The 120,794-nt window shown below is 44.1% G+C and overlaps 4 protein-coding genes across 7 annotated transcripts; 2 read left to right on the forward strand and 2 right to left on the reverse strand.

Moving 5' to 3' along the window:
* Nucleotides 1-4,708: 4,708 nt before the first annotated feature.
* On the reverse strand, nt 4,709-20,203 carry rybpb (RING1 and YY1 binding protein b). The gene is made up of 5 exons (XM_037101731.1): nt 20,044-20,203; nt 19,307-19,432; nt 7,093-7,398; nt 6,908-7,006; nt 4,709-6,541 (listed from the first exon to the last, which is right to left on the reverse strand). Exons 1-5 carry the CDS (start codon nt 20,067-20,069, stop codon nt 6,292-6,294), a joined length of 807 nt encoding a protein of 268 aa, XP_036957626.1. The 5' UTR covers nt 20,070-20,203; the 3' UTR covers nt 4,709-6,291.
* A 21,408-nt stretch (nt 20,204-41,611) lies between these two features.
* shq1 (SHQ1, H/ACA ribonucleoprotein assembly factor) lies at nt 41,612-81,433 on the reverse strand. 2 transcript variants are annotated; one of them, XM_037102111.1, is made up of 12 exons: nt 81,335-81,433; nt 80,208-80,374; nt 79,606-79,670; nt 76,047-76,175; nt 75,752-75,912; nt 75,484-75,596; nt 75,302-75,399; nt 69,593-69,750; nt 69,000-69,053; nt 63,367-63,490; nt 54,980-55,100; nt 41,612-44,456 (listed from the first exon to the last, which is right to left on the reverse strand). In XM_037102111.1, the coding sequence occupies exons 2-12, from the start codon at nt 80,348-80,350 to the stop codon at nt 43,838-43,840; spliced, it is 1,785 nt and encodes a 594-aa protein (XP_036958006.1). In that variant the 5' UTR covers nt 80,351-80,374; nt 81,335-81,433; the 3' UTR covers nt 41,612-43,837. The 2 variants fall into 2 exon arrangements, with proteins under 2 accessions (XP_036958006.1, XP_036958005.1); XM_037102110.1 differs by having other exon boundaries at nt 80,208-80,358; nt 81,335-81,427.
* Nucleotides 81,434-82,862: 1,429 nt separating this feature from the next.
* gxylt2 (glucoside xylosyltransferase 2) lies at nt 82,863-106,583 on the forward strand. The gene is made up of 7 exons (XM_037100811.1): nt 82,863-83,584; nt 92,666-92,864; nt 95,135-95,266; nt 100,537-100,788; nt 101,144-101,267; nt 103,593-103,765; nt 105,366-106,583. The coding sequence occupies exons 1-7, from the start codon at nt 83,289-83,291 to the stop codon at nt 105,540-105,542; spliced, it is 1,353 nt and encodes a 450-aa protein (XP_036956706.1). The 5' UTR covers nt 82,863-83,288; the 3' UTR covers nt 105,543-106,583.
* Nucleotides 106,584-107,642: 1,059 nt separating this feature from the next.
* Nucleotides 107,643-116,347, forward strand: ppp4r2b (protein phosphatase 4, regulatory subunit 2b). Of its 3 annotated transcripts, none has more exons than XM_037100812.1 (9): nt 107,643-107,799; nt 108,525-108,606; nt 108,910-109,080; nt 112,138-112,231; nt 112,322-112,359; nt 112,451-112,525; nt 112,652-112,792; nt 112,897-113,195; nt 114,757-116,347. In XM_037100812.1, the coding sequence occupies exons 1-9, from the start codon at nt 107,766-107,768 to the stop codon at nt 115,131-115,133; spliced, it is 1,311 nt and encodes a 436-aa protein (XP_036956707.1). In that variant the 5' UTR covers nt 107,643-107,765; the 3' UTR covers nt 115,134-116,347. The 3 variants fall into 3 exon arrangements, with proteins under 3 accessions (XP_036956707.1, XP_036956708.1, XP_036956709.1); XM_037100813.1 differs by lacking the exon at nt 107,643-107,799 and adding an exon at nt 107,970-108,033; XM_037100814.1 differs by lacking the exon at nt 107,643-107,799 and adding an exon at nt 108,168-108,356.
* The last annotated feature ends 4,447 nt before the right edge of the window (nt 116,348-120,794 follow it).

Consider the following 120,794-nt stretch of genomic DNA (forward strand, 5'->3'; position numbering starts at 1 on the left):
CCATGAGGTACCCCGGGGCAACTGAGAAATCTGCCCCGATCACCCTCTTTTATACCCGAGGTCCAGGTCACCAGTGCCCTCCTGGACCACCCCCCTTGTCATGATCACGCGAGACTGTCATCTTACTATTCTCATTTTTGTCTGACTTCCTTAAGGCCTACAAAGTGTCTCACCCAGGCCCCTATCTGTGGCCTTGAGTGAGCTGTAGCTGCACCTGCTGCTCCCCCAGTCCAGCCTTTATTATACCGGAAGCATCAAACCTTGGTCTTTCATCAGGCTCAAATTCCCTATTAATACAGAACTGCAAGTTGTATTCTCAAATCAATTTATATGCATGATCATGACCCTGTTTGTATCTGCCACTACAGGAGGTACTTGTGACATGTACTCCATCTGCTTTACTGGGGGAAAAAAAAAGCCCTTACACAATTGATAGTGCTGACATTTACAGAGGAGAGCGGTTCTAATTGTATCACGTAGTTCAAATTCAAAAACCCTCAGACACTGCCACGGGTGTAATCACTCATCCAGTCACTCTTGAAATTGTAGCAGTAGAAGCAGTTATTGAAAAAAAAGCTTAACGTCTTTAAAGGAGATATGAAAATTTGAGTAGAATGGTACCCCAGCCATTCCTGAAAGAGCTCAACGTTTTCAGACTCGGGGTTGGAGAGTTGCGTCATTTTTTAACCTGAGATTCTTCTTGTGTGTTTGTCGTGAAGCCATTCAGAAGTTTGATATCTTCAGAGATACCAACATTGTGGCAAAGGGCCCTTGGAAACCGTGGAATCAATTAAAAGTCAACGCGAAGACACACAAAGTGCCCACACGTCGACTCCTTCTCGCACAAATTTTCACGTTCCAACCAGTCCGCCGGCGTTTTGGCATCTCATAATGGAAACAAATTGCAGCCGCGGCTTGCCACAGTTTCTTTATCTTGAAGTTGGCATGACATCAATCAAACACCATATTTGCAGCGGGGAATATGGAGACTTCAATATGTATGTGCCTTTGGGGCACTGCCTGGGGTCCTAAGACCACCCAGTGCTTTTTCTTCCATTTTCAGGGGCCAGTAATAAAACATATGATGACTGCTTGGGTCTTCAATCATTCAGGACTGTTGTTTTGCCCCTACCAAACTTCTCTATATTTCTACAGATATGGCAGCTATTGCATGTCTGTCTGTCCTGGCAGAGGGGGTTCCTTCCTCTGTGGCTCTTCCTGAGGTTTCTTCCATCTTTAATTTTTTTCCCTAAAAGTTGGTTTTCCTCAGTTGCATGGAGGATCTAAGGACAGAGGATGTGGCTCACCGTACAGATTGTAAAGCTCACCGAGGCGACTGCTGCATACAAACTCACCTTGGATTATAAATACCGTAGATTTAGTACTTCTCCTGGTTTTCGACAAGTTTTTACATTTCTAAGCAGCGTAAATGTTCCGTGTAGCTAGCTGACAAGCTAGGGTAACACTTTATGAAACAGGCTTTGATTTGCACATGTCGATATAACAGTAAGTTGCGGCAAAAACACTTTACATAATGAGAAAAATGTAAACAAATACATCAAATTAATTGGACACAGACCCTTATGTTGCTCAAACCTACACACATTACTCAAACAAGGATGCATACGAGTGTTAACTTGAGAAAAAAGGAATTTCATATAATAACAATATGTTTCTATTCTTTTGTTGTGTTACTCGTGTGAGGGGAGCTTCTACACTCTTGACTTGTGCTGCCTAGAGACGGTCTCTGTCACAGACACATTATCACCTCAAAATACAAAATTTACTTTCATTAGAGAACATAACTTTGGACCACTCAGCAGCAGTCCAGTCTTTGTTGTCTGTAGCCCAGGCGAGATGCTTCTGATGCTGTCGCTTGTTCAAGAGTGGTTTGACACAAGGAAAACAGCTGAAACCCGTGTCTTGCATACGTCTGTGCGTGGTGGTTCTTGAAGCACTGACTCCACTCTTTGTGAATCCCCCCCCCACACATTTTTGAATGGGTTTTGTTCCACAGTCCTCTCCAGGGTGCGGTTATCCCTATTGCTTGTGCACTTTTTTCTACCACATCTTTTCCTTCCCTTCGACTGTCTTTTAATTTGCTTGGACACAGAGCTCTGTGACCAGCCAGCCTCTTTAGCAATGACTTTTGAGTCTTGCCCTCCTTGTGCAAGGTGTCAATGGTCGTCTTTTGGACAACTGTCAAGTCAGCAGTCTTCCCCATGACTGTGGAGCCCACAGAACTAGACTGAGAGACCATTTAAAGGCCTTTGCAGGTGTTTTGAGTTAATTAGCTGATTAGAGTGGCACCATGTGTCTTCAATATTGAACCTTTTCACAATATTCTGATTTTCTCAGATACTGAATTTGGGGTTTTCATTAGTTGTCAGTTATAATCATCAAGATTAAAAGCAATAAACACTTGAAATATATCAGTCTGTGTGGAATGAATGTATACATGATACAAGTTTCACTTTTTTGCTGAAATATATCAACTTTTTCATGATATTCTAATTATATGACCGGCACCTGTGTATACTGAAAAATATTAAAATGCACACTCTGTATTGCATGTGTGTTAGGTTGGGGAACATAAGGGAGATACTTTTAAAAATATAGGGTCCAAGTGAATGCATTAGAGGCTGAATTTGGCCACATTGTTTAGCTAGTGCCCACAGACTAATTCATATTACTGTAAATGTCCAAGAATTGAAAATGTGTTCCAAAATAAGATATCAACCACTCTTCCGAACTTGAAATACTAAATAAAACTTTTAAGCCACAAAACAGTTTTTTGACACCAGAACAAGAGGGATGCTTGGACAAAGTGTATGAATCAATAAAGTAGATATAGAACAGTGACACCAAGTAAAATATAAAATCAGTCAATCTGATATTATAACAAGCATGAGCATCACTTCTTCTCGTCCATATAGATTATCAGTGGCGACAGAGGAATGCAGGCGTCGGTCGGAGCTTTTAGACGGTGCATTAGCGGGCTGCTAACCAGCCTCTGGAGGGAGACGTGATTGAAAGCTGCTGTCAATACGAGGGCTCCCTCATGTCATGTGTCACTGAACTGCGGAGGCTCCCTGTGCTATGAACACACAACTCCCCCGGACATCTCAATCAATAGTCTGCCGTCTCGGATGCAAACACACTTCCTGTCACCCGATAGTGTGATCAACCGAACTCCGATCTCGCATGCGTCCGCGAGTACCACGAGTGTTCTGCGGATGATAAAAGACACGAGGCAGCCAGAGAAATAGATAACTTTAACAATTTTATTTGTGAAAAACTACAAGCAAAATTCATAAATAGACATTTCTATTTGAAGCGGAGGAAAATGATCAGGTTAGCCTATAAGCGCAAAGTCGTGCACATGCCAGAAACATGTATTATTTTAACATTATAAGCTTAGACAAGGAGCCGTGATCTGCTGAAAATGCTGCGTACATTTCCACACCAGAAACATAATGTGACCATTTCACAAGGGGAAACAATGACACATCAGCTATAAGTAAAAAAAAAAAAAAGGAAAAAAAAAAGAAAAAGAAAAAAAAGAGAAAGAAAAGAAAACCAAAACTGGATTAAACAAAGAATGGGTTATTGTACTGTCCCTAAACTTTTTTTTTTTTGTCATTTTTTTCTTTAAAACCGAGCAATAACTTTAAAAGCATTGTACAAGACATTGTTACAGGAAGAAATGAGTTTGTATAATACACTTAATTGGAAATTCACGGTTAAGGTTATACAGTCAGTAAACAAGCCTTCTATATTTGGGTCTCTGACAAAACAAAGCTAAAAAATGTAACCATCTTTACACAGTAAATTAAGGTTACTGGTCGCACACAAGAACAGAACTGCTTGCGCGGAAAGGAAACAGGAAACAAAAGACTTCAGCTCCAATGCCATTTTTCATAGTGTTTGCTTTTGCACCTTTTTAAAATTCTATTTACAAGCAATAATTCATATACTCAGCAAATGGCCATTTGTCAATAATTTAACAATGAATCCTTTCTGTTGGAGTACTCAGTCAGGTGAACGTGGTTGCAGATAAGGCAGGTGAAAAGATGGCTTTTTGGGCCCATTTCTAAAAGATTGCATTACAAAGCAGGCTTTTATTCTCAGTCAAAATTGGACAAAGCATTTTTTCTCTTCTGACCCCACAGTCCCACTTTTTAGTTCTATCCACATTGCTTTTCCTCACTTTGAACACTGATTCCATATTTGAATGCAATAAAGTACATAATTACATATTAACCATAGCTTAAGAGCAGAAAAAAAACGTATGAACACATATCTCTTGGGCTTCAAACATTGCTTGCGACACATGTCATCTGAACGTGTGAACCTGCAAAGCTTTTAGTCGACGCGGTTCAAAACCTGCCCCTCAGATGCAGAGTTTTGGGGACTTGTTAACCTCACCCAACCTGGTTTCAATTGGTGAGCTGGGGGCCTCTGTTGGGGGAGCTACGTGCACTGTGGTAGTAAAGAGGGGGCTTACTAAAGCCAAAGGCCTCGGGTCCAGCGGACCCACAGCTCTTCTCAGCTACCCACCCACACCCACTCTGCTTCTCATCGCCTGCACAATGAGGCAACATCCGCCACGGGGTGTGAGGTCGCTAGTGTTCTCCGACTGGGCTCACGGTATTGCCCCAATTTAGCTGTGCACAGAGACAAGTGGACAATAAGAACACCATTTACATGGATTATATTAGTCTTTATTTAAACTGTTATTCATCTCACACATTAGATAATTGCATTTTCAAATTGTTATTTATCTGTCTATTTATCATGTCATTATGAAATTCCTTTGGTCCTTCAATAAATAAAACTAAGATATCATATACACATTTATTCTTTATACAATTTCATACAGTTAAAAGGAAATTATGTTGGTCTAGTGTCAGCTAAGGTGGAAGTGAATTAAAACCCTTAAATAAGCCTTGCTGTTCTAAAAATTGAAAGAGCAATTATGTTCCGTTAACTACTGCAATATTTTTTGCCTTCAATGACAGGAGTCTTAAATTAATAATAAAAAAATAAAATAAAATCAATTGAATTGTCAATCTTTGCAAATTGTTCACGTCTTTGCACTTGTTTTCAGGTTGAGAGGATGAAGATTCAAAGTTGTCTTCAGGACCACAACAAAAGAAAAAAACGAAATTGATTCACAACAGCTTGACACAATAGGCCTATTTTACAGCTCGATATGGTTTTACCACGTGGAACTGTGTGCAACCATCCTTCAGTCACAACAGAAAAAAACTCCGGCTCAAGAGCTGGGCGGACAGCTCTACCTTCGGCCAGGAAACTCAATATCGAAGTACGGAATGCAGAAAATATCAACAGCTTTTAGTGTTTTACACAACAGCCTACACTGTACAGTTAAGGACATAAGATACTGTAGAAGAGATTTGCTATAGCATACTAAATCATAGACAATCTAGTTGAAAAAGTCAGGTGTGTGAACCTCAGGTGACCTTCTTCTGATGCACATTGACCTGTACAGAACAAGTAGACGGACCAGACGAGGGTCCCGACAGTGTTCAGAGTGAGACAGTGTTGTTGAGAAAAGTGAATGAGAATTTGATTCATCAGCACTTTGTCACATTGAGTGAATGGGCAATCCCAGATCTGCAAAACCGCTTCACAGTGTATCTAGCACCAGTGTGTGTGTGTGTGTGTGGGTGTGTATGTCTGTGTGTCTATCCGTCTGTGTGACTCGAGTCTTGTCCTATCATTTTCAAACTGTAATAAAAACACTGAAGGAATGATCGATCGGCAGAGCTACACAGCAAAGCTTCAACATAAAAAGGAGAACATCAAAGTATACAGGTGCAACAGGTAATAAATAAGGGTAATAATAGTTTAAAGTTATTGAAATGATGGTGGTTATTGTGCCCAGCGGAGAATTCTTCTTTACAAAAACAAAACAAAACAAAAAAAAAAATGTCGACTTGGCCTCACATCCACGTACGAATATAAAACAATACATACAAGTGTCTGGATGCTACCGCGGGGGAGGTTGGGGATGGGTGGCGTTATTCCTTGTAGCCCAGCTCTCCTCGCCTGTGGCATGGGTGAAACCAGGAGGGGAGTTTTCCCCCAGCGGGCGCACTGCACTGTTCCTCTCAACATCCAGGGTTGGTCATGGAATGGAGGCAGGGCAACAATGGGAAAATGTGAAATCTCTCCCCCTGTGGGATCCATCGTGTCCAGAAACGTGGGGAAGAGGGGGCGTGGAGCAGGGTGAGGATGGGGGGAGGGGCAAAGGAGTCGGGGGCCTCAGAACGACTCGTCGTGCCCCACAGAGAGATCCCCTTTAGGTGTGGAGGCGCGCGACGAGCCCTTGTCCATGCTCTCGGAGCCGGAGCTCTGGTGCTGTTGTTCGGAGCCTGCGCTGGACGTGATGGTGGACGAGGACGTGGAGGAGGAGCGGGTCTTCTCCTTAAAGTCTGTTATGATCACCGTCACGTTCCCTACGGTGATAGCCAACTGCTGGGCGGTGCTCCGGTCAATGTTCTTCAGTTTGGGCCTGAGGGGCATAGAAGAGAGAAAGAAAAAAACAACAACAACAACAAAAAAAACCCGTTAATAACCAGAAATGGCAACCACAATATGTGTGTCTCTGCAACAACAAGGTGGAGGCTGCCAGTACTGTGGGGGCGGTTACACTAAATTGCTCAATTCATCGGGTGACACATGAACAGTCAGAACAAGTGTATATAAAGTGAGAGTGGGTGTTTAGTGTAAAAGATCATTTGTGAATCATTTGAGGTTTCCCACTAGCCTTGTGCTGCATGACTGTTTTTTTTTGTAAAAAAGGAAGTGCTGTGTAGTCAAAGATGTGAAACCATGTGTGCTGCCAGAGACACACACAGTCTGAGCGGCTGCTACACACCTGGAGATGTGAGAGTTCTTGTTGGTCTTGGTTGCCGATTTGCCAGACTGTATGCTGTGTTTGTCACTCGGTGGGCTCTGATGGTTGTCTGATTTGGGTCTGGAGGGAAACAGATACATGCCTGTGAGAAGAATACCAGCACTGGAAACACCCAACATAATTTAAACCTTGATGTGCACACTGACCTGGTCTTTTTGATGCTGGGCTTCTTCGTGACGGCTGGGATGATGTCCTTCTCTGTGTCGGGTTTGTCTTTGATTGGCTGCTCCTTGTCGCACTTTTCCTTCTCAGGAGTGTCTCCCTCTGGCCTCACTGTCTCTGGACGCTCTACCTCTGGGCGCCCCTCGCCGTTGGCACGCTCTCCTTCGCCGTCCGGGCGTTCCTTGTCTGTGCGCTCGCTCCGCTCCCGCCGCTCCTTCTTGGGCGGGGGAGGCATCGGGTACTGCTGAGCCACCTGCTGGGCAACCAGCTGGGAGTTGATCCTGGGTTTCCTGTGGAGGAGATCCAAGGCACAAACATGGATTAGCCTCATAGTGGGGCTGTGAGCAGAGTCTGGCTATGCACCAACACAGTCACACTACAGCTGACGGAAAGGTGACTGAAACTAGAGGCTGGCGAGGGAAAGGAGGCTGATGCTCCCAGCTGCTGCAGAGGTGGGTTCACACAGCCGCTTCCTGGTAGAGCAGCTCTGTTTTGAGGGCTAATCTCATTAGCTCACGGCTGTAATAAAATGAATGCACAGGATCACAAGGTGGGACATTTGCAGCACGTCACTTAGGTCCTCTAATCTGATTACTGAAGGGTTGGCCCCATTTGTCACAGACTGAGATTGAGTTGGACATGGTGTAGCTGCTCCGCTCACTGAGCTCACCAGCAACCGAAGAGCCATTCTGTCCCTTTTTGACTCATTTCTAAACACAAACATAAACACAAACCACGACTTTCCCTTTGAGTTTGATCATACTCATTCAACAAAAACAATAAAAGGGACACATCAGGTGCAACACTCAAAGAATACCACTGATTTCCTTGATGAGCCAGTTTACATGAAACCATCCTTCCCTGAAAACGCATTTTCCAATGTGGCGCATCACCACTCAACTGTTGCAAGCATGCACGCAGCAAGAGGAGCATCTTACTCCATCGGCTGCACAGGGCCTGAACTTGTAAGGCAAAATGCTAGCCCCAAGTCAGACTGCCTGAGCCAACACACACACCTGCAGCATAATGGACACCAGCTGGCAGCATCTTGGGGGAAGCAGAAGACCTCAGGGGAGAGGGAGGGACAACTGCAGCCTTCCAGAGAGTCCGACTCCGCCGAGACCAAACTGCAGCCAGCAACATGGATAATCACAGGCCAGCACTGGGCAAGCATGGTTAGGAGTAAACCACAAGTACACTCACACACACAAACACGCGCTTGAAAAGCTGAGCGTGCAAACAAACAGCCTGGCACGGCTCGGTGGCTGCTCAGGAGGCCTTTCAACAGGAACACAACAAGTTATACTAGCTAGCTGTGCATAGACAACTCTTCCAAATCCAATTCTAGTCTTGGCAGGGAAAGATTTTGTGATGTCCCAGAAGTGGAGAGGAGGTCTATTGATTCTCAGGACTGCTTTAGGAGACCTGTGGTCAAGTAGGCAGTCCTGAAAGTTATACAAACTCTGTCAGCCTAAGCATCAGGCCAGATAAACAAGTGAGACTGCGGAAAATTACACAGTGAAGACAATGTTCTTTACTCTGCCATCAGAATGGGCTTTAGAGGAACAGGTGTAAGAGCAAACGTATGTTGCAAAAACAGAAGAAGCTAGATAGCGTGTCAGACTGAAGACGCTGATTTCAGTGGCTTTCTGTGGAGCGTGGTTTTGAGACAGCTGCTTAAGTGGTTAGCCTCAGGGTTTCAATTTGACAGCATCTCACTGCCAGTCCAGTTACTCTCATTTCTGCACCTCCATCCTTGCAAGTCTTTCACAACTGACACTACTCCCTTAGTCTCTCTATCATTTAGTAGAAGTTTTAAACTCTTAAAAGTCTGATTCTTTTGCAACTTTTTCCCCTGCTGCTCCATCAAATTCAATTAGTGTCCTCCTGCTATTAGAGACTGACTCCTTGATGGGGTGGGGGGTGCACAGCTGATCAGAAGCCAATCAATCGGGGCATAATAGAGCATCATTTCGTAATGCTCGCTCTACGCTCCAATCAATACACCAGCTGTGGCGAATGCAGAGGAGCCCTGGGCTGTTGATCTAGTATCCATTTGCTGCTTTGGTCCTCTGGAGCCCGGTGCTCATTCTACCTGCTGCCCTCGTGTGACGAAGGCACCCTCTGGCTGCTTCAAGTGAGTTAAAGGGTGAAATGGGAGTGAGAATTTCTCCCTGTCCTAGCTCCATAATTGCCATGCCTGTCCTGTTCCCATCTAATTGATCCCAATTCCATTTCAATCCAGAGTAATTACTTCCCATGTTGAGCATTAGAGCTCCTTTTTATAGTAATTGTGTAAGTATAACTATGCTCAGCAATGCTTTTAAGTGCTTAAGTGGTTAAGTTGATAAGTAATTGATTAGGAAGTGATGACGTTGAGTTTATAGCATTGGACCTCCTCACCAGACCCGAAACCGATTTGTCAAAGCAGGCCTATGAGCTGTAGAAGACTGATTTTATGCGTTTGTAGAACAAATAATAATACACCCCCGAATGCATAATGGATAGCCTGTGACATTTCCAAGAAATGTCATTAATGTAACTTCCATCAGACTTGTGTAAACTTCTGAGCCTTGGTTTCTCCAGTCCTGTGACACAATACAGACCACGCCATGGGAATCGTGTGGCTCCTTTGAGTACCGCTGGACTCCTGATCCGATAACAACATTGTCAACATGCCTCTGAGAATGTGTGGCAAAGAATTCTAGTTTTGGGGAGGCAGCTTGAGCTACACTAGACAGAACAGCAGCAAGCAATGACGACATGTGCTTACCCACATGCAGCCCTTGTGAAAAAATAAATCTCTAACCCACAGGCGTGAGTAAACAGTTGTGAACACAGACAGCATCCAACAGGACCAGAAATCATTTCGTTTGGCAGTGAGAGCAGTTAGCCAAGGAGGTGGTGAATGAGTGATTGATTGAGTGATAAGCTCCACGCCTCTTTTGCCTGTTGCCGAGTTGAAGCCCTGGTCAGAGCCTGAGATTTGTGTCAGCAGCAGTGGCAGTGGCAGCAGAAGCGACTCTGGTAGTTAAGCAGTGATTCAGTGCCAGCTGTATGTCAGCCATGAGTTGCTGTTGGCCTGATAGAGCCACGGCTCTCTTTGCCACATTATTTATTTACTGACCACCCATCATGGCTTTGCACAGCCGCGCTCTGTGGCTCGTTAACATGGCTGGAGACTCTGCATAACTCTAGACAAGTGTCACTTGCATTTTTTAAATCAGTACTGCCTGTGCTTAACTATATACTTCATATTTAATATGAATTACATTTCATATTTAAATAATCTGTCCGTGTTGTTGAGCAAATAGTGTGCTAATTAAATTACAACACTTCTGAAAATGACTCTACAATTGAATCATATCATTTTGCAAACATCCAAATCAAATGAGAAACATCTCTATTTCACAAGACTGGAAATGATCCTGGGAGCAGGACCAGGAGTGAACCCCAGGGTCCAATTGCAGAAATTGCTCCAACCTCCCACTGCTGCCAATATATTCCCAGGGAGTCAGTGTGTGTGTGAGTGAGAGTGTCAAGTGTGCAAAGCCTGCTGTCGAATCATTTCCCACTGTGAGGGCTCACAGCTTATTACCTCCCCTTCGCACAACAATGGGCCGTGATTGACAGCTCCTCCTATGCTTGCCCCTAAATTCCACCGTCTGGGGGAGGGAGGAGTGGGGAGACTTCCTCCACGGGGTGCCCTGAAATAACTATCATCATGCTTAAAAGCTCCTAATTCAGTCAGACTGACACCCATAGTTAGACCGCTCCACTCGGCCTGAACCTTCCCAGAGACAGACACACCTCTGCTCAGCTGGTGCTCTCCCTGATCAGGAGCAGCTAACACTGCGGAGCCAGGACCAAAAGCTAAAACTGCTGTTTCACAGGGGAACTCTTTCTAGAGAAAGCAAAAACAATGAACCCAAGCACTTCATGTAGAGGCAGCGTAATGAAGAGAGTGAGCGAGCGATGGAGAGTGTGATAGAATGAGAGAGAGGCGCAGGAAAGCCCTCATTAACACAGCTCTTTTATTTGAAGTGCTGTGTGGAGGACAAGCAATTATTTCCTGCCAGGCTGAGTGAATGCGGTGGCAGACAGCTGAGCGAAGAGGAGAGAGAGAATGAGACAGACAACAGTATTCTTCGACCATGGATAGCCCACTGAAGAGCTCAGACTATTTAACATCACCCACTCTCTCATTCAGACTTTCTAAATAACCACATCTACACAGAAAGTGCGTGGGCTCCTTGTCCTCAATGACGTACAAACTTCAAAAACATGAATCCTCGATTCAGATGCATTCAGCAGCGACCTGGTTTCCCCCCACATAGGACAGAGAGCCCATCACAGCCTCCGCCTAGAGCACATCGCTCAGATCCAGCATGCGAGAATGCCACAGGGCTTTAGTTTGATCACAGCACCTCCCTGTGACGTGCTGGCAACCATGTAACCAATGATCTACATGCATTTGTCTGTGTCAACACTTGCTGTATGCCTTGATTATTATGTAGAAACACGTGATGCACTCCCATCCCCCCTGCCAGTATAAAGGGTGATGGAACAGAGCCCAGAGCTGCCTGCCCGCGCTGCTTCAAATTTGTTAACCAGTCAGCCGGTATATATATCTGTGAGCTCTACTGTTCTGTTGTTGGCCATGGCGCTGTCTTTCCAGAAAGACTTAAAGTATGTCCACAGTGAGTGCTGTATGGCCCCTGCCTGACCCAAGTCATGGCAAAAGTTTCAGTGCACAGTGCAAAAAGTGGTTAACATGTGTTAGATAACTTGAGACAAGAGCAACATTATCGGTACTGAGTGTTATCCATATAGTGGCCAACGTATCGTATTGTTAGTTACTCCGTGATTCCCGACCCCTAATGTTTTGATAACCATTTATGTCATTGTTTAAATAAAAGTGCAAATACTAACCAGTTTCACAAATGTGAATGTTTGCTGGTTTGTAGGTGTTGTATATCAAACTCATTTTTGAGGGGGTTGTGGGTCAAACAGAAGCAACTTCACTGTGAAACTGTGTGCTTGGCATTATCAATTAATCTGTCTATTACTAATTGGTTGGCCGTGAGACAAAAAAAAAAAAAAAACAATGCCATAAAATGATTTCCAAGATGATATCTTTTTTCGAACCAACAGTCTAAAACCCCCAGATAAGTTATCATTTTAATACAAAACAGAAAAGCAGCAAATCTTCAAATTTCAGAGGCTGAAACCACCAAATACTTAATTTATGTCTGGATAAATGTCTTTTTGTTGACTCTCCAATCCAGACAAAGTTTTTTGGATTATGCCTTGATTATTATGTTGAGACAACGTCTCAAAGATTCAGACGTCAATCTTAAACAGAATTCTTTATAAATGCACCTATCTGTGCACATAGAAACCTATTCATTTATGAAATGTGGAGCAGCAAACAAAGCATGATTTTAATAATTGATTAATCTGTTGATTATTTACAGGATTAACTGTCATTCTAGAAAATGGCAAAGAATTATGAAAAACTCATAATTTCCTGGAGGCTAAAATAACGTTGTTAGAAACTGTCCAAAGACTTTTCATTTATTGTCATAAATGACAAAGAAAAGAGGCAAATCCTCACATTTTGGTGCGAGAACCAGTCATTTTTGATTGAAAAATGACAAATACAGATACCGCTGCATTGTGAGAGTTATGTTTGCTGTGAGGACGTTCTTGACTGGTCTGAACCTGAAGTGACTTGAGCAGTGTTGTCACCTCCAGCCATCCATGAGCAACGTAATCTGTGTGAGCGAGTGTGTTGTGGAGGTTGAATGAGGATAGCACCTGAAGAGCTGCCTGGGGCTATCGCACTTCTCAATTCATTCCCACTGCCCACCAGAGGCATTAAGCATTCATCCCTTCAACGAGTACCTTCCAGTCAGGACTTTGAGGGCTTAATGTTACTGTCACTTCTCCCCCTCCACCTTACACACCGTGTGGGTTCCTGTGGATCTCCAACACATTTTTTCAGGTGCTCTGTATGCACAGCAGGCTCCCAGAAAGCTTCCACACCCCCCACATTTTCCTCAAACAGCGAAAGAGCTTAACAGGCAGGCATGACATTTAGTTCCCGCGGTATAGCACACTGACAATACTGGACAGAGCAGAGGAAATCTCTAAAAGATATCTCTCCTTATCTGCAATAACTGTAAACCTTCTGCATCATACTGGCTGCTGGGTGTCTGCGTCTCCTGACAGGCTAGAGGAGCCAGACAGTCTGAGTTTCTGTGCGCCTGAGTGAGACAGACACAAGCAGGAAGAAAAGAAGGTCTATAGCAGAGGAATTAATAGAGGAAATGTCTAAGTTTGTGTCTGCTCATGTGTAAAAGAGACTTCATCATCTCACTGACAAGTATTTTCTTTCCATGAGTGACCTTTCAGGCTACGAAAAAGCCTGGCATCAGGCAGACTGACAGCGAGTCATGCAAAGGCAATAAGCATGTATGAGCTCCTTCCATCAGTAGCACTGAGTCACATTGCTCAGTATCACTCATTTGTTTTTCCTCCTCTCTGGTGCCTGCCCGTCAGTCTCTCTTTGTCTTATTCTCTGCTCTCTCTTCCCTTTCTCCCTGTGCCCCCCCCAACCACCCACCTCATTTCCCATCGGCTTTAAGTAGGTCTTCTTCACCTCTCTTCACCCTCTTTCCCGCTGTTTGCCTCTGCTGTGCATGAGTGATCTGTCAAGTAAACCCTGTCACCCCATCCTGCTGCTCTCCCACCATCCTCCTGCCCAATTGCTTTTATATAAACAGAGCCTGCTTTGAATTTGCGCAACAAATCATCAAGCAGTGTTGCCAAAAGGGACGCTGTACCTTCACGGCATGCTCTCACGTTCCACACAAGGGGAACAACAACATCGACAGGTCAAGAAGACAAAAAGCCTCTACTGATTACTGTAGCCCAATGTACATGTCCCAAAAGTTACTTGAATTTGCTTTACCTAGACTGAATAGTCAGTACTATTTATTGTCACCCTCGATCTCATCTGTTGCAACTGACATGCCAAATGGTCCTGCTCCCTCCCCATGTGTGGATGGTGGTGCTGGTAGAAACAGAAGTGCCTGTCCAGTGCGGCTCTCTCCCTCTCCCTGGGTAGTGATGTGCTTCGCTCCGCTTTAGCCCCCAGAGACTCTTGGTTGAGTGAGCACATCCCCCTTGCAGCCATCGATGCCCCCCTTCCTTCAACACACACACATAAATATCCAGACGCTCCACTCCGCTCCGTCCCTTTCCCGCTCTGTTTCTCCCCTTGTCCTCCTGTGCCCTCTTCTTTTTCTCCAGCGTAGTCCTCGGCTGGCTGCGACTCCACACTAGCTCTGTCTCTCCTTGTCCTCATATGCCTTTTTCTGTGTTTTCCCTGAGACTCCTCGCTCCCTCTCACTGTCAAATTCATTTGCTTGCCTCATCTTTTTGCTGAGTGGGAGGAGCCCAAATTCAACAGCTCGCTCAACATTTCTCTGTTTTGTCAGATTGCCAAATTGGCTACTGTATTTAATCACTCACACTCTGCCAAATCCCATGAAGTAATTAAGAACTTTTAAATCCGGCAATTAACATGTAAAGATTAGGGCTACCCGCTCGTGCTCGGGGTTTTAGTGCAGATGCTGATAATGCTGGATAAGCAAAAGCAGTTTCCTCTGAGTGGGGGCTGCGGTGGGGGGGTGGAGGGGGTGGGTGAGGGAGTGCAGATATAAATTGAGCGCCAGCATGTCCCTCTTATGTAATTCCATTATCCCAGACAATTTGCCTTAATGTGACAGTGGTAGAATCCACGGATTATAATGACTCTATTCCATCACTGTGAAAGACAAAAGAGAAGCGCACACACACACACACACACATACACACACAGCAATCATTTTCCAATAATTGTGCAGCCTCAACACTTAAACAAAGAGAGATTCACTTTTACTCTTTTAGCCCCACTATTTAGTCATGGCTCGAGGGTTGGATATCCTTTAGATTTTATCGATTCTCACGCTGCTTATCAGTCCTGGTTCTAACTTTAATAATCTGTGGATTTATGGGTGTTAACACAAAGCCACAGACTAAATGCCAAAGATATTAACATCTATAAATATCTAGTCATGGACAAATTACAGTAACTGCCTGTGGGTGACTAATGTAAGTTGGGACACCTCACCGTCACCTTAAAATCATTCATGCTAGTGAAAATATTTGCATAGGACATTACTCAGTCCATGCAAGTTACAGTTTAATGAAACAACTCACTTGTTATTACTTGCTGCTTGGCTTCATCTGATTACTGAGTACATTAAAAGTTGGCTTGTGTAACATTACAGAGACAACATGGTAATATACACACAGAGATAGAATACAAATAATGCACCAAATTAAAATTAACCTCTCTCTAACACGCAACCACATTATGTTCTGTTTTAATTATGTTTGTTTTAACATTTACGAGTAAGGCCATTCTTAACCTGACCTGACCTCATATCTGACAGCTTATACCTCACACTGCTGCACACACAAGCCCTCTAAACACTTTGCATTGGCTTTATACTAATCAAAACAACAGCAGCATAATGCCACCTGAGTGTATGACTTAGGTAGCATGCCAGAGTTAGAATGGAAAAAGTAGTGAGTTGTGAAAAACACCAGCGACGACTTCCAGAGTGGCGTTTTACACACGCGTCAGGCAGCACTTCATAAACAACAACAAATGCATAACATGACAATAATAACCATTTACCTGCCCTGCAACATGGCCTTAGTTCAGAGGGAGTGGAGCTCCTACACCTCGTTGTATCCTCAATTTGCAGATGTTTTTGGTCACTGTTGGTTGTTTTTCAGTTAGCTGATAGCTGTTTAAATTTCAATCTCCCAGTTGTGGCTCATACACAACACATGGTCAAAATTACACAAAACAGCAAGACCGTTTTGCGGCACAACATTCCCACATTGACCAGGCTGTGTAAAACATTTGTAAAACTGCTCCAGTGGTTCAGATTCTGTGTGCTTTCAGCAGCCTCAGCTTCAGATAAACTGGGGGACCGTGTAAGTTAGTTTATTTAATTTAGTCAGAGCGTTGCGTTTTGCTAACAAGTGAGCAACACCCATTTGTTCTGTTTTATATCAAGCACAGATGGGAGCTACATGAAATGGTTGACAACAGAGCAACAGCGCACAGATAACAGTACAGCAGTCAAAGACTGAGGTACCTCAAGACTTCCTGTGATCCCCACCATCAATCAACTTTAGAGGGCTCCTAATGGTTTCTCCCTGGGCCCCGCGGCTGACAGAGGTGCATACCAAACACCACCACAAAGCAAACTGATGTACAGCAACACGGTATCACGTTCACACAGCGATCGGGTTCAGATGCCAGAAACATTTAAATATGATAGCATGCACCTCGCACTGGATGCTAATGCAAGTCGTTCTCCAATTACCAAAGAAATAGTCTCTGAATGCAGAGGCCGAACACTTAGGCCACTTTGACTTGTAGATTAGCGGCGAGGTCAGGTGCAAAAAGCAGAGTACTTTCTTGTTTAAGAGTCAGAGTGACAGAGGCTAGATTTAGCCTACTTGGGTATCATGTTACATCACGGAGCTGGACTGGGTCAACAGGTTCGTTAGGCTGCTCTCGGATGGGGAGAACGGGCCTCTCTTTCCCTGCATGCAGATGCCACAGCCAGAGTTTTGCTCTTGTTAACACACATTCTTGCCACCATCTGCACAAATCAGAGCTGCATGGCCTACAGTTACCTAGCATACCTACCGCTGGCAGGGGACAAAGTGCAATTCAAGCCTCACAGAAGTGTAAACCACTATCTGTCAATCATCAGATTGTGTTAATTGTGTACTCTCTAACAACACCTGTAGAAACAGCTGGTGCCTCAAGTGACTCAGTGCAGACGGTGAGGGATGGAAATATTCATTTGATCTTAAATTTCACTTCAAACAGGTAGATAGACCACGTATGACTCAAACCTCAGCTAGCAAACCACATCACAGCACTAATGTCTGCTGACAGCTACCTGTTGTACCAACGGCTCTTCGAGAATTGACAGAGGTGTTTGTGATTGGCTGTGATGGAGCCCAATACATCAGCTGCATCCACCTTCTTACCACACTCAAATACCATGGTGACTGACCTTTGTTTCAGGACACAGGAAAAGAGAGATATTAGCGGACTGTGTTAAAAGACATAGCTTTCAGATAATCACACAGCCTAAACTAGCCATTACAAACAAAAAACAATTTTAAAAAGTGCAATTATGGCACACTGACTGCACAAATCAATAGCCAAGTTCACTTATCTTGTAAACACACACTGAAGACCCATATCAAACTTCAGTGTGAAGAAAAGAAGTGTTTTGACTCCTTCCAGCCGTGAGGAACTCCAATTAGTGTCCGCGAGAATAAAAGCACATTCAAAGCAGAGTCTCAGATAAAAGCAGCAAGACACAAACCACACATAGCCTTAAGTGTGAATCATTTAGCTAAGAGCATGTTGCTGCGTTCCATGCTTTGCTTGAACACATCAAACGGTGAAGAAAAGACAGCTAATTAGTTCTCATTAGAATAAGAGGCAGCCCCACTACTATACAACAGCATTAATCAAAGGTTAACTATTCAGATCAAACAGGAAAGTGTGACAACCACTCCTGTGATGTCATGTGCTCCCATTTACCAAATAGAGGCAACTGGGCTGTTGCCAAAGCACAGTGGCAGGATGGCTACGATGCGCTTGTCTCTGCTTCCTGCTTTCATGCAGCAGACTCAGCCTGCATCATCAGCTGTAGTCTTAAGCTACATGCTGCTAGGAAAAGATCACAGGGGGAGGGGGAGCCAGACAATTAAGACAGAGCTCAATCTTTCTGGATTCTCAGTAAACCAGTGTGATCTCCCCATTTGCGGTGCGCCGGAGGTGTCAGTCGAGCCACTCATTGTAAAACCACAGCTGGAAAGGTTAGAGTGCAGGGGACTTGTCAACAAACCCACAAATGACTCATCTATCTCTCCATCTCATCATACAAGCGATGACATGAGTAAACAAACTCTCACCGTGGCACACGCAACTTCTCATCAAAAACATTCCCCAGAATAGCAGGAAGAGGCGTCACTACACACAAAACCGAAAGGGAATCCCGTCACGATATTCGCGTTACAGGGTGTTTCATTTCAGTTTCCCATAAGACACTGTCTTTTGCTGACATCACAAAAAGTATTCTGGGTTAACCTCAGGGGAAATGTCTGGGACGGACATGCCTCTTACTATAAATGTTGTCATGATTAATCTGGAGAAATGTTCTGAGAGATTTCACTTGAAAACAGCTACGGGAACAAAGCAAGTTTGTGGCAGATTGAGAATTGGGGATGATTGATCATGAACAAATGTGTGGACTGACATTTGAGAAAGTTGATTTTTGGAAAGCTGGAGGGCGAAAAAACAAACAACAAAAAAAAACCCCAAAACCAGCTAACTTCATCTGAGCACTCAGTGTCACACCAGGGCATGAAATGACACTGGCTAGAATGGCACAAGGGGGGAAAGTGTGATGGACAAAGAAATATCAACAATGCACATGTGCCATTAATCTCTAAACCTGATTACAGGCACGTCCCCTAACCTGAGAAATATGACCGTCTCCTTACCGTACATCCACATCATGCACAATGAAATCCGACTTGTCAGACCATTAAGGGAACCTCTGCAATCCTACAGGTAGGTGAAATGCGCACACACTTGTTTCTCTCGGTGGGAGGGGGGAAAAAAACAGCCCTTTCACTGTTGCTCTGATGATGCACTGTAGCTGTACAGCCATCGTCAAGTATGGTCCCTCTTCTCTTCCCCACCCCATCCCCCCCTCTGGCTAGTGAAGCAGCCAGCCTACCTAGACGAACGCATTAAAAAAAAAAAAAAAAAAAAAAAAAAAAACAATGCCAATGTTGGTCGCATTAAACGAGAAACTACGGATAATCCAGACAACGGCGGGAGATGCCTGCAAGATTGTCCATCAACAAGTCCCCATTCAGCTCACAGACAAATAGGCTGTCGATCAAAGTTGTCATTCCCATAAATTGCGATGCAACGCTGCTGCAGCCAGCCGAGCAGGGGAGAAACGAGACGCTCAGACGAAGAGAGCGAGAGAGAGAGGGAGAGAGAAGCAGAGAGAGGCAGCGCTACGTTACCTTGTGGATGTGCCCTTCCTCACATCGCAGATGCTGCATTTGAAAGCCTCGGCGGTGTTCCTGAAGGTGCAGACGCTACAGTCCCAGTAGCCGTCGTCGGCGGTCTGTTTGGCTTGTCTTTTTGGCCTGAGAAAATCAGTCAAAACGTTGAGGTCAAGTTAGTTTTGGGAAATGCCACCGAACACATTTCACGAATTAAAAAGAAGGGAGACTGTGGCAAACACAACACGCCGTGCAACGCGCGAGCTACTCGGCACGGCTTAAACCGTGGCGGGGTTGTCATTAATATTGGGTTCGAGTCCCGGCAAGTACAGCCCCTTGATTAATAAATCCCCACAGTGGCGAAGCTCCACACCGTCCGATTGTATCGCCAGCTAACGTTAGGCTAGCAGGCAGGCGAGCGCTGCTAAAATTTTCGGCATCGAAGCTTAGCATGTCGGCTAACAAAATCAATATCAAACAATGTCCATTTCGACATTGACTCTCCAAAAGGCTTCATCGAGACGGAAGAGCGTTTCGGGGAATGCCAGGCGTCTCCTCTGAAAAATTTCCCTTTGTCTGTTAAGTGACTGGGTTATAGGGAGCGAGAAGCCGCCATAGTGACTGCACTATTCTAGCTAGCTGTGGCATACCAACTGAAAAAGGGAGAAACGATCCCTGTGTGGGGAAGACGCATCCAAATATCGAGCCCAAAACGCACGAAACACTCAGAAATCGACAGCGGGTGGTCGCATTACCTGGTAGGGCTCTTTTTGTCGCCCATGGTGAAGAATAGTCCTCGGAAATAAGAAGAAAAAGGGGCCTCCTTTAATTGTCAGTGAGTGTAGTGGGGTCCAGATAGAGCCGCTGCTGAAGCTGTTGGCAGACAGGCTCCGCTCAGCGCTGGCTCGAGGCACGGCACAGCGACTGACTGCACTAGCCCACGTGACCGGCGGCCAGCCAATCGGAGCGCGAGTCGGTTTAAAAGTCTGGATGGATATTTCGGGGCTATTTTAATAACTACTAGAGATATTTGACAGAGCTCACCTCGGCCCACGCACATGCACAGAGATCACACTGTTGCAATATCGTTATCGTCCACGACGACTGCAATTATACAAATGTATGCAAAACTTTTGAAACGCATTCAAAGTTATTTAAAAGCCAGAGGAAGAGCGGAAAAAAAGAGCAGTGGGAAACTACTTAAACAGCAAAGGCAGTTCAATTAAGGTATCTCAGAGTTAAAATGTTATTCAGAGGTACTAACACGTCATGATGCAAAAATCAAAATCCCGTTATAAACGTGTAGCCAGCACAAGATCTTTAGACAGGTGGAGTTCTGGTTACAAAAGCCATTAGGAGGTTTGCTGGTAACAGGCAGCACTCACGCTCATTTGTAGTTAATCAGCAATAATAGTGTTAGAGATGTATCAGTGATGGGCCAACTCTTCTCGCCTACAAAAGCCAGGAATTTGATTTGCGCAGCGGTATCACAGGATCCACCTTGCTCGACGAGCTTCTCCCAGCATGCATCGGATGAAGGGGAGAGGAAAATGTCTGGACAGTTTTCCAGTCTGTTTCAGACCTTAAACATGGCCAGATGGACACATTTGCACTCAATTTCACACGGGCAATTTGTTGAGTTTCAGGTTCTCCAGGACTGTGAAAGGATGCCAGCGTACCTGAAGGAAACCCTGAGAACACAGATCACCGAGGCTGTGATTTCCACGCTTACTCCTTTTATTGTGAAGCAACAATGTTGCAGATCATTGTGGCAATGCCTCTCAAAGAAAACTCCAAAGAAAGAAAGGTTTTCACACACAAATGTGAACAAACGCTGAATTAGCCTTCATAAAGTTGTCATACAAGTAATCTATATGGAGGATCAGGCAACATCTTTAATTTAGTCAGTAAATCAATCAATCAGTCTTTGTTTGTATTGTTACTATTCACAACAAAAGTTATCTCATTTCCAACTGGTGCAGGTCTACACCATACTATTTCATTTATTGTGAATAGTTACCTCAAGTTTTATTTGTTCCATAGAGTTTTCTCGAACATCCAGTTGAATGGGGGGGGGGATGAGTCTTACTGGGCACAATCTCATCCTCCGTCTACTGAAATAAACATTCAAGACCCTAATAAGACACAGAGCATCCTCATTCACGCCAGCATCTGCCAGAGAAACTTTTAATCGCCCCTTTATCCTCCTGGCCCTGACGGGCTGCGTCATGGAATGTGTCGGAGCGAGAGCGCTGCACCTCTTCGCGCGCCTCCTCCACTCTGCCCGGGACAAGGCTCTCGGTGGGGGGAGTCCAAGAGTGAATCATGTAGGCTCATTAGCTGCTCTCCACGGCTCCAGGTCCTATTGTGAATCCCTCGCCTTTTCAGCTCGTGGTGAATATCCGTGCCTCCACATAAGTCTGCCCTCCGCCCAGTGATTACCTCTGCTTAGCTCATAGCATGCTGCTCTAATTGAGCTTCATCACGGTGGCCTACTGATAACTACAATTCAGTCAAAACAACATTAAGCACTGCCTCGCTGCTTCTGTAATGAGTTCCTGGGAAAACTGTGCTTTTTTTTTTTTGTTTTAACTTGCAAGTCATATGGGCTGGAGTGGAGTGGAGTGTAGCGAGTGGAGCTCATCTGTATTCATAGGTAGGGTGAGTCCTTGCAGCTACATGTACTTTCTTTTTTTTTCCCTAAGAAATACTAGAATATCTGTTCAGACCGGGTAATTCATTGATAAAACAGGGACGAACAAACGGCTACTGAGAGCAGCTGGCCTAAAGGTGGGAGCGGTGCCCTCGTGGCGCAGACTCTTCCCTCCCTCATCAAACTGCACCCTTGAGCAAGGCGCTTACATTACCTGCAGATGATTTCACAAGACAAACAGTTAGCGCTCATTCATTATTAATGAGGGGGTTAGTAGCCGAGTTTGAACAGCATGACACTGGAGTGGTGAAACAAATCCAGGGTGAGATACACTTAAAAGAACTTTGAACAGCTTCCTATGACGCAAAGGAGGACGGCAGTCATGCTAATGGTGTCGGCGCGACACCGCAGCTTCCCATCTCAGCGGGCTCGCAGAAAAGCGGGTGTCGCGCTCAGATTGTTGGTTTTATTGACAACAGAAAAGTGCTCAGACTGACTGACTGCATCCATAGTCTCAAACAGCACTTTGTTTGAAGCGAGCGGCAGCCTCGAAATTCCAATAACTCCAGAGGGCCGCTCACCGGCTGACAGAGGAAGATTGAGGTTGCTCTGCTCCCGGGCATGAGAGTGTAACAAGTGAGTAATGTCGAGCGCTCGGAGAAATCAGCAATCTCCGCAGCGGCCAATATGCCCATCAAACATCAGCATCGCAGTGTGACAGGAGAGGTATGCACACCAGTTTTCAAGAATTTCAAGAATGTGCGTCCACGTTGTACAAGGCCACACCTCCTGAGTTACTCACACTCAGGGGCTTATGCGGGAAACCAGTCATTTGTTCAACATGTTGTTGCCGTGAGAGAGGTGAGGTTTGTTTTAAGCTGGAAATAACGGAGAATATTTTCATGCGGTCCCTGGAAAATTGTCCATAGGGTGACATGCGTTTGCTCGCAGGAAAAAGTGACAGCGGTACCTGGGTAAAGGACCACAAAGCAGAGCTTGAGAGAAAAAGTCTGCCCTTGCATCTTCCTCGCGTCTGCATGCCCGACCGGTCACGGCTTGAGATGTCGGAGAGAAATGACTGGACGCTGCCCCCAACTAATCTGAAGGTGGAGAGGTTTTGGGGAAGCCATTCACGAGCCGTTCAACCATGCTGGTGGCTTAAGGGAGTGGAGGGCGGGATGGTGATTAGGTGAGCAGCACGTCAGGCTTGCAGGCAGAAAGACCAGAGGTTTCACAGACCTGCAGCTACCATTCACCTCTTATTAACTCTAACCACAATCTCAGTTGTCCACAAAGTTTTACCGACAGCCTCGATCCAACCATTGATGAAAGCTCCCATTCTGTGAGATGCTGGATTTTCGGGTCTCACTCCGAACTCTTCAAATGCTGATGCTTTCAGACTGCGGCCGACGAGGCCTATAACCCACAGGGCTAAGCATTTAACAAGCTGCGAATGAGACTCAAAAATCATTTATGTTAACAACAGTTTTTCCTTCGTTTCAAAAGTTTTGGTGCGCCCAAAATGAGCTGGTTTGTGCAACCCGTCGTCTGAGCGAGTCAAAGGGAAAAAGTGTTTTCTATTCATTCAGAACAGCCACACTCAATCTCAAGGTGAGTAGCCGGCCCTCTTGAGCCCTTTTTCACAAACAAAACTCAGACGGTGTTTGGAGAGTCACTCCCATGTTCGCCGGAGTTGCCCTCTCACACATGTAGCACACAGCAGGAGGCTGACTGTGCCAGATGCGTTCGCACCTGCTGGAAATACTCATCCGCAAAGAGGACTCATCTGTAACGGTTAGCGTTTTTTTTTGGCACTGATATCAATATCACATGTGTTTGGGCGTATCGACGACATCACTGAAAGAGTGGATGGGAATATACAGGCATCACACAGACTCTGTACCTGGGATCTGGAAGGGCAAAGTCTGTGTAATGTCCAGGGCGACCGACTGGGACATTCTCGTTCACATGTACAGCTCCTCCAGGTAATGTCGGGGAAATTTCAGGGTAGCAGCGCTTCTGTGAAAGGCCTATAGAAACGGAGGAATATTTAATTTCAATGGTAAAAAAAAAAACAGTACACCCTTTTTTCCTTGAGGTAATTCATGCACTGATGCACTCATCAGTCCTGATGGGACAATCAGAAGAACGCTAGCGCTGGATGTCTCCGGGTTCGGGGTAAATATGGCCCGTGGTGTAATATTTGTAGGGAGAGAAATCAAAGCCGCAGCCGCTCAGTCTTTTAACTCATGATTTAATATCATACAATAGCTGAGACAAATTCATTCAATCCTATTAATCCCACCTTCTCCTCTGTGATCGTAGCACGTTGAAACGGAGGGATTACGCTCTTCACAGGCAGGATCAAATTCTCAAAGTTGACTCTCTTGCAGACTTCCACTGGCAGGGCAAAAACACATGAACTTTCCCTAAAGGATCCTTTTACTCAAGGCTTTGAGCAGCAATCAGCGAGAAACTCGAGTATGTGGCAGTGGAAGTTGGTGAACAAATCTCCTCAACATCTTAGACACGAGTCCTCCTGCCTCAAGTACCTCAGTTTGTATCAAGCGTCCAAAAATTTGACCTGAATCTCAAAACTCCTCTGCAATTTCACCAGAGGAGCCCACTCTGTAATTTCAATATGCCACTGAATCATTTATGTGGGCACACAAAAAAAAAAAAAAATGCCGTGCCACGTATCTGCCAGGGCCTGTTGAGCACAACCACCCAGGAAAAAGGAGGCAAGAATTCAGCTGCTCGCAGTATCTTTTTTTTTTGGGGCCACTTGTTCCTTGAAAAAAAAAAACTTACAGAAAGTGAGGAGAGGAGATAAGATGGAGAGGGAGTGGGAGAATTGGCTGCTAAAGAGGCAGCGGGATGGCAGGCCGAGGACACATCCTCTCCCTCACTCACTCTCTCGATCTGGCACTGATCCATACGCACAGAGGAGAAAAGTGACTTATGATTAATCATCCCTCGCAGCAGATTCCCCCAATAACATTCCCCCGATCGATACGCCTCGCATGCCAGGAGAGCACCGAACACTGGGCTCATGACTAAGATCTGAAATGATTTAAAGCCTTCTTTTGTCCGTCTACTGAATCCCCCCCAAAAGTTGCCTCCCCTGGTTTCTTCCCCCTAGGCCTTCAAATCACAGTTTATTTTGTTGTCATCATGAGGACGAGCCGTCTCTCAGCTCCGTTGCGACGACACCCAGACCGCCGTCGCACCACGTTGCCGCGGTGAGGCCTACTTGACCCTCCACCTGCGGATGATGCCCCTGCACCGCCTCTGTTTCTGTCTTAGCGCGCCGCATCTATCAAAATTAACAGAGCCGTTCTGACGCTCTTTTTTCTTCCTGTAGATTTACCGCTTTTCCCAGAGCTGCCGTCTGGATTGAAAGAGCCCCGCTGCAATGTTAAACAAATTTACTCTCCTAACAGGCGCATAACGGCCCTCCAACTGCTCTCTCAGTACTCTTCACAGGGATGTTTGCATTTTCAACAAAAGCTTTCATGGATTTCCTATAAAAAAAATTTAAAAAAAGAAAGAAAGAAAAAAAATTGCGCACAGGAGAAGGACCTCTCCAACAACTTACGGATGAGTGCGGTGAATAAGCACGCTGAAGAGAAGTTTTTCATCTCCAAAAAAAGCGACGTTTTAATGTGACGGCACATGATGATAAATGAGGTGGAATGCGCCGATGATAGATTTCTTTATAAAAAATGAATGCTCTCTCATACATAACCATGCGCGCACGCACACACACACACACACACACACACACACACACACACACACACACACACACACACACTCCATCTTCCCCCTCACACACTCTTTCATCCCCTATTCTGTTTGTCTCTCCCAGCCTCGCAGCTATCCTCATTTCCATGTCCATGGATGTGCTGAACGGCTGCAGTCTGTGCACGCTCTCATGTGTCTGTGCATGTTTGCATGTGTTTGTGTGCGCTGATCGTCCAGTGGCCGAGGCCCCAGCGGGGGTTAGGGCTGTGTGGGATGTGTGGAAGCGTCCGCGGGGGATTGGGAAAAAGAGGAGTGGGGGGGGGAGGGCGGGAGGGTGGTTGAGGACACAGTTTCCTTCAGCGGTGGAATGTCTTCATGCGTGTTCCTGTTTGGAGAGGCAGCTCACGGCTCCCAGAAGCTGGCAGGAAACCACATGCTGCTTACACTGGGGCCGATAAGGAGGAGGAGGAGGGGGAGGAGGGCGGTGGAGAAGTGGGGTTTTGGTGGGAAGGGAGAGAGGGAGAGTGGGAGGGAGGGAGGGAGGGAGGGAGAGAGGGAAGGGTGCTTTAGCAAACCTTCAGGAAGGTAGATTATCCCACGAAATGCTGGCAGAGCTTCAGCCTTTGTGCATGCCTGTGTGTGTGTGTGTGAGAGAGAGAGAGAGAGAGAGAGAGAGAGAGAGAGAGAGTGTGTGTGTGTATATGTTGAGGAAAGAATGAGTGTGTGTGACAGAAAAAAAAAAAAAAAAAAAGCAGCTCCTTCAGCTCTCTCAGCAGCGGAGAGTTTCAATGAATCCGGGGCAGGCTCCACAAAAGGCTGCAGAACAAAAGGCCTGCAAGCTGAGAATGTGCAGCGTAGAGGCACGGCCCAATCTCACGCTTTGTTAACTCTCCAGCATAACACTGAATAAAGACTAAGACAATCATGCCTCACTTGTCAATTACCTGCCTGTTGATTACGAATGTGACAGCTCGACGCCTCAGACTACAGGTTTCATGCGTGCTGTCGCCTGACGCAGGAGCAGCCTTGTCATAACATGTGCGCCGTGGAGCGTTTAGGCAGTGAAAATGATTAGATCTTCGCGTGGTATATGTGGATAAATGAGCTGCGAGCAGTCAGTCGGTTGAATCCTGGCTCGTGTCCAGTGGCTAGTAGGATGATCGGTCCGTAGGGAAACGGTTAAAAAAGACTCGGTGTCGGTTTGAAGGCGCAGAATCAATTTTTGCGTGCTCAGCTTCCAACGATTCCTCGCCGGATAATGAACTTAATAAAAGGGGATCATTTTCTCACGCTTGCAAAAGAAAATCCCGTCCGGCATCCGAGGCGCCCCCGCGCCACGCTCAGAGTGAGGACACAAACGTCCCCGCTATGACACTATACTTCATTACAGTGTCTCAAACGAGATAATGAACCTAATCTTCATAGTAGTCGTGCATAAAGAGACGTGACAAATGAGACTGGATAAAAGGGGTTGTCACGGGTCGCCAATTTCCTGTGCGCTACGTCGCTTTCTACAGAGCGGATGGAGCACGAGAAATGGCTAAGACATGCAGTCTGGTCTGCTTTTCGATCATGCCTCTCATGACTGCGTGAGCCTTTTCGGCCCAGCAACACAATTGCATGGGCCGAGCCCAACATGGCTAACCACAGTCTATAGTAATTCCCACAAGTGCGCGCACACACAATCCCGGGGATTATAAATCACGAGCGACGAGGAAAGGTTTCAGCCGACTGCGGCTGGTGTTTATGGTTTTGCTGTGACTGAATCCAGCTGTTGGGAGCCGCATAATGCTCCGAGAGGCGCAGTCAATTTGGCAAATTAGCGTATTGACAGATGGCGCGCCATCCGACCAGCAATCAATATGCTTTATTTTAATCCCTTCAAATGTTTACTCAAGAATCTGGACTCTGGATGCCTTCGCTCGGCGGGCTCCAGCAGTTGGCGTAAAGTATCTCCACCCTCTTGTTACACTTTTTTTTCCCTCCCACTCTCCGACTGTCCGCGCAAAAGCAACACTCTCCCCTAACGCGGGGGGAGAGCGATGGGATGGGATACGCTCCCCCCTCTTCAAGTAGGGCAGCCAAATCGAGCAATCAGACAAGACATCCATCACTATCCTGTGGGGTGGAGTAAATGACCTTGATGCAGTCTTCACACTCAATTTCAGATACCCTTGGGCTCCATTATGGGTAGATTTAAGCAGCGAGTGCGCAGCCGGCCTTCACATTTGATTCTTCGCGATACTAGATGTGATAAGTGTGCGATGCAGCGCAGAAAAAAAAAAGGGGGAGAGTAATAGGGGGGAGGTATGGGGGGGAGGGGTGAGTCAGCAGGTGATGAAAGCACAGCAGAAAATTAAGATGGAGTAAGAGGGCTCCAGGAGATGAGAAGCGGAGACGGGCGGAGGACACGTGGAAGAGCGAGCAGCTAGAAGGTGGCTGTGGATGGAAGAGGATAGATTGCTTTTCAAGGACTTTCCTCGCCCCCCACCAGAGCAGAGAGCTCTACCTCAAAAACCAACAGTCCTCCAGGTAGAGTAGCCGCAATACGAGGGTCATTTACAGACAGGAAAAAAAAAAGAAAAAGAAGATCTCGAGAGTGATCCATCACAGCGGCGGCAGCACATGAGTGAATTTCAGCATCTGTGGATGTAAAAGAGCCTGCCGCTCTCCGTCTCTCTCCTCTCCACTGGCTGCTGGAGGAGAAAGCTGGTCTACGAGTGGGTAAGTGCTCCCCCTCCCCCTCGTCCTCAACTCTCTCCGCTGGCAGCTGGGAGAGGAAAAAAAAGAAAAACATACGCACAGATGAGCACTCGCAAATGAAAACATGTTTGCGTACCAGCAACACACAGGCGGGAATTCGGTGCAAGACATCAGATCCGCTTTGACGGCGCAACACAAAAAAAGTGATTCAACAAGAAAACAAAAGCGAGCGCCTGCCGAGTTTTGATGTAATTTGTATTTGAACAGGGGTTTCCTTTTACTTTCCCTTTTTTTCCCCTCCCCTTTGATTGAGTGTGCCGCGTCCCTTCCGTCCCCACCAGTCAGGAAGAGCCAGCCTGCTTTAGCAAATGCAGCAGCGCGCCGCTCCCCTGGGAGTTCATTTGAGAAACACCACCTGCAGGTTTGAGTGGCATCATTAACAAAGGTCAGATGTGCTCACTGTGAAATCATACACACATACACACATGAATTTCTCATTGACTTGTTAATACACCTGATTTCCTTGCCCAGGGTGACAGTTTGCCCTTTGCTGTCTTCCAGGAGGCGCGGGTGCACCGTGTGGGCGCCACGCGTTTGATTTAATTAAGAGGCCGCTGATAACACTTCACACTCGAGCTGAACAAGCATGTAAATAAAATCAACATCATTAACGAACCAAGCGGCAAAACAAATCAATATGGGATACTCAGAGTCTTCAGTGGATTGTGGCACCTTAATCCCTGTCTGAGGCCGCAGGCTCTTATCGGCCCTGCAGGAATTGAAGAATTTGGGACGGGCAGTTGCTGTGAGTTCAGGAAACGTGATCTCGTTTCATATGGTTTACATGGAACATAATCTTGTTCTAAGCCAAAAGATCAAGGGATTCACATTCTATTTCTGTATAGCTGGGGCCTGTCCTCTAAAGGATCCATAGAATCCCCTAGATTGTCACCACAAAATGACTATTGACCTTCTATCACCCCAACCCCAACCCAACTAACCCAAGCTTATATGATATTAGCTAAGGAGTGTGTTTCCCTGTGGCACTGCTGAGGATTTAAAGGTGTAATATTTACCTGTGTTTTCCATTTTAGTTTCTTTGGCAGAGTAACATTCTCTAATAAGCACCAAATACAAGGTGCAGCTGAGGCTGATAGGAACATCATTTGAATAACATGTTGTTGTTGAAAACCAAAGTGTTGTGCAAATTAAAATCTGGACCTGATCATGGCACTAGGAGAAAATAAAATCACCCTCCAACTTCAATGGTTTTTACCAAATGTGTTGACGATCCTGCTGGCAGCGCTACAAGAAAGGTCACTGGATCACACTGGGCTCATCCTCTGAGCAACATGAATATCTGAACCAATTTTCATGGTGATCCACCCCGTAGTTGTTAATACATTTTTAAAATACAACCAATAAAATGTCTATTTCAATTCACACTGACTCCGAGGGGAAAGTCGGGATTTTCTGAAGTTGTTAGGATTCCCTCCTCTGGGGACCATGAACGTCTGTACAAAACATCGTAGCAACCCATCCAAAAGCTGTTCCAGTATGATCATCTGGACCCATGCGGATAGATGACTGACAGACCAATTAACCTACATCGCAGACCAACAATAGAGCCTAGACTAAAAGGGGGGAACGGGGCCGTGCCGCTGCTGCTCCTGCTGATTTAATACAGGGGAAACACACCAATAAGTTATTCACACACTTCTCATCACCAGGGAGGTCAAACAAACGCTTCCAGATCCATCCTATACGTGCATCCCCGCAATGCCCCCGTGTAGCGTGAACAATTTGCGGTCATAACATTGTGAGGAGGGCTGTCATGTGGGTAGAAACACACCATTAAGAGTCAAGCAGCTGTGTCAGATCAGACTTTTACACAGCCCGCTGCTCTGTCATGTCGGAGAAGGTTGCGGCTTGTCCTTGTCCACTGAAGCGAGTGTTTGCGCAGTGGAAGCAGGCCCAGGGCCGGGTTGTGTGTGCTGCACTCATCCATGTAAATGTAATGTATAAAACGCTTTGCGGCGCTCCCTACTTCTCTGCCTCGTAAGCGAGCGTGCTACACGCGGAGGCCTGTGTGGCTGACGTGTAATCACGGCGGAACGAGGACAGATGCAACAGTGCCGTGTGTCGTCGCAGCCGGGCTTGTGTGGAGCGCATGAAATACGACTCCTGGAGATGACAGAGGGAACGCTGTCACAAAGGAGAAAGAGTGCATAATTACAAGACGTCAGAACACAAGGAAAATATGAGGGATCATCTGAGAGCACTTAAAAAACCCTGTTTTACAAATACAGGGTTGGGAGTTGCCTTTGAAATCTCCTAGCGACTAGGCCTAGGGTGTCTAGGAGTCAGGGTTTGGGTCAGGTTAGGGTTCATTAGGGTCAGGATTATGGTCTTTCCACTCAGGTTTCCTGGAGGGCAGGATGTCTGTCCTGCAAACGGATCCAGTCTAGCCGACCACATTAGAAGGGATCCACAACAACAACAACAGAGAAAGAGACTTGTTTATCCACCTCCCCTAAAACTGAATGATCTGATCAGGATTAGAATGATGTCCTGTGTCTGTGGGTGTCACAGAGGCTGGGAAAAAAAAGCAAAAACTGGCTTGGCATTCACATTAGAGAAAGAATGGTCTGGTAAACAGAACGATGTGTTGCCTCTGGCTTCAGTTCTGTTACACTGTTACAAGAAGTTGTTCATATCCCTCAATACAACGCCCACATTGTTGAGTGAGCTCATGCAGCAATGTCATGTGATCACATTTTTTTTTCTTTTTTAGCCATGGCCTTAGGGTTGGTAACAGTGGTCAGTTGGTCGGTCCACCACTTTGAGACATTTCAGGTCCATGCTGAGATGTCTCAACAACGGACATTCATGGTTCCTGCAAGATGAATACTAAAGACTTTGTTGATGCGCTGACCCTTTCTTAGCAACTACTGGATGGAGTGCCATGCGATCGAGGAGACTTAATTAATTAATTTCACGCAGTGGTGATCCCTCCACTTTTACCAGGTCAGTATGTTTCTTCTGCGATACTTTCGCTCATGACCAGATCCCTACAATAACATCCCCATCAGCCTGAGTGCGGCTGTACTGTCCGCTTTAAGGCAAATTAGCAGACGTTTGCTTAAGAACAAGCTAAACTACAGTGGTGGACATGGTAAACATTACACCCCTTGCACATTGTTCACATGTTAGCATGGGCATTGTGAGCAATTGAGCGTGCTGACATAACCATTAACTTAGAGCAGCTGCACCTGTAGCCTCACACAGCTGCTGACATTTCTCCTCTTGCATTGAACATTATGTATTTTGCTTTCATTGTTTTGATTAGGAGGCCCCCGTCAGCAGAAATGACAAAACCGTGGATTAAAATACTGCATCCAGAAACCTTTAATCCAGTGCTCAAGGTGCTGGAGATTACTTGGTGAATATGAACTATGAATACTGACAAAAGGATGGCGAAAGGCAGCTGATCAGTTAGCTGACACACAAAACTGATAAGATCGCTCGAGAGTGCTCCACTTAAAGTCCACAGACAGCTTCCAAATGTGTCATGTCTTGCCACATTCCTAGTAAGAACCACCCGAGTAGCGTACCTAGTCACAGTACGTCACCAGACTCCCACTGTGTCACTCTGACTCAACCTCTTATCACGCCGTCTGAGTCAATTCACTTCAGTTCAAACACCCACATTCACATTGAAATCAGCAGAAAAAATGCGGTTATACGGGGGGATCTGCAGTCAATTCACTCTGTTATTTTTCCCATGATTACATTTTTCAAAGTAAAAAGTCAACATCAACTTCACAAAATACAGTATGAACAAACGTGGAGTACGGTGCCAAACAGACAAAACAGTCGCTGACAAGTTGACAGCAGCGCAGCATATTTCCCTTATTAGGTTCTAAACAGACATCATCTCACAGTTTGGAAAATGACAAGATGCTCATTTTCGCTCGTAACTGGTGTCCAGAATCAAGGTCTGTTCTCGATTAGAGCCTGTCACGATGCCTTCTGCCACATTCTTGCATCCTCCAGCAGCCTGGATGGTTGTGAGGCTGCCAAGCTGTACATTTCCAGGGAAGAGGCTGCTGGCACTCGACGCTCTACTTTATGTTGCTCTCCGTCTCCCTCTTTCCCCCTCAGATGAACAGGATGAACCGAGAGTCATCCAGTTTGTTTGTTTTTTTTTGCTATTTTTCTGACCCTCTGAGAGACGTGGAATGTTTCTGTTAGTGGGAATACCGAATGCTTGTGTAGCTTGAACCTACTAGACTGGTGTTACACGTACACCAACTAAACCAGGGAAAAATCTTTCGCGATGCTTAGTGGCCAACAAAAACACAATATATGATTGATTGCTGGTGATTTTAGAAAAAAAGGAGGCAAAGACACACACCCCCGTCTACAACGGGTGGAGCAGGTCACAGTTATAGGTTCCTTGGAATTACTACTTCCCACGGAACCGTAGGAAGGCTAAATTCCGGAGAAAGATTCTGGTCAACTTTTACTGAGGAGCTTTAGAAAGCATCCTGACTGGGAACATCTCCAACTGGCACGGCCCAGGACAGGACCGCCCAGAACATCGCTGGTACCATCTACAGAACATGGATGAATGAAGATGACTGGACGGAGCCCAAAGGGACTGCACGGGTTCTTTAAACGCAGGTTAACCCGCTGAAAAAACAATGTCACGTTTCACATTACGAATGTGCCTGAAGCAGTTGCAACAGAGAGAGAGAAAAACAATGAGAGAGAAACAACAAGAGACCCATTGTGAGGGAAGCATCTGTAAAACGGTGGATCCATTCTTTTAAGTGTCACAACTCCTGCGAAGTGACTCGTTTCACTTTCATAATTTGAGCCATTTGGTGCAATAACATTGCAAAGTCTGGAAGTCTAAAATAAATTATTTTTATCCCCCTTCAAGTTAGCCAGGAGCTAAACCAGAAGTTAGCAGGCTCAGTCAGCAATCCAGGTATTCTCATAGCCAGGAAGTTGAGCTTTTTTGGCTTCCAAACAACGCTAAGTGGCTTTTTTGGAGGAATGAACGTGGGGGCCGCCTCCAACACTGTCCTGTAATAAAGTGTTGAAAAGCCCACATCTTAAATGGATGCACTGGTGGAGTGTTGGTGTTGTTTACACCGCCAGCACAGGAGCCTTGGACCGCCGGCAGGAGGAGGTATTCAGTCCCCAGGTAATCCTGCGGGGGAAGACTGGCAGGAAGCAGCACCTTAACTCACCTCAAAAATGTTCTTTCTTCACAATCAGGTTTTTGTTTTTTTTTCTTAAGCAATAAACTAAAATCGTTACATATCGCTCCTTTTAAAAAACAATTCAAACTATTAAAGTGTTCGCAAGTGCTCGAGATACGCTGACATGAGGCCGCGTTGCTCAATGCAACTATAAAAGTTTTTTTTTTTCCATTTCAGCCCTCCGCAAATAAAAATAAATAAATAAAGGGACAGCTCAAACATCTTAATCTAACTCGGCAAACTGCAACAAGCCTTGACTGTCGGCCAAGTTAAATAGAGAGAGAGCGAGGGAGCGAGAGAGAGAGAGATAAGGGGAAAAAGAGAGAGAGAGAGGCTGGCTACACCAAAAGCCAAACAATAATCATGTTGTAATGCTGCGTGCATTGCGAGGTCTCTTTTGCAATAAAAACACAGATTTGGCAAAGCCAGTGCAGCTCCCGTGTGTTTATAGCTCTGGTTAACCACGGGTGGGTGGTGGTGATGGTAACTCATGTCTCCTCTCAGCAGAGTGAATAAAAGCTGTGTCATATCTGAGCTGTGCTGAGTGACTGGACGTGTTCACGTAACTCATTTAAAATATTTAACGAGCTCAAATCTTGTCCACCCACCCGAATCCCCACACAATGCAACCCACGTGCTCCCAGCCGGGCGGAGAGCTGCCCACTCCGGCAACACTGTCACTACGAGAAAGGATTACGACGTGAGAGGAGTAATTCTTCCTCAATAATGCTCATTCATAGTGAGCACCACTTGACCCCCTGAAGCAAAAAAAAATAATCAAAAAATGACATATTATCTCATATTTGTGTACGCTTGAAAAAGGCCCTGTTGTCTCCTGATAAGATTCACCACAGGACGTGCGGCGTGTCCTGATGTCACCCCCCCCCGGGGCCTGAGAGGAGGTGTGAGAGCAAGCAGCGCTCGGTCTGTCGACACACCAGTAAATCCACAAGTGACATTAACATCCCACAGATGTGTGAAGGCTGGAGTCTCCTGACTCAACCGCAGAGATGAATGCCGCGTGGGTGGGCGGGTGCCTCATTGATTTCTGTGTTGGAGAGATTAGTGCACATTAGGGTTACGCACTCGGGGCCGGGACATATTAAAGAGGAACATGCACTTTCAGCCCGACTGCAAATCCTGCCGACTCCCTTCCCCCACCCCTGTTCATCGGCACCAGAAGACGGGCTGGTCCGGACTGCAAACAGATGTATTACCAAAATATGCATCTCCAGCCTTTTGATCCCAGTGAATGTTAACATTATTGGAGTGATATAATCTGGGATGAAACAATGGCACATGTTTCTGCTTCAAATCAAGAGAGGTATTTGATGGAGGAAGTTCATTTTCTTGAGCTTTGGGAACAGCACGTGTAACAGAACACTCCAGTGTCCACCATCTACATTTTGGAGCTTTCATCATATGGTCTTCGTTTAGCAGACCGAGCCGGCTTCGGTGTCATTGCGCGACATAAGTCAGGAGCGTTGGCTCTTCTGCCCGAGTGAGGAACAGTCACATATCAACAAACGGACATATACAGTATACAGGGAGATGGGATAGGATGGAGTTTGACATGAAACTATTAAGAAACACGCGGAAGCACAGTAAGAAAAGCAGGATTTTAAAGACAATTGTGACACTGCATTTGAAGTTAGATATGGATGGCAATGTAAGCAGTACTGGCCTGTTAGGCGGTGTGAGCCCGGGCTCGGGGAGCTTCAAACAAACCAGTTCAAACAAAGCGGCATCAAGGGAAAAGTATTCCTATCTTTTCCCTAATCAAAGGATCAGAGAGAGGGGCCATGTGCACAAAAAAAAATATAAAACTGGGAGTAAGAAATCTCACGCATCCAAACAGCCTGTCCTCAAAGGTGTTGCTCTTTGGCTGTACGCATGAAAAAGAGACAGAGGAAGTGTTGTGGAGGATGAAAAAAAGAGATTACCTGTGAAAGAGGTTCAAACCTGCCTGCTTCTTTATCACCTCTGCGCACCTGGCCAGTCACTGCGTGAAATGTGCATGCCTGTCAGATCATCAGTTTGGGGAGAAGAGTTGGGAGCAGCACCTCGTTCGACAGTCTAGTCGCCAGAATAAAACGTCGACATTACCGACATTTGTGTTGCCAACCACGGATGAGTTCAGGTTGAAAGTTTCATACATGTCATGACTTCGATGTCAGAAGGAAGAAGGAGGGGGATGGTGGTGTTGCAGCTCAGCGCCATCGGTGAGATGGCTTGCTGAGACCGCTGCCAAGCCAGAGACCACTGTTCAAGACAGCGTTTCAACATTTAAATGTGTTAAACCGGGGAATATATTTCAAGCAAGAGACCGCTGTTTGAGATGACGATCCATCATTTGTAAGTATGAAACCACTGGATCCTTTTAATGAGAGACCACTGTTGGGTGATGATGGTCTAAAATTTCCAAGCCTGAAACCACCGCATATTTCAACAAGAGACTGCTGTTAGAGGCGACGTTCCAACATCTGAGGAATGAAACCACTGGATATTATTAACAAGATACCACTGTTTAAGATGATGGTCAAACATTTGTAAGCACAAATCCACTGGATATTATTTTGCAGAGACACCTGTTGGTGATGAGGTTCCAATATTTTCTAGTGTGAGACCACTGGAAACCTCCTTAAAGAGAGAGTGCTGTTCAAGGCGGCATCCCAACAATCATTAGCGTGAAACCACTGGATACTTCTAACGAGACGATGATGTTCACGGTGACTTTCTAACATTTATAAATGTGAATCGACTGGATGTTTTTCACAGGACGTTAGGACATTTTCAAGCTGCAATTTTGGACAGGTAAGCCAAAAAGTGATCTTTTCCTAAACAAGTGTTTTTTGTGCCTCAACCTAACCACACAATGAGCACAGCCTTGTCACAACATACAGTTGAAATCTGGATCCAAAGAAATGTCTTTTTCAGAGATGTACATTGCAATCATTTACACTGGCGATTGGGTCGAGTTTGAGGGTTGATGCCTTTTCACAATGAAAGCGGTTGTTTGTATGAGGAAACTTTATCCACATACTAAGAAATATGACCAAACAGTGAGGTAAAGCAAGCCAAGGAGTGTAACACACACTCCTTGTGTGTAAACACAACATGTTTACATGTTACGGAAAAATATTCCTTCGTATTTTCAGACTCAAAAGAAAAAAAACCTCTGCAAACAACCTGTTAAATGATATCAGACTCGATCTTGTAGCACGCCCTAAGAGAGATCAAAGTCCACGCTCAGCTCAGCACGCACAGATATTCCATAATCATCTCGAGCTACATGGACGAGCTAAAGGTCAGTTAAAGCAGCCAGTCTGCCAGGGTTCAAAGGTCAACAGCCTCCTTGTGTACAAGTAAATGGATCCAGCGGCCTTATCAACAGTTACTCAAGTGCAAGCCGGTTATCTGATAGCTTCCTTTCTCTTTTAAAGAGCAGTCTCTCAGCTCACAGCCAGCCTGCAGATACTTTTATTCCCCATTATCAGCCCTTATCTGATCTGACACCGTTCCCACAGCTCAACACAGCATTAACATACAACATGCGCATTCCATCGCTGTGATGTCGGGAAAACCCGCCGAGCTGCCAGTCACGTTGCGGCAGATGTTGATGGCGGAGCCGAGGCCTCGCGATCCACAAACCTGGTGACACTTTATTCATTTCCTGCTCTTTGGCCCTCACTAACGCGCTCGCTGGAAGGCTTCAATAGCCTCAAGTCTTTCCGAGAAACAAGAAAGTGTGAGCAGGAGGTACGTGCAGGCAGCCCACCTGTACACTGTGAAGGCGTGCTACACTGACAGCGGTTTTCCTTCTAAGCCCCCATTTTTTTTCCCCAACCCTCTTTCGCTGATGCCGTGTGTCAGCTGGGAGGCACGGCGCTGTACCACGCAGATGTAATCTACACCTCTCCAGCGATTGAATCGCAGCGAGGCAAGGCAGCCGATCCGTGACATGCTGACAGGATTGGTGCGGCGACACATGTGCGGGTATCTGCTTTCATGCAACACATCCCCGGGGAGGATGGGTGGTGAAGGAACACGGTCGGGGGCCAAAATCTTGCGACGTGCGTGGGGGCGAAATGGAGAGTTTGCCGGAAACGCCGCGTGCCGTCGGAGAGATCTGGAAAGAGAGTGAATTTAAGCGGGGCGGAGATAAGACATGAAGGCCACAAGTGAGAGGTTGAGGGCGGTGTGTGAGAGACGGAGCATGAAATAGGAAGAGCCGGGGTTAAAGGCAGCGCGGCGGGCCGTCTGGGAAGAGAGCCGCGGATGAAACATGGCAGGATGAAGTCGTGTTTTGCTCCAGCGGCTGTGATCAGGGTGGAAAGTCTGCGCGCCTGTGTGTGTGTGTGTGTGTGTGATTTTGTCTGTTTGTTTGCTTGCTTAAGCGCGTGTCAACGGGAGCACCAGAGCTGACGCCGCCGAGTGAAATCAAGAGAAGGAGGGGAGCGCGTTTCTGTGTTTACGCACAAGCCGAAGCTCTTATCCGTGTCAGGATCCTGTGTCGGTAATGTCAGGGGAGCTTGTCTGCAAAGCGCTCCGGGAGTTGCAAGCGCGAGAAACCTTTGTTCGCTGTCTGGTTGCAACATACCAACATCCGTGAGGCATCATTAGTCTGCGGCTCAGCCCTGCTCGACTGCGGGGGGGGGGGGTCAGAAAACGTGGAATCACACGGAGGCTAAAGGGCACCGTCCCGCGGACGTGAGGCAGAGCAAACAGAGGAACCGCCTCGGAGGGTTTCCCCCCCCCGGTTTGTCTTCCAACTGCGCTCTGATCTGCTCGCCTCTGAAAAGGGAACTATCAAAGAGCCCGCCTGATGACTGCTCCATCTACCGCGGCTTGAAATGAAGTGACGCTCCAACGGCTTGTTGACACCAACAGCTTATTCTGATTTCCATCCCGCGCCTCTGCTTTTGTTTGAGGAGTCACAAAAGAGCCCGCTCGGTTCCATGAAAGCCGGAGCAGGAAGGGAGGCAAATACATGCGGCAGACGCAGTCGAGGAGGGAGAGCGCCAGAGAGCAACAGTGTTGGTTTGTTGTTTCCAACTCCCCTAGCACTTAGAGGTTCCCTCCAGCGCAGTCTCTCGCTGAAATATTAATCGTGTTTGACAGCTGTTTTAGCTATGAAAACAAACACAGGACAGGAGCTTTTTTTTTTTTTTTGGAGAGCGCATAGACATACGCCCGAGCATTGGGCTGGCTCTGATAAGGAACAACTGTTGTGGACAAAAGAGAGAGAGCGGGTGTGGGGGGGGCTTGAGACGGCGTACAATGTGGAAGCGGCCTCATTAGAAATGTGCCGTTGTTTACCAGTGTGAAATTCTCTGACGAGCCGTGGCTGCATCTCAGCTGTCACGTCCTCGGGGTGAGGAGGGAGGATGGGGTGGGGGGGGGGATGCTGTAAGGCACTAAGTGGAAGAGCGGGGAGTCAAAAGATTCAGATACCGGCGGGTCAGAGGGTGAAGGCAGCCCAGCCTCGTGTGTGCCTGCTCTTCCAGGTGACTTTCTCCGACCATAACACTTAGCAGCATCCCCGCAACCCTGACGCACTTAACAAGGTGCTGCAACGATGAGAGGCTCTCTCGCTCACACACACACACACACACACGCACAGCTCCTGCGCGGCGGAGGCAATTTGCAGCATTAAGCCGCCTGATAGCACATGTCCACCGAGAGTTAGGGAGTGATTTAACGGACATTGCTCACACCAATTAGAGTGAATCAGCCAGGCAACGCTACAGACGACAAGTGGATGCCGGCGCTGTCAACACACACACACACACACACACACACACACAGGCTCCCACACGCTGCGGAAAAGGGGGTATTTCACTGTTTCTTTTGTGATTAAGAGCATGAAAAATAGCCCATTTAGATAATCCCTCCCTGTCAGCAGCGTCAGCCAGAGAGACACTGACACATCCCATGCACTCATTCCCTCATTACCATACGCCAGTCATTTCAAGAAGGGCTGACTACAAAGCCCCGAAAGAATGAGTCGAGCCGATCGGCCACCTGCTTCTTCTCTCTCTCTTTTTTTTTTTTACTCGCGAGCCGCTCCTCGTCTCTTCGCCGGCCAACCCTGGAGCGACATGACACGGCGCGAGGGCCACAAAAAAAGGGAGAGCCGAGACGCGCCGGCGACACGGCCGCCCAGAGAAGAAGGAGGCACACAAAAGGATTTCTATTTGCACGCCCATCGGAGGGGTCAGGCCCTGGAGAGCACCTGATTCATTCCTTCTTGAGGGTTATTAATCTTTTCAAGCACCAGAATCACTTCGCCTCTCAGGAACGGGAGAGGAGATTGAGTTTTCCAGCGCAATCAACCGGAGGGGGCGCCTCGCGGGGACAAGAGGGCAGTGACGACACCGTCCTTGCCGTCGACTTTTACCATTTAAAACAAAAACAACAAGGGCGGGAATACGCCATCTCATTAGTGGGGATCATTTTAAAAAGAGTAGAGGCAAGGTCACCGCAAATGCACTGCGGCTACAGGGCTCCTTTATATGAAACGGCCTCACTTAATCCTCACAGACAGAAAACCGAAGTGATTTCAAATGAGTCCATGTGTTGGTTCATAGGGTAAGAGTCTTCTCTATACACACAACAGATGGCAGTTTACATCTCAAGCCTCACATACTTAATGCTACTTGCCTTTATTTATGCCGGTGCAGAGCAGCTACCCACATCAATGGTGCATCCCACTGTACTTGGAACTTGGATAAAACGACCTCCGACATGGAAAAGTGCAGCGGAACAGCGATCCGAGTTCCAAGTCAGAAACTCGGTCAAGAGTCCGAGTTTGCCGACACATACACTGATGACATCACAGCAGTAAGGCGGCGCACATATTGAATGATTACTTTTTTCAATTTTGACTTCACTTACGAGCGGAAGAAACATCTGTTAACGTGAGTTGTCCAAAAACTTTCTTTTTAGTAAACTCTGTGTACACAAACAATGTTCTCAATGCTCGTGTTCATGTGTAGAGACCCTGGTGATACTACGAGCAAAGTTTCATGTTGTCGAGCCTTCTTAGTGTTTTAAGAATAGCCATTTTGATGCTATTGCACTCCCATTTAAAATGAGTTTGACCCGAAAACGAAACTACGCTAAATCTTAAAAGTGCCTCTTTCATTGTAATTATGCTTTTACACTAAGGTTTGACTCACATACATTCACAAAAAAAGCCTCAGTGGCTTTTTGCAGAGAGTTTCACTTTAACTTTTTCATTTAGCTGCTACAGTTGCTTGTGAAGTTGGCAGATCTTCTATTCAAGCACCCGTTTTCCCCCGAGCGGCCATGTTTGCCGATCAAATGCACTGGAACACTTTTAGAAAACACTTGGAAGTCAGGAATACCAACTCGGAAATTACAGCTTCCAGCTTGCATTGGAACGCTGCAGGGATGACGTGTTTTCTGTGGAATCGCCGCGGGTTCCTCGACAAGAAGCCTACAGGAGTTTTCAATGGGATTATTGCAAGATGCATCTGTGGCAAACACAACTTGCCAGGGAATCAAAAGCTTCCCAACGACCCGTGACTTTAATGCCACTGAGCTTCCTACCACACTGTACAGTACATATTCTCCTATAAACTGATTCATTTGGACAGTTGGACAGTTTGCCAATAAAGTCTCCCTCTTAAAGTCTCCCTCTCATGGAGATGATTCTCCATGTTCGGTGTGATGGTGATTTTAAGCCCGGGACGACCTCTCATTTACTGAGCTGTTAGCAACCATTCAAAACTTGGGTATTGATGTATTTTAAGGCAAAAATCTCTTAAACCTGTGTTGACCACAGATTGTATTATTTCATATAACAGCAAACCCAATCAGAAAAAAAATCCCAAATTCTGATCTTGGTATACTTTCGGTGGTGGCCAGAGTTGATCTGACCCTGAGCTGTCCCTTAGTGATGATACTTGTTCATTCTCCAGGTGCAGATCATCATCATCATTTCCTTTATTTAAACAGGGAAGACCAATGACAGCATTGCAGTGTCCTGATAACAACATATAAAAAACCAAAAAGGAATTATCTGAAAAAGAAATATTACACATTAAGCAATACAATCAAATGTCAATCTCAAGTCTGCAGGTCAGTATGGGACCATCGCTGCACAAGTGGTACTCGTTCGTCTCCATCACATGGGTTGGTTAAAGGCAAATACATCACGAGCCCGAGTAGACTTCCTTATTAGACATGTGCTGTTGCTAATGGGCTAATTACCACGGTGGCCCACATGAGTCCCGAACACATTACTCCACTTTCTGAGACCCACGAGGGTCAAAGGGCGCACTCACTACACGAGTAAGGGCCTGATTAATCAAATCTGAGTCAAAATAGAGCATAGACGTCACATTAATTACGGCCTTGTATAATTTATCAGCTCCCGTCATTAAACCAGTCTCATGAAAAATGTCCGTCGGCGGGGAGTATTAATTGCAGAAGAAGCCAGTGAAGTGCAGAGCCTGGCCGCGGATCCCCCGGTCAGGCTCCGAGACGGCTGCACTAATGGGGGAATATGGAGGCCACTTTAAAATGAAAAACGGCAACAGAGCGCCGTGTCACTTAATCAATGTGAAACCCCGGCGGGGAGAGGGAACCACCGCCTGCGGGGGCTGCGCAGTCCCTGGACTCATGTCCCCTAGAACGGAAGGGGGTTTTAAATGGGCTGACTTTCACTGCGTAACTCATCTCAGACACGGCGATGATGGCGCTCGCTCCCAAAGGAGGTGTTGCAAGGAGGCCGTCTCTTCTTGGGAGGTGCTTAACAACACCATCCGTCTTCGTAACACAATACTACAGATAGCGCCTACATAGGGAGCCATCATCACCGTTGGCTCCTGAGCCGCCTTCATTCATGCAGGATGAAACTCTCCTTGGAAAAAAGAAGCCTGAGGCGACACGGCGCCGGTGCCTGATCAATCACTCCCTCGGCCAGCGACGATCCATCAGGATCACAAAACCTGACAAATTCTGCTAATTTGGGTCATTTCTGAATCTCATCCCTGTCCTTCAATCACAGTAATCAACACCAAGTCCTCTCTGGGGACACAGATTAAAATTATTTTATTACAGTGTGGTTGAAAATAGCTGCCGCCGCTGTGAGCACGTCTCTGCGCCTGAGCCGGTCAGTGTCAGCTTGCCTCTGTCGGGCCGCATGCTCCTCTATCTCGCGGCTGCCTCGGGGCCCAGGGGTGCTCTTATCTCTCAAACAAACGGCTCCCGCGCCACGGCCCCGCTCGCAGCCCTCATCTATCTGCCTGACATGTGCTTCCTTGTTTGTTTTCTCTCGCCTGCTAGACGCGGCCGATGATATTGAGCTGTGTTGACGGCGCTCCTCCATTCATGCCAGATGAATCAATCACTCCCGCGTGCTCCGCAGACCTGTTTAGTGCCGGCAGAGTCTTTTCCACTTCAATCAATGCTAGGGCTTTAGGAAGAGGTTAGTGCTTTTTCCTGCTATTTATTAGGGAAAGAACGGCTCCCTACAAGAAGCTCTAGCAGGCACGCTGGCTGAGTGATGTACAGCAACAAATACTGACAGATGTTGTCCCTTTCCTGGAATGATGTTCCTGTTTTGTTCATCAGAGTTCAACATGGTCATATAGACTGAATGTTTTCAAACGGGTAGTAGAAGAGAAGTTCTACACTGCTGGATGTCAGTGAGCTACATTTAGACCACAAACACTGTTGAGTAATTTGCAATAATTAAAAAGGAGCATATACAATTCATATAGGATCAAACACAGTATGTTCAGAGAGTAGAAACGTTTGTATAACATGTAAGGCAGCTAGATATAGAGCTGCCAGAGCAAGAGTCAGAAAACAAACGAGGCAAGACAGGAGACGCTATGCTGCCTCTAATTCCGTCCTCCAACGCTCGTTAAAAGAAACATACAGAATAAGGATTTTAATGAGACTTGGCACATTCTTAGAGTCAAAAATATCATTCTTTATGTAAATAAAATTGTCCTCTAGAGCAGGGTTAAAGCGCTGCAAATCAAAGCGCAGTTTTACAAAGGCAAGAAGAAGCACTAAAAAAAAAAAAAAATCCAAAAATAGAAATAAACTGTTTGAAAACCAAACACACGTTTCTTACATCACTTACATGGATTCAACAGTTCAAAAAGTGTCTTTAAGGCTCCACGCCAGTTTCTGTCAGCAAACCAAGTCACTGTCATCGAGATCCTCCCGGGTTTGGACGATGAGCAGAGGGTTTCTGCGAGGACTCGGCTCTAACAGAGTCCCACCGCTGCTCCTCCCAGATGTTACTTGAGTTGTTGCGGCGGCGCTGCTGGGCTCTGAGCAGCTCCTTTCTGCTTTGTAGCTCGAGTCATGAGAGATTTTCAGCTCCCCCAGCTCCTGGATGAGCTGCCTGGAGCCTACTGAAGCTGAGGGGAGGGCGTCCACTCTCCTCTGCGCTGAGATGAGTGAGCTTGTGGGCTCCTGGGGGATGGGAGAGGCAGCGGAGCTGAAATGGGACTGTGGAGGGTTGTCCTTAGACGTCCCTCCTCCTCCCTGGTTGGAGTCGGTGCAGCCTTCCTCTTCAGATTCCTCACTGTCATCAGATGAGTCGCTGCTGCTGCTGTCACTAGAAGTGCTGCTGCTGTCACCGCGGGATATCGGAGTGCTCTTGGAAGCTCCGTGCTCTCCTTCTTCTTCCTCCTCTGCCACCATTTTCGCTGCCTCCTCTAGCTCCTCGAGATCCAGCTTCAAGTCTTTTTTCCGCAGGGAAGCTTTTTGTAACGTCACGGCCAAGGCTGTCATCTTCTTGGACCTGTGAAGAAAAAGAGTTGCAAAGTTGGAAAAGCAAAAAAAAAAACAAAAAACAAAAAACAAAAAAAGGTTTCCTCAATAAATGTAGTGTCTGACAACACAAAGAGGAAGACAAAAAGAGACATCCAGCAACAACTTCATCAGTGGCACCCGAGGGAGCGCGGCACAACGACTGACTGATGGACTGGCTCTGCGCACTAAAGACACAGCCACAGGATAACCATCTACAAATCTAATACCCATTAACTATATCCCATTCTCATCTGAATGCTAAGTAGACCACGATTTGCCGAGGCATGGGGGGCTCAATGAAATATGGAAATATGGATGTTTAATAATGTAGGGAGATGAGCGGCGCTGATACGCGGGGCTCGGGCTCTTCTCCTCCCCCACCGCTGCTCTCCCTGCGAGAGGCGATAAGAGACTGAGAGGGATTACTGAGAGAGGCGGACCCCTCCTCCACCCCCCCGTCCACCACGCGCTGCACGCCTTCACCTCCGCATTCTGAGAGGCTACGCCAGCAGAGGAAGAGGAGAGGTGGCTTGCAGAGGATGAGAGCAAGCAGAGGGACCTTTCATGCCACACTAGATGTGGTTTTCAGATTCTAAAGAATACATTGACGTTCTCTCTCTCTTTCTCTCTCTCTCTCTTTTTTTAATGATTTCAAGAGCTGCCAACATTTCCTGCGAATCTGATTCAATGCATGCCAAACAGAGGGAAAACAAAGTCTGATTTGAATTTTAAACTGTTTATTTCACCCAACAATCGGGCTGCATTGGGAATTAACAGAATGAACCTAAGCACAGTGTGAGAATAAATCCTGCAGAATAGAAGCAAGGCGACCCTGAATGGCCCGAACAGACTGCAGTTGTGCACAAAGTCCGACTGCAATACAGTCAATAAAAGTCTGGATGGAGAACGGCTCCGTGCTGCAGCCCCGCGGCTGAACGTCTCCAAAGATTAAGATTAAGAGAATGTCCCCATAAAGCAGTGCATTAAACACCGCTCCTGTCCTGCAGCTTCACTTTTATAGCTGTGTCACCACAGAAGACACAACGGACCCCTCGAGGAGAGAGAAGGTGTTTTATTGCTGGTGGCTGTCCTCCTACAAGGCCCCCCGTTTGTGTAAAGCCATCAGATTGTTGGGAGGCCCCTGCCTGCACATTATTCACACTGGGAATGTCTGCCATGCTGCCAAAACCTTAAGTGGTTGCTATTCGTCCCCCGGAGCGGTTAGGGCGTGTGTGCCGCCCCCATTGCCATGGTGATTACAAGGTGACCTCTGCGGGTCACTGCGATTCAGACTATGTCCATTCAGGTTGGGACAGAGCGTGTGTGTGTGTGTGTGTGTGTGTGTGTGTGTGTATGGCCTACTCTTCCGCTGCCATTCACACTTTCACACTCGGCTCCTGGTGCCCTCTCTGGCCCAATTAACCCACCGCTGAGCACCAGGATGGCTCCTCATTACCGTGCAGGCCTAATGAGCTCCCTATTCGGGTGAGAGTAGTGTGTTTATGGAAGCAGCATGTTGGGGCTGAGCATTCATTTAAGACCTCAGGAGGGACTGTGTAAACAGATCTTATAGTTGTGCTGCATCATATGGACACGCACTCTCCTCTGTACACTGAAAGAGAAACTTGGGATGAGCATGATGTGTGTGTGTGTGAGTGTGTGTGTGTGCAGAGACAGAATGCCCCTTCCCACATGCACCTTTCATCCAAGAATGTTCTTGCCAGTTTTCTCAGTCACAATGTGGCAGAATTTGAAAACAGAAGCCAAAGACAATTTTCCTGCTTCGACACTTGGGCAGGTTGCCAGCTCAGCATGTAGAAGATTTTTCGAAAAACTTTCCCCCGCGGTCTTGGTCACAGAGCTGCGAGAACGGCTGAAATGCACCGCTTTTCTCAGGCTACAAAATATGTGAAATCTGTCAAACGTGGCCAGCTGTTAACAGACATTATCTATCCTTCTTTAAACAATGAAAAGGAATATTTTTGACTTGTGCCACTGGCGGGATGAATTTAGCCCTGCGTGAAAAACACATCTCTTTCATTTAATTGGACAACTCTGGTGGTGCAGTGGGTGTTCCAACACAGAAGGCTGCAGACAAACAAAGCAGCTTCAAAGCAATGTGACAACGTCCAACAAGTTGCTGTCTTGGTCTGTAAATAAACAGTACGTGATCAGGAAATACACGCCTGCTCACTGTCCACTTCACTTGCAATTCATTTTATCACCAAGATAACCTGATGAAGGTCTCAGTACTGAAACTCTGTACTGTTAACTTAACTGCAGGTGAAGTGGACGGTGTGCAGGAGTCTTTCTCCTCAATTTGTTGGCCTTCAGTCTGCAAAAGCTGCACTCAATAAAACGTACACACAAATGGATTAAAATAACAAAAAACTATTTCTGTACATGAAAAGCGTTCAAATTTGTGAAACTTGCTGGACTGTGCTTCACGTCTCACTGGTTCTTGAAGCAACATCCCCCAACCAACGCACTGTTTTAATACAGGGCTGATTTCACTCTAAATGCACAATTAGGCACAGCAGTGCTTTGGGCTAAACACTACAACAGCAAGTAGTAGTTTAACATATTACCATATTTGAGAAAATAGAGTTTGGCAGGTATTTGGTTCGAAACCAGAGAATTTGACAGTTAGAAATACAGAAATACTGACATGGTGATGATGCCAAATGAACAGCAACAAAAACTTTCAAAAAATGTATTCTGAAGGATACGTGGATATTCAATTCATCCCAGTAGTGTTCAAAAAGACGGACATTTTTCATGAGACCGGTTTAATGACGGGAGCTGATAAATTATACAAGGCCGTAATTAATGTGACGTCTATGCTCTATTTTGACTCAGATTTGATGAATCAGGCCCTTACTCGTGTAGTGAATGCGCCCTTTGACCCTCGTAGGTCAAAAAGAAAATGCACATGCAGCCAGAGAGTGCACACAGTGCTTTACTGCTTCCAGTGATCATCAGTGTTACTGTTCTATAACCGACACCATAGATATCTGTATCCAACTTGGTTGGCCGACCAACCAACATTACCATGCCCTAATCTGCTTACTTGATGTCTGTACAGGGGTAAGCTGATTTTCCAATGTATACAGTAGCACAAAAATGCACCATGCTGGCCAAATAAATCTGTGCATTGCAAACTAAAGGACAACAACTGCAGACACATCGTCAAGCACGAGCAATGCTTCACCTCCATATATGATCCTGTAAACACACAAGCTGTCTAAAGAGACGACTTATGTGTGAGGAGCAGAAACCACCACATTCTTTGGATAACTGTGTCCAGCAATTTCGTGGTCTCCATGTTTGAGAATCTAAAGACAGGCACAAAATGAGCCAAGAGCCCCAAGTCCCGCACAACTATCTTTACGACAAATAGCTTTTTCTCACAAAGACTACAGGATATCAAGACATTAATATAACCTCAATGGATGCTGATGAGATGTGTGCAGGCTCTAAGGAGCCTGTTTAAGTCCCTGGCTCTATAAAACCCACGTGAGAACTTCCTGTAGTGCGGCTGGGGCAGAAGAGAGCCTCCTGTAGCACAGCCACTTCAAAGACTGCCCCGTATTCTCTTTCCCCCGTGGGAAGTCATTATTGAGTTAGTATTGGGGAGGCGCGCTTGTTTTCTCTCCCCTCCTTTGCTCTGTGGTGGGAGAAGCTCGGCCTGCGGTGAATACAAAGGCTCCGTCCAGGAGGGGGAGGGATAATGTTGTACACAATCCAGTCATTACTACACCGCTGTTGTGGCTTGCCTTCATTAAACTGAGGAGGGGTGGCTTTTTCAAGGTTGGAAAACTTCTGGCGAGACAAAGACGCTTCCATCTGCCCAAGTCTTTTCGATGAGAATGAGAAGAGAGTGTGTTTTGTGTGTGTGTGTGTGTGTGTGTGTGTGTGTGTGTGTGTGTGTGTGTGTATGTGCAGTGTCTGGGCCTGCGAAAAGAGCCGAGCTAAATTACAATCTGACATTTCTTTCATCAGACCCGTGTTCATTGAAAGGGCAAGTCATTCAGCGTGCCTGTGCTCTTCAAAACATCTCAGATAAAGCTTGTCTTCAGATGCATAAATCTGTGTAATATGAGCACCAGATTTCCTCAGTGCAACTCGCAAAATGCATCATTCAGGAGCTGAGGGGGATAAAAGCTGACACCGGGAGATGCGATCCGTCAGTGCGACTGAATACTGGAGCGGTTCGAGCTTCGATTCCAGAAATGAGAAACAAAAACGTATTTACTCAACACGCCAATGTTCCGGCCTATAGCTGCCTATGAAAGACTTACTGTACTGTTCAAACAATGATCTACCATAATGATCTGTTGACAGTAGATAGATTTTGTTCATTACAACCTGGGTTACTGTTAGTCCAGCAACTTCATGAGGTCGGTGACAGTGCATATAGGCTGTACAGTTTTACACTGCTTATTTTCATCAGAAAACAACTACACAAATCTTTAGCCAACATGTACACTTGAAACATTCATTCAGTGATATGGCTCTGTGAGTGGCAATCGGGACTTTGGTCCAAACTGAAATATGTCTTGACAACTATTGGATGGAAAACAACTCTCATGCCAACATTTTAACTTGCGCCAATATTTTGTTTAAACTCAAATACTTAAAAAGTAGATGGCACTCAGTAGAGCGTATACCTCTACCAAGGCCCAAGAGTCTCCTTTAATTCAGTCAAGCCTAAGCCAATGTCAAACTAAATAGCACTGTATAACTCTAAATTTGAACACCTCATGACTTCTTAACAATGATTCAAGTGCACTAGGTCTAGGATTTGCATCACATTGTTCTCACTGGGCTGCCACCCATCCTCTATCCAAGTTTTTTTGGAAATCTGTTAAGAAGTTTTTGTGTAATCATGCTGTCAAACTAAGGAACCGAGAAATCAAACAATCGACCGTCCAACAAACAAACCAACAGACAGACATAGGTGAAAGCATAGTTTCCTTGGTGGATGGCATTAGCATTAGACTCGCAGAATGGCTGATTGAACTGCAACCAAGTTTTTTTTTTTTAATGGACCAAGACCCAGTGCTGGCATGGTCAAAAGACTTATGGGGTGTCTGTGGTGTCTGGTGCCGGGAAATTTGAAGTGAATATCTGACTTGATCCAGCACGCCCCAAAGATACTCGATCAAATTGGGATCTGGGGAATTTGGAGGCCAGGTCAACACCTTAAGCTCTTTCATGTCCCTTTAGGTGTTCATTGTCCCGCTGGGGGGGCCCAGTGCCATTGGGAAATCCTGTTGTCATGAAGGGGTGTACTTGGTCCACAATGATATTTGGATGAATGGGGTGTGTGGCTTTTGTGGGTTTGGTGAAGCTTAAGGGGGAATGTGAGACCATTCTTAAAACGCGATGTTGTATTGTCAACATCATCATTTAAGTTTTAAAGTTGAGTTGAAATTTTTATCAACATACAGTATCTTCAACATGGCAGGCTTGGGTTTGGTCTGTGCTCAAGATGTCAAAGCCCTCAGGCTCGAAACTGAAAGTTGTTTCAGCTTGTACTGCAGCTTGAAAAGCTAAAATTTTCAGGTTTGACTCATACTCTGCAGTAGGGAGAGCGGTATCTTTACAACCAAGTCTCTTCACAATCTGATTTTACTGTCTGCTCTCTCACCTTTTGGTTTATGCAATCCCTCAGATATTTAAGCCCTGAAATTATATTAATAGTTATTCAGTCTGTTGTTGTTATTCAACTGTTAACATCTCTTGTTAATTTCTTCAAAAGTGACATAAATTACAGAGCCACTGCTATCTGATTAGATGAGCAAGCGTCTGAGGCTGCAAATACAGAAAAAAAAAAACCTTCACTATGATCATTTGTAATAACTAGAGTGGCCACTCCAAACATGCAAATAATAAATTATGCAAAGTCTGTGTTTAAGATGAGCCTGTGGACGCAAGACAAAAAAGCGGAGTGGCCTCATGCTGGGAGGAAATCTGTACTACTTATCCCTGTTAGCTGCGAGACATTTGTGTCTTTGTTCTCCCCAGCGGGGCCTCTACGATCTCCTCCAGTGCTGAGGCTAACATCAGATAGTTCAGCTCCATTATCTATTTCAAAGCCTTGAGGACGGGCGTTTGACAGTTGTGTGACGCTGCCTGGTTGTTCCAGAGAAGTCCTTCCAAGCGCTCATCTGGTTGTCACATCAGCTGTACGGTTAGAGGGGGGAGGGGAGCAACAAGGAGCTGCCAGGCTCGGCTACAGGACAATTTGCCATTTTCCTCCACGCAGGGAGCATCAGACAACAACAGCCCGCAACACCTCATTGAAATTCTCCAGGAAAAGCCCCTGAGCACAAGTAAAATGAAAACACAAATCTTGCTAAGTAGCCGGTAGGAAAAGCTGGGCATTAAGGGCCTTGTGCTTTACAATTGCACAGAGAGGTGTACTGAGGTGAACTGCTCAGTTGAGCTTGGTGGCGGCGGCGGGGGGTGTTAACACCATGCCGCTGTGCACAAGTGCATTTTCAAGGCATTTCACCGCATGTCTTGGCTGACACGGTTGACCCCATGCTTGACCTCGTCGCCCAGAGACTTTCCCAGTTGTTGGAGCCACAGATGCTTGTCCCTGTGGGGGAGCGGCTGTCAGAGCTGCCCACTCTCTCCAGCAGCCATTGTCATACACACAATGCCAAATGAGACGAGGGAGGAAGAGAGTTTGTTGAATTTCTAGGGGCTGTCTCGTTATCCAAAAATAAGGATGGCCTCAGGAAAAAGAAAATATACAACTCCAGGCTCAACATGAGAGTATTTTTTCACTTGCAGGGTTGGTCCGAGATCTAAAAGTCAACTACTTGCCCTGAACAAATTGTTTGAATTTATTATTTAAAAGCAGTTATCAAGTAACATGAGTTTAAGACTCATGTTACTTTATTGTCCTGTTTTGCATACATGGAAAGCAACAAACTTTCTTGTTTTCTAAATAATGGAAATGTTTGCACGCTCTTCAAACCTTTAATGTCTTCCCCCGCAGCTGTTTTCATGCCCGGTCAGTACTGCGCATGGACAACTCTCAATAGTTCAGGTGTCAGTATTGATACTCTATTCAAATCAATCTCGACTGAATAAAGAACAAGTGAATAAATTACATTTTTCAATCTCAGAGAGCCAAACCATCAAGTGGTTAAGATTAAAACAAATGAGTCACAGCGTGTTAATTTTAATGGAATTAATGAATTAATTAACTTGAAAGTATCTTATAGTCCTATCTACAAGTGAGTAACAAAAGTAGGGGGCGTGCTGTGCGTGTTATAACATTTACAGTCCAGCAGTGCAGAGCAGCCTCTCTGCTGCACTGCTGGATTTAGGGAGGGCCATTGTTGTACAAGATGCAAAACAGGCGCAGGGTTTTTGAGGTAAAACAGACGTAGTTATTAGGCAGAGTTATTTCCTTCACCAGAGTCTGTTTAAGTTGTTAAAAGCTGTGGTGTGTGTTGGTCAGCTGGTCCCTCAATATCATGGTTTTGATTAACATTCAGAAAATTGATTTTTGACGATGGTGAATCAATTCTGAATCGTTAGAGATAAGAATCTAGATAATTATAGATTTTTTTTTACCCACTCCTACTTACTAGAGGTGGGAAGGGAGTGAAATTGCTCCCGTCTTTGCTACTTCCACCATCAGCCCTGGACAACACAATGTTGTATGTGGATTTACTACCCAGATGTGACATTTAACTTGCCTAAGGCAAACTTTTGTCAATTTCCTTTGTAACTGTCATAGTGCAGCCCTTCATTTAATACAATTTATTTTCATTTTATTTATTTTTGTACTCCCTTTCTTCAGTGAAAACAACACCCATGTTTTTTGGGGCCTGTTCACTTCACACCTCTCATTCACAATTATCCAAGTCCGTCCATTCAGCTGTTACAGTGTGAGGCTCGGTTTATCCCTAAACCTTCTCTTGTCAATTTTCCATTGTCTGGATCAATGTGTGAATGTCCAGCTCACACGTCTTACAGAGAAGTCACAAATTCTCTCCGCAATAGAAAAACCCCCACATTCAACCACGTTTTTCCACTAATGACTTCATAAGGAAACAAGAATCTCGTCGTACTTACCTCCTCTCAGACAAACCCTGGAACACATCATCTGAAGGCTGCCATGTTTTTTGTCTGCCAGAATCTAATTGACCCAATTATTAAGGGTGGGTGGGTGGTTGCACGTGAACCAGCGCTGAAAAAGGAAGTTGTAGCCCTTCTGATTTAACTGAGGTAATGCAACACAACAGCAGGCTTAAAGGCTTTGTCTGCGCTGGCTGTTGTGAATCTACGTTGGCCTCCCTCCAAGCTTTTTGATAAAGGAAAAGACGACAAAGGGAGAAAGTGAAGCGACTCGCTTTTTCTTTGCAGTCCAGCAGCGCTGCAGGAGCTTTGGCATCCCGAGGACCTTCAAAAGCATACCCTGGGACTAATGGACTGGAGAGCCCGCTGCTCCATTTGGAATTATACTCTCTGCTAACAATTCGGAGATAATTAGGATTGGATGGGTGTGTGACGGTGAAGTTTAAACACTTTCCACAAAGGAAGCGTGTGTAAAAATTGGGAACAGTGACCATTGTGGCGAAAAAAAAGAAAAAGATCACTGAGACACTATGAAGAGCAATTTGCTTTGAGGTTGCACTCTTGATTTCACTGCGCAGGTTTCTGTTGAGACTCTGTGTGAGAGAGCAAAGGGGAGTGCCTGCCCTGTAGCTTAAATCACAGTGAAGTCTTTACGAGGTTGTAAATTTGAGACCGATGTCTCGGCAGTCAGAGGAACTTTAGGAGTAGAAATGCATGTGGGACAGCGAGGAGATTAAATAAATCAACCCCCCAGCCAGTAAACATCCATTAATCGCCATGTCCATCATGAGCAGCTGATCGCGTCTGCTTCCTCGGCTGCGAGGAGTGACAAGATACAGGGATTGCAGCAGGGGTATAGATTACATCTCATCTTACCGCACTGCTCACAGAGACGACTCACTTAGCGGAGGATGACAAATCCAGCGCAGGGGGAATATCTTGCACTGAAGAAAACAATGCCTACACGATCTGTCATCAAACTTGTCAGACACCACAAAAGGCTGCCACAACAAACTGCATGTTTGATATCCGAGGCTGGTCTGTGGAAACCGCGATCGTTCCAAACCTCAAAGAACGGGACTTGAATCTCCTGTGCTGCTTTGCTTTCAGACTTATTTTATATTCCAAACAAGAGAACATAGTTTCAGAAACCACAAGTGAATGGAATTTCTGTAGAGTGAGGGCTAAAAGACCCACAGAGGATCAACAAAAAGCATCACGCTTGGTTGCTCTTTCAAGTAGTTGGAGGTGACAGAAGTGGTTTTACCAGTCCAAACATCTTTTTCACAACTGTTTATATGAGAGGCTAAAAAACTTGACAGGAAAAAAAACAAAACAGAAGAGGGAAATGTACCAATTCCGTCGCAGGTCAGTGCTACGACAGCATGGGTTTATCCATTTAATGATCGATGCGGGGTGCATTAGGAGCATGTTAGGTCAAGCTGACATTTAGCTCCAATGTACAGCGGAGGTAAAGAATGGAAAAGGAGGAGCGGGGAGGGGAGGGGAGGCAGTCTTGCGGTGCCCCTCAGCTGAGGAGAGACTGATAAAGATTTTCAGTGAGTTGACAGAGCTTCGGAAGCTCCATTCGCTTACACCGTGAGATGGAGTGCCTTTAAAAGCACAAGTGTGTGTCTGATCTCAGAGAGAAGATCGCGCCAACCTTAAACCAAGGTATTGATTTTTCCCACCCATTAAGATCCCAGCATCTGTACCGTTTATAAGAGCAGAATTCTAGACTTGTGCTGGAAAAATGTAGAAATGAGAATTTGCGGAGAGGGTGTGGGGCGGGGGTGGGAGGGGGGCACTAAATCCCCGCAGACCTTTTATCGTGTCTGCATCTGGGCGCTGAGCCTACAACATCAGGCGCACATTTTTCAACTGGGCTTTTTCCAGACGAGCACACCACTTGGCTGAACTCTAGCCAAGAGTAAAACAGAGCTCATTACTGAGTAATGTGCTCGCAGGCTCACATTTGAAATGTGTAAGTAATTGTAAAATATGCACGAGGAGGAGGAGAGAGTCATCAAATCTATATCACTTGGAGAAAAAGTGCACATTTTGCATGTTTCGCTTCCAATGCTGGTGCAAGGTTACACCCATGGAAGATATAAGGAGCCTCAGCACACATGTGCGCTCTTAAAAGTTTCATATGGAGTGAAGCTGCTGAGTGCAGCTGGCTCTTTTGACACATGATAATGGAGAGAAGGGGAGAATGCATCTCTTACTGGCTTGGTCTTTCAATTGGCCCTGCTGTGACAAATGACGTGTCTAATCCCCTCCTGTAAAGCCCTGCTGCATCATAGGGGCTGAGTGGCACTTCCCTTGGCTCTCGTGGTAATTCTCAGAAGATGAGTCCCCCTGATGTGTTCGCGCACGGCTTTGTGGAGTGTGTGTTGGTGGACTTACTTGACCCTCTGGATCCAGATGCAGTAGTCTGTGATGTACAGATCGTTCAGTATGTAGGCCGGGTCGTTCTCTCGGAAGACTTTGTGAATATCCAGCAGGCATTTGAGGACGCAGGCTTTCCCTGTGCACGGCAACACACACCGCAGCAGGAAAATGGAAAAACAGTGTTACTCGCGCTCAGTATTAAGGATGACAATGCGCTCCAGCTGCTGGCAGACGCAGCGTGAATCTAAAGGCTTGCAGTCATTGTTCCATACATAAAAGCCAAGGTACAGGATCAGAGGAAAATCCCAGAGAGCTGCACAGTAATTTGATCCATACGGTTTGAGAAGAGTTTCCTGGTTACGAAGTGCTTCATCTGAGACAAAAGAGCAAAAGAAGACAACTCTATTTTAGGCATTCATCCTGTCAATTTAATGGTGGCTCTGCTCAGGATTTCTGTCAGAAATATGTTTGCCTTGATCTGTCAAAAATAGCGCTAAATGTTTCAGATGATTTTCCACTTGACAGCCATTCGAGTCTGCCCATTCAGCTATTGTGCAGCATCATTATAGTCTTATGTGAATCCATTTTGCTTGCAATCTGAAAAAAAAAAAAAAAAAAAAAGAACTGAAGGCCTGATTTAAACATTTTTACAGACATCAATGATTCAATCCGGCAAGGTAATGAACTGGACTGTTTTTCCAACTGTGCATGGCACCAAGTCCAATACAGGTCACTTAGCTACACAGCTTGAAGCTTAAAAATGCCTCTTTTTTAAGTCTAGTGCACAACAAAATCACTTTCTATAAATCCTGTCTGTACATAAATGGAGAGTATCAGGTCGTCAAAGCTTTCCAGTTGCAAAAGTCTCTTTTTTGTGCACAACACTGTTGCAACCTTAACACGACTATATGGGTCTGCCAGCCAGTCTGATTTACAGAATAATCCTTTGAACTATGAGTATATATTTTTTTTCCATTTTCTAAAGTGACTCAAAACCTGCTTAGAGTATGAAATATGGACACAGCTACTGTGTTGAAGCCTGCTGTTTGAATCAGCCATTATTAAAGCTTAGAAATGCCCCAGCCAAATACCGACACTACTGGGCTTATGCTTGATTTTGGCTTGCACTAATGACTCGTAGTTCTCTAACAGCAATAATAAAAATCTATCCAAAACAAAAAAGTTTGAGAGATTATTTTGTCCCCCCCCCATTCTCTGTCTGTATGCAAATGTCTCCTGCCAATGAGGGATGTGTTTGTGTGCTTTATGAAACTCTATTCGTTGGTACTTTGAACACCATAAAACCAAATTCAATTCACGTCCATGAAATTCGGGTGGAGGAAGCAGAATCAAGATGAATATCTCAGAACCTTGGCACATAAACCATAACTCTCAATGTGCTCTTTGCAGACGTGGGTGAATTAATGTGCAGCTTACAGTTCTGTTTACACTCATCAAGGATACACAACACTACATTGTGTGTTAGTGCACATATGCATACTTAGCATAACTATAAGGAACTTTATGTTGATTCTGGCGTCCCCTGTAGACAAAAGCGTTCTGAACACCATCGCCTTCAGAGATAAAGATGTTGATCTGGCTAGCATGTGCATTTGGTTTGGAAACTAGTAAAAGACAGAGGCAACATATTTTAATATTACTACACTAAATACTGTTTTTTCTTTTTTAACAGCTGTCTGCAGGACTAGGACTAATATGACGATGACGAAACAAAGCAAACAATTCTATTAGCAACGTCACTGTTCACACACATTAGTTTCATGTATTTCTACAACTAACAGATCTGTGTTCAGGCAAACACTGGCAGCATTTTTGATTTAAAAAAAAAAAAAAGTAATCTGGCACCACGGCAGCTAAATTGCTCAATTAATTCCCTAGTCATGTAATGCAAGATAAAGCAAAGCCAACATAAAATGTTACAAGTACAGTTACGTAAAATATTTGTTGGTAGTTTTTAACTATTGATGTTTAATGCATTATTAAGAGCAGGTATTCAATCAAAGGGGTTAATGTTTCTCCAAATCTTCTGTCTGAATTACTCTGAACCCCTGCTCTGTTCTGCTCAGTGGCCATATCCCCTCTCCAAACCTTCTTCTGCTGCAGAGTTTTGTGATTTATATCCAGTTTCATTGGCCTGTTTGTGACCAGATACACTTACGATGCAGATGAAGGTTTAGACATTCATTCTAACAGTACTCCATTATGATTTTATTACAATCTACAAATGAAGTAATTAAATAGATAAGCTATAATGCATAATTAAGTACAAGTTAAATTACAGACTTGAAAAAACACAACTACTGAGTAATTTGATTAGTTGTAATTAGTTACTTCTACCCCTGCAACACAGAAGTATTTGCTGCTGTACCACCAGACTACAGAGCAGTTTATCTCCTCGGTCAGACTCCTCAATACATCCTCAGCCCTCCGCCGTATGACATTGTTTTAATTTTCGGAATCCAATCCAGTGACAGGCAGCAAGAATAACTACTGTGGTGGAAATTTCTGTCAATAAAAGAGTAAAGTCAGATCTGTCTTTTCGGCAAGTTTAATCCAACCATCTGCAGATGGACTCACCACACAGTCAAATTCATGAGCTGAGTGAATGAGCCCCGAGTAAAGGAGTGTTCACAATTTATACACAGATATCAACAAGGTCAGGGGAAGAGACAAGCACTCTCAGTGCCAGCAGTGATTAAGCTACACACATACGTACATACGACTATCCCAACCAGACAGGCTTCTCATCGACACAAGACATAAAGTTAAAACTTCATGACGCATGACCTGGGACTCTGTGTGAAGCATAAAATTATCAGACATAAAACATGAGACAAGAAGGCGACTTTCTATCTGAGTTTTGGCTGGTTCGTGACTCTATTACAATCATATAGGGCAGAGGTTAGGTGTTCATACATTTGCATAAGAAATCATATTCAACAAAATAGTTCAAAATTCATCAACCCATAATGAAAAGGAATTTTTCCATCACACTACATACAAATAGGCAGTCTTCTCGCTGATGGTCTTGTTTGCTTCTGTAGTTCATAGCCTTGTTGTATCTTTGCCATTAATTATAGAAGATAACCAGCCAACTAATGTTAAATATCAAACATGGTGTGAGCTTTTAGCTACAATGTATATGAAATGGGTTATGGCTAACACCTGCACTAATATTATAGTGTGTATATATATATATATATATATATATATATATATATATATATATATATATATATATATATATATATATATATATATATATATATATATATATATATATATATATATATATATTGGCCAGCATGATGCAGCTTTCAATACCACAAAAGCATTGCACAGAATCTCATTTGTTGTTCTGGCAAATTACTTCTCCCTGTAGTATACAACAAGCCAAACTGCCACAGCACTTCTCCTTCCAATCAGGCATATAAATAGCCTTATGATGTGGCCAAAAATCCACTGAGGGCAAGAGAAAAGGCTCCTCTCCATCTCCGCAGAGCTGGTTGGTATTGTCCAGTGACATTCCAGCCCAATCAAAACAAACAGCCCACTCGCAGAGAGGAAAACCTTAAACAAACATTTGGTTCTCATTTAAGCATGGGATCGTTTGAAGGGAACTCTGCCCTCAAATTCGGGACTTGGATCGCGTACGGCAAAAACATGCTCGCTTCCAAGACTTGACTTCTTTTTCACAGGGTTGTTTGTAAAAAATCAGGGGAAAGGTTGTGCTCAGCAACAGTTCAACATTGATATTCTCAGTGAGATGCCTGTGAGCAAGGTGCGTTAATTAGGCAAGAGCGGGTTATCCAATGAATGGGGCAGAGTGTGCAGTCTAAATGAACAACAGTAATTCGCTCATGGCTGCAGAGTGAGCAGACTTGCATAGATGTAGTGGTGGGTGTGAAGTGGACCAGGAACAAAGGCTGCTGTGTCTTTTGTGAGAGTTTTTCTAAAACAGCAGAGGCAGCAAAGTGAAGTGACAAACGTCCCTATTCCGTGCTTTACTTCCAATACATTTGTGTAGATATATTGTCTTTGTGGTTTATAATTTAAGTATAAATATATAAACAAGTATAATCAAGAATAATACTGGTGATATACAGAGATCAATACGTAACAAATGAGAAGAGTACATCAACATTAAAGTTCAGCCACCTTAAAATCTGTATCTTATTATGTTAATGTAGTTTGCAGCCTTACACCAAATATCTACTCGGTGTCTTAAGTTTATACAATCTAATAGAAAAATCTGAGAATAATATCTGTGTCAGAGGGTTTCTATAACAATTCTCCTTTCCACTGCAAGCCATGGAATAGAGTTTTGCATCTATCGTCGCACCAGCTTAAAGTGGAACATATAGGTAAAGTGTAGCATAAAATTTCATATCAGGAACCCTGAAATTTCCACAGCCTTTCTGATGCCGTTAATTTTTTCATTTTGGGATGTGCACATTTCCATATGAGCTGAGAGATTATTTTATGTAAATGTTCCACGTACGTGGGAGGAGGGGACAATGATATCATGGACTGTAAGAATCTATCCTGGGTAGAACATTGATTTTTAATCCCTGCTGATAGACTGCACAGACTACCCAATTCCCTATCTGAATTGCTTTGAACTGTGTTCATTATTGAGTATAGAGTTCTTTCGCCTGGTCTTTTCTAAAAAGGGATTTATTTATTTTCCAATGCATTTTTTGGGATCTTTTGGTTTCTTTTGTTTCTACCAGTGTCATGCACATTTTCACATTTTTTTCATCAGATCTCTAAACTAGGATCTAAAATCTGGACCTCACACAAAAATAAAAGTGCATCATCTGCGAAAAGAGAAACGCAATGATGAGTAGAATATGTTCTTATTAGTTTAATGACTGAGAACTAGGGGATCTCCCCATACCTGATATGTGCAAGTTAAATGTTTTTTAGACTTATCGTCGCTATCACTATTCTTACTATCATTATCAATACAATTATCATTACCATTATTTCACAGCTCGATGTGAAACTTGTAATGTAGGAGGAAGGGCGAAAATCAGTTCATTGTCCATTAATAATATAAAGCAAGGCTGAGCAATACATTGATATCACAGAAATATAATTATTCCCAGACAAAAGTGATTTAGAGATAAAAACACAAAATGGTTCAATAAGAGCAAATGTACTCAAGCAAAAGGCCCAGTCGTACTTTCTAAAATGCATTATGATTCAGTTTCGGTTTCAGTACGAGCCTTATAAAATATTTTATTTCCTGTGCCCTCAGTTCAGATGAACCGCTCAAAACTTGCTCTGTGCTTTCTAGTAGTGGAACATCACATTGCTGCTTTAATCATCACCACAGTCTGAGATATGAGTCATACTGATTTCGACCTGCCTGTGGGGAGAATGAACATGTACGAGTCCATTCTTGATTAACCGCTCTGTTTTCACTGTCTCTGACTGTTGTATCTCATCTCATCTGTGTGTATGTTTATGTTTGACTTGAATCACAATGCTTAAGACTATAAAGACTAGCAGAGTAGCGTCATATGAGTGATCAGCAACTCTTGCAATTGGTTTGTGAATGTCTGGACCACTAGTGCAGTGAAGACAAAAAAAGCTAGCTGGTTAAAACAGAAAAGGCCAAACAAAATGTATTTATTCACAATGTGTATCAGTCATAGGTCCTGGTCTGGTTAGGATGGTGTCTGGGTCTGGACCTGAACAGCAGACTGCCTGTCAGTGACATCAGTATTGCAGGTTAACAAGGAGGTTGCATACTGGTCGTTGGAATAAGATTATCGTGATGTGAGACTATATATCATCTAAGATTTTGGATATCGTTATTCTGTGATATGACATAAGCCTTGTCTTTTCTGGTTTTAAAGGCTGCATTACAGTAAAATGACTGAACTTATCAGTCCATTCTAAAAGGCGTCTCTTCCCACTTAAGTGTTATATTTACATCGCTGATTATAATTTACCAAAAATCTCATTGTTTGTTAAAGCACTCATAGTCATCTCTACAATATTGTTGCAATATCATTATCAAGGTATGTGGTCAATTTTGGTTGTGTGCTTTTGAGGAGATTTCCAAATATTAAGAAATGCTGTACATCATGTAACATGATGTAGCTTAAATATTAAGGCCATATTGCCCAGCAGCATTATAAAGAGTGAAGTCTAGACCTGCCCTGAGATTTTTTGGTGTATCATATTCTGCCTTCTCAATTTACAGTCTCTGAAAGGCATCTTCATCCGATGTCAAGTCAACATGCCAGGGCAATTCCGCCTTGACTGCACTGCCCACCGACAGCACAATTAATACAGTTCAAATGACTCTTTCAGCACTTCTAGTTCAAATTCATGCACACATTACAACATTCAATCTCAGCACTTTCTTTCATACATTGCCTCTCATTCTGTTTTTTTTTTTCCCTTTTTTTCCTTCCGTCACACATGCACACACACAATCCATGCATCTCATCCCATAAAAGACCATCAGTACCCTGAGCCTAAAGTGCTCACACCCTGGCCTGCTGGTAAAATGTCATTACTTTTCCTTAATTTCCCATAACTAGTTCAAAGTGCTTTTATGACCTAAAATTTGACTTCCACAGATCAAATTCCCAAACTTTCCCTGCCCTCTCTCTCAGAAATGACCATGACCAGAGAGAAAAAAATCTGCCTGACTGAATGACAGCAGACGTGCTTGCTGGATGGATACGTAACAGGGGAACACATCCAACATTTCTTGTCTCGTCTTGTCCAGGCAGCCCAAACGTGACAGTAGCATGACCCAGAGGTCCTCCGCCACACTTCCTGACTCCAGCCTCCTCCCCCCTCCTTGTACCTGCCCAGTAGCTCTTTAGTTACAGCCACTTAGGAAGCAGGTGAAGGAGCTCCTTGAGAATACGCGCCACACTGCCAGAGGGCTGTTCAAATATTTACCCCCGGATAACATTTCCTCGGAGGCCTTAACCTGTGCGCTGCCATTAATGGGTTTGTTTTGCTAATACCTGTGAATGTTTGCTTTCGCAGCCACTTAAATCAAGTGCCTCAAACATGGAGCGTGCATTTTCATTTGCTTTATCCTGACAAATTAATTAGTGTGTAAAGTAATGCTGGGAGGAAACACACCCTCAGACACACGCCAGGCCAAATTACTGTAGTGTTACAGTTCATTAAGGAAAAGCCTGATTACTCATACTTCACTAATGCTTGCAAATAATGAAGGTTATGAGTCGTGAGTGAACATCATGAGAAATAATAAGGAAATAATTAGCTTTTTTTTCTGTAAGACAAAGACAAAAGTACGATGCTGAATGAGCTGACAATAAGCTCTGTAACAATTTCCAGGCTCAGGTTGAACATGAGAAATCTCATTATAGCAGAAAAAGTGTTTCCGCAGTAAGGGAAAGGAGGTGGTGACTCCGACTGCTGTTTCCTGGGCTCTCCTGATCAACTCAACTTCCTACTTAATGAGGCGCAGAAATGCTAATCTGGAGCTTAAAAGGCCTTAATTTGCTGTCATTTACCAGCGTTAAAATCATCACAAGCTGGATAATCTTAGCCCTCACACATCCTAAGTGTGTTTACACTGCACAGTTTCATCTGTCCGCGGGGGATTTTGATTTAAAGATTACTCTGGGCTTTGAGATATTAAAGTCAACAGTCCGTTCTCCACTAATCCACATTTTCACTCCCCAGGGAGGTGGGAGTCGGGCCACTCTCTCGCTTAGCTGGAGGAATATTACTTTCAAACGCACGCGGCAGTATGCTCAAGACCCACGTCCTCTTTCACAACACTTTCTGTGTCCGTCCTACAGGCTGCTTCTGTTAGAGCAAGCACCACACGAGCATGCCGACAGTCCTTTTAGCAGCTTACTCTCACGATGTGTGTGGAGGTTTATCTTACATCTCTGTGTTGGTGTTGTTCACAGATTATAATTCATGATGTTCCGGGACCTTCATTTCAACTGACCAATCACATTAGCTATGACAGTACAAAGCTAAAATTACAATGTCACAGTTTTATGCCTCCGCATACCACTCAAGTCATAATTATCATATTAATTACGGCCAAAAATGTGTTTTACCAGGTCACAGTGACCTTGAGCTTTTGACACCAAATTGTAATCGTTTGTACTAAATTTGAAGACATTCCCTCAAAGCTTTTCTGAGATACTGCGTTTATGAGAATGGGGCGCCATGAGGTCACAATGACCTTGACCTTTAGCCACCAAAGCCTAATCAATTATGGATGGATGTACATTTGGACGGACATACAACCGGAAAACACCATGCAAAATCATAACGTCACTGGCCACTTGCCATGATGAATCTTGAGCAATATTAAATATGATTCTTTCAGTGTGGTGTGATACTTCTGAGGGACTCACCCGACTGCAAAATCTTAGTTGTGTCTCGGACAGCTGCAGAGACCATGGCAAAGTGCCTGTAGAGTGGGTAGCACAAAACCCTCCGTCCGAATGACACCAGGACGTCCTGTAGGGAGCTGTACGTCTGGAAGAGAGAGTACATGGAACTCAGCTGACATCTTTCATTCAAGAGAGGGTAGACACAGAGGTGCAACTGACAGAGCCACATGATTTCTACCTAGGAATTTTTCCCTTTTTTTGTTTTTTTTAGGTGAGAGACTGGCTCCTATTGGTGTGCAGCGTAGTTGCTGGTGCGCTAATTACTCCTAACAACTCCTCATTTATAGAGCTGGCAAAACAGGGGCTCGCAACTCTTAAACACCTCTGCAGCCCTGGCCTGTTAATTGCTGCTCCTCTTTAATCACTGCCTTCACTCTCAGATTTTCTCTGCACTAATGGACAAACAGCCTGGAGTCAAAAACAGTGATTTTTATCCCGCGTGTCTTTCTCTTCTTTTCTCCCTGGCTTGTTAGGGATGTGTTGTGAGCTTGCGAGTGCGTGTCATCGGGGATCATGCTCTCCCTTGGGCTTGTTTAGCAGGAGTGTAAATAAGGTCTGCTGCAGCAAGGGGGGGGGGGGGAACTCGCAGTCACACCAGCGCAGTCGACTGAGGACAAGTAAACATGCAGCAGATGGAGGGACGAGGGGGAGAGGGGATGGTTCTGGGATAAGGTGCCAGGGAGAAGGAGAATGTTAGGCATAAGCGAGGTGACAGAGATAGACAGCGGGAGCATAAAGAAGAGATAGCACAGAGAGAGAATGGAGTGAGGAAGCAGTGCTGATTTCAGCCGTGACACACAGACAGACAGGCAGTCAAAGACAGAGAGGAATCTATTGTAGAGTGCAAGGTGGGGGGGGGGGGGGTGGGGGGGGTTGAGCGAAGTGGCCTGTCAATAGGAGCTGGCAGTTCTGCTGACTGACTGACGAGCAGTAAAGGGCTGCCAGGCAGGTGAAGACTGTTCTTCACTCCACTGCCACCACAACAGGAAACTACTCCCAAACTGTGGTCACGGACTCGGCAACCAAACTTCTCCAAGCAGCCTCGTTGGCTCGTTTATAATTAGCACTGAAGTGCTGCCTCGGGTGATTCGATCACAAGTGGTGACCATGTATCCGTGGCCAACACCTAATGAGGACGCTCTGGGATCCCATCGCTTATATTTCTAAGTGCTGTGGGACACACTTGCCACCTCTGTAGTGGAGTGTGAACTAAAACGTGTCCCTGACATTAATCAAGGATCGTCTATTCAACAGCATCATCTGTCTATGCAGATGTATGTGTTCATGCACAACTGCTGTCACTGAAAGCGTGACATAACTAGCAACGCTAACGCTCCTGAGCAACAACAACAAGAGAATAAAGAGGTCCGCCTGGTCTGTCAGTTGTATTTAAGCATGATTTATGGTCCTTCGTAGAGGGTTTACAGTGGATCTGACAAGCACCTTCTCAAAAGCATGACTACACTTCTGGCTACCTTAGCTGCAAAGAGTTGTGGAGTGGAAGAGATATTTTGTGTGACCCTGGTACCAGAAATAAAGGTCCTATTTAATTTTTCATTGATAAATGTACGCAACTCACAGTTGGAGCACTTTTATGGCTTTGAACGCAGTAAACTCTCCCGGTTGAACCATTATTAACAAAGCTTAACAACCTAGTGAAGAAAATCCAAAGAAAAGCTTGCATCAGATCATTGGTGAATTCAGAAACTTCCGTTGTTACATGTGAAAACTACCACAATGGAATAAAATAAGTGATTTGAAAGAAATGTACACAGCTTTGTTCTTCGACTTTTTCAACTGCAATGCTGGTCGAGTCTCATATATATTGTAATATTTAGATCTGTCCACCATGGAAAAATAATAAAACGTGATTCCTTGATTTATTACAGAAGATTTGAACGCAAGAGCATCTTTGCAGAACTACAAAATGTCATTAAAACACTGACACATTTTACTTTACCTTACACTCAAATAATTGCAGCTCTTGCGATTCTGGCTATTGCACTTAGTCATATTGCGATTTTGTTTATTTTTCGAATACTTGTGCTGCTCTAGACAGAAACACCACAAAATTAAACTATACCTGCAAAGATACTGTAAATTTCAGCAATTTATGTCTACTATTCTTTGATCAATCATTGTGCATGTCAATATATTCGTCACACAGTACAGGGCCCTGTTCCAAGAAGCACTTTTACAGAGTAAGCTGCATAATTTGCTGAGTAAAATGTGGAATCCTCCTCAAATGTGGATTAAGTTCTGATGTAAAAAAGACCTTTTCCAGATCAGGTTTTACTCAGCAAAGTCATATCTAACATTACTCAGTGAACCTGCTTGTCAGGACAGACCCAAACAGTCAAAACTGTACTGAATGTATGTTTACACTGAAGAATAAACCTATGTTTTTATCTTCACAGATTAAATCACTGTTAAAACAGGTGCAGTCATCCAAAGAAAAGAAAAAAGAAAACTGTAACCATGAGAACACCTGAAATTTGTGTTTGACTACATGGGACTATTAAAATAAGTGATGATGGAGAGCGATAGAACAACAGAATAAAGGGGTAATGAGCCTGAACCAAACTGTGATATGTCTGTGATATGTATCCTTTCAACCACTTGTATTGGATGCAGCCATCACCAGCCTCAGGAGGAGGGAGAGGTTTAGCTATTTTCCTGCTGTTTGCACGCATCAATGTGGAAAGCGAACCTAATGATCTGAAAACACCAGAGTGACTGGAACCCGGTTTGACACAAAAAACAGACACCAATTTGTCCTCCCATTTTGGACATGAGCTAAAATGATAGACAACATCAGGAAACTCCAGTTTCTAATGCCAGTCACACACACATAAATCTTGAGTGGTTGTCTGATGGCAGTTTGTGCGCACACACACACACACACACACACACTATTATTTGTTCTTTGAATAGAGAACACCTGTTACTGCTTTTGTACACCACTCAGATAATGTGCCAAGTCCAACAATTAACAGCTCCCTGTAGTTCACACTGAAGGCTTTTGTTTGCAATGTGAGAGAGTCTGGACTCAACTGTTCGTTTCAGAGCAAATACTACTGATGTTGTCTGGAATACCAGCCGAGCCTCTGACGCATCATCAAACGCTCGCGCAACTGTCAACATATTCGTACAGAGTCAAACCATGTGTGTATGTGTGAAAGTCACGCACACACGTTCACACTGATATTCACCTCTTCGATGCATTCAACCCACCCGCCAGTCAAAACAAGTCTGTTCAACTGGTGCTGAGCCATGATCAGAGGCAACTGCAAGACTAAGGATTACGGCAAAAAAGGTAGACGCCTCAACTGAAAGGAGACCTGCTATGGACTTGAAAGTTAAAAAGCCCAAAGTTTGCGTTGACAGAAGCTCCTCTGTCCCCCTGAAGTACCTGAAACACCTTGTTAGAAGTCTGGCCTTTAATCCCACCACTTCTTGACATCACTACGTAACCATGTCACAGATTTGCATAATTTATGCCTATAGTAACAGGTAGAATTAAGCTAACCTAGGGCTGATTCAGCAATACTTTGGGATGGGGGCCTTAGAACAGAGCGTTTCAGATGAAATGATGCTGCTGCATTGAAAACTGACACTGTTTTAAACATTAAAGCATGTAATCCTGTTTTATCAGTATCACAAAATAATGATTCTGACATATAGCATAATGTCTTTTTTTGTGAAATAGCAACCCAACACATCTAACATGAAGAATAGAAGACATGCATTGTCAAGACTGTCATCATTAACAAAAAGCAAACCTCTAAACTGAGAACTTACTTACTAATCTTACCCTACTTAATTAATTTGCCCCTATCTTCACAAAGAAGCATTTGTCTTTTTTGCTGGCCAGCTGAATTTGAGGATGGAAGAAAAAAGAACTGTATGTGGTCCTTTTTTTCATTTCAGTGATTGATAAATGAAAACAGCTGCTAATCAAACTCCAGCAACACTTGGGTAGCGAATAAGCTCTGATGTACTGATATCGCACCCTGCAGAAAATGTATTGGCAAGAGAAGGACACAATCAGCAATGCATCACAAATATCTAGAATGGCTGAGACACTCCAGACACAGTAACGTAGTGAGGAGCAGCAGTGTGCCAGATCTCTAACAGCAAGCTGGCAACAAGACCTTCCAACATGTATTCTGAATACACATCTGTAACCTGATAGAAACCAGCTCCATCTGCTAATGGGTCGACCCAAAGTTTCCCACAGACAATTTCAAAAGCACATGTGAGGGAGAAATATTCAGAGGCAGCAAAAATACAAAGACAGTCAAAGAAAAGCCATGAGCGTGGGGAAAGAGAAGCAGATCCACACAGTGCAGATGGATTGAAAAGAAAACTCCACTGATTCAGCTCTACTCTCCAAAAACATTTTCAGAGTCTGGATGGCCAATTTTTGAGAAAGCATCTTAAAATCAATGCAGCAGAACCATGCAGGTTTGATGGGACCTGGATGTAGTGCTGGCGGCGGAGCCCGTTCATCCCTGTGAAAGCTGCTCAGTGGCGCTTGAAGCCAAAAAAGCCTGATGTGTAAAAATACCCATATCTTCCGTGTTGTGCAGCCCACAGAGCGTGTGCACTGGAGACTTCCGCCGACCGAGCCGGCTAAATTCTAAAATCGCCCAACTAACTAGGATAGGAATAAAATGATTTCATCTCTCAGTTATTCTAGACTTTCCAAATTTTATCTGGCCAAATGGGTCAAAACATGGCAGTGTAACAGAGAGAGTAATTTTGCGGGGGTTGTGGCGCTAAAACAAAAATGGATCCACCGTGATGATAGAGATGATTCATTCACAATGTAGGCTTCTGTTCTTCCTGGGGGCTTGAGCAGAACCTTATAGATATACTTCCTTTTAAAATTCTTCATGTTCTTCTTCCTTGTCAGAAGCTGCCACCTGCTTTACAAACAGTGTAACTCACCCACCAACATCTCAGTTAAAGATCTGTGAATGTTATGCTGCTGGTGGCTAATGAAGCCTATAGCTGCTGGCCTGCAGCAGAGATGAAGAACAGGCTACTGAGGTCTGGTACGCTTGCGTCATTATGGATGCTGCTGCTTTTCTTTCCGAGAACCACTCTACTCTGTCTCTGATTGGCTTACAATGATAATCTTACCCCCACCCAAACCAATTTCACTTTGCATGCTAAAACCCAAACAACCTGATCAAGGAAAGCCGCCAATCAGAGGCAGGCTAGGGCCGGTGTTACCAAGAACAGCGATGGGATCCGTATTAAACAGATAAGCTCAAGTCTTTCTTCCTCCACACCAACAGATTTATTTTACTTTCAGACTTGTAGACTTCAGCCCCAACTGATGCTGACTCAAGTGACCTCAATGTTTGAGGACATTTTGATGAAAGACCTTTAAACGTATTTTGATTTAAAATGTTTTCTTATCAGTGGACATCTGAGCAGGGAATGCAGTCTGACTAGTCTTTGACGAGCACTTTCACAGTAATGTATGATTATGTGCATTCTTCCTTTTCAATAAACAAATAAGTATGTGGGAGTAAATAATTAACTGTGGTTCATCTTGTTTTCTTATGTAAGAACTGACCCACCTCCAGCCAGCAGAGAGTCCCGCTGAGTTTTCTGATTGTCCACGATGACTCTACCTGCAGGGTAGAAGGGGACCACTTATCATCACAACAATAAGCTGCAGGGAAGTACAAGAACATACAGTACAGAACAGTTTATTCTGCTTAGACGAAAGTAGCTCAGCTGCTCAGATTTCTGCTCGCAGTAAAGAGCCGGCTTCAAACAAAGTGAGATTCTCTAGGGGACTTGTTCTAGTCTCTCTGCATATTATAATATCCCGTATGGAAATGGAAATACTCACAAATGATAGACTTTGTTTTCATAGCTGGGCGTTAATTCAACATTCCCCTGGATCAAATATCTGCGGTATTTCATTCACACGTTCTGCGGAGTGTCTTTAACAATGAAATCAGTCGCGCTCACCTTGCCTCTCTGCAGCTACCTTACAGGAGTGACACAAAGAGGCCTGGCCTGAGCTCCTGGATCTGCTGGTAATCTCTTAAGGCTCTGAATGAAATGGAAGGGGGTCTAAAGGATTTGAGGATAGAGGGCTTTGTCATCCAAGGCTAAGTGCTGCTCAGACGAGTTGCCTCTTCACACATACACACTCACTCACATTGTGCTCTCCCTCCGTGGAGCGCACTTCATAGGAATAAGCCAGCAGGATGTCCACGAGGCTGAGCCACGCTTGGTGACGAGACGTCTTGTCAAGCAGGTAGGAGCGGTTGGTGAATTTCCTCAGCTGCTCCTTCTCGGCGTCAGTAAATGACACAGCTGCACAAGAACATGGATAAGAAGTGTTACCATAAGTCTTTGGTATATATTTAATATTTATATTGGGGTTGGAAACTTAGCTGCCCTGTGCCCGACACAGTACCCAGTCAGGTTATGAGAACCCGTGGTGGTTGGGTGGAAGAGGAGTGGCATACATACATTTCAGACTGCACATATAAGCTTTTAATGTAAAGAGGGAGGGGGTGTATAAAGTAGGCTTAGTGTACACTAAGCCTACTAAATCTGAAAATCCATCATTTTTCTTTCAGCTTTGGCCTTCTGTTCATACCAGGCAGATTTCACACCCAAAACATAAGGTAAAAAAAAAAGTCTTGAGATGGGATCACACTGAAAACATCCACCTCAAACATAATCTTTGAAAAACAACGGTGTTTGGTGGAGGACTGAACGCTCTAGACTGAGATTATGTTACTCCCTATGAATTCTCACTAAAAATCTGCATTTAGCGCGTGTGATCCTGTCTATCTGTTGGTGCCTGTGTGTTCACAAACTGAAGATTACACCATGTGAAAAAAAACAGACACCTTCCTCAAATCTAATGTATGCTGAAGCCAGATTTATGGTAGAAAACGAGACACTATAATGAGTATATTATGACAGAAATTAAAGTGCTGCACAAAGTTCTTGATTTATGCTCCAGCCGGATCATTTAGCGCCATCATAACACCCCAATTGGTATATATTTATCCTTCTGACTGCTTGTTTGTTATCCAATCACATAAGTGATAAAATATGACAGTGCTCATGACACAAAGCTCAAAGTAACAGATGTATCTTTCTGGTGAGATTATGCAATTTCTGTAAAGACGTGTCGAGAAAAAGTGTTGAGAGCTCTACCGTAAATCAGGCTGAACAGTGAGGGTGTCATAGTCCAATGTTGAAATGCCATTATTATTGTTGTTTAACTGGATTAACTGTCAAGCTGTTTTCATTCCATGAAATGGAAATGTTCCAACAGAATTTTCTTTCCAGATACAGATGCCTTAAACAGAGTATCGGCCACTAGCAAGTTCTGATCCGATGCGCCCCAAAAAATAAAAATGTCCTCAGTACAAACAAAATACAAAAAAATGTTTTTGATGCATACAGTCACTACTGAGAAGTAGCAGGTTTCTGTTTTGAGGACAATGCATTACATGTTATGGCACAGATGCAAGAAATGGGGAGAAAAGATCAGAAGAAAAAAGACTCAGGCGTTGTTTGTTATGGTATTTTTCCGTTATCGGGATTATCATGAATATCCTCACATGTGACTGAAAAAATTATCTAGTCCTTTAATTTCCTGATTAATTATGAATTGCCACATGGGGGGGGGGCATGTTTCAAATCATTCCAACATCCTAAGCTTGTCACCAATTTGCACTCCCATGCACACAAACAGTTATACTCACAGAGTTTTAGGCATGTTTCAGTCATTATCATGATAATATCTTGAATCGCAATTATTCTAGTGAGGATAATTGCAACAGGAAATTTTCATAATGTCCAATGCCTAATTGGTGCATAGACCAGATCCAGCATTTCAGGCTGTATCAGAGGCATATCTGATAATGTTATCGGTACTGAAACCACCCTACCAAAATCGCAGTGCACAGTCCCACTGTGTGGCCAAGAAGTCCAGAATAAGTATGAACAAATTGGGCAAATAATCTAAATAGGCCTACATTCAATTAGTAAATTAGTAAAGCCAATCCAATTTAGATGTGTCTGACAGCTGAACAGTTCTCCATTAACATATCATAAAGCTCCATCATATGAAAATATCTCAAAACCGCCTCGCCCCTGCTCTCTGCAAATTCACTAACTGTTGCCTTTTGAAAGAGGCATCTGCTTAATGGGGATCTGTGGCAGGCCTAATGGGGCGGCACAAACAGACTTCAATCCCATTTAAGCTATCTGCATCGTTCAGTGTTGAAAGCCACGCTGAATTTCTGCAGGAACGCGTTGTAACTCAACAGTTTTTCCTTTCTCCCAGCAGCTTATGAAACAGCTGAAAGCAATTCCTCTCTCTGCATGAGGAGAGGAGAGTCCCTGCACTGAGCCCCCGATGTGGAAGAAGCACTCGGTGTGTCTTGGCTGGAGCATATACACGAAGGCACGCACACACTCTCACTCAGGCGCACTCGATATACATGCATACACGCACACGCACAAATGCAGCGCTTTAAAATAATCTCCCTGGCTGCAGTGGGAACTTGGCTCTGCTGGGAAGGAGATTCCTGCTGCATTACGTCAGCTTTCTGCTCCCTGCAGAGGCTACCTGAGTCCCACGTCAGTGCAGCTGCGGAGCACAGCCGAGCAGAACACACAGAGACAGACACAAAGGCCGATGTGCATGTGCACCCACATCTGCATACACTCTTCTTCAAAGAAGGACACACACATCGACAGAAGGGGATGAAAATATTCAACAAAAAAAACCCCTCAGATTTAAAAGGCTGGCTTGCAGAGTCACAAGCAACAGATATACAAGAGTGTCTTTTAAACACACACATGCACGCCCACATCAGACAAATGTCAGGATGCATGAGCACATGGAGAATAAAAATACACGAGCAAAAATATATTTAGTGCACAAATGTTGACAGAACTCTTGTAAATCATCATTCACACAAGGATACAAACACCATCTGTTGCTCAACACACTCAGGTTCTGCAATTAAAACCTGACATTCACAACAACTAAATGTTCAATCTAAATCTAACAGTGCGCCGACTCTCTCGCAAGTTGAACTCTTGATGCTGATATATTTCCTATTAGTGCTGCAGCCAAAAGCGGTGGGGCGAGGTGAGCAGACCTGATTGATTTTCCAAACAACCACATTCATTCATCTCTGCTATGGAGCCAATCACTTCTAATGGGCATTAGGACACAGTGCGTGAGGGCTTCTGCTGATTGCAAATTAATTTCTGACCTAATTCCTCCAGTTGGAACGGCAGCCTGGCTCTCCACTGCTCTCTACAGGTCCAGATGGCCTGATGGCATGGAGTAAATATGCTTTTGTTGAAATACTGCTGAGGCTTGGAAAACACTTGCACAAATGTAAGACGTGGACGTGCGACCTTGGATGGCAGATACGGTTAATGTTGTGCACACAAACACTGTGATCGCGTCAAGGAAAAATCAAAAGGGACACTGAAAGACACAGATCCTGTAAACTTGGGTAGAGTAGTGGCGCTATCTAACGTGGCCAAAGGTCAGATTTCAAAACTCAGCCATAACAAAGTGCAGCAGGTAGACAGAGGCTGAGCTGTCAGCACCACTTAGCTGGACCAGTGTGTGAATGCAGGCATCCAGTGGACAGCTGTGGGCTGTCAGAGGATTGGCCCCCGACACCAGAGAGCACACAGGGTCCAGTTTCTACTTCATTAGCACTTGTGTCCACATCCATCTGTCAGGTGACATATATATCAGACTTAGTAGCAGTAAAGGGGGGGAGAAGACTAAAAAAGCCACATGGAGGAGGTGTAGTCGCCATTTTAAATATATGAGAAACAGTTAAAATCATGAGCATGCTTTCAAGATTTGACGGCAAGCTGCTTAAATCTCCAGACCGACCGCCATTCTTCACACTCAGCTGAGGCTAATGCTATTCGACCTGTCAATCAAGCCATTAAGTTTAATTTGGCCCATTTATCTACGCCTGGGCTCCTGACTGAGGCACTCTGCCTTAGCATGCAGAATGAGGCGAGAGAGCCCGCAGGGCTACATGGGACCGTAACGTTCTTCAGAGGCTAGACTAATGGCCTTCTGCAATGTTGACTGATGGCTGCTCGTCAGCGATCCGGCCCTCGCGCTGGCGGAGACGCCACCGGCAGCACCCCCCTCCTGTGATAATGCTATCAGTTTAATCTAAATCCTCTCTCAAGAGTACAACACCCATACACTACACGTAAGCTGTGGCTGTGAGCCACGCGCCTGCTTAAACAGTGGAAGTGCTGGAATTAGCAGGCTGTTAGAGGAGCCGGATGGCACAATTAAATAGTCTCTCGCAGAGCCGAGGCTTCACAAGCTATCACTGAGCCTGAGCGGAGAAATGAAGCTGGGAGGCTCCAGCCAGCGAGCAGCATGTCTCAATCTGAGTAAATGAGCCATTGATTTGAAATAGATGCAAACTGATTGCAAAAACAAAACCTGAATTTGACAAAAAAAAAAAAAAGATATTGAAAAAACAAGAAGGTATAAATTCTGAGCTTGAGCCGTCACACAAAGTCAGCAGATGTTCTTGTTTAAATTGGTCAACAGGCAGCACAGAGATGTAGTGATTAGGGAAGGTCCAAGTTCAATCTCCCATAATGGCAAGTGTCTTTCCTGTTGAAGAGCCCTGAGGCTGTCTGGCAGGGAGTGCAGCTCTGTAGCTCTCTGGCTGACCTTTCACTAGAAGGGGGCAGTGAAAAGGCTCGTGTGTCCTCAGGGGATTAATATATTGTTGTCAGAGAACAATGTCAGCGCCTTGCAGGCACAAGTCCCAGTCAACAGAGTCCCATCCGAAAACAATGTTTAAAGTCACATTACTATTAGAGCAAGTTTTGGAATAGCACAACTGTTGCCAGTAGAAAAGGTCAACGAGAGTATTTAATTTGGTGGAATAATATTAACTAACAATGCATGATTGGCCTCTCAACTTTTGCAACTTCATGCCACCTTCTGGTAGCCTTCAGTCACTACTTTGTTGGTTAATTAATTGCTTGAACAATTTAAATAACTACCATTTCCCAATGTTAGAAATGTAATATACATCCATCTACAAGGGGGAAAACTTTTTATTAAAATGACTTTCTTTGTTAATGACAAGCATAACAGAGCAGGGTGTCTACAGGTATCAGACACTTTAATTTAATGCTTTCTAAAACCTTTTGTTAACTAAACTTGGCGGATTATTCGGACAAATCTCATTCTCATTCAAGCACTGCAGGTAAGTATAATGCAGATGTAGGTTTTATGTGGGAATATGGTTATTAGAGTGAGTTAATCTACATTTTGCCGACAGGTAAGAGCACGTAAAAAGGAAAAAGAGAGTATTGGCTTACAGTCTTGGAACATTATGAATGTGGACTTTACTGCAGGAGAGTTTGACTCATTTAGATAGAAAGAAATAAAAAAAAGTTTTGGGCAATTAAGAGCTCACAAATTCAAGACTATTCAATTACTTTTAAAGCCTTATATTTGTGCAATTTCATTTAAGACATTTTAAGACATGTAAGGGATGTGCAAAAGGGTAAAAGGGTTTTCTGGTTTTCCCTCAATCAAATCGAACGCCTAATGACAAAGGGCATCATACATCATACCCTCTGAGGCAATGTGTGGTTTGCAATTTTGGGCTATTCAAATTGCAAATCACATATTCAATAATTGACTTGACTTCTGTTTTGATGTTTTTGTAAATAATTTATCTGTTCACTGGAGAGTTAGATAAGAAAAGAACAAGTGTAAATTCATGTAACTGTTTTTAAAAAAGGCAGCTAAATAATAGATGGATCCCAGCAACAAAATTCAGATTAATTTCATGGCAGAATGACTTGAACTCACCAGCCTCTCCCTCCCGCTCTGCAGAAGGACTCAGCTTCGACCACCATGGCTTAAACTTCAGCAGCCCCTGTATCTCGTCATCCTCAAAGAAATCAGCCCTGCAGTGACATTTTATTGTCAGCAGAAAGCAGAGAGCAAAGAAACATTTGTGGGAGTCGGGGTTTCAACTTTGATAAACTCACAGGTAATGGTCAGGAGAAAAAGCAGACGCCTCTGCGTCCAGCCGTGCCCTCCTCCTCTCTGCTGCCGTTGTTCCTTCTGGGTTTTTGACATCAGTCACGTCGCTCAGTTCCTCCTGTCAGTGCAGTCAGAACATATCAGATCTCTCTCTTTCATCTTAACTTTACTTGTTTCATTCAAAAGCTTCCACTCAGCACCTCTATCTGATTCCATTAATAAAAGATGAGAGGCTTTCACAGATGAGGAAGTAATCAGTATCTGTAATCTCACCTGTAATCTTGCAAACACTCCAGACCTCTGATTGCCAAAGCCGTATGTCTGCAGCGCTCTCAGCTCCTCCTCAGAGCACTCCCTGTACACCTCCTGCTCAACCTGCCAGTCAAATTCTTCCTCGTCGTCCTCTTCACCATCTCCAGTGCTTTCACTGCATCCTATTAAAACATTAACAAGTTATGGTTAGCTACATTAACACTGCACCACTTTGTCATATTTTTCCATCTGCATACTCTAAATAATTGATTACCAGTTGAAGAACAAGTTCAACTGCTGTATATATTTGACTTACCTGTGCTCAGCTCCTCTACCAGTGGTTTTGCTGAGCGGGAACCTTTTGGGGCGAGGAGACTTGTCAGCATCTGAAGTCCTTCAAAGTGCTCTCCGCTTGTTTCCTTAGGGACCCGGAGAGTGAAGAGACCTGCAGCAAGACAGGACACGAAGGAAGGGATGTTATTATGTCATCAGTTATCTAATACGCTGTGTGTTTCTACAGCTGAAACAATTATCTACTTAAGTGAGTGACACAAATGCAACCACAGTAATGCTAATGACAGATGACTGCTTCATTTATCAACTGTCATGTAACAGTATAAATGATTTGGTGATTCCACGGACTCTCGTGAGAGGATTTGCTTATATCCAAGTTAATTTTTTCACTCTAAGTTTTATTAATTTAAACTGCCAATGGCTGAAAAAAAGGCACCACCCACATAAGTTCTCTTTAAACCTTCCTTTCATTATGCTAATCTATCTGCCACCGGGCTTGACTGTTCCCAAAAAAAAAAAAAAAGGAGGACGAATTACGCCAAAAAGGAAGCACGCCTGACATTGCTCAACAAAAGCAGGATGAGGCATTGCTCTCCTCGGTCCCAGTCCCCAGATAATGAAGGAACAACTGGAATAACAGCAGAAGACAGTACCCTGTTGACTGAGGAAGCACAGAAGGTGAAGAAGAAAAGTGACAGAAAACAAGGTAAAACAAGAGTGAAGGGAGAGGCATTCCCCCAAAGGAGAGCATTCTAGTTTTGTGTCAAAGTCTGTTCCCTAGCTGGTATGTTTCTTCTTACCGCTGAGACTTGAGACAGTTCAAAACTGGCACTCCTTCCACTACATCAGTGACAAGCAAAAACCTGCTTTCTTTTCTATACATCTGAGTGTTTTACTCTGACTTTTCTACAGTTCGATTTTGCTGTGGAGAGTAGCCACTATGCTAACAGTGTCCTTGCGATAGCTGCGCAATCACTGGTACCACAGGTAAACACTTGGAGGGAGGACTTAAGTTAGTTTTAGATTGTATACAAGGCTATTCATTAAAAAAAGAAAGAAATGATAAAAAGGGAAAATAGGCATTACTTTCAACTTAGCAACAAAAGACAAATACGTCATTTTTTCCATGAAGTGGATCAATTATTTATCAATTAACATAACAGGAATCACTGTGATGTGGCACAGCACTACAGTCACTTCTAGGTAGACAACTGGCAATTAACTTGCATTGTGGAGATATGCAAATCTGGCAAAACTGTTTATTTCCTTCTGCATTTTCAGCCATACCTGTAATGTTAAAAGATCTATCTTCACACACGGTGGTCCCACTTATGTGACGTTTCTGCTGTGCTTATTTCATGTGCTGTGCTGCTTTGCTAGCATCTTTAATATCATTTCATTGCTCTGAGTAACTGCTGGTTTTGGACAAACTCAATTTTTTGTCATTTCAGGTAAATTATGTCTCCAACCTAAAACAAAAGTGCTATTAATTACATATGTGTGCATCAAACACGGGGTTATAAAATGATACACTTGACATCACGAAAAGATATTGTATATCTTATATTATATATAAGATATTGCTGATACGTGAGGAAAGGGTCTTTTTCAAATCAAAGAGAGACTAAATAGATGCTTATAAACTGGCATGTGATAATTTACTGAAGTCAGCAACTACTCATAGACTGCTAAAGTAAAAATAAAAAAGTTTTGATTGATCACTTTTGTATCTAGTCATTAATGTGAAAGAAAATTCTCTTTAGAAAGAGTACTTTTTTTGCATATGCTATTAAAAGTGAACAGGCAATACATAACTGATGAATGAGCCTGATTTGGACACACAACAGACATAATCTAATGGCCGCCCAAAGACCTCATAAAATTTCAATGGACCCAAGTGTTCGAGCTTAGATGTGCTTTACGAGGGATGCTGACTAATTGCTCGAGCTGTGGAATGGAGAGCCTGGAAGAGGGATCTTAATGATTGCTCATTATAAGTCTAAACAAGGACACTCATTAGTGGAGCTTTATTAGCAGATGTTACAGGCTTATTTGGACACAGTGTGTTAACTGGTGCCACGCTGACAGACGGGCAACGAGGTGTCAGAGTCCATAAGGCAGACGCCTCCATAAAGACAACTTCATTAAAACTGATTATGTGCAACAGAAAGTCAAAGACAGATCACAGTGACACGGAGTGGTGTATAGACACAAGTCAATGGCACCAAAATAGTCATTAAATGTTTCATCTGCTTGTTATATTTAAAGAACATCTTATACGAGCTCCTCCCTGTCACTGTCACTGTGGAAGAGATATCACAGGCAGCCTGCAGGCTGTAATCATTATGACATTACAGATGGTTCCAGTGGCCCTTTAAATGGGATGAAATCAGGAGGATCATTTACCTTGGCTGATTGACTGAAGAACAAATTAAAGACGCCCTGGGGATCAATCACTGGCTGCTGCTAGAGCCATGTCAGTGCCTTGTAAGAGCGAGACTGCTCACCAATATCATGCAGCGCAAGATTGTGCAAGTTTTTTAATAAGGATCACATTCAAGGTTTAGTAGTTTAGAAATATGCCATATGACGTCCCCAGTTCAATTTCAGTCAAGGACTATTGTGTCATACGCCTCTTTCTCTCCTTTCACTTCCTGTCTTTATCATCACTGTAAAAATGCCTATAAAGTTACACTGCTTTTTACAACCCTGGTTCAGCATACAGAGGACTGAAAGGTCTGGTGTGAGTCCATGGTTGAGTGTTTGTGTGAAAGAAATATAGCTCAATATGTTGAGATAGTTTTTGCACGACTACAGCAAGATGCTGGAAAACAGCTTTTCCCCTGTTGAAAGAAAGGTCAGCACATTCTGAAAAAACACCGCTGCAAAAACAACAGTTGTAAGAAGTTAGAAACAGATTGTGGAGAAAAACGCTTCCACTTGTTTTAAAGTCATGGTGTCAACAAAAATACAGTAGAAATCAAACTAATGGAAGACTTCTGATCCCCCAAAAGAACCTCTAGCTGTTTTTTCTCTTGACTCTCAGTGGTATTTTATATTGCAGATGGTGGCAGAGATCCAGTCAGAACAGTTTTGGACAACAGCAGAAGCTTTATATTGACCCGAGAACTTAACTGTGTCATTTTTTATCATATAAAGAAAACATAGGCTGAGTGTAGAAAAGGTGTAGGGAGAGCTGCTTGTCCCTCCAGTTGGTGTGGATGCCATGATTTATATTGCTACCTATAAACCTCAGTACTACATAAAATGGCCTCAGTTTAATGCAACAGCTGTCTGAACTTTTACTGTCATCACTCAACTGACAGGGGGCTGGGTAATGTATCAATATCATAGTTATCATGACATGAGACCATACTGTTCTTTGTTTCAGATCGTGGATATCTTTTTGTCCTGATACGGCTCTATTGTTGCTCTTCTCTAATTTTAAAGGCTGCATTACAGTGAAATTTTCTGAACTGAGTTCTTCTACTACTTATCTTTACCCACTTAGAGATCATATTGACATGATTATTTGTATTGATGATGCAGTATTTAGTCATAAATACTGTGATGTGACCTACCTTTATCAATGTCAAATTTGGCCTTTTCTCTCCCATCCTCCACTATTCTTCCAGGAAGAGATAATCTGAAATCAAGATGGTTACAGTGACTAATAGCAAAGACAAACATCACAGCTTTTCTATTGACATCTGAGACATATGACATGTTAAAACAAACTGTCACAAATTCAAGCCTAAAACAGATGGTGCCACTTGAAAAGCAGGCTTTGGGAGTTATGGATTACATGGGTTAGTGTTGCGTATTTACGTAACTGTAATCTGTTACAGTTACAGAAAAAAGAAAAAGAAAACGTATAATCAGATTACCAATACATTTTGTAAAAATGGGGATTATTACAGGATTCCAATTTTCAACAAGGCTGCCAACTCTTACGCACTGACCATGGGGACTTAATCCCTCAATCCCATGCCACAGGTTCATTTTCTAACCAATAACAGTGCAAAAACATGATACAGACAATGCACAGATAGTCGAGAGTGAGCAGCTGTTCTCTCTTCCCTCTCCCACTCCTCTGCACCACAACACTTACCACGTCGGATTTTGGCTTCACTTTGACTTTAAAGCAAAAAACATCAGTGTGTGTGTGTGTTGGTCAACTCACCTGAGAAAATAGGGCTTGGCATAGAACTTGAAATCTGTGCCATCAATGTAAAGGTCAAACTCTGATGTCCTGGTGTAGGGCACACGGATGTTGAGGATCAGGTACTCAGGATCTTGGCTCAGGTCGAACGCAGGAGTGATCATCGTGAACACTGTTGTAACACAGACCTGTAGCATCAATGACAGGAAGGATCTTAAGCTCCCGTTACAATGTATAGGATTGCACTTCACAGCAGTCTGCCAGGCTGGAGGAATGAATGACGGCCCCGCTGACTACAGCATGCCACCTTGTGGTTGACTCAATTAAATGTTGTTAGTGGCTCCCATCACCACGAGCAGCAGCCCACGTGTTTCTCACTGCTGGTGAGAACTGTCAACAAAGCTGTGTATAACACAGCGACTTGTTTCCTACTGAGGAAAATTACCAATTGTGTATTCAATTTGACTGAATATTATCTTGTAACCCGTTCCTTCTGTTACCGCTTGTTTCTAACTATCTTCACACCAATCGGCATCTGAAAATGTGGATATTTAAGGAGGCCTTACTTTTTGACTAACGTGTGTACGTGCTGAGACATTCCTCACCCGTTAAACATATTTATAAAAGTGTCCAATTATGTTCGGCATAACCCTCATCTGCCAAAGAGCTTTTTAAAAAGTTATTTGGTAACGTTCACACGTAATCATAACTGCCTTTATGAGCCAAGCAAGTCGGGGAGTTAATACGCATTCAAATTTGGCAGGTGTAATTTCGGTATGAATTACAGTTTCTTACTGACCTACATGTATTCCGAATTTCACCAGAGACTCTAAAGATCAAAATAAATTAAGTTGTGATGTATGAGGAGTCTGTAATTGTCGGTGACCTGCATGTCACACTGACTTGACAGGTTTTCACAGGGAGTTTCGTTTCACGGTTAGCTCGCTACTAGCTTGTAAACTAAGCTAACACATGATTGGTCTCCTCGTGTTTCGGCTAACAGCACAGCAGTGCTAGCAGATAGACAACGCTACCGGTAACAGTACTTTTATACCCGTGTACCCGCGGAGATGCACCACTTCAGTCACTTCAACGACAGTCGCTAAAACACAGCTCATTCAACATACAGTTAGAGCACACACACTCACCAGAGGAGCACAGAGTTATCCCAACAAGCCTCACTGGCAGCTCATGGATGTAGCGTCCATGTTTTACCGTAATACAAGATGTAAACAGGCAGTACAAATGTTCTTTGAAAGTTGGTGCTTTATTTCTCACAAGAAAGATGACTTTACGGACATTATAAAATAACATGTTTTACAGTCAATGCAAATACATCAAGATTTGTCAACAAAGCAATGCGAATATATATATATATATATATATATATATATATATATATATATATATATATATATATATATATATATATAGAGAGAGAGAGAGAGAGAGAGAGAGAGAGAGAGAGAGAGAGAGAGAGATTGATAAACGGTTTAAATTATTGAAAAACAAAAACAAACAATGACAATTAAGGAGAGCCATACCAGCTGTGGTTGGAATGTCACTGTACATTTATTCAATTACAGTGCACATAACAGACAAACAGCATTGTAATTTCAATGCAGGACCCTGAATTTTACTGGCTTATATACATGGAACAGGCCTCTCGTTCCTCAGGGGTCCCTAAATCAAAGCATCCATGAGACTTATTGTTAAGATTCCTAATTGGTAAAACAAGAATAAAACTTTTAGACAAGTTTTTTATCACTTTTTATTAGTTTTATGTAGGCTCATGCAAAAACTATGCAGCACAGATGATGGGAAGGGTCATTAAGGCGTATATGGCCAGGGGCCCATCATTTCCAGCCCAGATCATAATCTGTCCATACACTGTTTTATTGCTACTTCTACTTCAAGTAAAAGATCTGAATATTATTTCACCACTGATTATGCAATGGATTTATCCAAGAGGCATGAGTGTAAGTTTACGGCATACCTAAGTTAGTCTAAAAAGACATCTTCTTCTGCAAACATTATATGATGTGTGAATCCATATTGTGTGGTGAGAATTAGGATGAATACCTGTAAGATTACAGTCAGTAGCAAAAATTAATAAGATTATAATGATTTCTTTATGAATGCTTATATTTCCATTATAAAACTTACTGTGGCAATACTTTAGTATTTTTTATAGACATACTATTGCCCAGTAACACAACTCAGCAATGTAGGCTGTATGAAGTCCAGTGAGTACAATTTTGAGTTTTTTGGCTTCTTTTATACTTCAACTAGATTTTGGAGGCAAATATTGTATTTTTTAATCCACTACACTAATTTGATCATTTTAGTTACCTGTTACTTTGCAGATTACATGCTGCATAAAAGGCAAAAAAAGCACACGTTTGAATAAATCTATTTTTCTTTAGGTGAATTATTTTAAATATGATAATTAATGCTGAATATTATCGGCAGGGCCTATTATTGGCCAACCCTCAGTATATGCCTACAGTAAATGCAAGTATAATTTGATACATAAAAATTCATAAAAAAATAATAATAATAACTCTTAATACTTAAGTAAGTTTACTTCCAGATACTTTAAGACTTTTATTCAAGTATCCACTCACATGAGTGATTCAATTAAATTCAAAATACTTTATCTTTTGTACTTTTGTACACAGACTTACTTCATAATGACTCACTTTATCAAAATAATATTTTAGCACAGTATCTTCACTTTTACTCGCACTAGTATGTCTTAAGGGTACTTTTTACAGCACTCCAGAAAGTGTTCTAGTAACGCATTAGTAAATAATTCACAGTGCACATTTATATCACCGTTACCACGGCCACACTTACAGGGTTATTACAATGTAATGGCGCGTTAATACTGCCATCGTTACGGTAATGCGCGAGAAGCCACGCCTCCGCCGTGTAATCCTCCATGGACGATGAGGAGCCCCTCTCCGCTCTCCATCATCATCTGCAGAAAAATGCGAGCGGGGAGCGGTAACAAAATGTCAACTCGGGCCGCTCTCCCTCAGCCGCAGACATGAGCGGAGCCCCGTCTGCCTCCTACAGCTGCAACAAGTCGCTCTCGCCATGCGCTTCCACGGCAAAGTAGTTGTGATCGCCGTGTGCCTGGGAGTTTTCCTACTTTTGTACTTTTTGGGGGGCAACGCCGCGGACGACCCGCTGCTGAGAGAAGTTGTCGAGGAGGAGGAGGAGGATGACGGCAACTCTTCCCTGTCGCCGTCGGAGCTCGGGCGCGATGTCGCGGCGAAGTTTGCGAGGAAGAAGCAGCCGTCGGCGGGAGTCGGCGCGCGTGCGGAGGAGCTCCTCGGGAGACGGAAAGAGGGGCGCGCGGTGAACAGAGGGGCCGGCGTGAACGCGAAGAGGTGAGTTTGTTTGTTTCCTCCAGTCGATCAGTTGGAGCCCCCTTTTTTTTCTCCACGACTGTTCCACGCAGAAGCATCACGCACAACTTGGTGTTTCTCATCTTTCCTGTCAGGAAGTTGCAGGCTGAACGTGTCAGCGTTTAATCCTGCCTTGTTCTCTCTCTCTCTCTCTCTCTCTCTCTCTCTCTCTCTCTCTCTCTCTCTCTCTATCACTCTTTTGAAAGCAGACGTGCTCCCTCCATCAGAGCAGCCCACATTGTGCTCAAGGACGCTGCCTCCACAATGGGCTCATCTGTCAGGGGACACGTTCAACGAGCTTCCCTGCATGTTTATTATTATTAATATCATTATTTTTTTCCCCCAACATTAGTTATTTTACTTTTCCTCTGCTGTGATCGTGGCTGCTTCAGTCAGAAGCAGCTCTGATCCCCTGGCTGAAATGTGAGAAGTGTGATCATGTTGAAATGTTTGGCTGGCGAGCAGCAGCAGAGTGATAAACCATTGCCCTGACCTCTAGAATCTCCACCGTTTGACCCCTTGAAGTGCTGCGGGCCTTGAATTAAGACCCTTAAAGTCCTCAAAGGTCACCTTGAGAGACATTAATTGCCATTAACAGGGAATGCAAATGAGCAGGGAATGATGCAACAGTGGCGAGACATGACTGGGGGATGACAGACAGCCGAAGCCCGTCCTGCTCTCGGCTCTCTCTCTCGTCAGAGTGTCGTCAAAAAGCAATCCAGGTCGGAGAGAAGAGCGTTGTCTGGAGCGATTCTCCCCTCGAGGAGAAAGCGGCACCCGGGCACACGTTGTGATTAAGCCACCAGCCCTGTCAGATTCAGACAAAAGGCAGAGTTTGTCAGCTGCTACGTCTGTCCGAGAACGGCAGCATTGGTTTTTTTATTTTTTTATTTTTTTATATTATGTCTTCCAGCTTTCTAATTCAAGCCTCACGCATCCCTTCGAAAATCTCCTCCCTGGACTGAATGGCCGGGCGATGCCATAATAGCTGGGATGTGGTTGTGGAGATACCCGCTCTGTCCCGGCAGGCAATAATATGTATTCTACTCCAAAGCCCGACTGGAGCTTAGGAACACTGTTCGCCAGATAAAAGGCATCAAGGCGTTACACTGAGAAAAGGACCTTTTGCGTCCTCCCAGAAACCACACTCCTCCGCGTGTGCTCGGCGCTGATAAGGGAGACGGGGTGGAGGGGGTCACCGGTAGCTGTGAAAAAAAAAAAAAAAACACTAAGAGGTTTGGAAAAAGGCTCAAGACTGACTGCTGTGATTAGGAGGGAAGCGCGCCGGGCATCTGGCCGAAGCTCTTTTTTTTTTCGAAAAACTTTCTTCTGTTTAATTGCACAAGCTAATCGGAAGGATGTTTGGTTTAGAGGATAAAAGCCAGAGGATTTCGAGCAGTGGGGTGTAGTTTACAGCTAACACACATGCGAGCCCTGGCTGTCAGTGTGGTTCGTGGGGATAACAGGGCTGTACGTGCACACAGAGGGCCAAGTAATTGATTCAAGGGAAGGAAGCCCTTATAGGATGCATGCCAGGGGCCGTTCATTGTTGCCTCCTCGGACAGACATTTCATTAAAAAGGTGTGTACACACACACACACACACACACACACACACACACACACACACACACAAGCAACCGCCTGTCCAGGTCTGTTTTTTTTTAATATCTGCTGCCGCGACGCTCTTCATCTGTAAATCTGAGCCGCGGACAGATTTCCTGTGCGGCGTGCCTAATAGACAAACATCCCTGTTATTCCCAATCACATCATTTCCTCTTGACACATCACACTACTTCCTGAAGCCAAAAATAGAGAGAAGAGCTCCAGCTGCCGCCCCCCAGACATCACACACATACTGTACCACGGGCTGTGTGCAGACGCCAACTCCAGACAGACATCTCCAGATGATTAATCAATTAGTGAAATGACAAAAAAAAGATCATTTTTTTTAAGGTCACTCAGACAACCAATGAGTTTGTCTTCAGACTGTCAACTTGGACGAGAGACCCTTCCTTTCTTTGGATGGATCTAAAGTTTTTAGAGCTTCCACAACGTCCAAAATGTAGCCGGCAACTGACTAGGTGAGCCTTGTTTTTAGCCTGGCTGCCTGCATTGTAATATATATAAATGGCAAAGACTGACTTACTTAACGTCAAATTGCGTCTTTTTTTTCCCCTCCAAACGAACAGTTCAAAACCCAAAGAAAAGCAGCACATTCTTACAGCAGCGCTTACATATTCTTAGCTATCCTCAAGGCTGTCCTTAGCCTGAGGCTAAGAGTTAAGTTAGCCTCTGTTGACACACAGATTGTTAAATCAGGGTTAACCTAAGCCCCGGGGCTATACGATTCACACCACATGCTGTCTGTCTGTCTGAGCGCACAGCTAATGGTAACATTGTAGAATGCTATGTTATTGCTCTGTTTACTTACTTAGCCTTATTAAACTTAACCCTTCACACTGGCACCTTTATACCCATGTTTAGATGATTTTCAGGACATAACCCCACAAACTTGGCGCTAAACCTGCTCCAGACCAGGGCTAGCAATCCCAAAGCTAAAGCCAGGGTTACTACTACTTTGGAATGTGCCAAGATTGTGCCAGTGTAAATGCTGTCGTAGCCTGCGACTATCAGCCACCTTAACCAGGGGCTAACAGCTACCTTAACCTGGGCCTAACAGCTTCCTTAACCTGGGCCTAACAGCTTCCTTAACCTGGGGCTAACAGCTACCTTAACCTGGGTCTAACAGCTACCTTAACCTGGGTCTAACAGCTACCTTAACCTGGGCCTAACAGCTACCTTAACCTGGGGCTAACAGCTACCTTAACCTGGGGCTAACAGCTACCTTAACCTGGGGCTAACAGCTACCTTAACCTGGGCCTAACAGCTTCCTTAACCTGGGTCTAACAGCTACCTTAACCAGGGGCTAACAGCTACCTTAACCTGGGCTTAACAGCTACCTTAACCTGGGGCTAACAGCTACCTTAACCTGGGGCTAACAGCTACCTTAACCAGGGGCTAACAGCTACCTTAACCTGGGGCTAACAGCTACCTTAACCAGGGGCTAACAGCTACCTTAACCTAGGGCTAACAGCTACCTTAACCTGGGCCTAACAGCTACCTTAACCAGGGGCTAACAGCTACCTTAACCTAGGGCTAACAGCTACCTTAACCTGGGCCTAACAGCTACCTTAACCTGGGGCTAACAGCTACCTTAACTTAAACACTTAAAACACTAGACTAATGAATGAATCAGTTTTGAAGATGTCATCTCAGGCCCAAGGAAATTCTGAAAGGACTTTTTAAAAAGTGACAAAAGATTCCTGGATTCATCTCTTTTTCTAGGTCAGCACTAGAAGTAAATGGGGTCCATTCTGGACCGAGATGCATCCTCCAAACAAGTTTTGTGGAAATCATTTCAGTAGGGTTTTTTTTTGTAATCCTGCTGACAAACCAACCGACCAACTAACCAAAACAGGTCCCCATCTACTTGAGCTGTTGGAGAACCGATCAAACCAACCAACCAACCAACCAACTGACTAATGGATGCACCTCCTCCTTGGTGGAGGTAATAATGATCGGTTGCAGAGCCTTGAGCTCCAAATCCCACATTTCTCCGCTCTGATCTCTTTGTAACCTTCAGTATGTCTCAGATAGAGAATAACACAGACGTAACCCCTCTATCAGCTTAGTTACATTGTATTAATGCCTGCATCTACAGGATTAGCGTGTCAATACTCTGTGTTGAAACAAATCCCTTGCCCTGTCACTTCAAATGTGGTTAAGCAGTGTTCCCCGCAGTAAAGAAGTCACTCTCTCGGAGTGGCATTATGCATAGCTATAAAAATGTCACCTTGCATGACTGAGCACTCTCTCCGCTGTGTCGAAAGCGCCTTCCTTGCCTGTGAAGCCTGACGTGGTTGGAGAGGGCGCCTCATCGGGGCAGTCAAATCTGTCTGCTACACTGGCTAACTCACTCGTGGATTACGAGCGAATGACTCATAGAGGGTGTGGAAGGAGAAAGTAAGAAAAAAAGGAAGACTTGCACTGGGTAAGAATCCAGTATTTCTTAAGAAGTTTTCGTGGAAGTGCAAGGATGATCCAGCAAATGCTGAAACAGTCAGCTGATTCATTGTTTAGCTGTTCAACAGAGAAGCCTGATTAACTGCAGCGAAAGTGGCGTACATTTAACTTTTGTATTTGGTTTTCTCTATTTGATATTTTTGTTACTGGAATATCGTTTGGTTTTGGACTGTTGGCCAAGTAAAACAAGCAGTTTGAAGAGTGTCATCCCCGCAAGCTTGGGCTCGGAGATATTGGAATTTGCATTGTTTCATTTATAGATTAAACAATCATTTAATTGAAAACACTGAAGAGTTGACTGATGAATTATTCATGAAAGTAATTTGTGTTTGAAATCCTGGTCTGTTTTGAATTCGGGACCATGAATCTCTTGGCGCTAATGATGTTTCAATAACTGAAATGTAGTCAGCAGAATAGCGTTCAGTGGGGGCGGAGCAGTTCACAAAGTTAATTTTAGTCTGATCAATCATAAGACAGCTTATGATTGGTTAATCAGGGTTGGCACAACGGACTGACTCAAATGCTGAAGGAGTGTTATGGTGGAGCCCCGTGTTGCAGATGCATTCAGGTGTTGCTGCAGCCAATGGTCGAGCCTGTTTCTGATTTCCAGAGAAACAGGGACACAATTTTGGTTTGATAAGGACGTAGTCTTCGTTCAACTGTCATTGTGACTCACCAAGAAACAAGATGCTCTGTAATGATGCGTCATTTGCAGCACGTCAGTTGTCGCCTGTAGCCACCGAGATAAGTTTGGCAAAATTTAGCAATCAGGGAAGTGATCGCAGTCGTGTTTAGAATCTGCCCTGCGCGGGGAAACAGAATATGTCAACGCCAAATTCTCAACAGTGAGGCAGGCTCAATGAAATGACCGCCTCCATTTTCCCAGTTGTGCTTGCCGTGCCAAAGACACTTGCCTTACGAGTTGTATGTCAGTTGTTAACTACCCATCTGTCCTACCGCTCAAGCTTTCCCAGTGGAACTCACACTGTAGAACAAAATGTTCAGCTTGTACTAAGATGAGAATATTGATAATGAATCACAGAAAAAAAAATCCAGTTTCTGGTTCCAGCTCCTAAAATGAATATTTTCTGGTTTCCTTACTCCTCCATGATGGCGCTCAGAATATCATTGGGTTGCGGACAAAATAAGGCATTTGCCGGCATCGCCTCAGGCTTTTGGAAAAATCGGTTGACGTTTCGTTGGACGTTTTACAGACTCAGGGATTTATCAGGTATTTGAGCAAATGATTAACAGGTTATTCAATAGTTTAATTGTTAGTTTCAGCCCTGCTGAGCACCAAATCAAGCATACGTTACCAAGTGCTTTGGGATGAGCGTGCACGTGTATCACCGCTGGCATTCAGTACTCACTGTGATAGTAACCCTCTTTTACAACGTGCCTGTGAAATATCGCCAGGCGCACTGAGCACATCTTGGGTGAATACAGAACGTGAACGATGCGCGTTGAAGAATATTTGGTTGAGGCCACTCTGTTACACATTGTGAATCATCTCACAGGGCGAAGGAAAAGAAAACAGGCGATCTGGTTCTCATAAAAGTGTGAATCAGCGGGCTGCGGTTGCATCAGCTATTTACGACAGTCAGCGCTGAAGTTTCTGAATTGTCTTTGCTTTGCCGCGTCTTGGCTGAATCCAATTAATCAGTCGTCGTCATGACGCGTGACATTTTGCGGCATGTTTCGAAGCGCTGGATTCTGTTCTACCCCCTGCAGATGAAGGGCATGATGGGAGCACGTTCATGCCTTGGATACCCGCTGCTTCAACCCAAAGTGAACATGTTAGGTACGAGTCCAGCAAGTGACCCAGTTGTGTGCAGATTAATTAAATGCCTTCGAGGTGTTCTTTGGTGTGGTTTGTTCTCTGGCCCTTCGTTCTGTACGTGCACATTTTTCTTTGACATTATCTTTTGAAGGTGCTGCCTTTTTTCCCTCCCCGCACAGGATTTAAAAGGGCGGGTTGTGGTGCTTTGTAGGCAGAGGGCTCCTCTTATGCTCACTCTGCAGCCAGTAATGAATTCAATCCCTTTGTACCTCTTCTGTGCTTTTTTTTTTTTTTGACTGCTCCCAGATGTGAGGAACAGTGCCATGACACAAAATATCATGTGTGCAGCCTGCGCTTTTACGCAACAAAGAGGTTCCTTTTTGTGGTTTAATTCCACACAGAAAAAAAACCTTTCAAGGGCATTTATGTTTTGCATGACTAAATGCAGCCTAATTACAGTCGTGTCGGAGGTATGGATTGTATTTTCTGCGGGAAAATGGGAATGTGTGTTCGACAACCTTGACAGAGCATCGGCCTTTGAAGCGTGGCAGACAGATTTCTCAGCACCTTCTCATTCATCCTAATCTGCGCTCCATCATTGTCCCCCAGCCATGCAGAAAACGAAGTGTCACGCTTGGAGACTGCCCTGCAACCCACCTGTCAAATTTTACTCTTCTCTCTTCCCATCCCTTTCTCATGGCAGACTCCGAGTCTGGAGGAGGAAATCCTTGCCGCTCGGTATTTGCATTCCTTTCGCCTTAAAACCGTTTGACTTCCACTGTTCTCCCAAATAACGCTCCGCGCCGAAGAAAAGGTTCTTTGTTTGCGCGCCAGTTTTTTTTTTTTTTTCTTTCCCTACGGCTACGACAACATAACATTATGTCGAACATGTTGTTATTACAAGCGGCCCCGTGCAGTGTGTGTGTGGAGGACAGCTAGATGATGTCGGCCTAGCTCCAGGCTCCCCCATTGTACAAATGTTTCCTTATCGTAGTGGGAGATGCTCTGCCCTGCTGAGTGTGTTTTAACGCTACAGCAGTGCGAGCTCCGCAGAGAGAGAGAGAGAGCACATTTTTGCATCAGATAAAGGACCTCCATGCCTTTGAGCATGGGAGAACAAAGTGGAGCTACAGCGGCAACAATGTGGTTATTTGTGTTGGAGGCAGTGTTTTAACAATATGAAGGCACATATGTCTTGATTCGAGGAAAATCCTAGTTTCACACCTCGTGGATGGAGGATGAATCTAGCGATCTGCTGTCTTGATTGTCATCGTGTCCAAAACGATTTTCCTTTCTCCTGACGTGTTGACGGAGTGACACGCCGTCACCGTTCAGTGGTGACATGTTGACAGGTGTGGGGAGCGTAGAGTACGTGCTGCTGCACTCTGAGATCAGACGCACTTGGTCGCAGGTGGAAGTGCTTGAACGGATACACATGCAGGATATTACCCAGTTGGACATACATACATTTTTGGTGTATGACATTGATATTGTACAATGCACCAGCATTCCAGTGGGCATTGCATGAAAGTTTTCAACCTGAATTAATTCTTATGCTAAATTATGTGCGACTGCAAGGTGACTTCTGAAATGAGAAACAAGCATTTGTCCTCGCGCAAATGAAAAGTTGCATTGGTGAGCAACAAAACACACCCAGGCTCATCTAAATACTCTCAGACGCCTGGTGGATAGTGAACAGTAGTTGTATCCTCCAGTTAAACTTTGAGGAAAATAATGTCATTGTTTTAAGCATTTTACTTTAAAATATCTGAATTTAAACCTTCAGCATCTGTAAAGCTGCTGGTCCTATTCTATCTATCTATTTGTGTTTGTGTAGATGTAGGCCTTTGATTGTACATATTGCTATATGATATTAGGAGTAGACAGATTATTGGCCCTGGCTGATTATCAGACAGCATTTTTTCCAGTATCTGTGATTTTTCTGTCCAACTGCTGACAAAATAAACTAATTTAAAAATGTGCTACTTTGGCTGTGCGCCAGCTTTCTCTCACACAATGTCCCACCCACAACAATATCGGATTGGTTACAAGTCACAGTTAATAGCCCATAATCACCAAATTATCTGAATCTGCTAGTAAGTGTGGTGGAAAGGAAGTATGAAGTAGCACGTAATCAAACTGTACTTAGGAACAGTACTTCATCACTGGTTGTTTAAGCGTGAAAGAGTTTAATTTTACTGCAAATGATTGACAGTTTTTGGCCTCATCGATTTCTAATAATCGGTATTGGAATTGGCCCTGAAAAAGTAATCTTTGTTGACCCCCATATGATATACAGTCTTTGAGTATTGTTAAGTGTACTTCTAATGGAATCCGTAATTGCAATGTGAACTTTCTGTAGAGAACTAATCAAGTTTAATTAGGAATGGAATATATTGTATGTAAGAACAACATACATTTCTCACTATTTGGAACCCTAACCCTAACTCAAATTGTCATCATGTTGTCATTGCACCATGCCGTGCTGAATTAAAGAGAGACATGTATCTATGTGATGCCTAACATGTCATTTTCAATTTGATGGAATCATGCAACAAGAAAAACATGGTGCCATTGATTTCCATGTTATCTGTTATCTATCATGTTATATGTTTCTATATGATTTGAGGTTTTCTTTTTTATATAGAAATATTCATGCGCCTGTTTGTGCAGCTATTTGATATTACCTCAAACTGCCTGCAATTTGTGGCCTTAATAAATAAGAAATATGGGCATCAACCTTCAAAATTCTGCTTTGGTCAAGCCTAATGTGGAACCTCTCAAGCGCATGTTTCTCCCTCAGTCCTTTTCTTTAGTATGTGTGTTTTGACTCAAGCATAGTTGAGTACATCTGTTGTGGAGAACAAACTGTTCTTCACCAGCTCTGCAGCGAACAGGCCAATTTACAGGCGACGAGAGAGGGAAACAAGGTTGGCGAAATCACTGATTGTCAGCAGATCCGAACCCCCCTCCGTTCTCTCCACTCTTGGCCTTGACTGATTTAGATCTGCAGACATTGTCGGGTGAAGAAAAACTGCTCATTGTGCTCTTGGTTTGTTTGGTCGATGTATTGAAAAGATACTGGACCATTGTTCCTGTGTTCAGTTTGAATCACGTACTGCACATTGTATGTTTTCTCTTCTCCTGTTCTGCAATTTAGTGCACTGTTCATCCCTGTCTTTTGTGTGTCTGCCTCAGCATACAGCGGAGTCATGTCGCCAGACCTGTGGCAAGACGCACCCGGGTGGAGGAGGTCATGCATCTGGCTGTGGTGGCCTGTGGGAATCGCCTGGACGAGACCCTCACCATGGTCAAATCGGCCCTCCTGTTCAGCCTCAAGAAGATCACGTTTCACATTTTTGCTGAGGACCCTTTGGCTCCACAGTTTAAAGAAAAGGTATGTGTCCCGCACTGCCCCGATGTCCTTATGTTCACAGTGCAGAGGTGCAAGATCAGATGTGTTACCACAAGAGACCTTGGTGACAGGCATCACTCTTTAGTTTCCATGCAGTGAGACCTCTGACTTGTGATTTAATCCAACGCATGTTAAACATTCCTTCTCTCTTTGTGATAGATGATATCGAGATCAGAGCGCTTCTTAACTCTGCCTCTCTGACTCACTGTGCTACAGACACACAACCCTTTTATCTCAAGGCGGGTGTGTAATATATCATCAAGACACCCTGCTTTTCCTCCCCTGCTGTGTATCACTTCAAAGTCACCTTTACGGAGGTGCCTGGCGTGGTTTTGATTACTTCCACTCATCTTGTAACTAACAGTCTATTAACATCTCTTCAGCTAAGCACCTAAAGTGCCTTAAACAGCTTTAAATCCAAACCCTGAACATGCGAGCTTGGCTTTATGTGTGTGGTGAGTCATTGCCACATGTTGAAAAAAAAATCCCCTTCTGTAAGACAGGGAGTTGTGGTAAGCAAGGCCTAAGAATTTGAGACCTGAGAGTGAGACTTAAGCTAGTGAGCTGCGTGTGGAGGAATCTTGTCCTCAATTATTTAGCCCGTCGATACTCTCGAAACCAACATGGTACCAAACGACGTCCTAACAACCAGGTGCAGTTACAAGCTTGTACTAAACAACCCAGTAAGCAGCCCTTCATTAAATAGGAGAGGTCGCAGTGTGTTTACAGAAGGGATGTAATACCAGAGAGCCTCTCTCTCTCTCTCTCTCTCTCTCTCTCTCTCTCTCTCTCTCTCCATGTGTGTTTGCCCTCAAAGCATTTGTAAATGTCAGCAAATAGGAGTTGCAGAGCGAGGGCAGATTGTCCACTGGTTAATTGATCTCTGATGGCGGCGTTCTCTCTCAGATGGATATTGTGGGCGACCGTTAATATACCCAAGTAAAGTCTATGTGTGGGAAACACAGATGTACTGGTATTGGGGTGTATGTAAGTTGGTATCAGCTGAACACAATGCAGAAAAAGATGATTGGGGTGAGTGATAAGTAAAACATTTCCAATGAAGTTAGTTACTGTTCCAGTGCACTCCTGTCATCTGTATGATAAAAGTCTGCCTCCAATAATGTATTTGTCACAAGAGTGTTTGATAACAACATTTGAAGGATATTGTATATATCGGCAGATATGTCAATGTCGGAATTTTTGACTCCCTAACATTGATATCAGCCCCAGCAGTTGCACATCAGTCGAGCTCCGCTTCATTATAACAAGTATGTTGCAATCTCTACTAGTTGGTTGCTAACTAGCTTGTCAGCATTTCATAGTCTTCGCTAATTTGTGCTTTACTGCCATGCTTTTTGACGAATTGCATATGACGCGCAAAATTCAGTCGGGCAGCAAAGTTGCTGCACATGGCACTGCTGCTCTAATTTCAGGGCAGAGTGGCACAGCAAGGTAATGAGGCAGCATTCTTTTTTATGTGATGACTTAATCAATGGCGTGGAGTTGAGAGCGTCCATGCCTTCCTGCCATCAGTCATACAAATGGCAGATGGCAGTGTGATAATACCAGGGTTGCCACAATAACGCATGAGAAATCACCACAAATGAAGACGGTCTATTGGAAACATCCGGTCACGTCTGCTTATGTAAAAAGGCGTTGATGACAACTGATGACAAATGAGGATCTTGAAGGGTTGCCCCATTTAACATGTGGAGATTTCAACCACTACCCATTGTAACTTTTTTCTGAGGGGCACTTGAAAACCAGTGGTGGGGTAAATATTGGAAATGGGACTGAGTCTTGGAGTGTGTGTGTTGAAGGAGTTAGAAATGTTGCCTCTCCTCGTCAGCAAAAACCACGCCAACTGCTCGCAGCCCTCTCACTCCATCCAGGGCCAAACTGTTAAACTGATGATTACAGAGGGGCTCAGCGTTTAATTGGTCAGATAACACAGGCTTTAGCAATACACTCTGGACTTGTTTCGACTGTGGCTTTAAGACAAAACAACAGCTGGAGGCGGCATGTGCTCGGCACAGAACCGCTGCAGCACCACCAGACATGACTTCATTGTTTTAAATGGCCGCCTCCACGAGCCATTTCATGTCGCTGCGTCTGAAAAAAGACACAGATTAGCTTTCAGAATAATGGTTGCTTGTAATTTCTCACAAACTTTTCCCTCGCTGAACCTTCTAAGAGATCCATTCGACACTTCCTGTGTGTGTGTTATATGTGATGTGTTTCTTTGCTTCCAGCTGAACCAGTGGCCTCGCGCTGTCTCCGCCAAATTCCACTACACCATCTACCCCATCACCTTCTCCGTGGGGAACGCCGACGAGTGGAAGAAGCTCTTCAAGCCCTGTGCTGCTCAGAGGCTCTTCCTCCCGGTAAGGCTGCTGCAATTATCTGCTCTCATATCCTCACCGTGCATAATGTCATTAACCAGTGTGAAGACAAGAATTGGCGTGAATACATTTTTTTCATTTCTACTCGAACAGCGTTTTTTTCTAGTCTCAGTTTTATCCCATTAATTACTCGTCTGATTATTGATGATTTCACACCTTTTCTGCAGCATTTGCTAAACTAATAAGCAGCCTCCCGAGACCGAATCCAGTAATTTCATCTCGTCAAGGCCGTGCTTGGCTATTGATTTTTTTTTCTTTTTCCGCTTGCGCTCATTGAAATAACAGCCAGCTCGCTTACCATGTAATGAACATATCGCAGGTCAGGCAGATCCATAGGTGTTTGTCTCGCTGCAAGGCAACAGAGAACAGTCAATACTGACTATGAGGAATACCTCTTATAGGAGTCTTTCTTCCTCTATAATAGTCTGATTTATGTAAGGGGCTGTACATCACTGTACGATGATGTCTGTTGCACTCCTTTCACACCACATGCTCAGCCTGGACGTATGTGGGACATTAAAAGATTACTGATTCTGGCTCAGAGGTGGACCTGCACACACTTTGTGATCCTCGGTGAAAAAATTGTCTGACATCTGCTGTAGCCCTTTTTTTTTCTCCAATATTAGAACTTAACAACCCGTAACATAAGGTGTCGTGTCCGTTGTCATGGGTTCTGCATTTGGGTCAGCTCTTCTCCCAGCTCTGGTGAGGAGATGCTTCCTGGAGCTAAATTTCAGCGCTGCTCAGGGAGCACGCCGGGGGAAAGACAACTACAGCCCATTCACACCACAGGAAACATGAGAACTATGTGTTTAACCGGGAAGAACACTGAATATCGTTGCATTTAAATCGTGCTATCTTAAAGGTGATCGTTTAACAAGCCGCTGTAATGGGTTCTGAGGCTAAGTGTGGGAAAAGTAGGCAGTCAGACGAGGTCGGGCGATCGACGATGCTCTGCTCGCTTTCCGTTTCCTCACTTGGTTTGTGTTACGCTTGCAAACGAGCACACACTTGAGCTGGACTGTTGGAACATCATGCCCGTGTCTTGTCTCGCCTGTGTGATCCCTCACACTGATCAGTCACATTGTGTGTGAAAACCACAATGACTGTAAGACTGCTGATGACGAGGCAGAACGTTGCGTAGCATTTACAGGACAGTGATCTGACAGGTTTAAGGGTCGTGCAGTGCGTTAAAGCCATACGGTAGCTGCTTTTTACAAAGTCTGCACACAGACTCATCTCTGTCAGTCATTTTGCCTCCTACAGTGTAGAACCTCAGATACTTCCACACACCGCTCCGGATGCTTTTGTGTCGTGATTATTTGATCAGCGCAGCTTTGCTCGCTCTTGTCTATAAAGTTGGAGAAAATGAATAGTGGCCACCATTTTTTGTATTCGGTTAGTTTACTGATTGCTCAATAGGCCGTGCAATAGGTTAAGTTGGTGGTGAATTATGTGATCACCCTCTGCTGGACTGCAAGTGCAAATTACAGATCAGTGCTTTTAATTTCCATGTTTGATTGACAGTTGAAAATGGAATTAATCGTTACAGCCTTATTTCATAGCATTCAGGTTGTGACGGTGTCGTTAAAATCATGTTATGCAGAAATGAGCTGTTATTTCCACTAAGTAGTGGGGCAGTGCAGGGGCGGAGGGGGTGGGGGAGGTGGCAGCCTGGTGCTGGCCTCGTTCACTATCCATCAACCTCCTGCTGTGGGACGGGCGGGGGCCCTTTCATTATTGAATCATTCTGACATTAAAAAGACATTACATGTGAACGTTTCCTGTATAAAATTAATCCATTAATCCCATGTTTTTTTTTGTTTTGTTTTTTTTGTCCCATGGCTGTACTCGCCAACCAAACTGAGCAGAAAAAAACAAAGTTAGTTAGAACTGAAGAAGCCTCTTGGATGAGAGGTGAACCGTCTTCAAGAAACTGAAACGTGTCCAGTTGCCCACGATACGGCACCTGGAGCGACCGTGATCTGCGTGACTGAGAAACTTCATCAGCAGTTGACCTGGTTTTCCAAAGCTGTGTCACCCTTTCGTTTACGCGTAACCAGAACTACAGTGGCACCGGACACGTATCACCATGGATACCAGCTCTAAGAGAAAACTTTGATGCAAATAACTGTGTTTTGAGGAGCGTAACCACACCATCTGCAGAGCAGTATTCGTAGGAGAAATTTGTGTTCTCCCACTCCGGGAGTTTAGTCCACAGTGCCTATTACTGCATAGCTGTGTGTACGCACACATGGAATTATGTTGTCGAAACAGTGGGTTACTGCTCTGTTCGGTGCTTGTTGGTATTGATCGCCGCTTTGTCACACCACTCCTCCCCGCTGCTGTCAGCAGCATAATCCAACAAAGAGCAGGCACAGTTCACGGTCAGACACAGTGCAGCGTGGCATCTTACTACCACTCAGCTCCCCCATTGGCTTTAAGTGGGTCTGTCTTTAATGACCCTACGCCTCAGACTTCATCATCCCAGTTAGCAGTGGTTCCAAGTCTGCCATAGAGGCAGTCTGACCCTCAGTCTGTCCATGTTACACATTTTTAGTGGCATGTTGGGACTGGTATAGGTACACTGTGTGACAGCGCGGGCTTAACAGTGAAGCCATGCATAATGTACTCACTATAAACTGGGGAGTCACTGCAGGCTGTCAGGAATCTCATTCAAACTCCTAAAGTTTCTCACTTCTGAAGTTTGGCTGCTAGTGAAGAGTCAAAACCGAATCCCGTCTCAGCCAAACTCATACAGTAGTTGTTTTTTTAACCATTCGCTGAGGGCACAATTCATCAGTGAATACAGGAAGTAATTATCTCATCTATAACTCATATTACTGTTCTGGGTGGACAGTAGAAGTCAGCATTTTTGGTACCAGTTTATGTAAGACATGACCATAATGTGACACCTGTACTGAACATTAAGGAGTCTTAATGAATGTTAATGACTGTTGTCAAGTGTCTTTCAGTCAGTGATTTAATGCTGGTTAACAGTTATGAACATTCATGAAGACTCCATCATGGTTAGGACAGCTTCACCTCAGTCTTGTGGAAACCCCTTGCAGGAACGTTTTACAACTGAGGGTGTTGTGATTTCAGTTCTAAGTCAAGAACTGATCGAAATGAGGTTTGAATTTCGATCATCAAGATTAAGAGCAGGATCGGCGAGTCTCCCACTACTTTTTTTCTCTCCACCCTCGCCTACCTGCTCTCATCTGAAGAAAAACTCTTCAAAGACGACTCAGCGAGCTTACCGGCAGCCTCCAGCTGTGCTTTTAGACACTTCAACCGACTGCTGCTGCCGGAAGTTTTTCAGAGATTCTTTATTGATTTGTTTGGGAGGAGGGTTTAATGGGGACAGATTTGAGAAACAGAGCTTTGTAACAAACTGAATTTCTATCTTTTATTGTTTTGTGTTGAATCCTCAAAGAAGGGTTTGTTTGTTTGTTATCTTTGTTTTTTGGTGAATATTGTTTGAGCTTGCCTAACCTGCAAGAAAACACCAGGATAGCGTGAAGTTGCCGCTGTAAAATACACCTGTATTTTTAAAGAAGAAGGCAAATGACAGTTGTCAGGGTTTAAAACTAATGATCTGTTGATCTTCATAAATCCCTAAAATCCCACTTTTTCCACACTAATATATTCACTTTATTGGATCTGGATTGATACTGTTGATGCTGTTTGCATGGTTTATAGTTTTATTTTATTAGATGCATTAATATGGAATTGCATCATAATGATTCTCATGTTTATGGTTGCAAATACCGATGACAGATCATATTAATAGTACCAAAGCAAAAATATGGAGCGGAAAATAAGTTTATTTTTCTAAGGCAACACTAATAGAAAGCTTCATCATCCTTACTACAACAAATACAACCAACGTGTTTGTAATAATCTAAATATTTTTTTTAGTTTACTAAACTATTTGTAGACCAATGACAATGAACAAGCATGTATTGGTCACTACAGCTATTAGAATAACGTACTCTACTCGCACTAATTAATGGCTACGCCCTTGGACTTACGGCTGCATGCCTTTTGCAGTAACAGCTGGCAAACAGCTATCAGGCATGAGTCATCCTCTCCTCTGATTTCCACTGTGTATCTATATGTGTGTTTTTGTGCGTGTGTCCAACCAGAAAGCCAATTTTGAGTGGCGTCCCTAGTCCGCAGCCAAGTCTCCACAGCCAAGGATCCAAATTATCAGATACAACTGTTGGCTGAAAATCCATCATTGGAACAATAACAGTAATTTCATTTTTCTGTCCTTGTCAGCCACCGATAGATTTTGTGTCCTTTATAAATGCGTGCGTGCATCAAAGCCTCCAAAAGCAAGCTGGGACGTGTATTATGACACGGTTAGAATGTATCAGACATTATATTCTTCTGACCGTGGTGACTTCCCATCATGACATTTTTGGTTTGAAGTGAAACGTCTCGTTAACCGTTTAACTGATTGCCATTGTATTTTGTACAGACATTTATTTCCCCCCCAGAATGAATCATAATCAGTGTGGTGAACCCTTGTGTGTTTGAATTCAAGTCAACTATTACTGATCACTCAGCAGAGACTCCAGTTCTCACTCTTCTTTTTTTTCCCCCCTCTAATCTTTGTAATGCTGTTTGTGGAGTATCACTTCCCCTCCAGCTCCAGTCACCAGTCGCCATTACAGCACATGAACACCGGACAGTGTTGTGCTGCTGCAGTCAGGTTGATAAACAGGAGTGAAGAGAAATACAGTTTTTAATCCCAGATGACTCTCCTCCATTACATATTGTGTGCCAACTTGCCCACCAGCCTCACGTGTACTTGGTGTTTTGTTCTACTTAGTATTGCACATAACATGTAAGAAATATCATTATAAGCATGTTAGCATGCTGTATTTATACATCTTCAAAGAGCGGCTAGCATGCTTGTAAAATCTTAGTTTTCGTTTGATGTTGAATCCCATGTTCCCCCACTCAGACATTCTGTGGATCTGATCTGAACTTCATGCTTTCTGCATACTCTATGGTTATGTTTTATTGATGTGTGAGTCACTGTCTGAAACAGAAAGCTGGAGGGGTGCACCTAACATGGTAGAGACAGTGTAGTATAATGTAGTATGATACTGTGAGACATTACTTTCTTGTTTTTAGGGTTCCAAGCTTAACACTGTCATGAGGTGTATGAAGCTAACATGGTAATCGCAAACATTGTGGTCATAAACGCTCTATTGATGCCTGTATCTGTGTCCTCGCAGGTCATCCTGAAAGACGTGGACTCGTTGCTCTACGTAGACACCGATGTGCTCTTCCTGCGGCCCATGGACGACATCTGGAGTCTCCTCAAGTCCTTCAACAGCACCCAGTTGGCAGCGATGGCCCCAGAGCACGAGGTCCCAAAGATCGGCTGGTACAGCCGCTTCGCACGCCACCCTTTCTACGGAGTCACGGGGGTCAACTCGGGCGTCATGCTGATGAATCTCACGAGGATCCGCAGCACCCTGTTCAAAGTAAGGTCAAAACAGAGTGGTGTTTGCTCACACTCTGACCAGCAGAAGGCTAAAGCGAGCTGCAATTTCCTCTTTGCATTCTGAAGGGTTCTTTTCGATGAGCTGAAGTCACAGGCTGAGTGCTCTGAGTGGGCCGTGATTGAAGCTTTCTGATTACCACGGTCGCGTCGCACACTTCTGCCCTCAGAACTCAATTTAGCAGCTCCCCAGCTCTCAATACTGCCAGCAGATTGCAATTGGAAGAGGGAATGTAAATGTGCTCCTCCTTTGATGATGTGGTTTTTGGAAAAAAGAAAAAAATAAAAACACTGCTCTTGAGCTGTTTGCGAGTGAAATGTGGTTGTTGGTATTTCAGAACAGTATGATCCCCAGTGGCCTGTCGTGGGAGGATCTTCTACATCCGCTTTATCAGAAGTACAAGAACCATATCACCTGGGGGGACCAGGACCTCCTCAACATTATCTTCCACTACAACCCAGGTACAGTCCGTGCTGCCTGTTTAACATGTCATCTTCAGTGATCGTAACACATACTGTTATCACACTGAAGCCATATGAAGCTTCTATCCAAGGCATAACCAGAATATCAAACTGCTTGTATAAATCCATTTTGAATTATTACTCTAGACACTTTCAACACAGCGGTTTCCCACTATCAACATGTCCACATAAATTGTGTCTTATTGCGCCGACAATAAACCAGTCTACATTATGATTCTGGATCGGTAAACACACGAGGCCGTGGCTGTAGGCAACAGCAGGCTTCAGCAGCAGACTGACTTCCAGCTGCAGCAGCCAGATGTGGGCATTAAGCACTCAGAGCCAGCGGTGGAGTTGGCATCGCAAATGTTTGCTTGTGGAAAACACAACCAATCAATTGTTTGCTCTGCACGGTACAGCTCTGAGCGCTCTGCTATCTCCAGACTAATGCTCCAGTTGGTCCAGAAGCATTGTTCTGACCTCTTTTTGCCTGTCCTGAAATCAGGGAAACACGAATAAAAGATGATCTCTGTTTGGATCAGGACATGATGGAGTTTTAAAATGGAAAAAACGTCAGTATGTTTGAGGACTGCAGGATATGGCCGAAAAAGATAGCATAAAGATTTTAATGGTACTGCTACTCTTACCATTTCTTATTTTTAAAGAGAGAAAAAAAAAAACAGATTAAGAACAGAATTTATTTATTTTTCATTTGCATTGCATAGTTTGCATTGTGTGATCACTGAGACTGAGAAAGTAAACATCCTTGGAGAGAGAAATGTTTCTGTTCCCTCCACAAATATTCTATTCTCGATTGATATAATAATAGTAAGGAAAATGCCTCATAGTTGATTGGCTCAATTTCTCCAAAAACGTTGGGGCTTATCGTCACTGCTGTCTTTGATCATTTAGCCCTGGGGCCCGTTTGTTATAATTGCAATATGAGTCACGATTAGTGGGAATGGCCACTTTGGCATCCTCATTTTCACTTTTGCTGAAAAAAATATTCAAATCATAATGATGTGAGCGTCACTGGGGAGTTGTACTGAGCAAAGACGTTTTCTTAGACCTGGACTACAAGCTGTTTTTCACACATTTATCCACAGATTATAATACAACTGTATATAACAGGTTCAAGTGAACAAAAACATTCACCTCTGTCCTTCTTTGTACATTTGACGTTCATGCAAACAGCGAGCACACATCTCCGCCTTGCAGCCGTATTGTAATAAGGATAAGCCATGGAGCTGCTGTGCTGCAGCAGTTGGAAGCTGACTGCTTTGCTCAAGCGTGCCTCGCAGTGTCAACAACTTAGTGCGTTCTCAGACGTCTTCGCCGTCCTGTAGGTGCAAATAAATACATAGATGGGCAGAAAGAACCAGTCAAAACTGGCAGACTGTAAAGAAGAGGATGATGATTTTATTTCCTCACTCTGTTGCCAACCAACCCATCTTTCATCCTTTTTCCTCTTTTTTTTCTTTCGTATTGTTTGTGAGGTCTCTGAGTGGGACAAGAGCCATCTGGAACAGAACTGGGCTGCGTGGCCAAAAAATGCCCCCGTCGCCACAGCCGGAAATATGTTTTGCACCTCTCGTCTGCAGCCATGAAAAAAAGGAAGAAAGAAAAAGACTTTTGCTTTGTCATATTTTGAACCATAAGGTGCATTATACTGTATGAGAAAGACTACAACACATGAGCCTTTAAACCAACAGACCAGGAAAACTCTTACAGCCTATGTTCTGGCTGAGGTGTTTTCATGAGATCGAATGGAGCTCTATCCTGGAACACTGTATCCATGTTCATCTATACACTGTGGGACAACATATCCTCCTGCTGCTGGTTGTTTGATGTCTACATTTTCCACAGTTTCATAATGCAAATTCAGTTTGCACTTCAAAAACAAGTTCCGTCAGGCATACAAAAAACCGGCTGTGGTGTCCCGACAAGTTGTTGCCTTTCTTTGAGTTCCAAAAGTGTCCAACAAGAGATCTGGTGAGGCTGCTTTCTGTTTGTGGCCCTAAATTGTGGAACACCTCCCCTTGGATCTTTAGACAGCAGAGGCACTTTGAACTTGTTATTTGATTTTTACACCAGGTTCAACTTCAATTGCTGTCATTGTTGATGTCTTGTTATATTGTTGTTATATTCATCTGATCATGTTCTTTGGCACATTCTTTTTCTTGGTGTCCTTGGAAATCAAACTTGCAACCTACCATTCACAAAGTTTCCTTTTAAACCTTCTTATTTACTGTCTTAGCATTGTAATTCCATGTTTGGTTTAATGTATAACAATGAAGTGTGTTGTTTTTTTTTTTTTCTCTCCAGAGTGTCTCTTCATCTTTCCCTGCCAGTGGAACTACCGGCCAGATCACTGCATGTATGGCAGTAACTGTAAAGGGGCTGAAGAGGAGGGCGTGTCCATCCTCCACGGCAACCGTGGCGTGTATCATGACGACAAGCAGCCGGCGTTCAAAGTAGTTTACGATGCAGTACGTGATGTAGGTATCCCCGTCGAATCTTTAGGCCTTTCCTGATACAAAATGGCATTGTACTTTTAATAATAACTGATTATCTGACAGGTACCAAAAGAAATGTTCTCATTCACGTGTAATCACGACACAATTTGTGTTTTATTTATGTGTTTTATCGATCAAAAACGATGACGGGAACACAAACACATCAGTCGGATAGGAGATAAAAGATTTAGATTAGGAGTAAATGGATCATTTCACGGCCGACATTGTGACCCGTTGTAGCAGAGGAACACAGGTGTACCTAATCGCTTTAACGATGACTGCGTTCCATTTAGGCTTGTCGGGTTCCAGATCTGCCGCTTTTCTCCATCGTTAATGGTATTAGCAACACCTGTGCTGTTACCTGCTATGGCAGAACAAAACGCTGTAAATGAGATCTGCAGAGGCTGATCATTGTGTTGGAAATGTAACAGTGAATATTATTATGATAACACACACACACACACACACACATATATATATATATATATATATATGTGTGTGTGTGTGTCATACATTATTATTGGAGTAATAAGCCCAGTAAATATGGCTTTGAAGGCCAAATTATGTATATTAATAATGTTCAAACTCATTCACACACCATCTATATATGGGCAGTGTGAACATACGCAAATTATAGTGGAGCAAATGCACTCACATTTCGGTAAATCTGCTTGTTTACTGTTTAAGGGGAGTCTGTATACAAATCTGAATTGCTGTCTGTGCTGAAACATTTAACCTAGCTTAGCACAGCGACTTGAAGCAAGGGAAAACTGCTCGCCAACACCCAAGAATCCACTGATATCAGTCCTTTCATCTGACTCTAGGTAATGCTAAGGCGCCTATTTGCAAAATATTGGACCATTCCTTTAAAGGGTAACTCCACAAATCTTACACGTTTAAAAGGGTAATGTGAAAAAAAGTATTATAAAGCCTGTTGTGGCTGCAGAGGAAGCTGCATGCACAAGGATTAATTGCATCCAGTGATGTCACTGAGTCACTTGCATTGTGGGTGAGAACCGCAGAGAATTACACACATTCTTCTTCCTTTTCAAAACCTGTCGACTCCGTTACCCAACATGCAATTTATCCTCTAAGTGACTTCACTGGAGGCAATTTGTCAGATTACATGCAGATTCCCCTGGAGCCACAAAAGGCTTTATACGGCTTTTTTCACATACGCATTAGTACTCCCCAAGATCTGTAAGCACGCTTTAATGTGTAAAATGTGTGTACTTACCCTTTAATGACTTTGGCTCGGTAAAAGAGCAGCTTTGTGTATTTCTCCATGTGATGCAGATTCGCGCTCGCTTGCATTAAACAATCTGGGTCAGTTTTTAAATTTAGAATTTGTTTTCTCCGGCAGCAGAGTCAGTCATCCCCTGCTCCGCTGAGATAAGCCTCTTAAAGACGAGCCGGGTTGTAATTTGTGATTAATACAACACACCAGCACCTCACCCCACCCCTGCCGACACAATTTGTAAATACCATTTAGTCTGTGTGATGTGTTCCATTAAAAGAAACGACTGAGCTGAAATAGCTGTGGGATCAGGACTGACACAGGACGATGTCTCTGTTTCTGCAGTATCCCTTCGAGGACAACATGTTCCAGTCGCTGTTCTACCCCATCCAGACCAAGTTCCTGGACACGGTCAACACCCTGTGTGGGCGGATTCCCCAAGTCTTCCTCAAGCAGATAGAAAAGACCATGAGGAAGGTGTTTGAGGACAAAGTGGTCCGACACGTCAAAAAGCACAAATAGCCGATGGGAGAAACAGACTCCCCGTTTTATCCGACAACATGGAGGACCATCTCGCTGTGGATCGTGTGTCCCACCAGCCTCTCCTGGACTGAACTGTCGGCTCTGCGCTCGTAGCACATAACACTTCCTTGAATGGTCTTATGACCGTGACGATCCTCCGGTGATGGGGTGGGTAATAGGCCTGTGCATACAGAAAAGCATACAGTGCTGGTCAGTGATGCCGTAGAATAGGTTTGCCTTACTGCCATCTTAAACCTTTCACATCCCAGTCATGCACGGCGAAGAAACGTTGGATAGCTGCAGTGCAGAGAAAAAGACTGCATGAATTATTATTGTTATTATTTTCTTTTAATCAAGAGCTACGAAAGTATCAGCTCTTCATCTCAAGTGTAGGCTGAAATCAAAAAATTGAAGGCGTCTCCCAAATCCTTCCTTATTTGCTTCTCTCACAAACATAGTGAACTCGAGTCAACCACTCCTCTGAAACCACGTCGAATGTTTCACCAGCAGACAACTTGAGAAGTGAGCCTGCGTGAGCGAGGAGGGATCGCCTTGTTCTTGGCCTGTCTGCAGCAGCCAAATGCCACTGACAGTATTAAATGCGGCACAAAAAAAAAAAAAAAGAGGAAAGGTGGACTTGGACGTCACACGCGGAATGTTAAAAATGCACTTTCAGAATGATATTAGGGCTGGATGGCTGTCTGTAGATGCTACGCCAACTGGGTCAATCCAAACCAAAAGTGCTAGCGTTTAGAAGATAGCGTCGTACCACAGCTGATCGCGTGCCATATAAATATTCATGTCTGCCATGTTTACTGTTACAAGAAAGTGAGCGATTTAGATGTGTTTGTGTGCGTGTGTGTGTGAGGCGGTATCCTAGTCTGTAATGTGATGTGAGGTCCTGCTGTGAACACATAAGTCACATGTTTGAGCGGCAGAACTTTCGATGTGGTGTAATGATCTAAATATATATCATTCCAACTGGAAACTGAAAGTGGCTGTACAGTCAACACGTGTTTCTAAATAAATCAATGCAATCTACCGAGTCTCACTTACTGTGTCATACTGAAGAGTTTGCTGGTTCATTTGAAACTGGACTTTATGTTTTTCACCAGTGGCTTTGTTGTTTTAAGAAATTGTGAATGTTTGAGGGGGAAAAGCGAACTGCCTGGGAGAGCCCCGAATCTGTTCCATAAGGGTTTCAAACTAATTTAGTCCCTTTAAACCCAGTTTCAGTTCTCGATTCTGTGTCAGAGGCCTGGGGAACGGCAGATTAGCGAAAAACCAAAATAACGCAGTGTTGTGAGAGCACAGGGGAACATCGTTGTGCTGTTACAAACGTTTGCTCTGTTAGACATTTCCATCTTGTTATTACTTCTTAATGTTGGCCCAATAAGTACACGTTTGTAGAGCATTGTCACAAATTCTCTGATTTCAGCTTCTTCACTGTGAATATTTTACAGTTTCTTTACTCCTCTATGACAATAAACTGAGAATCTTTGGGTCCTAGACAAAACAAGACATTTAGGGGGTGTCACACCGTCAGGACAGCCTCCATAGGCTCACCCAGCATGTTATTTGAAGGGTCAAAGCTCCTGACAGAGGTCCCTGGACAACTGAGCTGGTGCGTGGTGGCCCTGACCACTTTAATTGTTCAAATGAGAAAATAACAGACTGATTAATCGACATTGACAATAATATTTAATTGTAGCCCTACACAACAACATAACACATGGTTGATGACTTTCCAACGTGCTGTCTTTTGGCTCTGGTCCCTGAAGTGAGTGGGTGGATGGAGAAGGGTGCATACAGCTGTGTACAGAAAGATGCATGTAGATATACATCTAGATCATATTCTCACACTGTGATGCATGAAATAACTATATTTTTGGCATTTTGGTATATACAGACATATATACATACATACTGTGTGTGTGTGTGTGTGTGTGTGTGTGTGTGTGTGTGTGTGTGTGTGATCCCACCGTTTAATTCATGCATTATGCTATTAATGATTTTTATCGATTACTACTGTACTTTCCTCTCCGCACGGCTCTGTTGCTCTTCCCGGCGCAGCGCCCTGTCTGTTGCTGAGCAGGCAGTGACCTCACGGCGCCATATTAAAATGCTCCCTCCTCTTTGACTGTGAGATCTTAGCTTAGCAGCCGCAGCTAGCCGCCAGTCTGCTTTTTTACATCCACAAGGCTGACAGAGGGCAACGACGTGATGGAAATTGACTCGCTGCAAGAGGCGCTCAGAGGTCACTTTAGTTTGTTTCGATAGTTTATGTGTTAATTAAGACCACGTGCTATTCGTGCGCTTCCGCAATCGTTGTTTTATAAAAAATAAACGGGATTGCAGCTCACACGCTAACGTCGCTAGCTAGCTAGCGGCTACACCGAACTAGCTAACGCTAACATTACCAGCGTTTTCACGGAAATGGTTAGCTGTCTGTCCAATTCATTAGCCGGACAAGAAAGCTAACTAAAGCACGGTGCTATTTTTCTCCGTATTTTCGAGCTTGCATCTATTGTACCTCAGTATTTGTCAACTTGCTGGTAGATAATTTTGACTGAGGTGAAGTAACTGGCCAGTGTCACCGGTTACTGGTAGACGACTGTGTGCCGGCTACGCTGTCGCGGCTAACTTAACATGCTAACCAGTACGCTAAACTTTAGCTAGTTATACCTAGCAAGCGACCTAGCTAGACATATAGCATCCGCTAGCCCGCTAACGCTACGTTATGTAAATAGCTAACGTTAATTAGACAAAAGTGTCGTCAAAGACCCGCTAACAAGCTTCGTTTGGTTGGCTAAAGTAGGTTATTACTGCAGGTACCTAAATCACACCTGACCTGTAACAGTTAGCTTATCAAAACTGGAGGTTAAGTTGGGTTCAATCAAAGCCTGTTCATATGAACAGCCTGGTACATAACGTTCTGTCACTGTATGTTTGTTCAACCCGTGGTTTATTTTGTCTCCACAGATTTCGACAAGAAAGCAAAACAGGAGCCATGTCCTCTGCTGGAACAGTTTCTATGTCACATTGCCAAGACTGGAGAGACCATGTAAGTGAACATTGCAGGCCTGATAAATTCCCCTTTCATAACTACATACAAAGACACACTTTGTTGTGTCTGTAATGATGTTTCTAAACAGACTATAATTGTATCCAAACCTTTTGTAAATGTGCAGTGAAGGAATCACTGTATACAGACTTTAGAGTATTTCCTGCTGGGCTTGTTGTGCATTTGTCATGTAAGTGTGACTGTGTTTTCCTCAGAAACCATAGCCTGTGCAAGATCCACTCTTCATGTGTTCAACTAATTTAGCCAGCTTTTCCTGTATTTTAATGTGTCATTCTCTTCTAGGGTTCAGTGGTCTCAGTTTAAGAACTACTTCCTGTTTAAATTGGAGAAGGTGATGGATGACTTCAGAGCCTCGGCACCTGAACAGAGAGGTCCTGCAAACCCCAACGTGGAGTCAATTCCATTTGAAGATATGAAGGAGAGAATCCTGAAGATTGTGAAGGGGTACAATGGGTAGGTGCTAATATATATATGTATATTCACATTTCTCTGATACCCCTCTTACACCCAAACCGGCATATAAAAGCAGGTTTTGTTTAATAATGGGTAAACCCGCTAGTAACCAGCAATTATCCTCTTCACTATGTAGTGCACTATATTTGCCCCATTTTCTCCGAGTGTCAGAATTCATGATGTTTAATTTATGCCTTACATAGTGCCCTCAGAATACTCTCAATGGAACCACTAACAATCCATTAATGCAATGCCTCACATGTTAGTGTCACCAATCTCAATTACTTAAGCTCACTGTAAGCTATTGTACTGATTGTCTATTGAATACTGGAATTTTAGGACACTTAATAATAGGGGGTTTTAATGCGTCCCAAATTTGGGGCTTTTTCAAAATAAATTGTGGAACTTGGATATCGTGGATTGAATTTAGAATAAACACACTGTATCCAAAAAGGACCTGACAACAGTCAGATACAGTTTGAAATAAAGTTGAAAAAAATGTGCTAATATAGATTTCTGTGATACCACTTTTACAACGAAACATGTGCGTGTATATGCACCTTTTTTTTAAATCGTGTGTTAACCTGCTAATAATCTGCAATTTACTCCTTTCACAATGCCAGTGGACGTGTGTGCCTTCCTGTTTTTTTCCCCTTTGATTCATGATCACTGACAGGCTGTAAAAACAAGGAACAGTGGAAAGCAGCAGCTCATATACCCCATTAGAGCAGATCATGTGGCCAAAAAACAGTAGTTACTTTTTATAAATATCTTAACAATGTTAAAGCGCTGCTTGACAGAGACAGTTGGAAAGATCTTAACAAGCCAGCAGCCTGAACTTTAACACGTCTTTGAATCGCACTTGAAAAGAAGAATTGCCGTGTTCACATCACAGCCGAGCTGAGCTAGACATGATAAATACTGTAACTACTGTGGGGTCAACTGACCAGGGAGTAAATTCTGATTGCACACATTCACATTGCATACAAATCCAGATGTTAGCGCGTATAAGTAGTGCCAGGTTGAGTAGATGGAACGAGGAGGCAGATTGAGCAAGTCATATTCTCCATGATCAGCACACGTCATGAATAGGTGATTTATAGCTACCTATGCTACACAGGTGTTTATAGTCTAAAAGAAAAGTTCCTTATCACATATTACAACTGTGAGATGTTGTAGTGATGCTGATTTGATAATTTTACACAGTAGTACCATGTCTTGAGGCTATTCATTGTGTCCCAAATTGTGTGGCAGTGTCTTTCTATTGAATACTTTTTTTTCCAAATCTGTAGGTTTGATGTTGGTGGAGTAATGTACTTTTGTTGTGTCCGTGGCAGAAAGAGCAGGAATGTATCCTAAATGATCCTTTTCACTATGTAATGCACTATATTTACCCCATTTTCTCTGAGTGTCAAAATTCATGGTGTTTTAATATATGCCCTCAAAATATCCACAATGGAACCAGTACCAGTCCATTAATGCAATGTGTCACATGTCAGTGTCACAAATTTCAATTACCGTATTTTCACGACCATAGGGCGCACCGGGTTATAGGGCGCGGTTTCAGTTACGGGTGGTTTTTCTGTATTTAACAAATACATAAGGCGCACTGGACCATAGGGCGCGGGCATGGTAAAACACACCGGTAAAACATGGATGCTAGTGTGTGTATTTAAAAAGGCAGCGGGAGCAAAACTGAGTTTGGTTGTGCTTTATTGAAATCCTGGCCCGGATGAAAAGATGGCACCGTTTCATGAAGCGAAAACACCAAGACGGACCTCCTTGAAAATGTTCAATTTTCATTTCTTCCGCTAGCATTACTGCCCTTAGTCATATGGTGACTGTAGAGATGCTTCTTCCAGCTGTCCTTTGACCGGCAATCCACTGCTCGTGTCGGTCTTCCAACTCGGGCCATCTCGCCTTGTGTCCGCGGAAACTCAGCTGCGTCTTCTTGACCTGTCGCAGCTCGTTTTCCATCTTCCTCCACTTGCGAACCATGGATTCATTGATATTGTATTCCCTCGCGGCTGCTCGATTCCCTTGTTCCACCGCGTAACTGACAGCTTTCAGTTTAAACTGTGCTTCGTAAGCGTGTCTCTTTGCCATTATCGGGGTTGCCAAAACAATGACGCACATACCGGCACAACGTTCTCATTTAGTCCTCTGTTACGTCCGTCTTACAACAACAACAATAACGTTCACACTTCACCCTTCAACGTTCTCATGTAATCCGCCTTACAAAAAAACAACACATTAGGCGCACTGCACTATAGGGCGCGCCGCACATTTTGGAGAAAATTTGAGACGTTTAGGTGCGCCTTATGGTCGTGAAAATACGGTACTTAAGCTCACAGTAAACTGTTGTGCTGAGTGTCTATTTAGAAGCTAGTAGGATTAGAATTTTAGGACAGTCAATAATAAAGGTGTTGATGCATCCCTAATTTTGGGCTTCATCAGTAAAGATTGTGGAACTTGGATATGATGTGCACTAATTGAATGTAAAATAAAGATACCCCATCCAAAAAGGACCTGGCAACAGTCAGACACGGATTGAAATGATGGTGACAAAAAAATGTGGGCAATTCAAATAGATCAGAATGGAAAGAGAAAACCGACACTAACAGCAGCAGCAGGTGTGTCAGTAGTTATGAGCAATGAAGAGCTTGCCCAAAGCGAGGAATGCCGCTTCTGTTTATTTAGTCTGGCGGTACACTGTACAGCTGTTTTGGAGGATTGTTTGGACAAAACGAGACACATGAAGATGCTGTTTTGGGCTCTTGGAGTTTGAGTAATATATTAAATGGGTAAAAGTCCTCAAACACAATTATTGACATCACCATGATAAATATGTTTTATATTAAAAATATTTTCCCATTCTAGTGATGTTGATGCACAACTTGGGTGCAATTTCTTCTCCAAGCACTGTCCCCGAGTACTTCCCAAATTCACTCAAAATAGGGATGAAACAGAATGTTGGGGAACATTTTCTTAATTTAAAAATCACCCAAATGACATTTGGTGTATATCTAATATTTCTTTTGTCTTTTTAAATTTTAGAATTCCATTTACAATCCAGCGCTTGTGTGAGCTGCTCACAGAACCGAAGAGGAACTACACAGGAACCGATAAGTTTCTCCGGGGGGTGGAGAAGGTGAGTCCTCAGCAGTGTGATTGTTGTCCATACATTGTTAATCTGCTGACACCTCCTTTTACTCATTTGGGAATTTTTGTATCCTTCTAGAATGTAATGGTGGTCAGCTGTGTCCACCCAACCTCAGAGTAAGTGTCATTTTTGGGTTAGCTTACAATGCTAACTTAATATGAAGTTGACTGTATTAAGAGTATTGTTTTTCTGAACTTGCTTGTGCAGGAAAAATGGGTGCAGCGCTGTCAACAGAATGAATGGAGTGATGCTTCCTGGGAACACATCTGCTTTTACAGAAAGGTTGAGTTTTGGACAGATGAAGTCCTCTATCCTGAATTCACTTAAGTTATATTAAACCAGCTAATCATTTTCGTTGTTATGATATATTCTTTTGTCCATCCTTTTTTTTTTTTGGCTTTTTATCAGGAAAGTGAACGGTCCTGGAACTCCTCGGCCACTGAACCGACCGAAGGTGTCTCTTGCCAACTCACTAGCAGCTAATGGCCTGCCAGACAGCACAGACAACAAAGACCTCAACACAGAGCAAGAAGACGACAAAGACTCAAGGTATGTCAGAAGCTATAACACACCAGAAACTTTGTTCTCCACGTTGAATATGAACTCACTGGAAAACTTTCATCTTCACCCCTCATTTCTTCTTTACTTGTCAGTGAGGTTTCAGCGTCGGGAGGTTCCTTGGGGAGCTCACTGAAGAACAAACACCCAGACGCAGAAGAGGACATGGAAGCTGAGCAGCAGGAGGTGAAGAGACTTAAGTTCAGCAAGGATGAGGAGGAGGATGAAGATGAGGAGGATGAAGAGGAAGAGCAGGAGGTGGACACACTGAGGCCTTCACATGCCACTTGCCTCTCAAAAGAGGCAGAAGCCATGGTCCAGGAGGAAGAGGAGAAGGTCGAGTACAGCAAGGAGAATGAAGCCTCCAGCAGTGCTGCTGCCACGGAAGACCAAGGTAGATTATATTGGTGGGAATGTATTATGGGCTGTTCAGGCTATACATCGAAAATGTGTTTATTTCATCTGTTTATTAGGCGCACTGAGCTAAAACTAATGAGTCTGATAAAAGTTCCCTGCAGTAGTTTTCCATTCAACTTTGTGGGCAATGTGGAGGTTTCAATTCACGTTGCTATTTAATTGTATTGCCTCACAGTATTTCTATTATTTTGTCCACCCTTTTTGTGTTATAGGCTAAATAACAGACACCTGGCTGTACTGTAATACAGTTCAACAGCAGATACCAACCATAAAGTTGAATCGCTACATCTCTAAAACAGTTCCAACACAAATGATTGTGTGTTACCCTCATGAAGTCAAGATTTATTACAGGCCTGTTCGCGTTCGTTTTAGATTTGTCTACCTAACAATGAACTCGTGGTGAAAATTTGGAACTGGCTTGTCAGTGATGTCCAACATCTCATCAGAAAATCAGATCTGCATAATAAGATTCTTCAGTGGTTCGGAAGCTCTCTAATTATTTTCCAAGTGTGTAAACATGCATCAGAACAAGAGAGCACCACTAAAGGGGTGTGAGCTTCAGCAGCATGACTTCAGCTTGTTCAAGGAAAATGTGTTGCACTGTAGATCTATCATCTGACAGTGTGTTACAGCTCATTACCAGTTGGGCTGAAAAATTGTTTATTGTATTGAAAAGATCATTAATGTCTATTTCTGCCCTTGGATAAGTATATTGGTCTGAACAGTTGGCCAGAAAGCTGGGTAATTCTCACAGAATTAGATGTCTTTCTTTAGTCTGAATCAATCGACAAGCTGTGACTTTGTAACTGTCAGATTGTTATTGCAGTGTTCCACATGGACAAAATCCCTAGCTAAGATTTGGCTGTAACATAAAATGTGACATACTCTGCTGCAATTTAGATCAGACTCATTCCAACCAGTGATTTCAGTGTTTTAACATATGTATGCTTAAGTTGACAGAGAATTATCTCTCTGTCAAAACGAGCACAAGCTCAGCTATGACTGTGGTTTTCTCCGATTGTGAGAAAACGTTCCAAGTAAAAAACACTTCATCAGGCCTAAAGTATTACTCATGGCATTTGTGTCAGATGGACATATGGATGGTTGATGGCAAGTACGTTATTTGCATTCACACTGATACGCTCGATCCGTTGCAGGTGTGAACCAGGTTGTGTAAAAATTAAGGTCAGCCAGCCAGATGAGATAACTATCATGTGAGAGGCATATTAGTCAGGATTCTGTAATATTCTCGATTTAAAATACTGCACTGTGATGCTAATTTTATCTAGTCTCTCTACAATAATAATGAAAGAAAACATTGAATCCGTGTTGTAAACGTTTGTGAGCAGATGTGACAAGTTCTGTTGAATGACAAATTTAGTTGTGTGTGTGTGTGTGTTTTAAGGCAAGCAATCCAATCATTCATCTGTCTGAAACTGAAAGATGTGGGTCATCTTGCAGTCTGAAGAGTTTTCCGACACAACATTACACATACTCTGCTGTGTATTAAAACCGCTGTTTCTACTTGTTCACCACAGAACCAACAAGCAGCACCCAGGCCGAGGTGTGTGCAGGCTCAGGTCAGGAGGTCGAGCAGGACGAGAGGGAGGTGCCATGTGGCTCCCAGGAGGAGGGCAGTGACATGGATCAGACAGAGCAGCAGGCACCCGCAGGCGTCCTGGAGAGCCCCGAGACCAGCAGGGACAGTGAGGAGAGCAACAGTGACCCAGTCAGCAGCAGCAGCAGCAGTAGCAGCAGTGGTAGCAGCTGTAGCATAGAGGAGAGTTCAGAAGTGGCCAGAGAAGACGTAGCTCTCACTCCCTCCAGCAGTACAACTGAAGCTCCTACAGAGGGCGCCATGGATAGTGCCACCTTGAACATTGGGACGACTGAGGAGCCCATGGAGCAGGACTAGACTGAAGGCCCCCTTGCAGCCATGTGTGACCATAAACCAGCTTGTCCTTGAATCCAGCTTGACTGTCACTGGGAATGAGGATAACTGCACCTCGTATACAAGACGAACGCCTCGTCCCGCTTTTGGACACTCCTCCAAAATGGCTACCTGGCATTGATGTGGGCATACAGATAAATTTTCATTTGAATTTTTTTTTTCTTTTTAACTGGAATATTTTATTGCTCTTGTTATCCTTTTTTGTTTTTAAGTTTCCCTTCGAAGGGGTTGGTTTCAGCTGCCTTGAGATTCCAGGCTGGATTTCTTCTTCTTTTTTCTTCTTTTTTTTTGTAGGCAATGGGGTTGTTCGGATGTTGGGGTGGTCTGGGTCTTTTCTAATGCCACTCACTCCAACCACTGGATGTTGTGACAAGATTGGTAGTCTACGTTTTGTACCCTTTAAGCCCAGTGTACCACACTACCAGGGTCAGAACAGAGCCATACCAGCCCCTCATTATTTATGAAATGATATGAGCTGCCACCACCATCTCTGTACCTGACTGAAGCGCATGTAAAAATGTCCTTTAGTCCAGCGATCAGATTTAACACCCCACCACCACCTCCATGTTGTTACTCCACCAAGCTCTACCTGGCTGTTGAGAACATGCATCATTTTAAAATTAATTTCTCTGTCTTCTTGACATGGGAGGTTATATTCTTTCCATTGTGTCCTTACATTATTTTAACCACAATTTTTTGCAATGATACACTACCAATCCCACTGAACAATACTATGACATGCTACCTTGTAGAGGAGTCTTCTGTAAAATTATATATTTTGGATGCATAAAAAACACCATAATTTATATGATCATTTCAATTCAATGAGTTATTTTGGAGTATGTTTTTGTTTCGTCTGCCAGTTGTAGTTTCCAAAACCAGCTGTAAGTACAAAGATGACTTCTGCTTTCTTTGTATCGTGATGTCACCATGTTGTCTCACCGACCGATATCCAGAGCAGTTTCTGGTTCCAGTTCTACACCTGTTTCTGCAGCTGTACTTTTTGATATTTAGAATTTTAAATTTCTGTAAAGTAGATTTTTGTAGATTGTAATACAGTATGTGTTCACTGCCTTTGTGAAACCATATATTATTGTATAATTTCTGTGTATACTCTGAATGCATTTGCTTTCAGTGCGGTATTCAGAAACAGCAATAAATGTTAACATTTTTATGTGTGGCGGTCTTGACTATTTTCACACAGCACCCCACAGGCAGGGAAACACAGCTGTAATGAATAACTTGTAATTATGGCTTTATTCCATCTCACGATTGACGGCCCTGTTACAGCTTATGCTGCCTTGAAACTGGGATATTAACACAATAGATATGGTAATTTGTGTGTGTGTGTGTGTGAGTGTGTTAACAAGAACAATATGCACACAGGTTTCAGAGAAGAATGTTTCAGAATTACTCATTTATCACACTTTTAATTTCAAAAGAAAGGTGATAATTTAGGCAGATGTTTTTAAGGAATTTTGATGGTGAATAAAGATTGTTGCCTATAGACTGCAGTTGATCACATATTCAAGAGTGTTGGCATCTGGGTTAGCATACCAATAGACAATATGTGGTTAAGAGTAGTCGGAATCAATAGGATAAATGCTCCGTAACATTGGGAACTGTACTTTAACATTGACAGTTACACCTACACTTTTCCTTCTATGATAAGTCAAAAAAATGTCTTCTATGAAAAAGACATTTAAGAACTGCCTTTTTGTTTTGACCCCAGCCTTTGAACCATAACACAAAGCTCTGCTGTGCACCAGTTCTGCTCTGTGTATTAACTGCATATAGTACAGTACCAGTGTACTTACTGCATTCACATGAAATGTTTCAACAAACTGCAGCTTTCAGAACACTGCTGCCAATTAACAAATCTCACAAGAAAAAGCAAAGTGTTTTTAGAAAAATGCAACACCTACTTTGTGTTTTCCAAGAGCTTTCTCAGGCTGTCAGTATGTTAATGTGGTACTGGAACTGAGACCGCCAAAATACTGTGTACATGTTAAGTGCAGCCTGAGTGTGTGCTGGTCTCTGATGAGCTGGCTCTGCAGTGTCTGGGTCCTGAGCAGCAGACACATTTTTAACACATGATGGCACGTCATAGCTGGAGTAGACAAAGGTGAACCAAATAACCAAATAATGAAAGCTGCAGTCAACATGAATGTTTACACCTGCGTCTGACACGTTATTTCGCCAGATTAATCCTCGTGCACTCTGTCAGTTGTGGAAGTGTATCTGTTAGTTTTGGTGTGGGTAAGCTCATCATTTCCCCCTGGTAGGAAGGCTGCCTCGAAAAAAGGTCATGTGCAGTGAAATGTTGCATAACAGAGGCATTAATTATCTGTATTTAAAAAGGAAAAATATTATGTTTGGGTAGGATTTTCTTTTAGGAGTGTCTCTGACCAAATCTAGATCCCATTAGCACCACTGCTGTCCTCCATGTCACATGTCAGAGGTCAAATGAAGCCTGATTTGAAAAATGATGACGCCAGCCTGTTTGACTCAGTAGACTATCAGGAGGTAGTGAAGCAACAGAGACTTCTTCTGTAGAACCTCACCATCTGCTGTGGGCATCATCAAAACATGCTAGGGGAGCGAACCTTTGCCTGTTAAAAAAAGACAGCCTTTCATGTCAATTTGTTCAGCAAAAGCCCTAAGATGTGTTCCTGTGGGGTTGGTCCACAATATGGTCCGTCACTGCTGTCTTTTCACTGCTGAAATTTGCCCAGGCTCCCCGAGGAAATAAAGCTGCATTCATCCACGCGGCACTGTTTAAACGGCGGCGGCTCCTAAAAGCCGGTCTCCAGGGAAACAAATGCCAGCTCAGGAGGGATATTAAAAGCAGCTTGACACTGAACGATATTTAATCTGACCCCTCGGTGGCTTTCTGAACGGCAGATATATATGGACAGAGGAGGGACGGCTTAAAGGTTTCACGGACTTCGGCCTTTTTAGCCAGCGGTCTGCGAAAAACGGCCAGTCGTCTCTCCTTTACTGAATCTCGGCTCCTCCTCAGTTTATGTATGTGTCAGATTTGGCTTCGGGCTCCCAACTGATGTCTTTTCCTCCTGTATCTGCAGGCGTGGGGAGCAGGGCTCTATTAGCAGGGGAGGAAAAAAAACAAAAAAAAAAAACTTCAGAAAGGTAAATACAAAAGCTTGTGATGATGAAAACCGCCTCTGGGTTACCCGAGAAGCAAAACAAAAAAAGAAGGAAAAAAATCAAATTAAAGTGAAAATGAAAGAAAACACACTGTGGGGCTGTATCTGAGAAGTGCAGCAGCATCGCCTTCTGATGCATTCCACTTCTTCAGAATCATTTGGAAGCTGTTCTTTGCTCACATTTCTCTTTAAACCCCAGCAGTCCAACTCTGACAAACTGGCTGTAATTGCAGAGGTGACAGCTGAGGTCAAGCCTCTGATCAAACAAGTCTGTAAAATAACTATGAAATTAAACTCGTCCTCATTTCACTCCTGACCCTCCCTGAGGCCCCCTCGCGGACCACCGGGGGCCCCCTGGACTGCTCTTAAAACCCACCGGGCTTCTGTTCACGGTCATATTACAGTTTCATGCTTCACCGCTCGCCTCAAGAGGAGAACTTTTTAAATGGATCCATGGTCAGCAGCAGCGCGCCAAATCAAACTAATTGTCACGTTGAGGGGGGGGGAGCACTGCGGCGCCTTCGGACACACTCGCCAACGCTGGCGTGATTAAAAGACGAAATTGCATCGAGTCTTAAGAAAAGTCGTTCCAACGCGGGAGTCACTCACTCTTTTGGTTCAAGAGCATCACTTGTGAGATTGGAGCATAGTAAGTGGTTCAACAGGATTCAGAGTTCACAGCTGCAGCAGCACCTTCTCTGGCGCCGCGCGCAATCTCCGTGTAATCCAATAGAGGGTGATGTTTAGTTTCCTCAGCCTGCCCTGAAATCAGAATGCAGACCCAGTCCTCCCCCTCCTCCTCCTGCTGCTGCTGGTGAATGCAGGCTGTGACACATTCAGTATGCCTCCTCACCGCTTTGAATCGCCTGAAAAAGCACCACGCAGACATCGTGACCTCCTTCGACTCTCTCCAGCGCTGTCCGCACGGTGAACCCTTCCCCTGCCCTAATTTAGTTTTCTCCAGGAGAGCACGCCGCCCGTGAATGAATATGAGGTGGCTTAACCATCTCTCTCTTTTTTTTTTCCTTCTCCTTCTTGACCAGATGCCAGGGTAGAGTGTCGGTTCCTGGCTCAACCTGAGACACATTTTTATCACGCCTCTTCAAAAAACCCGCAGACGTCAGATCGACTCCCACGTGTCTCGTTTCTCACGGGAGAAAAACAGGCTTTTATCAGAATGATCTACAATACGCTGCTTTTTAATTGCAAGCTTCTTATTATGTGGTGAATCCGAGATACACTCCTTTTTCTTTTTGTTTTGTTAGGGGAAAATAAAGGTGTGACACTGGTTTTCTCTGCGCTGCCTCGTATGTTTGTTGTCTCTTGTCGGAGGGCACAAGCACGCCCAGGATCTGGCGGCAGTCGGTGTCAATGTCAGTGTAAACGCTGCGTTATTTGGCGCGCGGCGGGGTCAGACATTCTGAACCGCTCTGACAGAAATGGCAAACGCCAACAGTGGGAGGGCGGCTGTTCAACCCCGCTGGCGGACTCCGATGTTTATTCCCCCCCCACGCAGACACACTTCAAGAAGCGCACCTAAAAGTGGAGTCAGCGGGGAGGCTCCGCCACAGGAGGCCTCCAGACAGACTTCACTGACACTGCTTAGCAAAGTGGGCACGGTGAGAAATACTATCTGGTGTTTGGATGTGGTCAGCAGGAGAAAAAAAAAAAAAGAAAATGTAGAGATGCAATTATCCCGACGCCCAGGCTCCGGCAGGTCCGAGGAGTGGTGGCTGCCGTCTGGATTCCAGCTTCTCCAGCTACAGAGATGCTTTGATTCAGCCGCTCCATCTGCGCCATCCGCCCATCAGCGCCCCTCCTTTGTGATCGGCTTCAGGTCCCGTCAAAAAGTGCCAAGTCGGGAGATTCTGAGACACGGCGCGTTACGTAAAGTGGTGGCATTTATGGCCGGCTGCTGGCTGTGAGCCTGGCTGGGGGAAATCAGGTCAGAAAAAGGTGTGTGCACAGAGGAGCGAGTGTGAGCGCGACTCCTACACAAGCGCTTCGCCTTATGTTCCTGAAACGGGCATCAGCCTCACAGACACACACACACACACACACACACTACACAGCACATAGGGAACAGGCAAACGAAACACATCTCAGACAAGCCGGTAAGATAATCCAGCAACATTTAAGTGAACCCAGAGGGGCCGGTTACTGACCACCTGTGGTGTGCCATACTCGATGTGCAGGTCAGAGAGGAGCTGTGGGGGCAGGTCATGCAGGGGCTTTCATAAGATAGAAGTAAATATTGTTGTGAGATCTGGAACTACGTGGAAACAAATGCAGAGCTCTGTTTACCTCTGTGTTGTTAGGACTAAGGCCTGTCGCTGCATTTTGCTGTAATAATCTAAACAGCTGGAGAGTAAAGCAGCGTCTCTGAATCTACCATGTACCATGATTACAAGTATCTCACTCAGGCTCTATGAAAGTACCGCCTCTTTGGTCCAGACCG

Source organism: Acanthopagrus latus, chromosome 6 (genome assembly GCF_904848185.1).
Source record: "Acanthopagrus latus isolate v.2019 chromosome 6, fAcaLat1.1, whole genome shotgun sequence".
Lineage (NCBI taxonomy): Eukaryota > Metazoa > Chordata > Actinopteri > Spariformes > Sparidae > Acanthopagrus > Acanthopagrus latus.

Bases quoted from the DNA above. Each gene is read 5' to 3' on its own strand.
- ppp4r2b (XM_037100812.1), top strand. From the start codon at position 107,766: ATGGAAATTGACTCGCTGCAAGAGGCGCTCAGAG. The intron at 109,081-112,137 runs GTAGGTGCTAAT...TTTAAATTTTAG, and splicing joins ATTGTGAAGGGGTACAATGG to AATTCCATTTACAATCCAGC. The intron at 112,360-112,450 runs GTAAGTGTCATT...TTGCTTGTGCAG, and splicing joins TGTGTCCACCCAACCTCAGA to GAAAAATGGGTGCAGCGCTG.
- rybpb (XM_037101731.1), bottom strand. From the start codon at position 20,069: ATGGGCGACAAAAAGAGCCCTACCAG. The intron at 7,399-19,306 runs GTAACGTAGCGC...TCTCCTCCACAG, and splicing joins AGGAAGGGCACATCCACAAG to GAAACCCAGGATCAACTCCC. The intron at 6,542-6,907 runs GTGTGTAGCAGC...TATGCCCCTCAG, and splicing joins AAGAACTCTCACATCTCCAG to GCCCAAACTGAAGAACATTG.
- shq1 (XM_037102111.1), bottom strand. From the start codon at position 80,350: ATGATCACTCCTGCGTTCGACCTGAGCCAAGATCCTGAGTACCTGATC. The intron at 79,671-80,207 runs GTGAGTTGACCA...TCTTGATTTCAG, and splicing joins GCCAAGCCCTATTTTCTCAG to ATTATCTCTTCCTGGAAGAA. The intron at 63,491-68,999 runs GTGGGTCAGTTC...TCTCTCTTCCAG, and splicing joins GGACTCTCTGCTGGCTGGAG to ACGTACAGCTCCCTACAGGA.
- gxylt2 (XM_037100811.1), top strand. From the start codon at position 83,289: ATGCGCTTCCACGGCAAAGTAGTTGTGATCGCCGTGTGCCTGGGAGTT. The intron at 100,789-101,143 runs GTAAGGTCAAAA...TTGGTATTTCAG, and splicing joins TCCGCAGCACCCTGTTCAAA to AACAGTATGATCCCCAGTGG. The intron at 103,766-105,365 runs GTAGGTATCCCC...CTGTTTCTGCAG, and splicing joins TTTACGATGCAGTACGTGAT to TATCCCTTCGAGGACAACAT.